Raw genomic sequence first — 101,811 nt, forward strand, 5'->3', positions numbered from 1 at the left:
TTTCTTGAACTCATTTGAGTCAACGTTTATTGAAGCTCCGCAACTCGGACCATAACAAACGTAACACAACACAGACTTCCTGTGTTCGTTAACTATATCTGTCCCTCGGGAAACTCAAACCCAAATAACAATAGTTCCTATTGTTACTGTCGTGTCGACAGCAATGAGCTCTCTCGGATTTCCGACTTACGTTCTCACTTTCATTTTACCGTATCAATCCATGGAGGAAACATTTATTCATCATGATGAAACGAGCAAGTTATACAGCAGCCTTTAAAAGAAAAGTCATATCTGTTTTGTTTTCTCCTGGATTCTGGTAAATTCAAGAAGTTATCAGATCATACCATTACCGTACATATTGTCAGTTTACGGTAATGTTTTGAACTACCAATGTGCTATGCTTGTGCTGTGTTTTACCACTCAGTAAAATGAAATTTCTGTAACTGTACACGAGCTGTTTTCTTGTATTCTTCTATTTATTGGTGCTAAAATTAGGGTGCGCGTTATACACGGGTATAATAATTTTCCCTAGATTTTACAAGTAGATTTGGAGTGCGCATTATACACGGGTGCGCCTTATATTCGGGAAATTACGGTACCTTTACAGAGTTGCGACAGGTTTCCTCAAGTTAAATGTAAGACATTTTAAGACCTAATTAAGACCATTTTTTAAAAACTTAAAACCTATTTCACAGCCATATCGACAAAGAAAACCAAAATCCGTGAATTTGTGTTAATTTATTTCTCGAAAGTGGAAATGTGGATTGTGTGCAGAATGTATGTTCTGAAATATTTTGTTAAAATGCATAATTGATTTCATAGTGAATAATAGTTTAGTTTAAAACCAGCTAAAAGATATAGTTAAAATATAAAATGTTTCTAATTACATTATTTACCTTGAAAAGTAATAAATACACAGCTAAAATTATTCTGAATGTTATTTCTTGAACAATTAATATACTGCTAGAGATTTGACAGGAAGTTCTTTTATTTTGAAGTGCGACAGAAGGAGCTGTTGTATTTTGTGTTTCCTGAAAAGGGGGGGGAAGCAAGCTATGCTAAATGAGCCTTGTTATGGCACAATGCCTTTGTTTAATGTTATACTGCAGCATTTTCAAGCAGTAAAAGGGTGAATCCCATTTCACCCCTTGGCCCTACCCCTTACCCCTTCCCCTCCGTTTTGCGCGTTCACGTGTAGGGGTAGGGCTGTCCCAATTCACGCTAATGTGCAGGGGTAGGGGTAAGGGGGAGGGCTTTCCACCCCTCCTAACGGAGGGCCATGACTACCCTCACTCCAAACGGAGGGTTACGCGAAATTTCCCAGGGTGCAAAGCGATTACCCCGAGAATCATTTCCAAAATGGCGGAGCCAAGGAAAGAAGTACACAAATGTAAGTAGCTCTGTTTATCCCTAATTTAACTATTTTAACAGTTTTAAGTTGTGATAACTGATGTATTGTGTGAGCGGGACTTACGTCGCAATGTGTAGTTTTTTTCTGCTATAAACGCACATCGGCGAAATCGCTCTTTATTGCATTAATAAGGAATCAGTCAATGCATGTGAAGATGCTGGGAAAAGTCGAATAACAACATGGTTGTTTTTTTTATAATTCACGAGCAATGTAATGACGTCGCAATGTGCAGTTTTTTCTGCCATAAACGCACATCGGCGAAATCGCTCTTTATTGCATTAATAAGGAATCAGTCAATGCATGTGAAGATGCTGGGAAAAGTCGAATAACAACATGGTTGTTTTTTTTATAATTCACGAGCAATGTAATGACGTCGCAATGTGCAGTTTTTTCTGCCATAAACGCACATCGGCGAAATCGCTCTTTATTGCATTAATAAGGAATCAGTCAATGCATGTGAATGTGCTGGGGAAAGTTTAAAAACAACACAGTTGTCGTTTTTTAAAATTTGCGAGCAATGTATTAGATTGACCATAGAGAAGTTGCTTTTGAGCGACGTGTGCGTCATTTCGCTACCTATTATCACAAGTATTCATGTTCGTGAATGTGATTCACAGGGAGTCAAGCACAAACAAAGACCCTTACCAGGTTTGAGAACCAAGAACGGTTCTTGAAGTCAAAAGCCTCGGCCAAACAACAGTGGGAGTGAGTAATTATCTCTGCTAAGGAGGTTATGTTTTTGCCAGAGTTTGTCTGTTTGTTAATTAGCAATTCATAAGTTATCCCTCGCATTTACAACACAGGAAGCTGATCAAGGAGCTGGGGCTGCAGGGGAAGATGTCCTCCCAGCAGGTCTCCAAAAAATGGGAGAATTAAAAAAAAAAAAAGTACAAGGTAAACAGTAATGCCCGTTAAGTAGATGAATACTATGTACTCCTGAAATATTGTCAGCGAGCAATGAAGTACATTCACAATTGCCATTGTCTTGCTTCTTACAGGAGCTGAAAACTCCCTGCTCTGGGGGTGGGACAGATGAAGGCCAGGAGACCGCCACAACGTGGCAATATTATGAGGATATGCACGCGGTGCTGAGAGGAAGGGCAGCAATAAACCCTCCACTCTTGGTGGATCCATGCGCAGAGGGGGATGTCATCATCCAAAGTGCTTTGGTAAACATACAGCCATATATTGTTTTTTTTTGGTTAATGTGCATGGTATGTCCAAATAATGATGTATTGTACACACAGCCACCACTCCCTCATTCTGTAACACCTTTTTTCTCAATGGATTGAAGTGCAAGCTGTAATGTAATGTTGTTTGTTCCCCTAGAACGTCGCTGAGCCCAGAATGTGCCACGTGCTGTTCCTGCTCCAGTCACCCCACCATCTCTTCATTTTGTTTATTGATGGTTGTCTTATGTTCATTTTTTTAATCTGGTCATATTCATACTGTTTATTTTCTGTAGTTGCTCCACACACTTTCAGACACTTTAAGCTGTAATTTGCACTATGTTCACTATTTCTGAAAAGAAGCTGCTAATAAAAGAAAGGAATAACAATTTGTGAGCATGATTATCACATCAGCATCATATGAATGAAACGGATATTGGTTTGAAGAGATTTATTTTGTAAAATAAAAATGTGATGCATTACATTAGAATGTAATGGGAAAATGGGAGAAAAAGCATGAAAAAAAAGAAAACGATCACCAAAAATTATATACATTGCACATCAACACACGAGCCACCACGATGTAAGAGAGTCCATGTGCCAACCAGTATATATAGATCAGGACCTCCAGTTGCCCGTCCCAACCATGGTCCTGCTCTCTCTGCAGCAGCTTTTGGACAGCGTTTATGGCTCTTCTGCTGAGGTGTAGGTCCCACCTCAAGTCCGCCTCAACATTGAATCACAACCTTAGAACAGGTATATTATGGTCCAACCGGCAATAATTTGTGGGATGACCCATTTGCTGGAAAGAAAAACATGGAAAGAACAGGCTTTCATCCTCCCAAACCAACACATTGATGGCACACACAATGCAGTGAATGTATTTATGTATTCACATCTGACCCTGGTACAAAAAAATGGGTTCAAACCCCCCTGAGCAGCATGTTTATCTCAAACGGAAGGAGGCGAGTAACAAAAGCCACACGTTAGCTGTTGCTTTTTGTTCGGTTAGCCAGGCTAGGACACTACTCCAATCAATAAATCAGCAAATAAAAAAAGGCAAGCAAATTGTTTCTGTATAACAAAATATCACGAATGTACAGTTAAAAGGACTTTCAAACACAAACACATTGTTTCTTTCACACGCTAGCTCTGGAGGCTACCAACCATTTGTGCTGGCTGGACACTAAAAAGTGCTCACTCACACGTGTTATTTGTATTACTTTCTTATTCTACATACCCCAGCAAGATACAGCAATGCTCCCAGATGTCGAAGACGCCTTCGCCTGATGGCCTTTCGTCGATACGACGCAGATATTTGTAAAAAATAGCTTCATAGCCAAGGAGAGTGTGGGCACCACAGCAGTAGGCGTGTCTGTTTAGTTCTGTCGCTTTTTGATGACGTCACAACTGGCGGAATGGACTTATGACGTACTTGAGTGTGAAGGGGTGTCCCAATTCGTAGGGCTAACGTTTCAAGCCCTACCCCTTATTGCGCCATTTGAAGGGCCAAGGGCTAGGGGGAAGGGGTAAGGGGTAGGGCCAAGGGGTGAAATGGGATTCACCCTTATTGTAAATGTGACATATTTATGTCACATTCGCTGGTGGTGACTGGTTTCAAAACACCACTTTTGACCAATGCATCCAGGTCAGCCTCGACTTTGTCATGAATAGCATACGGCACTGTCCTAGCCTTCATAAACACAGGTTTGCTTCCTGGCTTAATGTGCAATTTCACTGTAATGTCCTTCATGCTGCCCAATTCCTCACGGAAAACCTCTTCATTCTTGTCCAGGATGACTTGTAGTTGTGAAGAACCGTCTGACAGCTGCCGAACTTCTAGCCAATTTACACCAAGGGCATTAATCCACAGTCGTCCCATGATGGAAGCAAAATTCCCTTTTGTGACATACACTGGAAGTTTAGCAGTTTGATCCTTGCATTGCACAGTAATGTCAGTCATTCCTTTCATGTGCACTTTGTGTCCAGTGTACGCTTTGAACACAGTGTCTGACGGTCTTAATGGAAGGTGTCTCAAACACTGTTTATAGACTTGGTAAGACACAAGCGATGCCTGTGATCCAGTATCTATTTGCATTTTGACTGGGTGACCCTCTAACTTTGGTGTGACCCAGTAACACCCTGACTTCCCGTCCACGCTCATTACATGCACGGTGTGCACGTCACTTTCATCTTCGGAAGTAGAGGCACTCTCTACCGCTTTGACATATTTCTTTGTTTTCTTCTTGTCATTCATTTCCTTATCTTTGTCTGTGCTTGTTTTTTTCCGACAGGCACGCTCAACATGACCCTTCTTCCTACAATGATGACAGTTCATTTCTTTGCACCAGCAGTTGGAGGAAAGGTGCCCTGTTTTACCGCACCTAAAACAGGGACCAGCAACCTTGCTTTGGGTACTTGCCACTTGGTGTATTCTGCTCGTAATGTTCAGTTGTTGAGCCTCCTTTGAAGCCATTTCCATAGCCACGCTTACATCAAAGGCTTTCTTTAATGTCAGTCCACTTTCTGAGAGTAACTTCTTTTGTGTTGCTTCGTTTCTCAGTCCACATACCAATCTGTCTGTTAATGTGTCTTCTAAAACATCACCAAACTCACAATGTTCAGCCAGCTTCCTCAGCGCCGCTACGAACATAGTGACAGATTCCCCCTCTTCCTGATTTCTCCTGTGAAATCGGAATCTCTCTGCTATCACAAGGGGCTTGGGTGAAAAATGTCCATTAAGAGTTTCCACGATTTCCCTGTACGTTTTACTACCAGGTTTATCGGGTTGAAGCAAGTTTCTCAGTTAATTGAAAGTCTTTGGCCCAATAACGCTTAAAAACGTGGGCACCACTTTCTCTTCCGCTATTTCGTTAGCTTCCACGAAATAGCCGAACCGCTCTGTGTACAAGCGCCACTGTTCCACAAGCACATCAAAAGGACCAACAGAGCCGATAACTCCCGCCATAGCGCCTGGTTATACAGCACCTTCACGCTCCTTTTGAAAACTCCGCTCGTCCCACTTCCATTGATTGATGATTTGTTTGCAGGTCTGAGTGGTGGTCAAAAATTCAGCAAAATTGACCTCAACCAAGCTTATCTGCAGATGCATGTGGACGAAGAATCACGGGAGTGGCTGACAATTAACACGCACAAGGGACTTTTCAGATATTGCAGATTACCTTTTGGCATCACATCTGCTCCTGCTCTGTTTCAACGGGCTATGGATCAAATTTTGAGTGGATTGCCAGGAGTACAATGTTACTTGGATGACATTCTCTGCACCGGTGCCAACGACGAGGAGCATCTTCGCAACGTGGATGCTGTCTTAAAAAGGCTAAGGCAGTATGGTCTTCGAGTACGCAAGGAAAAATGTGAATTTTTGAGACCATCGGTGGAGTATCTCGGGCATGTGATAGACCACGAAGGACTACAGAAGGCTCCATCAAAGACAAAGGCAATTGTGGATGCACCCGCCCCAGAAAATGTGAGTCAGCTTAGATCTTTTTTAGGTCTATTGAACTATTATGGACGGTTTATTCCCAATTTGGCATCACTTCTTAAACCATTGCATGAGCTGTTGTGCAAAGATGTAAAATGGAAATGGACGAATGAGTGTAACAAAGCTTTTCGAAATGCGAAAAACGCCCTGATTTCATCAGAGGTTCTCACTCATTTCAACCCTTCATATCCAATACAGCTGGCATGTGATGCTTCACCCTATGGGGTGGGTGCTGTCATCTCCCATGTGTTCCCGAACGAAGATGAAAGACCAATTGCTTTTGCGTCGAGAACACTTAACAAAGCAGAGTCAAACTATGCTCAATTGGAACGAGAAGCATTGAGCATTATCTTTGGTGTGAGGAAGTTCCACCAATATTTGTATGGAAGGAAGTTTACTCTGTTAACGGATCACAGACCACTGGCAACGATTTTGGGACCTCATGCAGGAATCCCTTCGCTGGCTGCTGCACGTCTTCAGAGGTGGGCTTTGTTGTTGTCAGCTCACTCATATGACATCAAGTATCGTAAATCTGATTTTCATTGCAATGCTGATGGACTTTCGAGGTTGCCGCTTCCTGTCACAAAACATGAGCCTACCTCAGTGGAAATATTCTATTTCCGAAGTGTTGAACATGCACCTATTTCAGCGTCGCAAGTGAAACGTGCAACTCGGAACGACCCCGACCTGTCAGTCGTCATGGACATGGTAATTAAAGGACAAACCAAGTGTGAGAAACCGCTCTCATACCTTTTTTGGATAGGAGGTGGGAACTTTCTGTTCAATCGGGTTGTTTGCTGTGGGGGAGGAGAGTGATTGTGCCACAGTCATTGCGTGCTAAAATGCTTGCGCAACTGCATGCAGGTCACAGTGGTATTGTTCAAATGAAAGAAATGGCGAGAAGTTATTTTTGGTGGCCAGGATTAGATAAACAGATCGAAGAGACGGTAAAAAGTTGTTCATCTTGCCAGAAGATTCGCAACAATCCACCTGCAGCCCCACTTCATCCTTGGGATTTTCCTCAGGACCCTTGGCACCGCATTCATATTGACTTTACGGGGCCTTTTGAAAATCGAATGTTTCTGGTTGCTATCGATGCCCATAGTAAGTGGCCAGAGGTAGCTATCATGAAATCAACCACATCGGAAAAGGCAATTGAGAAGTTAGGGGAGATGTTTAGTCGTTTCGGAGCCCCTGCACAACTCGTCTCAGACAATGGCCCCCAATTTGTGTCAAAAGAAATGGTTGAATTCCTGCAAGCCAATGGGGTTCAACACATTAAGTCGGCTCCCTATCACCTGGCAACCAACGGCCTGGCAGAGAGGTTTGTGCAGACCCTCAAACATGCTCTCAAAGCATCACAAGGGCAAAGTACACTCCATCAGAGACTACACGAATTTCTCCTCAAATACCGAACATCTGTGCATGCAACTACCAAAGTATCGCCAGCGAGCCTCATGTTTTCTCGAGAGATACGAACTGGCATGGATCTTCTGAAACCACCAACCCTGAGTGAGATTGTTCAAATGGATCAACAGAAGCAAGTCAAGTACAGAGACCTGCATTCCAAGAACCGAGTTTTTGCACCTGGTGACTCTGTTATGGCCCGGAGTTACCAGAGTAAGGAAAAGTGGGCCCCTGCCACCATCATTGCTCAAACCGGGCCTGTTTCCTACACCGTTCAGACAGCTGATGGTGTTTGGCGTCGCCATGTGGATCAATTGTTGGGAACATCAGACACTACTCCAGAACTGTCTATTGATTGTGATGATGCTAGCAGTGTAATACCAGAAATGTCTTGCTTACCGGATGTGTCAAACCCAAACAATCCTGCTGTAATTGTGTCTAATTCAACCAATGCACAAACGGAACCTGAAACGGTATCGGAACCTGTTTCCACAAGTGGAAAATCGGAAGTGACTGTTGAACGTCGTTATCCTGCACGCGACAGGCGACCGCCTGATAGATTGGATTTATAAGTAATAAGTAATGAGGGGAAAACAGGAGGTATTTTTGTGTTTATTTCTGGGACATGTTATGTAAGGGGGGAGGAGATGTGACATATTTATGTCACACTGCTGTTGCCATAGTGTGCACTTCCTGTGGGTGTGGTATTACAGTATAAAAAGGAATCTCTGTTATGTCTCTGTGACATATATGATGAGAAGCACACTGAATAAAGAAGTGTTGTTCCATTCAAGTCTCGGCCTTACATGTACATACCTGTTAAGTTGTAGAAATTGCAAATAGGGAGATTTCTGTTTGCCAACCCCGATGACGCGCACTCGCACGACAATCGCTAAGACAAAATGCAACCATTTTTTTTTCAAGTTCATTTTGGTCACAACACTTGTGTAAAAATTAACTACACTGTCAAAGAACCTCTTTTTGGTGGCATCAGAGATAGTCTTCAACTTGCTCCATGTATTATCTGGCATCATGTGATACTGCTATGTTGCCTGTGTCATGCCAGTTCTCCTTGTTCCTGTAATCAACATCTAGGACAGGGGTCAGCAACCTTTTTGGTGTGGAGTGCCACTTTCAAATTTTCTTGTCAATTGTGTGCCACACCGAGATTAATGACGCACATCCAATTTTTTATATCCAACAGAGCTGTAATTTTACCCCAAAGAAAACAACATGAACATATCCTGAAATCGTATAACTACCATTCTTTTTCAATTAACTAAAAAATAAATGCATATTGTAGAAAATGTCAAAACTTGAAAATAAGTGCAAAAGTTCACTAGCTAGTTGTTCACTATCAACTTAAACAGTAAATTATATGCAGCATTTTAGATATTCTTTTATATTACAAAGATAAAAGATGCCTACCTTAATGTGATCCCTGGCCCTGTTTTCCTTGGCTCAGCTCTGATTTCGGGGTTGTACTTTGTGACTTTAAGCTGCTTATCCTTTTTTTTTTTTTTGAGTGTCTCTTTGTTAGTCAAGCCATCAACCAAAACCTCTGAGCTTGACAAGATCGCCTCTTTGATATATTCGCCATCAGTAAATGGTTTTCCTTGCTTTGCAATGCTGTGAGCAGTGATAGCTTGCTTCGGTGGCGGTGTTTTTAGCAGTGACAAAGGTTTTCAGGGTGTGTTTGTTTACTGTACCTGGACACAGCACGTTTTAATGTCTCTGCCTTGTCAGACTCATCCTTGAATGAATTTTCATGTTTTGTCTCGTAATGGGTGGAGCCGCCGCGGCCCCCAGGAGGCTACCGCTTGCGGTGCGCACGAAAGGCTCGGGCGCGGGCCCGGGTGGAGCCGCAAGGAGCGAGCCTTTCCCCGGGGAGAGAAAGCCTCCCTATCGCGGTGCGCACGGAAGCCTCGGGCGAGAACCCGAGTGGAGCCGCCTCTCCCCGAGGAGGCTGGCTCTCGTGGTGCGCATGGAAGCCTCGGGCGCGGGCCCGGGTGGAGCGAGCCTTTCCCCGGGGAGAGAGAGGCTCGCTCTCGTGGTGCCCACGGAAGGCGCGGGCGTGTGGGGCTAGAAGACTGATCTAGCCCCATACCAGCCCGGGTGGAGCCGCGGGTGCAGATCTTGGTGGGGGAATAACACTCTTAAATACAGTCTTGATGAGATTGAATTGGCTGCAGTTACAACGTTGGGAACGCTGACTCTGGAATAAAACACGATTTGACCAACATTGTGACAGCCGATGCCTACCAAAAATGACGTAATGTCAGAGGTTATAAAATCGCGCCAGCGGCCCTTCCCGCACAGAGAGCGCCAGTGGGCAATACGGGACAAGTCTGTGAAAGCGTCCAACCCGCTCCATTCTCGGGACATCTTTTTATACGTGAAAGCAATGACGTGAGTAAATCCCATGTCTCTTTACACAGGAATTCCCTTGGATGTGTGTGTGGCTTAAATAACAGGGCGCGCAACAGAAAATGTCTGAATTTCAGGTAAAAAGGCGCTTTTTTCTTGTTTTTTTGCCATGCGCTCGCGTGTCACTGGTTAACCCTTCGCGTGCCAGTGCTGACACACGTGTCATAGGTTGCCGACCCCTGATCTAGGATATCCTCAGCTTTCCTGATCACATCCATTTGCACAACTTTGGACATCAGCTTCCTCAGCAGCCTCTTCATCTCATCAACCATCAGTCCAATTAGGGTTTCATCAGACTAAATCAGCAAGATTAAAAACATTAATTACATCATTTAGAAAATTAATCATATTTGTTTTTAAAAGTATCTTTGTCATGGCAGTTTTTTAATTGAATTGTAACCTAGAATTGAAACTTTTTTGTTTCAGCACAGTAATAATGATATAATGTAATAAAGTGTATAGTATACACTTTAGCTTTAGCATAATAGCGAATCTAAATGATTAAACTTCAAGTAAGTAACGATACGCTTTCTCACTTAAATTCATATATTTTGGGGGTAGGACCGCAGTGGTTTAATATTCCATGATGTTTGATCCACGAAAACACAGAGTAAAGCAGCGACTTCTTCCTCGTCATCGTTCTCCCATCATTAGCTCTAATGCTATTAGCATTAGGCTAGTTAGCTATCGCTGGCAGGTAAGACTTACGGCAATTACGTTGACGAACGTCGTTTTTCCCGAATCAGCTCCATCTCTTCCTTCCAAAATGAAGACTTGAACCAGTCTAAAAGCCGGTTTATTAGTGCCAGCATCTTGGGAAGTCTGTGGTGCTTCGCCTCTTCCCTCCATGTCAGATGTTTGGGCTTTTCCAGCTCTGAAGGGGAGGGAGGGCAGGGAAGTCGGAGACGGCCAGGCTATTCGTTGTTGGTCACTTTCCGAATCGGGCCGAATGGTATCTTTACAAAACGGTGACAAACAAAAACGTAACCAAAAAAAAAATTTGACATTTTTGGAAAATCGGGAGATTTGGCTTTCTAATCGTGAGGCGTGAGCATTGGGGTCAAAATCGGGAGTCTCCTGACCAAATCGTGAAACTTAACAGGTCTGCATGTACTTAGATCAGGAAATACATAACAACCTCGGTTTTGAGGTCACGGTTTGGTTCATTTTCGGTACAGTAAGAAAACAAAATGCAAAATATAAATGTGCTAGTTGTTTATTACACACCTTCGTGCTTTCAACAATAGGAACATTAGCCTATACAAAGCTAGAATTCTACTCAAAGAGTAGCGGGTATTTAAAGATAATCCAACAACAATTTGCCTTTCAGACCCCTCGTATTGGTCAGCTTTCTTTCAGAAAGAAAGAAGAAAAGAAGTCCTGTGCTAAAGAGAAAAGCAGTCCCAATGACAAAGATTTTAACATGTATTTTACAAATGAAATGCCTCAATGAATCTTTTTTTTTTCTTATGAACGGTTTTCAAAAGCTTTATTTTTCTCAAGTTAAAGCGCCACACAGAAATTAATCGATTTAATTGTGTACGCAGGATTTGTGTATTATTCTTATATTTAGTTACAGGTGTTTTAGCTCATTTCAATTTATTTTATTTAAATGGGCTATTATTTATTTTATTATGTGTTTTTGTTTTACAAATGTGATTTAGTATTCATTTCTATTGTATATTTTATGTTGTATAACTTTAGTTCCTATGTGAATATTAGTTCCTACTTGTTTTGTTGTGGTAGGAGGGTTTTGTATTGAACACCGGGCCGTGTTGGTTGTTATTATTATAGCAGAGAAGACAGCAGTAAATCAACAAAGATAAGTCAACTGTGCCCCGATCTACCACTCAAGAGATCTGATGGACTCAAAAAGTGGGTTACGATTGCATATTAGTAATCGACCGGATCCACCTTATTTTTACACAAGTGACTTCAGGTCTGCCCGATCCTAGCTACCGGTAGTAGTATTGATGCAGGAGGGTCGCGTCTCGCATCAAAAAAGAAACTCTGCCGTTCTTTTCGCGTGCGTCGTGTTGAGCGGCTTCTGGGATGCGTCTAACACGTGGCCGCACTGCGACTGGTGTGCATTGGCTGATTGACTTTAACGCCCGCGTTTCACTGGGATCTCGCGGCGGCCATGTTGTCGCGCTGTTGACGTTTCTGGGTTATACTGTCCTACCGTGTTGGTCCTCATTATAGTAGAGAAGACGGAGTAAATATAATCTACACAAACAAACTGTAACCCGATCGACTCACAGCCTCGAAAAGTAAGGGTTACATTACGTAAGAAACTCGTTCGGTACGCCACCGTTCCGAACCGAGCACCACGTACCGAAACGGTTCAATACAAATACATGTACCGTTACACCCTTAGTTCTCAATGATTGGCTTCTCCGCTACGTTTATTTATTTATTTCTCGTACTCTTTTAAAAGCATCCGGAGTGAGGCTTGGGCTAAGTTCACATTTCAAGTTAGCACAACTTAACGTTTCAAGATAGCAAAACTTAAATTTCAAGTTAGCACAACTTAATATTTCAAGTTAACACAATTTATCTTTTCCAAGTCCTGCTTACTCAGAAATTCAAGTTTTGCCCCCCAAAATTTTGTCAACCTAATTGTGTTAACTTGATAAGTTCGAATACTCCAAATAACCAGTAAATGAAGAAACCTTGAAAATTTGAGTTGTATGTACTTAAAATTTTAAGTTAGCATAACTTAGTGCTATACAAGGAAACATTGTAAATGTAATGATGGGCTATCCCTGTACCTGTTTTTATCTGAAAGCTATGACATGGCGAAAATGGAGTGTTGGAGTCCCACTCTTACTATCTGTGTCTGAAATGTAAATGAGAAAACATCTCTAGAGTTTGCCTTTTTTTAGTAATGTTTCTACTCTGGTATACATCCCTGTTCAACTTCTTGAACCCTTTTTACCCCATAAATGAAGTATTATTTGGCGCGAAACAACAATTTTTATGTGTCATACAAAACATACGATCCAGCTTGCGGAAATCATGTCATAACATCCTGAGTGACGGCTCGGGAATTCCTCCCATCAAAAGAGTAGAGACGTTCGGAGAAAAGTCCAGCTGTGATAGCGAGTAATTCAGGGTGTTTATTAGCGAGCGGGGTGGCTCAGCTTGTCATGTTATGAAAAGAGCGGGGTCTGGGAAATAACAATTCCTGAAACATAAACCAGAATCCAGTTTATTTTTTTATATACATGGCGACCCACCTCTGCGGGTGGGGTCCACTTGGGAAGAGACCCATGCCAGGACTGCCTGCCACTTCCTTTACAGGGCTGTTCTCAAGGAAGCTGGAGAGCTGGAAGAGGGGAAACTCCCTCAAACACATCATAGACATGTGAGAATTCATATTTGAAAATGTGAGTGTACTGAGCAAGATTATAGTATGATGTGTGTATACTGTCCATTAACTCACTGACTGCCATTCATAGTGATAGACGAACCAGATCTGCTTTAGAAAGGAACTGTTTTTACATCGACCACACAGTAACATTGGCATATTATGACTTGAACTGAAACTAAGCTTTAGAGCACCTCGTCGTCCACCATGGCTGCGCACACATTACAGGGAGAATGCCTGATGGACGAGTGCTCAGAGATAAATTCCAGAGTTGCGTAGGAACCGTCCTCATTCACTTTGCATGATTTCCGATGGGAGACATTTTTTGAAATTAGAAGTCAATCAACAGTATTTTATTCCACTTTTCAAGTTCCACTCAAATGGATAAAAGGCAAAAAAGAGAAGCGAAGAGGAAGGGGAGAAAAACAGATGGTTTGGAGGCACAGTAGTGGTGTACAGGTGGGATGGAAGGCTGGATGATGGAAAATCTCTTTGTCCTTCATCTTTCTAATGATGTGATGATGGTCAAACCCTACATGCTCAGTGCCAAATCCAATCCCTGCTTTTTACGCCTCCCGAGGTCCAACTAGTGTTGAAAACGGGTTACGGACATATGGAAGCCATCACATCCGGATAAAAGTTTGACCAGGAAGTAAACTTCAAATGGGAAAACCTATCAAGTTTTCTTCTATTCTTGACTCATCCACCATCCAGAATTTCCAGAAATAGTAAGAATGGGAAGCAGTACTTCCGGAAATAGAGACCTTTTTTTTTGTATGACTTAACCATGGCCGGGAAGAAAGCAACTCCTAAGAATGCATTAAATGTTCTCAATTTACAGTTTGATCTGGATATGTCTGAAATAAAAAGCAGATTGGAAGAAAGTGACACTGATCCCTGCTGTTTTAGTGCTTCCTTCATCTGCATTCCGTGTGATTATAAATGATATTTGCTTGTAATTACTCAAAGCTGTTGTCGCCTTAATCGTCTACTTATCAAGTGCAAATCGCCAGATCTACCTGAGACTTTTTCCTACTTTGGTGCTGCAGATTGTGATTAAACAATTATCGAAGAAGAAAGAAAAAACAGTTGTTTTCAGTTTTTCTGCATCACTCTTAAGTATTTTATCCCCGCAGCTTACCTACTAAGTACAGTGGTACCTCGATATACGATCGCTTCGACACATGATCTTTTCGACATCCGACGTAAATATGGACTCGCCATTTGTTTCTACATCCGACGACATGCTCTAAATACGACAATTTATGACAGCGCCGCAGTTACTTTGTTTTCCCATAAGACTGACGCACACCGGATTTTCTTGTGAGAGAAATCAACATGGGTTCCAAGAGTGTTAGTGCAGATGGTGAAAAAAAAGGGGTAAGATGACACTTAGCAGTAAAATGAAGATGGAAATGATAGAAAAATATGAGAGTGGTGTGCGCGTCGGTGAACTGGCTCGACAATACGGCTGTAAAATGTCTACGATCTTGACGGTACTCCTCCGACCTCCGTTCAACAGTCTTTATAACCTAAGTAAAGCTACCATCTAGCCGTCTGTTTTTTCAATGACGTTTATTTGGCGCGCTGATCAACAAAAACCGTTGGACACACCAACACCGTTCTTACACCAAAACGACCAGAACTCTGGAGCGATGCAGGCTGTCTTTTATTTGACGCCCCCATAAAAAACATCCAAAATGTGGGTTTTTGGAGGAAAGAGTAGCATTTCAAAAGGCTACTTGCCCTACAGTTATTGTTCAAATCACATCTTTTACACATGAAATGCCAGGCTATGGTTTTTCATGTCCCGCCAAAATGCGCCAAAAAGTTTCCACTTCATTTCCAATGAGCAAAATTTCCCATTCATTTCAATGGCCCAATTTGTCATTGGCAGGAAATGACCTGTGATCTTTAGAAGTGACCTGTTATCAACCGGAAACACCTTGAAATGTCACCAAATCAACAAAAATTGACCCCAAAATGCCTCCAAAATCATCAGGAAGTGACCCAATATCTACAGGAAGTGACCCCAAAATGCCTTAAAATCAACAGGAAGTAACCTGATACACCAACCATTCAGCGAAGCTACTATCGCATTTTATCCAGAAATCACTTTTTTGAGTAACATTTGGTATACAGGTTTGACCGCCATGACCCAAAATTTGATGTCCACATAATTTGACACTGTGACTCCATTTTACAGTGGTACCTCGACATACGAACGCTTCAACACGCAATCTTTTCGACATCTGACGTAAAATTTGACTCGCCATCTGTTTCTACATCCGACGACATGCTCAAAATATGACAATTTATGACAGCGCTGCAGTTACTTTGTATTCCCGCAAGACTGACGCACACCGGATTTTCTTGTGAGAGAAATCAACATGGGTTCCAAGAATGTTAGTGCAGGTGGCAAAAAAAGGAAAAATGTGAGGCTTTACATGGAAATGATACAAAAATATGAGCATGGTGTGCGCGTCGGTGAACTCGCTCGACAATACAGCTGTAAAATGTCTACGATCTTGACGGTCCTCCTCCGACCTCTGTTCACCAGTCTTTATAAGCTAAGCTAAACCATCAGTCCGGGAACTGACTTAACAATACCACCGTAGAATATCTAGAATCTCGACGGTCCTCCTATGACCTCCGTTCGCCAGTCTTTATGAATTAAGGTTACTATCATTAATGTGGTAACATCACCAAAAAGGCCCCAGCTTCATCAGGTTTTTAATCATTTATTACAGAACTTGTGCAACAAAACATACCTATTGTCCGCCACAGCTGGACAAAGTGAAAGTAATAACTCCTCCCTCCCTTACTCTGTCAAGTCAGCCACGCGGTGCGTTCAGGTACACCACGCAAAACACATACGCCACATTAAAACCCCATTAATTACATTGTTAAGGGTATTATTATTATTTCTATTATTATATTATCATTATTCATAATTTATTTGTTTTGCTCTGTATAATTGCTGTTTCCAGTAGTACCAGCAGCATTTATTAAGAATTTAGTGTAGGTTTTCAGGCTGTGGAACAAATTAATAGGATTATAATGTACTTTTATGGGAAAATCCTGCTCGACATACGACCATTTCGACTTATAAACAAGGTCCTGGAACAAATTTACTTCATATGTAGAGTTACCACTGTATATTTATACTAAATGCTAACCAACTTGCCATATCCTTTGTGAAAGCATAGTGTTAGAGCAGTGTTTCTTAACCTTTTTTTTCTTTAACCTGTATTGTTCAGCTGCTTAGACACAGACGATTTTTATATACTCCCATAAATTATTGTGTTTGTTCTTTTTGTTATATTTATTAGGAAAAAGCAGAAGACAGGAAGGGGTTTGGGGGGGACAGAGAGTAAGGAAGCAGACAAAAGAGGAAAAGAAGAAACGACAACAAAAAAACACATCATTAAACCCAAGAACATAGTGCTATCGTAGTCTAATTATATTTACCTGTGGACACCAAGTGGGTAGGGTTGGTATTTAACCTTGGATGGTTCGGAATGATATAATAAAGCATTTTTCGTTTTCAAATTCATAAACAATACATGTAAGCTTGTGAGCTAATATCTCGTCAAATTCCCGTTCAAAGGTTTTATCATTTTGACAGCATGTTTTATAAACAGGTCAAAATTTGAGAAAATGCTGCCTCTAGGTCTGTTATACTTCATACAAAGTGCAAGTCAACCTTTCACTGAGCAAACCAGTTTCTCGTCCCATCAGATCAAGAACTCGCAATTAAATGAAATGGAATAAGCCTTCGAATTGGGGGCAAACCTGTCTAAAACCTGATCTAAAACGCCAGTTTGCATGAAATTAGAGAACTACAGCGAAAATAGGGCTCTGCATTTCTTAACGTTCGCTCGAACCTTGGGGTCGATCAAACCCAAGTCAAAATCCATTGTGTTAGATAAACATTGCAATCATGGCTGTTTCTGACATGTTTCATTGTCCTATATAATGTGGGAATAATTGTCATATGCAGTTACACCCACTTCCTCTTTTTACATCCAACCCATCAAATGTAAAATAAGGCACATGCAAAATACTATGACACATCGTTTGTATGAGTACATTTACATGTCCTGAGACCAATAAAAACCCTTGGAATCCTTTCATGATTCCTTTGTAGCGATTCAGATTAATAGGGCGGATTCCGATTGACTCATTCGCTACCATTGTTGGCGATAGACATCCAATACATTTGAATTGGGAGGGGCAAATGGATTCACTGATTCACTGCTGGCCTCCCAATTCAAATGCATTGAACGTCTTCTACTGACAAACTCATTTAAAGAACTTAAATTTAGTTTTTAAAAGCCACATAATTGGCCGTCTATAAACGTAGATGACGCTGAAAGAGTTAATGTGGCAATGGTGACGCCTGATGGTGGATATAGAAACACCGATTTGTGTTGTTATGATATTTTAATCAATTATGTGGCCATTGGTTGATGATCAATCACTCAAATGAATATTAACTCTTTCTTTCGATGGCCAACATGCACCCTCCAAGCATGTTTGATGACAGTGTGAGTTTTAGACTATGTTCACAATGATGCCCGAATTGGATTTTTAGTTAATTCTATTTTTTTCCCCTATGGCTAAGTAAACAAGGTCCCGTCAATAGTGTTGTGCATGAACGCGTTCATTGAACAATTGTTCATTGAACACGTTCATATTTTGGGCCAATGTGAATTGAACGTATCACATTTCTGTCTCATTAATGTTTCTGTGAACGCATTCATTGCTACTTGGTGTTTTATCCATCAATGACTGCCGAGCTAAAATTGACAGTTAGCTTTATTATGTTTTTATTTTACACCCTCATCACTCTACAGCGCTCTGTTTTAACAGATTAAATAAAGCCTGTGTGAAAGACAAGTTAGCCACGCATCGAACGTACTCATAGTTAACGGGGCCGGATGTATGGGGGGGCCGGGGTGGGCACGGCCCACCCAGACGCGAGTCGTGCCCACCCAATCAAAATGTCAGGAATATCTATTGTAGCGTCGCGCTGGATATAGAGAACGCACGGAGGGTTGGTCTCACCTACTTTTTTATTGCAGGATTAACGGTTACTGTTGGCCGCAACCACGCCGAACAAGCAATCACCAAAACAAGCTGTTTTTCCAACCTCGTTTGTTGTCTCGCAGTCGGACATCCAGGCATTAATGACGTCACCAGCCACAACAAAGCGTTGCCATGTTGAAATGGGGGCAAAACACGAGTCACAAGCAGTGCTCTGTCGTGCATTGTCGTACAAACGCGTTGAACTTTTGTCTTATTTGCGGTCTTTTTTTCCGTCGGAATGACTCAAAGTTGCCATGTTGTAACACAAGGAAGAGTTCGGAGCCGCATTTGAAGTTCTTCATTCTTCCTCGTGAGAAGGACAAGCAAATGGCTGAAAGCAATCAATAGAGGAACAGTAAAAGAAGACAGTTCCGTGGACAATTCTCGCCAGTGGGAACCTAAATCCAGGCACATTTACGTTTGCAGCAGACATTTTATTGCTGGTGAGTAAACTTTAATCGATTTTTTGTGCCCCAATTAGCTGCTAGGATTCAATAGACTAGGCAGTGGTTATTATTACCGTAACCGACAACTCGTTATTTTTCTTTTGCCGTGAACTGCTCTGATTGGTCAGTCGGTATATTATTGGCCTGGTGGGAATTGGTTATTTTGCCGTGACGTGTTCACGGCTAAATAACGCTTGGAGGCGAATTACCGGTTACGGCAGAAATAATCACTCCGTATATACTCCCAGTTTTCTTAGTTCCACACAATACATATTCCAAGTAATTGATAAAGGTCAACTTACTGGGTGACTTTATGGACTTTATGAGGTAGTTGTAGATGTTTCCGAACTCCACTGCAGGCAATTCCTTTGGATTGTTTATGCAGCTATCAGCTGCGACTTTGTATGGGCAGATTTGCAGGCCAATACACGCTAATTTTAAGTTGTATCGCCTTCTCACGTCTGTCGGCAGTGACTCGAGATAATAATAAGTCATGTTTAAGACGTTTTTATGAAAAAAAGACGCAAAATACAGCTGAAATATATGAATTTCAGACGTTTGTCCACGGATGTTTACCTGTGCGTGCCCCAATCTCAAAATGGCGACACGTTGCTATGCGAGATGACGTCATCGTGACATCACGCTGACTGCGAGAATAAGTAGATAGATGAATGAAAAAAATTAATTAATAAATACATAAATAAATAAACCCCCAAAAAATTAATGCAGCCTCAACGGGACACAGGCCAGTGTCCTACTTGCGCCGGTCCCAAGCCCGGAGAAATGCAGCGGGTAAAAAAAAGCCTGCATTGGGGGTGCCCCCTCAAGATTTCTTAGTGCCCACTCTGGTGGGTAAACCTAGATCCGGGCCTGATAGTTAATAGAAACCTAGCCCTCCACAGGGCTAACGTTACATTAGCATGGTACAGTAACGTAAATTTTATTTATTAGCGCTATGTTAACTTAATTTTACCTTGTCCCGAGTATCGATCCTCCGCTGTCGGAGTAAACGCCTTCGGTGTAGCATAAGCTAGGCGGGCAGGTCGTGCGGGGGCGGTCATCCGTCTCAGGGTCCAGCCGGGCGTGCAGAAACGTCGGCGGGGCCGGGCGATGGTAGTGTTATGCAAGCGCTGTCATACAGTGAATACATGAAACAGTGTTCGCCTTGGTCTCCAGCTTGAAAGACTCCCACACTTTTGACATTTTCTGCTTTTTCTTGGTGCCTTTCTCTTCGCTTTTGTAGGCTTCTTCGTTGTTACCTCTATATTCATGCGTGGTTGGAATCAAATATATCGGCCTTCTTCCTCTATGCACGTAACGTCAGCTCGTTGTGCCGCATTAAAAGTAGACCAGGCAAAACGTCATTCTTAGAGCTGGCAAAATTAGATTATTCCTCGAAGCGGAGAAAATGCCTCGATCAATTTTTAAAATCGAGTTACTCGAATTATTCGAGTAATTGTTTCAGCTCTAGAAGTCAATATACAATATATTTTTTAATTGAGAAAAGCATTTTTTTCCCAAGACAACAAGGATATTAAATTTTATAGTTACAATTTTGACATAATGGAGGAAATATTTACATCAATTTTGGCTTGGAAAGCTAAACTTTTTTTTTTTTTTTCCAAAAAAAAACCAGCTTAGAGACCTTGTCGCAATTCCGGCGACTTAGTAGCCACGTTTCATATGTGTTTTGTTCTGTAAACACCAAAACATTAACCATTCAAAGCATCCTCATCAGCCCCATCGCATTACAAGTCAATAAAGCCGAGAAAAGACTACAAGTAGCAACACAATCCTCGTAAAAGCCATCGCTTACAGATTTATCACTCCTGGGAGGAAACACGAAAGAAGCCCTAAGTGTCCACCTTGTGACACATGCAGACAGAGAACAAATGTTTTTGGCGTATGTGACGTTTCTTCTTGGGACTTTGGCATCTGCTTTTGCCTTCAGTCTCGAGTTGGACCATACGATGGGATCTCTCAACAGTTCGTGTCCGCTTTCCTAGTCGTCTCACCTCGTCAGTCAGCAGCCACCAAGTCCAGTGTTACTAGCTACTGTTGCTAATAAACACAATGGGCCTTGCTTTAATAATTTTTTCTAAATAGTTGTTATGGAGGACCTGTCAAAAACAACTGCCTTGTCAGATCGACGACAACTTTCAGTATTTGCACATACAATGGCTTACTTGATATCTTATTGAGAAATAAAATATCTATCAATAAATAACAAATTGTTGGGAAACCAAAAAATTTTGCCTTCGTATTTTTCAGCAGCGGCAATATGGTGCTGTTCAGATAGTTTTTTTAGCACTCGATACTGATTCCCATACACAGCAGTGCAGCATCGACTCTTCCCAAAACGGTCAGACATGTCGGTAAATGGCATCTCGCATAATTTTTCAGGACCCGCCGATACCGATGCCAGCATTTTTATGCTGTATCATGCCATATGAATATATATTTTTTATCATTAAAAGTGGTATTACACAGTACAGTCTTGCCTTGATATACAACTTTAATTTGTTCTGTGACAATCTACAATTTGTGCTTCATAAATTTTTTTTTTTTTTTTTTAAACACCATTATATTCTGTTTCCGGCTGCCATACAACATGCCTATCTATAATTTTGTAGCAGGGAATCCTCATGTCTCAAAAATGTCTAAGTCGGGTCATTCACATCTCAAAACTACCGTATTGGCCTGAATATAAGACGGCCCTGATTATAAGACGACCCCCTCTTTTTCAAGACTCAAGTTTGAAAAAAGACTTTTTGAACACCAAATCAATTTTTATACAAAAAATAATTACAGTACATCCGAAACAAATGATTAAAACAATATATTTGAGAGAAAAAGCATGTTATTTTGTCTCATTCAAATCTTAATATCTGAACATTTAAATATGTAAACTAAAGTGCAATCACATTTGTGAATGAATGGCTTCTGGTTTTTGAAATGTAAATAAACCAGTCACTTCTGATAAAACAACAAAATTGCAATAACTGCATTAACCATCAAAGTGAAGTCTTGAAACAAATCTGAATAAGGAATAACATTGCAATAAAATAATGCAAACTGGTTAAACTAAAAAGAGTAACTGAGGTCTGTCATGACCAGTGTTGGGAGTAACGGCGTTATTTGTTCAGTAACGGGGTAATCTAACTAATTACTTTTTCCGCCGTTACAACGCCATTACCATTACTGACGGTCAAAAGCGGTGCGTTACTTACTCTGAATAAATTGAAGAAACTACCAGCCGTGTCGAGTCGACTCTCTGCTCTGTTGATTTGTCATCCAAGACTTGGGGTGCGTTCAGGTTCGAGAATAGCGCACGTACTTCTGACTCCAAGCTGTTTGTCCCTGCTCATTCAATTAAACAATGCTTTCCAAAGTTTGGTAACGTTTCTGTGTTTGCTACACCTGATGCTAGCCTCGTTCCCATCTCCCACTGTCAGCCAGCAATAATTCTGCTTCCATCTTGAGGACGGCAGATGCTTTGAAGGTGACATGAATTGTCGGGAAACGAGCCTACCTGAATGCGGCCCCTCGAGAGATGCGATGGAAGTGATTGTGATTGGCTGAGGGTTAGAGTCATGTGTCGTGGTAAGCCAATCAGAGCCGGTGATTTCACAGCAAACCGGAACAGCGCGCGTGGCAAACATACACACGCAAAACAGATGCACAGGGTCGGGATGGCAGAGCATTCAAAAGAAAAATTGTCCTTTAAGAGGTGGAGATATAGACACTATTTCAAGTTTGTCGAAGTTAAAGGAACGAACCTGCATGTAATGTGTAATTTATGTCCTGGGGCAAAGCTTTTGTCGACATCTGTGGTAAGCAATTCAAATCTGCTGAAGCACCTAACAAGTTAACTACCTGTCTGTTCTTTTCTATTCCACTGACTCGAATACTTCTCAGAAAATTTCAAATTCTTTGACATACAACAAGTTCTTTTTAAAGTAACGGAAATAGTTACTTTCCCTGGTAACTAGTTACTTTTACTATAGAGTAATTCAGTTACTAACTCAGTTACTTTTTGGAAGAAGTAGTGAGTAATGTAACTAATTACTTTTTTAAAGTAACATGCCCAACACTGGTCATGACAGAACATCGCATGCTTCAATGATATCTGGCGCCATCTAGCGTTGTGAATGGGGAGAGTAGCTGAGCTTTGTCATGACAGAACATCACTTCAATGATATCCAGCGCCATCTAGCGTCGTGAATGGGCATAATGTCTAGACCACAAATATAAGATGACCCCCTCTTTTTCAGTGTTATTTCAATGCAAAAAACACTGTCTTATATTCGGGCCAATACGGTATATTACAGTCCTAATAGTGTACGCATTTATACATACATGATTGAGACCCTTTTATAGTTTTGCTTACAAAAAACATGATAATAATTCATTTTGAGAGGACAAGAACATTGGAAGACCCCAAAGAAAAATAGAAGACAGTTTCCAAGACTGATCCTTTCTTCCTTGTATCCAATCCAGCCAAGGACGCCCCACTGAGGAAGGTCCCCGCTTAATTTGTCTTCTGGCTACTCTGTGATTGGCCCTTTGCCATGTTTTTAAATTAATACTCCAAGTCCAAATGTCTCTCTGTGTTCTCAGTGTCTCATTGTCGCGCTCGATGGGCGGAGGGCAAAGCTGGCTACCTTCAGAATTGGCAACGAGAGACACATATTGTTGCACGGCAACAGGAGGAAGGAATAAGCTGAACTTGACAATGAGTTTGTTGCGGTGAAAAAATATATAACAGGACTGTAGATTTTTTTAAATTCATTTTTTTATAATTACTTAACGCAGTGGCAGCCAATGACAGCGATAGATGTCTAATCCATTTTGATCATAATCCAGTCAATACATATTGGACATCCATCACTATCAATAGCAGTGAATTAATTCATGCAAAAAAAAATAAAACAAGTGTTAAAAGTACCAACTTGCGGATCTTTTTAAAGTGATTAGAAGCTGTCTGGAGCACTGACTAATTGCACACAGGTTTGACAATTAGGGAGCACTAGGTGTCATCAATCATCAGGTGACTGTTGCAGTCAAATAAAAGTAGCCTGCTGACACCCATTGTTAAACTTGGGTCTTGTTTTTAACTGCAGACAAGGTATGCAAATGATTTTGTTGGGTTGCATTTGTGGGAAAATGTTTGTTACAAACAATGGGTAGTGGCTGTTAGTGTGGCACCAAAGCAATTCGTTTTTTTGGGCTACTGATCCCAACACGTGGCTAGGTTAACTGTTAGCGTGAATACCGTACCGGTACCATGTTTGTTTGTTTGTTTGTTTTTGTTTTTATGCTAAATTACTTAATTAAAAAATTTAGTTTTATTCATTGTCTGCCATTAACGGCTGTAGACGTCCAATTGAATTTGAAGTGGAGGGTGGCAGCGAATCATTCGATGTCTATTAGAGCTATACCAATTGGAATTCCCAGCAGAAGATGATTTGAAATGTATTGACTTGTGAAGGGTGACAAGCACTCCTTTTTACAGCAGCATGTGTAGCTGGCAGCCATCTTGGATAGGGCGACCAGCGGTTGGAAACTTAAATCTAAGCGTACATGTAGTGCAACATCAGCATGCCATTTCTTCGTATTCCTTGGTGCACTATCTGTACCGATACGATGTTATTGGAGGAAATGCTAGTTTTATCACTTGTCATTTTGTTGTTGGGCATTTTTTTAAAGGAACAGATCAATAACCTAAAACCATCCCAAACTTATGAATTTGTGAGTATTAAATTAGGCTTCTCAGTGATATGTTAAGACTTGCCTCAGTGAACATCTGATCAATTTGGAGGCGTTCTTGTTAAAATGTGAGACTGTTTAGTTGTCCAACTGAACCAGGTAAAGTATTGGTTGATTTAGTCAATGGCACTGAAAAAATTTCATTCCCAATTGATGAGCAGTGCATGTTCATTGTTTGCTAATGCCGTATTTTTCAACTCTGCCATTTTGACAGAAGCACGAGAACTCTCAAACATGTCTGGTCGTAAAAAGAAAGCTGAACCCCAACCCAAATCTGGAGTATCCAAATCTGTGCGGGCCGGAATCTCCTTCCCTGTTGCCCGCATCCAAAGGCTTATTAGGAAGGGCAACTACTGCAACCGTGTGGGCACTGGTGCGGCTGTCTACCTCGGCGCCGTCTTGGAGTACTTGTGCGCTGAAATTTTGGAGCTGGCAGGCAACGCCAGCCGTGACAATAAGAAGCGGCGCATCTCTGGTCGGCATATCCTACTGGCGGTAAAGAACGATGAAGAGTTAAACGAGCTTCTGGCCGGTGTTACAATTTCAGAAGGTGGTGTGATCCCAAATATCCATGCTGCACTCATTCCAAAAAAGACCTTGAAGCCTAAAGATGGTGACGTTGCCACCGATGTTCAGTCTCAAGATTACTGATTTTATATTGTTAAATAAAGTGTTAAATTTTTTTCTGGAGTGTCATTTGATGTGCTGTACACTAGATGAACGTGTTGGGTCATTAATGGTGCAGAATTCTACTTCATGCAGTACTTCACAAACAGTGGGGCGCATGTAACCTCTGAGCATACTTTTTTGCCGTATTAGAATGGTGTCATTGCAAATTCACTCGGTGGGTGGCAGTGGCGCTCATTTTCAGGGTGCCAAAGAGCACTGAAGCTGTGAAGAGCTAAGACGAGGAAAAATGACAAAGCATATGTAGCTTTGGTCTTTCCTTGTCCGTCACTGTATTAAAAGCTAGTCTGTTTACTGTCTTATTGTTTGCAGAAGACAAATAGAGATGTCACTTTGACATTTGACCCCAATAACCTTGATAAGTCTCTAGATTTAACTACCCAGCTAAAACGTTCCAAATATTGCCAGCAATCCTCGCACTATATAAGCGTTAAATCACTAAATCAGCGAGCACAGTTGGCATAAAATGTGGCAGACCAAGTTGCGCTGCAAAATAACCCCACACCATGGCAAAGGCGCCAATACTGCCTGCAGCAAAAAACTTGTCCAATGAGTCGTTTTCTATTTTCGGTCAAATTGTTTGGCATATTGTCCTTATGAGTTAATGTTGCAAACAATTTGAATTTTTCAATATTAAATGGTCAAAAAGGTACCTTGTATTTTTTGTTTGTGACCTTTTAATTCCAAGTGATGTGCTTTTTGTCACAAAAGAGTTATACTTTATTGTAAGTTCATCATCTGTTCTGCTACTATTGGATCTCAGCGCCGCATTTGACACGGTTGATCACAACATACTACTCAGCAGATTGGAACAGTGGGTAGGGCTTACTGACACTATTCTTCAGTGGTTCACATCCTATTTACATGATAGAGATTTCTTTGTGTCAATTGGAAACTATCAGTCAGAACGAACCAAATTCACGTGTGGAGTCCCTCAAGGGTCAATTCTTGGACCACTCTTATTTAACATCTATATGCTTCCGTTAGCTCAGATAATGGAACAGTATGATATCTCCTATCACGCCTATGCAGATGACACACAACTGTACATTTCTGTGTCCCCACATGATTATAGTCCCTTAGTCTCCCTGAGTAAATGCATTCGTCAAATCAATGAATGGATGTGCCAGAATTTTCTCCAGTTAAATGTAGAGAAGACTGAGGTGATCATTTTTGGGCCAAAAAAGGAAAGGTCAAAGATAAGCAGCCAACTTAGCACAATGTCACTAACAGCTACAAATCAAGTCAGAAACCTTGGCGTAATTATTGACTCAGACCTAAAATTTGATAGCCATCTAAAGTCCGTCACTAAATCCGCTTATTACCACCTAAAAAATATAACCAGAATTAAGGGGCTTCTGACTCAACAAGACATGGAAAAACTTATGCATGCATTCATTTTCAGCAGATTGGACTACTGCAACGGTATATTTACAGGTCTTGATAAAAAATCAGTCAGGAAGCTGCAGCTAGTACAGAATGCTGCAGCCAGAGTCCTCACAAATACAAGGAAGCTGGACCACATTACACCGGTTTTGAAATCGCTACACTGGCTTCCAGTGAGTCAAAGGATAGACTATAAAATACTACTGCTCGTCTACAAAACACTTAATGGCCTTGGACCAAAATACATGCTTGACTTGTTAGATTCCTATGAGACATCTAGACCCCTAAGGTCGTCTGGAACGGGTCTTCTGCATGTTCCAAGAACAAGAACCAAGAGGGGTGAGGCAGCATTTAGTTATTATGCTCCTCACCTCTGGAACAAGTTACCCGAACGTCTGAAGTATGCTCAAACTGTTAGCTCCTTTAAATCAGGGCTAAAAACGCTTTTGTTTGGCACTGCATATCCATAAATGTCTATATATTTCAACCTACCTGCCTTCTATTCCTATTGTGCTTATCTCCATTGCTGATTTCAATGATTATTAGTAGTAGTAGTTTTTGCTTTATTTTTATTTTTGTTTTATTTTTATTTATTTATTTTTATTCTGTGATTAGATGTGATCATTTGTCTTGGTTTTTACGTTGTGTTGATTTAAATGTGATTTTTATGGTCTTCATGTGATGTAAAGCACTTTGAATTGCCTTGTGTTGAATTGTGCTATATAAATAAATTTGCCTTGCCTTGCCTTGCCTAAGTTGATCTATATTAAGGGGTTATGCAGAAGTGTAGTTTAAAGACATATACTTTTTACAGTGGCGACAAAGTTGGGGGCGCGAAACGTTTACATCTTTCTTCCTGGGGGGGCGTATCAGAAAATAATTGAGAAGCACTGCAACGGCGAAACGAAGCCATCTTAAACTGAGGTCTATACTACCACCTGCTGGTAACTTGAGTTTTCCCCTGAATGTCATTCCTTTACCTTGCTATTTAAATTATGGTGGTTTGGGACTGAAGATTTGAGTGTTGTAGGCTTTTGAAATCAAAAAGTATTTTGAATTCAAGTGCTAGGTATTAGTACAGAGTGGCCTGCCTCTGCAAGTTTATACAAAACCATGGTGACCCTCAGATGTCTGGCCGGAGAACAAAATCGATCGCTTCGGAGTATGTAACCTTTCCAATAGGCTGCAGAAGTGCAATTAGACATATCATGTAGATGGACATGCGAGTTTTCTTAATGGTCTTGCAGGACATCTGCATTCAGCAGCAAGATCTTACCTGATTAGCAAACGAGATTTTAACATGTCTACTCAGAACTATACCAAATAATCTAGGTCCAAATCATGATTGCCGTATTTAAGCGGCAGATGGTAAGATGGAGGTCCATTTTTGATCAGTGCCAATAACATCCCCACTTTCTAAATTATGAATAGATTTAACAAATGATTAATCTCATTTGTAATTTTACAGGCGCAGATCTCACACCTACTGTATGTCGAGGTGTCATCTGTCCTCTAACAGTCCCTTCAACCATAAAAACGTTTCCATTCAGTCCGATTGATTTTCAACTCAGACCTGCAACAAAAATCTCTATTAGTCATTATTTTTGTCACAAAAATTAAACTTGAATTGCCCTATTATTAACAGGACCAAGGAAAGGCGACTCATTCGCTGCCATCCCTCCCACTTCAAACGGATTGAACGTCTATGGCCGTCAGTGGCAGCCAATGCGGCAATGAGGTAATTTTGGGCCATTCAAGGTTATTTACCTGTTCATTTTCAGTTACTTCCTGTTGATTTTGGGGAATTTTATGGGTCACTTCCTGTTCTGTAACTCAAAATAAACAGGAAGTGACCTGGGAATCACCCAAATGAAAAGGCAGTGGCTCAAACTCAACAGGAAATTACCTGTAAATCCCCTAAAATGGACAGCAAGTGACCTTTAAATGCCCCAAAAATCGGACCGAATGAACGTGAATGGTCTGGTTTTGAATGAACAAACGTTCCCAGTCTAAATGGATTGGACGTCAAGCACAGTCAATGGCAGCCTTAGAATTAACTGAGACACTATTATGTTCTACCATAATAGTAATAGTAGTAATAGAATTTGGTAGCAACTTAATGGTTCTTTTTTTTTGTTTTTTTGGTTTTTGTTTTGTTTTTTGTTTTTTTGTTTTTTTTTTCAACATTGGCACCTTTTTAAAACGATATCTCGATTCTTGACAGGAGCATATCGATAACCTTTTGGGATACAAAGTATCACGACATATCACCATTTCGATATTTTGTCACACCCCTACTTATGGTTCCCATCAACCGCGAAAAACGAGGGATCACTGTACCAAGGGCATAGGTTTGCATAGGGACGGTAGGGACATAACACTACCAGTTTTTCAGGATGCTTAAATTATCCCCACCAACTTTAAAGTAAACTTATTTGCGTTATATAATGATTTTAGTCATGTTATAGGTCATTTATATTTCTCCCATATGTTGTAAGGATAGAATTAATACTACCATTATTGAGTGAGTTACAGTACTTTCATTATGTTCAGACTTGCATTGACCCCTTTTCACTCGCTGAATGTGCCAGTCCATTTTTTTCACTCAAACACACGTTTGAATGGCTGATGACTTGAACCCACCCCCCACCCCCACCCCCCCACACACACACGCCTTCACAGCCCTACAGAAACAACATGCCGCCTCCCCCGCCCCCTTCGAAGATGAGGGATTTTTTTCCCCACCACCAGCAGCCACTGTAAGTAATGTAAAAAGACCTCAGTGTTGTGGAGGTGGGGAACACACCAGTAATTTTCCTACTGCTACAGTGCTTCAAGTCAATTTTGCTCAGATTTCTTGAAATAAGCTTAACAGACTTATTTTAAGCAAAAAGTTTGTATACTTAATCTTAAAAGAAAAACTTGTTTGTCAGAAATGTTCTTAATTCAACAATATTGTTCAAAACATTTGAAAGCAACGTTTTCTTGATTTAGGTTAAAAATGATCAACTTTTAGATGTATGGGCTCAATATGAACAAATAGTAATATCAACTTAAAGTGGAAGAATCTGACGCATTAATCTGTTAACTAGCCTTTAACACACAAAACAAGATGGGGAAACTTGTTTGACTAGATTTAACAAAAAATATTTTTTTTAAATTATGATTAAGACGTTATAAATTTGAGGTGTGAAAGTTGATACATGTCAATACAGATTTGCTTTGCGTTAATCATTTAGCCTATCAATTAATTAGGTTCATATTGGTGAGAAATGTAGCCCAGACCCCCGTTCACCCAATATGTTTGGTCTTATTAATGTTATGCTGTTTGCACTGTACACATTTTTTGGGGCACCTTGTCTAAAGATTTTTTAATATCTTGATTGATTTGTCAGGCAAGAAATTGTGTTTGTACTAGGGCTGTCAAAATTATCGCGTTAACGGGCGGTAATTAATTTTTAAAATTAATCACGTTAAAATATTTGACGCATTTAATGCACATGCCCCGCTCAAACAGATTAAAATGACAGCACAGTGTGACGTCCACTTGTTAATTGTGTTTTTGGGTGTTTTGTCGCCCTCTTCTGGCGCTTGGGTCTGACTGATTTTATGGGTTTCAGCACCATGAGTGAGAATTGTGTAATTATTGACATCAACAATGGCGAGCTACTAGTTTATTTTTTAATGGAAATTTTACAAATTTTACTAAAACGAAAACATTAAGAGGGATTTTAATATATAATTTCTATAACTTGTACTAACATTTATCTTTTAAGAACTACAAGTCTTTCTATCCACGGATCGCTTTAAGAGAATGTTAATAATGTTAATGCCATCTTGTTGATTTATTGTTATAATAAACAAATACAGCACTTATGTACAATAAGTTGAATGTATATATCCTTCTTATGTCTTATCTTTCCATTCCAACAATAATTTACAGAAAAATATGGCATATTTTATAGATGGTTTGAATTGCGATTGATTAATTAAGACAGACGTTGAGTGTCCAAATCGCTTATTTAACTGGCAATTTAGACGTTATAATTAAATGGCAGTAAAAAAAAATGGTAGACTTCTAATTAATTTAAAAAGATGTGTAGTGATGAAATTACATATTGAGTTGGGATTATAAAAATTAACATTTTTAACCATTTAATTTTAAACGATGCGTTAATAGAAGAAAAATCCAAATCGTGTTTGGCTTTCAGCAACACTTTGCAACAGTGCGGCCGCTGAACGCAGCTCGGGTGGTGCGACGCGGTGACGTCAGACGTGTGAACAACAAACGGTTGTTGGACTTTGACGAGCTAGCCTCTTGCCGCTCTGCGAATGGTCGCGTCAGACAAAAACAGCTCCAACTTACTGTACTTTCCGCTGACTTGTTCGCCCGCTAAATGCATATCTTCCTCTAAAAATCGAATAAGAGCTGGCAGTGAGAGCAGGTGTCTCTTCGGGACGGACGTTAGCCCAGCGGAAACATGCCGAGGAGGACTCGGTGTGTGTCGGTGTAACGCCTGCTGCTTTTCCAGCCGCCTGCGCTGCTCGATGGGTTGTGATGTGAGTCGAACGTCAAGTGAGACAACCCAACGATTACTTTTTGTACGCCCTAAATAATGGACTTCGGGGTGGTACGTGACGCGGCAGGTATGCGAGCAGACGCGGCCCTGGGTGTCAATGCGGGACATCACGCTAGCTAACGCTATTTACTTAAGCTCGCTTATCATCCCAATGAATTCCCTGCTAACTGTCGAGAGAAAAAGTTATGTTATGTTACTAGTTATGGAGGCGCCCTGACTGATCGAGTAGTGCTCTTTAATACTGCTGTCATTGTTCAATCATTCCCATTTGGTGGTAGAAAGTTGCACATGTCACGCAGGCATTTATGTTGGGTTATTAATGACCTCTGCACTAGCCCTCTAATTCAAAAAGTAATAATCAAAGTGTCTATTTAAGAATTTTGCAGTCTGTTAATTGGTCCATCCAGGCTGTGTGGTAAGCGTGCAAGACATTTGAGTTGAAACTGGACATGAAATCATGAATATCGAAGAGCAGCGTCTCGATCTGTGCAATGTCAAAACCAAAACGAGTATGGACGATGGTCATCATAACACTACCTTTGGCATCTCTGAGCTGATTGCAGACCCTGATGTTGATGGGCACAGTGTGTTACCTGCAGACACTATGCCTCACCTCACTGACAACCTTCAGTTGATTGAAAGAGACAACCACCAGGTGAAGGACGCTCTGGAAATTGATGAGGTTAATGGAAATAAGCATAGCAGCGGCCACGACGGGTCACCAAACCCAACTGAGTCATTCTTTCCCGTTGATGGAGACCACAAGGACTATGGCGCTGTGGATAAAACTAATGAACCTAAGGACGCAGAACCCGTCGAGTTTAACTACCCGGCGGAAGAAGACGACTGCGGGGAGATGGACATGGGTGTGGACCTGAGCCTGGACGAGAGCGGGGTGCTGGAAGCCGAGCCGACAACTGTCAGTTCGCTGTCAGATGGTGTATCACAGCCGTCGAGTGAAGTCGTCCCAACAGGCGGCGAGGCAGAAAGCCAGTCGGACGCGCAGCAAACAGGCGAGCCGTCTGGAACGGACCACGCTGTGTTGTATCCCACAGTGGAGGAAGGAGATGATAAACATAAACTGAGCGGCAAGAGGGTAACCTTTCCTTCAGATGACGACATTGTTTCTGGAGCAGTGGAACCAAAGGACCCCTGGAGACATGGTAATACGCAGAGTGTGTGTGTGTGCATGCATATTATGCGTGAAGGTGATTTTATCATTCATTGAACCTGTTAAACTGTGTTCAGTGTTCCTGCACAAACCTGCTTCTGAGAGCACTAGTGTTTAATATTAAGATAGTCCTTATTAGTTCATTCACAGTTTTTGGTGGTGAGAGTTATCTAATCTTATTAAAATGGGAAGACACTGCCAACCTCACCCAGTTCCAATAGACTGGACACCTACCACATAAATATCACCAAAATATGATAATTCACAGCTAGCTTCTCACGGTTCAGATGGAAAATTGTAAAATTTTGTCAAAATGATGTCAAATAAGCACAAATAAGTTTTATGACAAGGAAAAAATGGTTGCAACAAAATCCTACTGTTACAAGAAAAAACTCAAGAAAGAAAAGTGTTTTCTTGAACATCAAACAGAAATATATACTGTAATAGTCTTTATATGTTTAGAGGAAAAGTTAAAAATTATTAGGGTAAAGCCGTAGTGACTGCCAAAATTCACACACAAACCAAAATGCAACAGCTTGGAGACATAAAATCTTGCCATCTAAAAATCGTGTAATTTCACAAATGGCATAGTTGTTCCTTCAGACCTCAGCTGCAATGCTGGCCAAACATTTACTACCATGCTAATAGTCTTCCATATACATTTCGTTTGCCTAATGAGCTTTTATCATCAATGCTGTATGTCACACAGTATGTCCTTGCAATGGAATAAGCTATGAAAACCCAAACTTTCCAAGTACTCTCCCCTTTTACAAACATCAGTTGACGTCTTCGTTTTGAATATAAACAACTGTGACCAAACGGTTAGTCTTCCAAAGCTGCCAAGTACACCCGCTTGCCTAAGATGACAAATACAGTACCAAAAAAATGCATCTATTTACTCAGTATTACATTACATTTGTCATCCTGACAAGTCTAATGGTAGCTAATGCAAGTAACACTTTGTGAAATTAATGTGTAGTCATGAATTGATTGTAAAGTGAAAGATAAGATGGTACAAAGATTACCCAGTTAGTATCTTGTGGGTGGATCCCATTGCTTTTTAATGGTGATCTATGTTATGTTAACACTGAACCAGGAAGTTGATGCCGGACGTGGCACAGCCATAACTCTGCTGCTTGTCTGCTATCTCACAATTATTGATCCTGTCAGGCTTGGATGTAATTTCAGACGCTCGGTCGAGTTCATTGTTAAAACCAGCAGTTTTGGTGTTGTGGGGAGGCCTTAACAGCCTTGATTATTTTGTTTGTTTTTTAAACAATACAACAGTACTGTTTTTTTTTTTGTTTGTTTTTTTCACTTCAGGCAGTTACATTCATCTTCACAAATACAGATCTTTGCTTTCAAGAAACAACAGAGAGACAAAAAAAGACACAAAACAAAACAAAATGCCTGAAAAAGAGTGGGACAAAGAAAACTTATTAAATCCCACCCCGATTTCTCAATTATCATCAAAATAAATATACTAACTTTTAATCGGTATGCATTTTTTCATATCAGTTCTGCTTATTTAGGAAAGATTTCAGTGCCGAGTGCGATCAGGATGACTGTACTTTTCCTTTACAGTATTGTTTAAATATGTTATTAACCTCATTCAGCTACTTGATGTCTTTTTTTTGTTTTTTGTTTTTTTTTGGGGTCCAGAGGATAAAAATATGCAAGTGTGTATTGTCGTATCCCTCAAAATTCCTTAATCTAGGTACCCTAGTATCTCATCTACCTCGTAACGTAAAGGGACGACAAAGCGTTTCTCTCGTCCCTTTCACAGATAGTACATTTTATTCAGGTTAGCATTACTTTGGTCAAAGTACATTTTATCCAGGTTAGCATTACTTTGGTCAATTATTGTTCTGAATGAGCAGTTAAATGCTTTCTTTTGTCCCGTATATATTATGAATCTGCAGGCTCCTGCCTTAATAAAATGTGAGCACTGTGCTTTTCATTACCCATCAGTTCTTTACTGTTCTTTTTTCATCTCCAAAAAAACAGTGAATTGAACACGAGATCAAAATGCCTGCAGCTTTTATCCCTATCTACAGAGTGAGTCACTGCTCAGTGCTTAGAGCTGAATAAATAGCTACTGTAAAAATGTTCACCAGGCAACTCTAGAAGTGCAACTCTAGATTGTTGTGGCAAATGAATGAATATGAGGAGACTTGCTGGCTGAACCTGGAGCCAGGTGGAACAATAGTCTGCCTGCTAGGATCGTGTTTCCATTTTTGCCATTGGGGCGCTTGTATTATGGCTTTGCCAACAAACGAAGCTTCAAATAGCTGCAAAAGAGTAGCTTGGTGGTCGAATGTTATCTTGCACATAGATAGAAATCCCACTTTTCATGAATGGATTATTCATATTTTAATGAGTTTTTAATGACTTCAAACTCTTAAGGCGATATTTAAAAAATGTTATCAGCAAAAATGAACCATTTCAGTAAGGCGGAATATAACACTTGCTAAAGGAAGCGCAACTGTATAACCAGCAATTAGCTAATTATTTGGTAAAAGTTGTTGAGTCATTACACAAACATACAGTGGTACCTCGACATAAAAACGCAACGACATAAGTGAGTTTCGACATTTGATGTAAAATTTGACTTGTCATTTGTCTCGACATACGACGACATGGTCGAAATGTCATTGGTTTCCCGCAAGACGGCTGCAGGTGGATTTTCTTGTGAGAGAAATCAACATGGGTCCCAAGAAGGTTAGTGCAGGTGGTGGAAAAAGGAAAAAGGTGACGCTCACCATTGAAATTAAGAAGGGAATGATAGAACAATATGCAGGGTTTCCCTTAGGATTTTTTTAAACTGTGGTGGTGGGTTGCATTGGAGTCGGACAGCCTCACCATGTCGTGCCATGGCGAAATTGCGTCATATCATGACAAACGAGAATTTTTTTTCACATTTTTCCCCAAGAAGAACCATAACAAAGATCTATTCATAATATTTCATTAGCCAGGCTAATGTCATAGCTCTCAGCTACGGTACATGTACGTAGAATGCGTAGCTGATTACAGCTACATTACCCGACGTAATAATACTTTTATTTCCTGTAGCAATAGTACGACTTACATCTCACTGCCCTTTTTCCTTTTTTTGGCCCTAATATGTACTACATTACTACAACAATAATGGTCCTGTTAACGGACCCATTTCAAGGAGAAGGGAGATTTCTAAAAGCCGTGTAAAGAGTTAGTAGATTCGGTGAGAAGGTTAATAGCAAACTACATTTGCACACAAACGCACATCGAAGTACCATTTAGCTTAGCAAGGAGAGGTATGACAGTTATTTTTCGAGTGTTCCAGAGCTCGCAAAACCTGGAAAAAAGCGCATTTATCATTGTTTCGTCAGCCGTGATTGCATATATTTTCTGTCTGCCGAAACAGCCTTATAGCACAGATATAAGTACGCCTGCTCCTCTGCTATTGAATGCGTTGTTGATGTTAGCACGGCCTCGCTCTGAAAATGGAGCAAGGCTCTATTTTGGGACCAGCCTCTCAGCGCAAATTCATTCAAACTTTCTGTAACTTGCTGAAAAGTCCGATCCAAAACACTGTTAAGCCACAGATGGGGGGAAGAAGGAGAGGAGTCGGTATTGGCTTACCCACTTTATTGTGGAAACAATAATAAAGAAAACACAAACAAAAAAACAGCGGGGTGCTGCGACATGCGACCGCTATCTCGCCCGTTCTCCCATTGTTTCTACTCTATTTCCCCCACGTCACAGCTCCCGTGTCCGGTCGTCTCTTAAGGGGGCCGCGCTTAGTTATGGACATTACAATACACAATGAATAGGTTGCCGCTGAACCTTTCACACCAGGCTGTCGCTAGTTTGAAACGGCCTTTAAAAAAAAAAAAAAAAAATCATGTCATTTGCAAGGTGTGGCGGCTTTTATTTTTGTGTGGCGGTGCTCCGCAATCTTGTATATGTAGGGGAAACCCTGATATGATCGTGGTGTGCGCTTCAGTGAACTTGCTCGACAATACGACCAGAATATGTCTACGATCTCGAAGGTCATCCCCTGACCTCTGTCCGCCAGTCTTTATAAATTAAGGTGACAATTATTATTATTGTCACATCGGCAAGGAAGTCGCCAGCTTCGTCAGGTTTTCAATCATTTATTTCAGGACACAATGCAACAGAACACGGCTACTGTCTGACGTAGACGATGCCGACAACAACAACAGAACATGAAAAGTGAAAGTAAAAAACTCAACTCAATTCGTCACATTATTATTCCCATTAGAATTCATTTGTCTTGCTATGCGAAATTGCTATTTGAAATTGTACCTGCAGTATTTATGAAAGATTTAGTGTGAGTTTTTGGGGTGTGGAACGAATTCATTGAATTATGATGTATTCTTATGGGAAAATCCCGCCCAATTTACAAACCCAGTCTTGGAATGAATTAAATTCGTATGTAGAGGTACCACTGTACTTTTAATCACATAATCTCAAATGACATGCTTATTACAACAAATTGCTGCCAGCATATTCATGCTGCACGTAAAACAGCACAAACAGATAGATTAAAATGTCTTTCAGTAAATGACCAGCAAGAAATGAAACCTAATACCAAAGCTAAGTAACTGTTCCTGAAGTCAACAAATCTATTTGTTGAAGACATTCCCCTTTAATCCAGTTTTTTGAGCTCTTAATTTTAGGTGTGGAGTCACTCTCTTTATGCATCTGAGACTCCACACCTAAACTTTACAAGAAGAAGCTTTTTGGATTAAAGGTCTAACACCTTGAACAAACGAGAAACCCAGTTGCCTCGATTCAACCTTTGTGGATTACCTTGACCTGGATGACTTTAAATCTACGCACAGCTTCAAAAGTCACTTAACAGAACAGAAACAACTCTACACTGCTAGGCGAGGAACTGTACTTTAGGGCTGCAGCTGTTGATTATTTTATTAGTCGATTAATCGATGAATTACTTCGAGTAATCGGGTAATCGGATAAGGAACATAAAAAATTAAAATACCTGAGCTGAGCCTCAAACAATTAAAAATAAATAAATAACTGAGGATATAAGTACAACAAAAGAACAACTGGCTAATTTACATAGCAAAAGTCCGCTACATTAAAGGCTATAAAAAGTTAACATTTTTTTCAAACACAGATTCTCACAAAAAACGGCTAAAAATGGCTATATATAGCTATAAACTAAATTACGAATGGATAAAAAAAGCATTAGCTCAAACAAAAACTTAGCTTATGTTGGTCTTAACAGGGCAGCTGGATTCAGCCATGTGAAATGAGTTATGTCATATTCACTGTTGCCACTAGAGGGAAGTGTATCCATCCAAATCAATAAAACAAAATGCAAACACTTTCAAAACAAACCATTCCAACACCACTTTAATTAAACGAAAACACGAAGCAGCAAAATTTAATTCGAATATTTTTTTCTAATCAAATTACTCGAGTTTATCGATTAATCGTTGCAGCACTACTCCATTTTCTGAAACATGGTCCAGTAATATTTTACTTTTCACATTGAGAGAATAACTTTTATTTTCGTTCCCTTTCTTTTTTGTTCAAGTTCGCAAAAAATGCTTTTTGCTGTAATAATTAGAGGTGGGAATCTTGGTGCACCTAACGATTCGATTACGATTCAGAGGCTCCGATTATGAATCGATTATTGATGCCCGACTCCCAGCTATTAGCTGCTTTTAATGTTTACAAGAATTGTACAAAAATCCTCTCAAGCTTAAATAAACTACTATTTCAGTATCAAGTTAACAGTTCAAAACAGTAAATAAAAAAACTCAAGTCCCCATTCTCTATCCGCAGCTTTAAACTACATTTAATTAATTTAATGTTGTAAATCAACTAGAGCTGAAACGAATACTCGAGCAACTCGAGTAACTCGAGTTTAAAAACTGATCCGAGTAATTTTATTCACCTCGAGGAATCGTTTAATTTTGCCAGCTCTAAGCATCACGTTTTGCCCGGACTACTTTTAATGCTGGACAACACGCTGACATCACGTGCGTAGAGGAAGAAGCAATAAAAAAAAAATAATAAAAACTTACTGCAGCCGACAGCCGCGACAAACTACGACGACGTTGCTAAAAACTACGCCCACATGATGCTAGTGTGGTAGCAGGTAGTGTCCGATGTGTCTCTTAGATATTGCATGTATTTAGGACTAGATGCGAAATGACACTCGGCCGCGTCTGGGCAGCGTTAGTAAACAGCCGCCATCTTTAAGCTGTAGACTTCTCATCGCTAATAAACGTTACTGTCACTCGCTTACGTAACGTTAGCCCTTCGGAGGGCTAGGTTTCTATTGATTATGACGACTGTCGATGCGTGGCTAACGTGTCCTACATACAGGCTTTATTTAATCTGTAAAAACACAGTGCTGTAGAGTGGTGAGGGTGTAAAATTAAAACATAATAAAGCTAACTGTCAGTTTTAGCTCAGTAGTCATTGCTGAATAAAACACCAAGTAACACTGGTCCCTAATGTGCTCCAATACAGCATGTTCATACATTTATTTTGAACTCTGGAAAAACTCAAAATCGTATCAGTACTTACAGTTTAGTCTAACTTAAAACTTAACTAGAACTTAAAAATAGCTTGACACAAATGGAAATTAAATTGAAACACGCGGGAAAAACACGTAGCTTTCAATTGATGTGTGTTATCAAGCGTAATTACATTTTTAGGTAAGAAATATGTTTGTGTTTTTTTTTTTTATAAAATCTAGACTTTTTTAAATGAAAGCAGTGAATTTTTTTTTCTAGTCAAATCTTAGATGCAATTGTTGGCTGTTTTCAACAATGTACATCAAAAATAAAGACATTGATTGACTGAAAATGGTTCAATATTGGATTAAATGTCTTTTTTTCTCATATTTATAATTGCTCTTTATCTTTAAAAAAAAAAAGTTTTATCCGATTACTCGATTAATCGATAGAATTTTCAGTCGATTACTAAAATATTCGATAGCTGCAGCCCTAGAATCAACCGTTAAATTTGTTAAAATTGCTCCCGTTATTCCATAATTTCCCTTCTGTCTACTTTCGACATGTGAAACTTTTAAAACTGTTTCATCATTTAAAGATAGATTCAAGTCATGATTTTTTAGTAGTATTTTTAAAAAGTTAATAGGTTCGCTTGGAAGGTTCGCTACAACAGCCTTCCAGAGAAGTCTACAGCTTTAAGATGGCAGCTGTTTACTAACGCCGACGAATCTGTCATTTCTAATCTAGTTTTCTATACATGTGTTAACGCCGCCGAGTCTGTCATTTCGCATTTCGTTCTATACACATGTGATATCTACCCTAGCATTATGTAGGCGTAGTTTGTAGCGGCTGTCCGTCGTAGTCAGGTAGTATTGTTTTTTTTATCTAGTTGAGCATGATGTTTACTCTCGGTCAGTTCCTCATTGCGTCCCGAAGACCGCGCTGACTGTGTTTTAGTTCCGCTTTACTTAGCATATTTCAATAATCTGAATTTGGATGTTTGTGATTTAAGCCTGCACACTATATCGTTTGAACATTGGCATCGCAATATGTGCATGTGCAATAGTCCTATCGCAGGACGTGCAATTGTTTTTTTTAATTTTTTTGAACACGTAAACTTTTGTTTTGCTTCATAAAAGCAGCAAGTGTGCAGAGACGTGGTCTCCTGGATCCCTTTTACATACAGTACTGTGCAAACGTTTTAGGCAGGACACCTGCCTAAAACGTTTGCACAGTACTGTATATTTTTATTATATTATGTATATACAGGATATACTGTATGTATATATTTTCCCCAAGTGAAAGCTTCCATGATCCTAATAAATTTAATATTATGTATATACAGGATATACTGTATGTATATATTTTCCTCAAGTGGAAGCTTCCATGATCCTAATAAATTTAATAATTAAAAATATATATATACAGTACTGTGCATCAATCTTCATAATTCATGAATGAAGCCCCTTAGCCTGGAGTAAACTGTATTCTATGAATACAATGTGGTCATGGTGGGTCAACCAAAGGCTTCCCAAACAAAGCAATTCAAGTCATCTGGTGAAAATTCTTCTAGTTTTAATATTGCAATGTATATCGCAATATATCGCAAACCCCCCCAAAAAGTCACAATGTAAGTTTTTCCAATATCGGTCAGCCCTATCATGAATTGTTCCCGAATCTTCCACGGCCGAATCGCGAATAATCTAAGAATCAGAAATTTCGCATACCTCTACTAATAATATCCCCTGCACCGGTTATTTCTTGGTGTTTATCTGATACAGCATTGTAGTTGTGTTCAAAACATTTCTCAATGCAAAATGAATCGCAAAACCTAAGAACTGACATTTACAAGCGAGGATACCGTTCCATTCCTAATGACTACTGGCGGTATACTTACTTAGTATCGTGACAGTGAAATTTTTGCGAACACTGGCAAAAAGGTAAATGGACAGCATTAACATCAAGAGAATATTCTTCTCGCACTCTTCTTTTTGCCAAAGCTTTATTACAGAAAAATTGTGTTGCAAAAGGTCAAGGTAAAAAGCAGACAAACAAATTCTTTGTTGGCGTAAATGATCGGGATGCCGATCGATCGGGTCCGATCACGTCATTTTCAAAGTATCGGAATCGGCAAAAAAATATCGGGCATGCCTTTTAAAAAAATTTTTTTTTTTTTTTTTTTTTTTTAATTAAATCGTTTTCTAATTGTATTTAACGTTACAGACAAAATGTCTTACACTCATCCAGAGTCTTTAGTTTTGACTTAAAGTAGGGCTATCAAATTTATCGCGTTAACGCCGGTAATTAATTTTTAAAAATTAATCACGTTTAAATTAGGGCTGTCCCAAACGACTAATTTTCTCCCGATTAGTCAGCCAACTATTTTTACGATTAGTCGACTAATCTAATAATTTTTTTTTTTTTTTTTTTTTTTTTTAACTAATTTAGCAATGAATTTTTTGTTGACGCTTATCAATTCACAAAAAACATATTGGAACACTCAAATTATTTATTAAAGTACAAATAAACACGTAAATAACAATAATAAATCACAAATAAACAATGAGTTCAAATGCTGATAGAATTAACTAGTGTAGCATCCCGATTGAAAAGATGGTCTCTTAAACTGATGGTTTACAACTTTTATTCCATCCTTGATGTAAACACACCGTAAGAGCTACGGTGCACACAAATAAAGCAACACAATTAGAAATTAACAAAAACTTTTCACCTTTTTCCTTTTAAACCTTATTTATATATCAATGAATTGCCTATATGAATTGCCTTTACCTTATTACCTTATCATTGACAATCTCTCCCTTGAGTGCAATGACTGTATATACTGTATATATTTATGACCTTTTAACCTTATATAATTTTCTATACATTAAAATAAACCATAACATGAAATAAACCTTTCAATTAGCATTAAGAACAATACTAATAGCACTTATAGGCCCATTGTCAATGAAACATTATTATTTAGTAAGGCGACAGCACCCTCTGGTGTACAAAAAATGAAGGGAAAAAAAATTTACAAACTGCGTGAAGGCGCTTGAGTTGTTTATTCACGGCCGACACGCAGCCAAGCTTGGCACTGAACAGACAGGACAGAAGAGTGTACTCTCCTTTGTTTCTTTGAAATAAGTCAATGTTTTGGACACTCTGTTGCGCTTTTTTTGGCTTTGTGCCGCTTTCCCCGCTTGCAAACAGAGCATCCGACATTCTAACTTTCCACGCTTATATTTTTTTAACCCTTCATTAACCGTCGACGGGATGTTGTGCTCGTCGACGGATTTACGTCATCGATGACGTCGACTATGTCGACTATTCGGGACAGCTCTAGTTTAAATATTTAACGCACTTAACGCATGCGCTGCACGACCCACTCACGCATTGTCGCGTTCAATCTATAATGGCGCCGTTATAGCTATATATAGAGCTAAAAGGCAGCGCAAAATGAGTTGAGTGAATTTTGGCAGTCTTTGGAGCCTTTTTTTTAAATTCCTAAAGCCTTACATTCCCTCTCTCAACAATTAGAAATATCGTGGGAAGCAATGTGGGGAAGAAAGGCAGTAGTTGATCTTTTTCTTAACACCCTATGTTATTTCCCAACGCAGGGAAGATATATCAGTTGGTGCCACTACGCACAGTCATGGTTGCACTTCCCATCATGCATTTGGCCAGAACAGTTAAATGGCTACAGTATCATTTAATGAAAGCTCAACAAGTACACTAGATGGCAATATTTAGTCACAATTTACAAAGTCACATTTATCCTTTAAGAATTACAAGTCTTTCTATCTGTGGATCCCTCTCACGGAAAGAATGTTTACAATGTAAATGCCATTTTGAGGATTAATTGTCATAGAAAACAAATACAGTACTTATGTACTGTATGTTGAATGTATATATTCGTCCGAGTTTTATTCATTTTTTTCTTAATGCATTGCCAAAATGTGTATGATCGGGAAAAATTATCGGGAATGATTGGAATTGAATCGGGAGCAAACAAAAAAAGCAATCGGATCGGAAAATATCGGGATCGGCAGATACTCAAACTAAAACGATCGGATCGGGAGCAAAAAAACATGATCGGAACAACCCTAATTATTATATAAGTTCACATGTTATTTCGGTGTTTTAGAGTGACACTGATGCTTTGGTAAACTTGTTAGCATGTTCTTTATGCTATAGTTGTCTAAATAACTCTTAATAGCTATGTTACGTTAACATACCGGCCACGTTTGTATTTCGTTGTTCATGCATCATGTAACATTATCATACTGTACACTTATTCAGCATGTTGTTTTCTATTGTATTTCTATTTTAAATTGCCTTTCAAGATGACATATGTATGTATTCTATGTGTTGGATTTTATCAAGTAAATTTTCCCCAAAAATGCGACTTATACTCCGGTGCGACTTATATGTTTTCTCCTCTTCGATGGGTATTTTATGGCTGGTGCGACTTATACTCAGGTGCGACTTAGTCCGAAAAATACGGCATATGCATATATGGCCGAATTAAATATGACACAGCTGATTATACAGATCTATCAAAAAAAAATTTCTCCATCTTAGATCTCAATCTTAAAATCGTCCAACTTCACTTTTAACTCGCGTTAAGGCCAGGAAGTTACAACAGCACTTTGCAACAAACTGCAATACCTCACGTCTCCCTCTGCAATTGCCAAGTTCAATACTATATCAGTGAATCATGCACTTTATGAAAGCACTGTATCACATTGCAGCACATGTTGTCTTTTATTAATCAGTCACCACAAGTATTGCTGATCCACATAGGACTTCTCTGCTTGGTCATTAAGTAGGATATCCTTTCACAGCCTGATTACTTTAGTGAGAGGTGCACTATTTATAGTGTTTATTCCTGAACATAAAACAATGCAACGCTTTGTCCCACGTTCAGTCCCATGTCGTGTCCTCAGACCTACTTGGCACCAGGCTAGTAGTGGTTCTACGACCGTAAAAGTTATTTGTAATGGCCGGGAACCAAGTGACACACTGTTACAGTACCATAGGTTGGTTCAGTTCGTTCAAGAGGAAACCACTTGACTCAAGTCTTTTCTTGCAATAGACCACCATTAAACAATGTGCTTTTGTTGTACCAAGGTAGCCTTGGGGTCTTCCTTTAACTTTGTTTGAGCAAATTATAGTCATGTTTTAACAACTATAACCTGAAAAATGGTTGCACGACAGGACATGTATAGGAAAATAAACTATTTGTGTCTTTTTTTTTTTTTTTTTTTTTTTTTTTTAATTGTCTCTAGCGGTGATTTCTAATCCCAAACACGTCTGTGTAAGCCTTTCTGCTCGCTCGTCAAACAGGAATTCCTTGCTCTCCCACTCGTGGACCTGCTTTGTCTGCACGTTGACAAAATATTTTTTCAACTCTCCACGAGCACAGCCATTGCACATCAAATACCCCCTTCATTTAAAAATAGAACTCTTGTACCCCTCATCATGCCATCTGGTCTCACTCGCTAGCTTTGTGTTTGAGATGAACTTTTTAGTGTCGTACTTATTGTGGAATTAAAACGTTTGTTTATAATTCCTTGAAAAGCTATGGGTAAAATCAAGTTTTTGTTTTTAGCGTATATTTTATAAGGCACTAATTGGCCGCCATTGACAGCGTTACACGTCTAATCGGAGGATGCATGCCTGTTTAAATGAAATGTCTGCCGTTGTCAATGGCAAGCAATGACTGAAATACTTTGACATTTAGAAAATAAGAAAAGGGGGGGGGGGGTCAACTGTGGTGTGTTTTTAGAGACCATAACGGGTGTCTTCTCGTATACTTTCTATCTAATCTTGCTTTAGTAACATATTAATTGATATTTTTTTCCTTAAAAAATATATACAATCACAAGTTAGATCATGTAGGCCAAACTTGTATACCAAATGTTAGCATGCTGACCTACACGACACAAAATGTGATGTCTGCATACTATACAGTGGGGCAAATAAGTATTTAGTCAACCACCAATTGTGCAAGTTCTCCTACTTGAAAAGATTAGAGAGGCCTGTAATTGTCAACTTGGGTAAACCTCAACCATGAGAGACAGAATGTGGGGGAAAAAAAACAGAAAATCACATTGTTTGATTTTTAAAGAATTTATTTGTAAATCATGGTGGAAAATAAGTATTTGGTCAATACCAAAAGTTCATCTCAATACTTTGTTATGTACTGTATTAATGGCACCTGTTTTAACTCATTATCGGTATAAAAGACACCTGCCCAAAACCTCAGTCAGTCAGACTCCAAACTCCACCAGGGCTGTCGAAGGACACCAGAGACAAAATTGTAGACCTGCACCAGGCTGGGAAGACTGAATCTGCAATAGGTAAAACGCTTGGTGTAAAGAAATCAACTGTGGGAGCAATTATTAGAAAATGGAAGACATACAAGACCACTGATAATCTCCATCGATCTGGGGCTCCCTGCAAGATCTCACCCCGTGGCGTCAAAATGATAACAAGAACAGTGAGCAAAAATCCCAGAACCACACGGGGGGACCTAGTGAATGACCTACAGAGAGCTGGAACCACAGTAACAAAGGCTACTATCAGTAACACAATGCGGTGCCAGGGACTCAAATCCTGCACTGCCAGACGTGACCCCCTGCTGAAGAAAGTACTCATCCAGGCCCGTCTGGGGTTCGCTAGAGAGCATTTGGATGATCCAGAAGAGGACTGGGTGAATGTGTTATGGTCAGATGAAACCAAAATAGAACTTTTTGGTAGAAACACAGGTTCTCGTGTTTGGAGGAGGAAGAATACTGAATTGCATCTGAAGAACACCATACCCACTGTGACGCATGGGGGTGGAAACATCATGCTTTGGGGCTGTTTTTCTGCGAAGGGACCAGGACGACTGATCTGTGTAAAGGAAAGAATGAATGGGGCCATGTCTCGAGAGATTTTGAGTGAAAATCTCCTTCCATCAGCAAGGGCATTGAAGATGAGACGTGGCTGGGTCTTTCAGCATGACAATGATCCCAAACACACAGCCAGGGCAACAAAGGAGTGGCTTCGTAAGAAGCATTTCAAGGTCCTGGAGTGGCCTAGCCAGTCTCCAGATCTCAACCCCATAGAAAATCTGTGGAAGCAGTTGAAAGTCCGTGTTGCCCAAAACATCACTGCTCTAGAGGAGATCTGCATGGAGGAATGGGCCAAAATACCAGCAACAGTGTGTGAAAAGCTTGTGAAGAGTTACAGAAAATGTTTGGCCTCAGTTATTGTCAACAAAGGGTACATAACAAAGTATTGAGATGAACTTTTGGTATTGACCAAATACTTATTTTCCACCATGATTTGCAAATAAATTCTTTCAAAATCAAACAATGTGATTTTCTGGGTTTTTTCCCACATTCTGTCTCTCATGGTTGAGGTTTACCCACTTTGACAATTACAGGCCTCTCTAATATTTTCCAGTGGGAGAACTTGCACAATTGACTAAACACTTATTTGCCCCACTGTATGTGGATGCAAGGTCTTTGTTTTGTTTCTAATTCCCAATAATATTCATTTGTCAAATAGAATAGAATAGAAAGGCTTTATTATCATTGTACTGAGTTCTGTGAGATTTAAAGATAAATAAGGAGTTTAGAGTCGCTCTCTTAGTATTCTGAACACGTTTTTCCCCACAGAATTAGCTTGCAAGGTTAATTTGTGTGGATGTAATACAGCCCGCAAGTAGAAAATAATCATACATGCATTAATCGGTAGAATATTCACTTCTAAAAATATTGGATAGTTGCAAACCTCAATAATGTCTACAAATTAGAAGAGCATTATTTCTCCCTTCAGTTGCTTGAAGCCCCGATTAATTAACAAATGTGTTCGTAGCTCTTGTTTCATCATAGTTTTGTCCAGACGAGTGAGCGCTCTCGCCATAAGAGCCTCAGTTCTTCTCCTCCTGCCCCACCTCTGTTGAGCCAGCCAGCTGTCAAGTGTGAATGACGTTGCTCTAGTGTCCTGGGAGCGGTGCTGCAGACTGGGAGTGGGGTGTCTATTTTCAAAACTGGCATGGGCATGTTGAGAAGGAACTGTTTTCAGCGACACCAGAAGGCTATTTTCACTTTAAGCTCATGACATCGAAAATCACATCATTATTGCTTGCGCTGCTAAAAAAAAAGAAAATTATTGATGTCTTAATTTATTTTGAAAAGAGATCCCATTCCTTTGAGGCCGCGACAACATTTTAATGTCAACGCCTGCATTTAGATGTTCAGTGACATTTCAAAGCTGATAGGTCTTACTATATTGTTTCTCCAAAGGCTTTGGTTTCCCTGTACACACAAAAATGTCATTTGGCTCAACACACAAAAACAGCGTTGTTTACAGCCATACACACCATCATTATCATTATCCAGCAGTAATACAAATGATTCTGTTCAGAACTCACAATGCACCTTTTCAAGAGTTCAGAGATATTAAGATTTGATGGACAGAATGAGGTGTAATACGCTAGGTTTATACTGCAGGTCTTAATGCACAATTACGACAGTCAGTTTGCCCCGATTCAGCCATGAAAGCAATACTGAAATATTGCTCATTTTGCGATCAGTAAGAAACCGAGCATTATCAGGCTCATGCTTTTCTTCATTGTATTTTTTTTTATTTTTTTATTTTTTATTATGACTGTGGTCAAGCCCGCCTCCAGCGTAGCAAAAGCAGAGTTCAAGCTAGGCGCTAATGCACAGCTATATCGCTGCCGTCTTGCCTGCTCCTTTCACTCTTTGCAGAAGTAATTGCTGCATGAATTCCGATCTGGACGACTTGACAGTTCAGACCGCCGCCACTTTCAGGAAAAATGTGGCCCCAATCGGATTTAAACCACATACGAAATTGACCCAGATGGGATTTGGAAATAATCCGCTTCCATGCACTTGTCCCGTTCAGACCTTCAAGTTAATGCCTCACTCGAGCAGGAAAAACACGAAAAAATCAGATTCGTGCATTAAGACCTGCGGGACTTAGCCACAGAGAACTTTCAGATTGCTCGAATGCAAAATTTGCAGCTTTTTTCTCTTTATGATTGGTTCAAAGTACAACAATTGTCTGGTCGTTGTCCTTCCACCTGGAGAACTAAACATTTTTGTTGATACGAGCTGTGGCTCATTTGAATTTTTTTCTTTTACTCACGAACACCAGACGATCTAATCAATAGCATCAACATTGTGACCTTGTACCTTTTTAAAGGCACAGAAAAAGAATTGATCATGTAGATCTCAGTAGAAAGAATCCTGTTTCATACCTGTCAAGTGGTAAGGTTTCGGCGTAAGTTGTACAAGTGAGCACTGATTTTTAAATGTGTTCGCCGTACATTCAAAATCTGTACGTTTTTCGTGTATTGTTTTTTTTTTCTCCGTTCTGATTGTGTCACCGTTTCGGCAACGAGACAATGTACGTTACAATGCGTTACTACGTTGGTTGAATGACGCAAGAAAAGTCAGAGACACGGAGAAACGAGACAATGTACGTTACAATGCGTTACTACGTTGGTTGAATGACGCAAGAAAAGTCAGAGACACGGAGAAAGAAGAGCGGGAGTGGGAAAGGGGAAGTTGTGTCGCCATTGCAAACGCGATGCTAGGCTAGGTGGCTCCAATAATTCCTGACTGTAGCCGACAGCCTACAAACTATGCCCACATGATGCTACGCTAGATATCACATGTATATGAACTACATGCGAAATGATAGACTTGCTGGTGTTGGTAAACAGCCGCCATCTTAAAGAAGTAGACTTCTCAGAAAGGCTCTGTTGTAGTGAACCTTCCTAGCAAACCTAAGTAACCTTTTATCTAAAATACTCCTTAATCGGCAAAATCTTGACTTGAATGTATCTTTAAATGATGAAACAGTTTTAAAACTTTCACATGTCAAAAGTAGACAGAAGGAAAGTAATGCAAAAAGGGGAGCGATTTTAACAACTTTAACGGTCGATTCACAACATTAAATGACATCCAAACATAGCAAGGGTTACTGTTTTTTTTTTTTTTTGGTTTGTTTTTTTAATGGGAAAAAAAAATAACATGAAAGGTAACTAATTACTCTTACATTCAGGTAACGGAGTTACTAACTCACATTTTTGGAGAAGTAATTTGTAACTGTAATTACTGTTTTAAAGTAAGATTCACAACACTGGTCATAAAGATGCAGTCTGCAGAATGAAAAGTGACAGAAGCGGAGACTTTATTCTGCCAATTTGTTGCCGAACACAATTTACCTGCAACTATTGCTGATCACTTCTCAGAATTAGCAAAAGAAATGTTCCCTGACTCAAAGATTGGATCGCTAAGTTAATTTATCAATTGACCTTTTTAATATATAACTGAACACACTAACGAACTACCTTCAAGTCAAATTGAACTGCGAGCTGAAGTGTCATGAAGTGCAGCCATCAAAAGACATGATAGAAATTGCCAAAAGTGCTACATACAATTATAAAAAAATGTCACTGTTAAATTTTAGTAATCATGATGTAGCTGAAGATATTGATTGTTCTTTGATTGGATCAGGTTATATGTGACAATATTACCAATAAATTCATATTATTTTAAAAATTGAGTTTTATTTCTGTTTCATATTGCACGCTATATAAAACGTTGTAAGATTAGTCACCAATTTGTAAGGGTATACGCCACTATTTGTAAGATTGCCAATGGCCTCGGGTTGACTGGCATGCAGTTTGATAAAGTGAAAAAAGACAGACTTTCATTGCTCTGGTGTGTGAGAGTAGATAACTATGTCAACAAAATCCAATATTTTTCAGTAGCAGACGAAATATCCATTGTCAGACATTTTTGAATGCCAGGACTATTTTAGCCAATCAAATGCAAGTGTCTCTTATTGTCCCGCAAAATTGTCATGCATTGGCTACTCACTGTGTTACGCCCTGCTATTAGAGTAACAACTTTGAAAGGAACCAGGAAATTAGGCGAGCTTTGTATTAGTCAGACTAAAAAAAGGCGATAGACGGCAACAGAGTGACCAGGTACAAAACCTAAACTGTATGTCCATGTTCTTAGCTACTTTTTACCTGTTTCGAGTGCAGCAGCATTTATGTGCTGTACGCACGTGGAGTGACTGATGTCATGTTGTTCACACCATGGCTGCGCTCCTTGGTGGTGTCTTTTTTTTTTTCTTTTAACATTTTCTTAATTATCCAGTGTCTCAGAAATGTGCAATCTGCATACCTAAATCCTTTGTAAAACTCATTCACATGAAGGGCGTTTATACTAGCTGTTGTCTACTGCTTTAAGCAAGTTGTTAGACTACAAAAGGTAAAGCATCTCAAGTAGACTGACAACATAGCAATACATCTTCCAGAAAACATCATAATGCAATTTATTTTTTTAACATTTTCATAAAGTACAATCCTGTATTGTGCGGTTTTTTTTCTAAAGCACACAACCAACTTGTTCATTTGCATTCTATGGGGACCTTGAAACAATGGCTTTTCCATGCATTTTGTTGTGGGATCGTAGTTTTCTGTTGACATAACCCTGTCCAGGAAACACACGTTTGGTCAGTGTTAACTCTTACATAACATCGTGTGAAATTTGTGAATGATCATACCATCAATGAAAATATGGCTTAGTGCTATGGCCAGTAAGTTTATATCTGTGACTGACTGGATTAGGATAAAATGGTTGCACTCTGGTATGCGTAAGTGCTCCGTTTGCAGTTTCCTCAATAGAATGACAAATTGCTACTGATTTACTAGGCATTGACATTCGTGTGAGAGAGGCGTTAAGAAAATGATCGATGCATGAAGGTTACCTCTTTACAGGTGCCTTATTCTTTCAACTGCAAAGTGCTAATCCTTCAAGAGGATTGTTTGCTTATTATGTATTACCACTGCATAACCAGGTATTTGTTTTGTGACTGGATAAAATCAAGGTCAGTGGTTTATAGATTAGGCAGTAACTTGAACTCTCCTTCAGTCAGTTTGCTACATGCGTTAAGTGTGTTAAGAGTCTAGATGTGTTGACAGCTCAGCAAGGGGTTCTCTTCACATGCTTAGCTGTAATCAATTCTCTTTTCAAGCAGTTTCACAAGATGCATCTTCTGTAGTCCGATGCATCTATGTATGGTTTTCATGATTAAAAGGCATTATTGCAAATTGTTGAAAGTGTTGAATTGTTGAAAATAATTAAATATAGAAGGCCATCAAATGGTTGGCACAGCAACCATGACGAATTATGCTATGCTATATAAAGGCTTTTACTATACTTTTTTAATATGTCAAGATCTCCTTGCTCTCCAAACAGTTATGAAATACAGCTTTTAAGGTATACTTTTTCTACTGTCAAATAAGGCTGGAACAACTAATCGATTAAATCAGTAATAATTAATAAATTTGTTGCCAACGAATTTGATTATCAATTGTTGTCAGCAACTAATTGTGGGTGTACTCCATGGAAGCGCTTGCGCAGTAGTGACCGTAAATTAATACAACAATGGCAGCGTCGATTGCAGTTCAGCCACACGATTGTACTAAAACATCACAAACATGGCAACATTTCACTTTAGACGAAGTGAAGCAAAGCCTCCAATATTTGCAAAATGGACTTCACTAGGCACATACAGTGGGGCAAATAAGTATTTAGTCAAGGCAAGATTTCTGGCTGTCAAAGAGGTCTGACTTCTTCTAACAAAGCTCCACTCGTTACCTGTATTAATGGCACGTGTTTTAACTTATTATTGGTATAAAAAACACCTGTCCACAACTTCAGTCAGTCGCACTCCAAACTCCACTATGGCCAAGACCAAATAGCTGTCGAAAGACACCAGAGACAAAATTGTAGACCTGCACCAGGCTGGGAAGACTGAATCTGCAATAGGTAAAACGCTTGACGTAAAGAAATCAACTGTGGGAGCAATTATTAGAAAATGGAAGACATAGAAGACCACTGATAATCTCCCTTGATCTGGGGCTCCATGCAAGATCTCACCCCGTGGCGTCAAAATGATAGCAAGAACAGTGAGCAAAAATCCCAGAACCACACGGGGGGACCTAGTGAATGACCTACAAAGAGCTGGAACCACAGTAACAAAGGCTACTTACTATCAGTAACACAATGCGCTGCCAGGGACTCAAATCCTGCACTGCCAGACGTGACCCCCTGCTGAAGAAAGTACACGTCCAGGCCCGTCTGCGGTTCGCTAGAGAGCATTTGGATGATCTAGAAGAGGACGGGGAGAATGTGTTATGGTCAGATGAAACCAAAATATAACTTATTGGTAGAAACACAGGTTCTTGTGTTTGGAGGAGAAAGAATACTGAATCGCATCTGAAGAACACCATACCCACTGTGAAGCATGGGGGTGGAAAAATCATGCTTTGGGTCCGTTTTTCTGCAAAGGGACCAGGGCGACTGATCTGTGTAAAGAAAAGAATGAATGGGGCCATGTATTGAGAGATTTTGAGTGAAAATCTTCTTCCATCAGCAATGGCATTGAAGATGAGACGTGGCTGGGTCTTTCAGCATGACAATGATCCCAAACACACAACCCGGGCAACAAAGGAGTGTCTTCGTAAGAAGCATTTCAAGGTCCTGGAGTGGCCTAATCAGTCTCCAGATCTCAACCCCATAGAAAATCATTGGAGGGAGTTGAAAGTTCGTGTTGCGCAACGACAGCCCCAAAACATCACTGCTCTAGAGGAGATCTGCATGGAGGAATGGGCCAAAATACCAGCAACAGTGGGTGAAAAGCTTGTGAAGAATTACAGAAAACGTTTGTCCTCCGTTATTGCCAACAAAGTGTACATAACAAAGTATTGAGATTAATTTTTGGTATTGACTAAATACTTGTTTTCCACCATGATTTGCAAATAAATTCTTTAAAAATCAAACAAGGTGATTTTCTGGGGGGGGGGGGGGATTCTGTCTCTCATGGTTGAAGTTTACCCATGTTGACAATTACAGGCCTCTCTAATATTTTCAAGTGGGAGAACTTGCACAATTAGTGGTTGTCTAAATACTTATTTGCCCCACTGTATAATGTAGTCTCGTATCATGTTATTTGCACCATAAAAGCACAAATGTTAAACGGGATAAATTTAGCAGTTAAGCAGATTTAATACTCCATGCGTGGGTGTAACATATCACATGGATATATTGAACCGTTTTTTGTTTTGCATGTTCGGTTCAGTTCACTTGCGTACCGTTTCGGGTTTTATTTTTATGCATTTTTTCCCCATTAAAATCTATTATTAGCGCAAGCTAAGCTAAGCAGAACTGAAGTCCAGTGGCAGTTTTCACACAGACACCATAAGTGTCGGACACTAAGAGTAGCGCGTCCCAAAACATCAATGTTTTATTCATTAATTATCGTTTTATTAATCATTAATGAATATATATTGACTTCAACAAAAATGAGTTACAATTAGCTTGAGAAATGTTTTTTTTTTTCCATTTGTAATCAAATGTTGTTTAGTTTGTTTAGAAAAAAAATAAATGAGTCATTGACACAATTTGTATCAGCACTTTGCCGACAGAGGAAAAATCAGCAGCACTTTTTTATTTGATTGAACAGGACTTTGCCTGATTTTTGTACTGAGAAAATAATTTTGTTTTATACTCGGAAGCTTTCAACAAATTTTATACTTAAGCGTACAGTTGTACAGTTCAAAGGAAGTAGTCATTTATTTTATCTTCATTGTTACTTAGAACATGCCTGAAACAAAAAAAGTCCATCGACTTGTTTTGAAGCGACGGCAACTACTCGTGTCGCGTTCAAGTATTGCTCGGATTTCCAGATATCAGCCACCCTGCTGTCCTCGACAATGTGTTGGAATGAAGTACGGGGAGGATTGACCTTCGTCACATATGGATAAAATGGAAAGGGCACTTTCATGTATATCGACACTTGACGAGTCTAATCAAATGATATACAGTAGACGTGCAGGAGTCCACATTGTCGCGGACAGCAAGGTGGCTGATGGCTAGAAATCCGAGCTGTTCTTGAACGCAACACGAGCAATACTTCGCTCATCTGCACACGACCACAATCTTCTACCTACTTCTTCCTTCTTACAGCAACTCCGCCCGACGACGTGAAAAAAAAAAAAGCGATTATGTGTAATTTCTCGCGGCACACCTGATGATCTCTCACGGCCGTTACACACACACCTGTTGAAAAACAGCGATGTAGAATACATCATTATGGCCTGAAATTTGATGCCCACTTGCAGGACGCCAGGTCTCAATTATTATATATATATATTTTTTTATTAAGAATCATTGTTGTATTTTTAAACCTTATTTTATATAAATTTTTAATGAAAAATACAATTTAAAAAAAGGAATAAAATGTTCATAAAAACAAATTTTAAAATGAATAGAAACACAAATACACACTGGTTATGGCTCCAATAGCACTAATAATTATTATTTTTAAATTAATAGTATTTAACTTATTGTCATCTTTTGACAATAGACGTCAAATGCATTTAAAATGGGAGGACTAGATACTAATGTTCATCTTTCAACGCCATTAACGGTTTTGACAAGAAATTTCTCGCATTTATAATAGATGTCTTACTCGGTCAACGGCAGCCAATTAGTTAAATGTGTGCCTGAAAAAGAGTTACAAAACATATCACAAACTTGGCGCCAAAATTTAAAAATGTGTCTTTGTTTGGATTTTATATACGGCAGCAAGGCTCAAAATAATGTGCATGCACCAGCTATACTGGCTTCTTAGCTGTAATAATTGAGTCATAATAAATGGCAGGTCAAGCTCCCCTGCTGCCCGCAGTTTTTGTTTGCCCCAAGTCACCACTACTTTTGACTGGCAGTTCCACAGTCGCTTACATGCAACAGAGGCACTGCCAGAACTGTCCCTTGGTTATTTCAATGGCATTGCTTTCTTTTTTTAACACTTAAAGCTTCATACAAAAGGTGAGATGGAAGGTGTGTCATTCCTAGAAATAATTTCAAGAAATGAATGGTCATGTTGAACAATAAAAAAATAAATAAAAGATTGATGCTTGCTTCCCTTCCTGCAGATTTATCTTTAGACCCACATTGACCTGAGTTTAAGCCTCTTAAACTGGGATTGCAGTTCGTCTTTGTAGACATTGTCAGCATCTAGGCCTTAAACTCAATGGGAATAAGCCTTCATGTTTATCATCATCTCTTTGCGTCCCCCAAGAATGATTTCAAAGATGTTTGGAGCAGCCATTTCCCCCTCCTCCCTGTTGCCACTCCCTCCCGGCATGTACCAGCAGCAGAGAAGGAAGTGGTAAAAACAAAAGACAGAAATAACAGCGTAGCGCTCACATTTTAATGATCTTGCCAGGCTGCAACTCTGACTGGTTATTTACTAAGTATTTGACTAAGTGCTGCTATCTTTTTGCTATTTTGCCTTTACCGAAGATGTCACAAAGTTAGAACGTTCAAAACTTCTCGCTCTTACTCAGGCCGACACTCACCTACTCCAATCAGTGAGGTTTATGTGTGAAAATGCTGCGGGGTAAACAAGAGACCACCAGTCAGCAAACACCACCTTCCCTCTGGAAGTGTTTGCACACACTTGTGCCACCTGAACACGGAACAATAACTGTATTCCAAGGACTTAATGTTCACTGGAACATGCTGTACCATTCAAGCTAAGAAGCCAGCACGCTACAAACAAAACCATGCAAATACAGTGCAACCTTTTTATTAGCTTTACCGTAGTTCTCGATCTATGTGTCGCACCCGAGTATAAGTCGCACCAGCCAAAAAATAATGCACAAAGGAGAAAGAAAACTTGCACTGGCGTGAAAGTCTTACTTGCGGGGAATACAAACATAGCATTCATTGTAAAATGGATAACAACAGGTTATATAGGCATTTGTTAACATAACAAATTATTCAGGAAACTGTTGCCTAAACAACATAAATTCTTTGCCAAAGTCTCGATTTGACTCCAAATCACAATAAAGCCTTTATTTTCTGTAAGATTTCTGAAAAACTCTGTCAACTCTAAAAGTAGAGGGCACGTCTAAAGCGTCTTTCTCGCTGATGTCGATGTTGAAAAAAACACACGTCGCACCTGAGTGTAAGTCTCAGGCCCTGCCAGACTATAAAAAGCAAAAATATGTAATTGATAGGCTGAAAATAAATTAACCCTCTTACATACAAGCATGAGTGTGCTACAGCACAATACAGGCTGAAGGCTGCGACAAAGAGCGCACATGCCCTCTACTGGCTAACCCGTAACCTACAGCTGTAATAATGTCCGCAATTAGTTAATCAGCCTCAAAACAACTTTAAAAAAACAAAATCGGGCTCCGATAATCTCTCACTACTGGCCCATACTACATCGCTAGTTTCAGAACAATCGGTTCAAGAATGACAGCAGAATAAGACTTCAAAATTTGTGTCTACAAGGAGAATTAGGACAACAACAACAGCAACAACTAATACTGGAGTGCAGACTTCACAGTTCTTCAGTCTTTTAAAAGAACGTGTAAAATTCATCATATAGCAGTGGCGCAGGACGATGAGCTGCGATGGAGCGGTTGTTCACTGTTCTACACAACAGATGGTTGACTATAAATTGCGAAAAATGTGAGTTTTCATCCGCCTGGAAACACAGTTTGATGACTTGCTATAAAACTCAAAACACTTGATAACTCGCTATATAACCCGAAACAAGTTACTCCAAATCGTCTCGCGTGCCTCTTTGATCAAACTCTCGCAGACTATGTTCTCTCGAGTTTGCTGACCCATTCATCATGACTGCAGCTTTAATTATGTTTGTTCTAGGTCCTGAATGCTTTTTGGTCACATGTTGCAGCTGTGTGTGGTTGAACTACAAAATAAGTTGGATGACTGATGGCACTGTCAGGACACAGTACAATGGGAATGGAACCTGACTGATAAGTTGATGCAAACTTTCACCTGATGGTCCAGAATGCTGATTGCCACTGAAAGTTGAACTGACACGTTAAAGAGAGGCATCTCTTTCCTAACCACAGTCAATGAGTGCTTCATGCTATTTGCAGTTACTCCAGATTGTAGCATACGTCTCATGTTTTTAGCAATATCAGAAGAGCATTACTTCTTGAATTAAACTCGGTCAACTCAATTTTTTTCTTCCCGAAAATGTATCACTGTCAACACAGTAATGTTCAGCGGTAGGAGTACAGTGATTATTCGAAGGCATGAGTAATTCAAACTAATATTAATTCAATTTATCTTGATTATTATAAGGCAAGCCATTAATCCTTTTTCTTCTACCATATTTTTGTTATGAGGAATAAGTGATGAACCTTACTATATAATGTTTGCATTTTACAGTGTTAGTTATAATTTAGTAAGTTATTGAGAGGCCTTTTGGTTATTGATAGGCTTGCTGTCCTGTCTCTTAGGTTAAGAAAGTTGTTTCATGGACCAAGGACACAAGTCTCCTCTTCTGTAGCACCAAATATTTTTATCTGATGACTAAGCACAATACCTGTTGGGTTTGTTTTAGTTCAGTGCTCATTGTTCAGGAAACACATCGTCAATTATATTGACTAATTGATTGTGATTGACTCAAATTATAGTTATTTATAAAAATAAATATTGGCACTTTATTTGAAGTCAAGACTGTTCTCGTCTTTGTTTTGTTCATTATAATAATGTTCATGTCATTATGAAAAATCTGGTTAGGTCAAAGGCAAATCTATGTTGAATCCACTGCTAGTTTTTTTTTTTTTTTAAACCTCCAGGTGTTCAAAAACTCAGGTGAATATACATTACAAAAATATACATATACAAAAATCATATATTTATTATCGGTTATCGGTATCTGCTTTGAAGAGCAGTAAGTTATTGATGTCGTGCACCCCTAGTAATAAATCTAGTTGTGGCTAAACAATAGCATATGTCGATTGGCAAACGTGTGGCTATCTGAACATTTAAATATGTAAGCTAAAGTGCAATCACATTCGTAAATGAATGGCTTCTGGTTTTTGAAATGTAAATAAACCAATCTATTGTGATAAAACAACAAAATTGCAATAACTGCATTGACCATCAAAGTGAGGTATAACTGTAACCGTAGTCTTGAAACAAATCTGATTAAAGAAAAACATTGCAATAAAATAATGCAAACTGGTTAAACCTGAGAGTAGCTGAGATCTGTCATGACAGAACATTACTCCTCAAGTTCGGCATTCGCTTCAATGATATCTGGCGCCATCTAGCGTCGTGAACGGGTATTATGTCTAGGCCCCAAATATAAGACGACTCCCACTATTTCGGTCTTATTTCAATGCAAAAAACACTGTCTTATATTTGGGCCAATACGGGATTTATAAGGCCAGTTACTTCCTTGGTGAACACAGCAGTCTTTTGGCAGTTTTTTTTTCTTTCATAAATGCCTTTTGTGTTTAGTTCTATGTACTGTATCTAAGGTAGAAACGTTTGGTATCTGGAAACTGTTTTTGACAATGCAATACAAACGAAATGAAATTGTTTGGGTTTTTTTGTTTTCCAGCTCAGAATGTGACAGTGGACGACATCCTGTCCTCATATAAACAGGCCTGTCAGAAGCTTAACTGTAAACCCATTTCCAAAGTGCTCAAACAGATTCAGGTGAGGAAAACTTCAACCCAAACATAGATTCCCAACACACACACATAGGTTCTGTTATGTAGATGATGTAGATCATGTTATTATATACGGTACTGTATGTATGTATTTATGTATGTGTAGAGATAAAACCCAGTGCAAAACCACGTGGATGAAAAGCGACTGGGAGTTATGTTACATGCTTCCTTGTACGTAATCACACCCCCATCTGGCTGAACTCCAATTATTTTTTTCTTGATTCCATTTAGCCTCTAATTTGATGTACCCAACTGTAATTTACTGCTGTCTATGGTCCTGCTGACTCTGCTGTCCTGTAGCTAGCAATTGCTACTGCTTACCGGCGTGGGTGTCAGCACGACTTGACGACTCTGACAGCTACCTCAGCCGGCAATAAGAACTACATAGCTGGACAGCATGTTTCAATCCTTTCTCCGAAACCATGTCTAACCTTAGATGTCTTTTTTTCAAACGGATGGCAATAAAAAGACAAATTGAGATATTTTCTGATCTAGTTGTGGTTAACCTGGATTGACAGGAACAAAGCAATTCGATGCTAATTGTGCTTTTAAGAATCAATCCTAAACTGTTTTCCCCATTGTGATTATTTCCATTAGATACGGTGTCGATAAACCCAGTAGAGAGTCTTGCGGGTTAACCAGCAGTCATGTGTCCGATAATCCCTCTGTAGGAGCAGTTCCTCAAATCCATTGGAGCGATGATTGGCTTTGTATTTGAAGTAGTACACATGATCACCATGGGTGAAAATGAGTTTGCTGGAAGTTTCCTGTTCTTAAGAATACTATTTCTTTGGAACATGAGTCCAAAATTCAATTCATCTTGGGGCCCCCAATTCAAGAATTAAAAAACTAATGATTTAAAGTCACCCAACTTTCTTAATTTTTTGAAAAACGATGGAGAACATGAACAGTTCTTCAGAACCGGAAGAAAATTGTTGACTGGCTCTTCTTTCATCTCTAACTGTATCTGACTATATTTGTCTGCAATTTTACATATTCCTCTTCTTTGTTGAGCAACTTTCTGTGTATATGTAGTACTCATACATCAGGTCGGGATGCTCCTCTATTTAACTAAAAAAATTTATCTCGTAGTTTTCCTGAAAGCAGGTTTGCCCCCTGAAAACTTGAAAACTGTCTAACAAAAAGTCAGTTTTGAAATCCAGTTTTAACCAACAATAATACAACGTGATTCAGTGCAATTGCAGGTTTGATAACATAACAACTGTAAGATGTTGCCATCGCGCTTTCAAATGTATCACTAGACGTAGTTTAAATACTGTATGTGTACTTTTGTCGGACTGTTTTAGTCTGGCTAGGGGGCAAGAAACCACTAAACCACTGGGAGAACCCTGGAGAGACATGACTGGTTGACAGGATATATTTTCTTTCCACCTGTTGTCACTTTGAATTATGTTTCAATCAAGTAACTGTCGCATGTTCACCTTGACCCTCAGTTTGATAAGCATCACTAGTTATGTTTACATGGACTCTTTTATTCGGATTAAAAGCCTGGTTAGAATAAAATGCTTCATGTACACACCCTATTCATAATATTCTAACCCAATCCAGCACATTCCGATCAAGATTCTATTCCGATAGAGAAGGGTGGTTTATACCAATTAGGGCTGCAGCTATTGAGTATTTTAGTTATCGAGTAATCGACTGAAAATCTATCGATTAATCGAGTAATCGGATAAAACGTATATTTTTTAGGTAAAGAGCAATTATAAATATACATGAGAAAATAAAACATTTCATCTAATATTGAACCAATTTCAGTCAATCAATGTCTTTATTTTCTATGTACATTGTTGAAAACAGCCAACAATTGCCTCTCAGATGTGAACAGAATAAAAAAAAAAGACCAATTCACTGCCCTCACTCCAAAAACTTTTAGATCTTGTAAAAGAAATATATATATTTCTTACCTAAAAATGCCATTACGCTTGATAACACACATCACTTAAAAGTTAGGTGTTTTTCCCATGTGTTTCAATTGAATTTCCATTTGTGTCAAGCAATTTTTAAGTTCTAGTTAAGTTTTAAGTTAGCCTAAACTGTAAGTCCTGATAGGATTTTGAGTTTTTGCAGTGTTCAAAATAAATGTATTGTAACATATCAGGTTATAATATGGCGCGGATATTTGCATGCCTTCCTGAATGCACCGCGTGCCGTGCGGGGGTGAGGGAGGTGCGGGAGAGCGAGAGACATGCCTTCCTGTTGTTGTTGTCATTCCACAAGTTCCCAAAAAATAAATAATTGCAACCTAACGAAGCGGGTGACTCTTTGTCAACATTACAGTATGATGCCTGCTGTATTGGAGCACATTAGGGACCAGGGCTACTTGGTGTTTTATCCAGCAATGACTACTGAGCTAAAATTGACAGTTAGCTTTATCATATTTTCATTTTACACCCTCATCACTCTACAACTGTATGTTTTCACAGATTAAATAAAGCCTGTATGTAAGACACGGTAGCCACGCATCGGCAGTGGTCATAATTAATAGAAACCTAGCCCTCCGCAGGGCTAACGTAGTGTGAGTGAGTGACAGTAACGTTAATCTTATTTATTAGCGCTGAGAAGTGCACTGCTTTAAGATGGCGGCTGTTTACTAACACCGCAGACTCTGTCATATCGCATCTAGTTCAACATACATGTGATATCTTTGAGACGCATAAGATGCTACCTGCTGCCACTTAGCATGATGCGGGCTAGTTTTTAGCAATGTCGGCGTAGTTTGTAGCGGCTGTCGGCTGCAGAAAGGTTTTTTTATATTGTTTTAATCGCTTCCTCCTCTATGCACGTGACATCAGCGCGTTGTCCCACATTAAAAGTAGTCCGGGCAAAACGTGATGCTCAGAGCTGGCAAAATTAAACGATTCCTCGAGGTGAATAAAATTACTCGGATCAGTTTTTAAACTCGAGTTACTCGAGTTGCCCGAGTATTCGTTTCAGCTCTAATACCAATTCATAATCCGATGGGCACACATGAAAACACTTTAATCCAAAATTTTGGAACAAACTGTCCATACCTGTGACGTCAGTATATGAGTTTCTGTTATTCCCGGAAGCTAGTAGAAGCAGAGCAATCGGAAGACAGAGTAGGCACAACTTGCGCAAGACCAAACTGGTCTGTATAGGAGACGAAAACCCACCCCGCAAACAGTTTGCTGAAGACATTTCAACTAAGCACATGGATTACTGGAACCATGTCCTATGCTCTGATGAGACGGGCGTGCTTTCTTGTGTACCGTCTTCAGAAGATGCTTCCTTCTGGGGTGACAGCCATGCACACCAATTTGATGTAGAGTGTGGCGTATGGTCTAACAGGCTAACCTCCCACCCAATCTCTGCAGCAATGCTGACAGCACTCCTGTAACGAGAGTCCAATGACATTTTGGAGGGAAAATGACAAGCAGTACTCAATTTGGACGTTTAGGGATGTACGTATTCACTAAGGGGTATTCTAACTTTTGTTGCCAGGGGTTTAGATATTAATGGCTAGAGGTGGGAATCTTTGGGCACTTAACGATTCGATTACGATTACGAGGCTCCGATTCGATTGTAAATCGATTATTGATGCACCTCAAACAAAATTTGTACACTAGTTCCAAAATTGTTCAAAAATCTTCTCAGGCTAAACAAACTACTATTTCAGTATCAAGTTAACCGTTAAAAACAGTAAATGTGAAGACTATTGTTGGAATTGTAGCCGTCGGACGCAGAAGACAATTTATGCCATCTCTGTGCTGGCTGATAGTCTATGATGGGAGCAATACAATCATGTTATTTATCTGTACTGCATTATAGAGGTGGGACTCTTTGGGAACCTAACGATTCGATTACGATTCAGAGGCTCCGATTCAATTATAAATCGATTATTGATGCACCACAAAACGCCCCCCCCCCCCCCTTTTTTAATTTTTTGTACACTAGTTCCAAAATTGTTCAAAAATCCTCTCAGGCTAAACAAACTACTATTTCAGTATCAAGTTAACCGTTAAAAACAGTAAATAAAATACCCCCCAAAAGTCCCCATTCTGTATCGACAGCTTTAAACTACATTCAATTATTCTAATGTTGTGAATCAACCGTTAAAGTTCTACCGGTACTTTCGACATGAAAGTTTTAAAACTGTTTCATCATTTAAAGATAGATTCAAGTCAAGATTTTGCCGATTTTTTTTTTTTTTTTTTTTTTTTTTTTTTTTTTTTTTGTTAGATAAAAAGTAATTAGGTTCGCTACAACAGAGCCTTCTAGAGAAGTCTACTGCTTTAAGATGTCGCCTGTTTACTAGCGCGGGAAAGTGTCATTTCACATCTAGTTCTTGATATATGGTCTAACACGGCTGTCGTCTGTCATTTTACATCTAATTCTAGATATATGTGATATCTACCATAGCCGTATGTTGCTGTATGGTTGTAGCAACTGGGCGCTGTTTGTAGCGGCTGGCGGCCGCAGTCAGCTATTATTGTTGTTTTGTTTTTTTTTTAATCTAGCGGCATGAGTTGAACATGATATTTACTCTCGCTCCGTTCCTCATTGCGTCCTGAAGACCGCGCTGACTGTGTTTTATTTCCGCTTTACCTGGTATAATTCAATCACAGGAATTTGGATGTTTATGAATCGTTCTCGAATCTTCCACGGCCGAATCGCGAATAATCTAAGAATCGGAAATTTCATACGCCTCTATTAATGGCTATATTTTGAGTTATTTTGAGGGGAAAATAAATTAACTCTATTGTATAAGCTGCACAGAGACTACTTTTAATTGTGTCAGAGTGTCATTTTTTCAGTGTTGTCCCATGAAAAGAAATAGTTAAATATCTGCACAAATGCGAGGGGTGTACTCACTTTTGTGATACACTGTACCGTGATACATACTTAAGGCCATATCGCCCAGCCCTACGTCAAACGTACAAATTGCGATAAACCTTCTTAAAAAATTTTGCTTCTTCATTTAGCAGCATCAATCACTGTACGTCAAAAAAATTTATTCCGACTGACTTTCTGATGCATGAACACGCAAGATCTAATCGGATCAATATTTTTAGTGTCCATGAACACAGTGCAGCCGATCATAATTTTAATCCGAACGCTGATCGGATTGAAGAAATTTTGTCCATGTAAACTTACCCACTGAACACTGTCATTAGCCTTAGCCATGCTAGCTTGTTCTGTAAGTTATAAAAAATTGAAAGTACTACAGAAACTCTTATCTTGGATATCAATTAAGGAAGCATAAATGTTAATAAACAAAAATTTAAGCAACCAATGAGTCAATGTTTATCATTTTAGTGAGGGATTTTAAGCATTATTTGAATGATTTGACCTTTTATCAAATTCCATCAATTAAGGCACATCTTCCTGAGAGAAGTTGAATAAAATTATCTTTGTTTACACTCATGAAACTTCACAACAGGCAGAAATTGCACAGCCATTCTTATCTCAGTTGTTTTAAACCAGGTTTTAAGAAAATTTGTCCCTTTTAAAACTTCTGTGAGAAGCCAAGGGCTTTGTATGCTCTTGTGTGACTGCCTGGCTATGTTTGATAGGTCACATGGAGTCAAATGTTATTAGTAGTTCCTTTGGATTGTAGAACTAGAGTCACTTGACACTACTACAGCCACGTGCAAGCAATAAAGAATTGATTAAAACATAAACAAAAAAGTAGATGGCCAAAATTTCAGTGGTTCTTTGTGGATCAGGCAAGTCGAGAGACTCAAAAAGGAACCTCTTTGCGCCTGGTCAGCCAAGAGTTAATATCACAGTTACTTGGGGAAAAACACATCACGCTGCTAAGCTGATGGTCAGGCCTTCACTTTATGGTCTGGGTACATTTCCACTCACCGGGTATTGCGGACCATACCGCTAACCCCTCCTTTCTTCCCTTCTTCCTTTCAGTTTTACATATACTGTACACCCATCATGTTTGTAATTAGTCATATTTGTGATGTTTTTGTGAGCATTTTCTATGCTGAGTCATCACTTCAGTAAGCAGCAATGTAAACAAGACACTCAGAACAGTTTGTCCGAGTTTTTTCTCTCTCTCTCCAAGAAAAGCTTAGTCAAAATTCACACCCAGCCTCTTTCTCGCTAAATGCACTCTTTCTTCAGAATATACTATGCACGCGAAAGTTAGCTCGCTGCCCGAAAGGATGTATGCATTTCGGGCGAGATGTTTATGTCAGACTCCCAGGGCGTTTATATGGAGGGCTGTTTAACAGCTGTTTGTTGAATGCATTTCCCACTGCAACTCTCACCAGTCTTTAGAACTTATTACTAAAAAGCCCAAAGCAACAAATTTTCTCGACAGGCAGCATATGTACCTTAAACCTTCAGTAAATAAATGCAGGGCAGTGGAACTACTCAGGTCAAACACAATCACTCGCTCTCGTCCAGCTCCAGTTTGGTGAGATCTAGAAATAATATCACATTTTAAATGAATAAATCTTAATCAAACCTTTATAATGCGCGAAAGCAATTTCAGTATGAATGGGAATACGAATCCGATCATTTTTAATTTGATCACGATTGTTACAACCATCACCGTCGTCGCATTTTTCCAAAAACAGCGCTGTAGTCCCTAAACTTTTCGGTAAAGTAATATTTTGATAGTACAGAAAAAATATAAAGTCCAGTGTTGTTAATAATGGCGTTGGAATATAACAGCATTATTTTTTTCAGTAGTGAGTAATCTTCTTATTTACTTTTCTCATCTATGCAAAGTCGTTACCGTTACTGAGGATGCGAAGGGGCGTATTACTAATATTTGTTTAACTGAGGTGTGATTTGTCTGATTTTTCTCACAGTTGCCTGGGAGAGATCAGAGCAGGAGGAGGAGGAAGGAAGCGGGTGGTGACGCTGTTGCAAACGCGATTATGATTGGCTAGGTGGCTTGGAGCGTTAACATAGCATTCACGTTCTCATTAGCATTAGCATTTAGCGTGGCGAGCAATGACCTTCAGCTTAAACTCTAGGGCAACTTTTTTTTAGGGTTTAAAGTGGGTGAAAAAAGTTTATGGCGGTTTATGGTCTAAAAATTATGGTATGTGGTGACCTACATGACCCAAGATGTGATGCTCGAATATGTGGACGCCAGAACTTTATGGGTGTATGGTTGTTGTTTTTTTTGTCACTTAGCCAATGAAGGGTGCAGTATTTTTTGTTACCACATGGCCAGTGTTTGTTTCCCACTGATGTAAATGACGGCTAATGGCTGTCTTTCTACTACCAGTCTACAGTGACCCTTTCAATATTTATTACCTTCTCACCTCACTATATGCCATATGATATTTGTTTTGTAACATCATCTGTGCTAATCAGGACCTGTTGAGTCATGAAAGGAGGGGTGGGGGTGTCAGCACATCTAGCCAGGCACAGATAATTACCAGCAGTGTGGAATAGGGGCAGAGGTTATGAAGTTCATGTTGAATGGGATGGAGAGCCAACTATTTGCTGCCACATAGTTTCGAGGGCAGCACTCCTAGTGTTTGCGTGGGCGAGTGGCTCACCAAAGTAGAATTTGGGCAAAAACTATAGTTTATTTTTTTATCTGCTCACTAACGAAACCAGTAATGTTCACAGTTACATACACATGTACAAAGACATACACAAAACAGGAAAGCACCAGATTTATCAAGCAAACGTCTGTCTCAGATTACATAAGAGGAAGTTTGGTTAGATTTTTTTTCTGTCTACAGCCTGTGGTATTGATGTGTCAAAATCTGTTTTGTTTTTTGTTTTTATCGCAGGATCTTCAAGACCTGACCCAGCGAAATGAATGCTTGGATCTAAAAGGTAAGCACTGAAACTGTACGAGTGGTCACAAGTTTAGCTCATGATGTGCTTGTACTTGAATTGACGTTAAATAATTAAATGTTCTTTCCGCAAAATACTTAAAAGTAGCCTCGGTTGTTTCTTCGCAGGTGAAAAGCTGGACTACAAGACATGCGAGTCCCTGGAAGAAATTTTGAAGCGTGTACAGTTTAAAGTAATAGACCTGGAGCAGACCAACTTAGATGAAGATGTAAGTATAAAATTTATTCATTCAGACAGTGGTTTTAAAAGTATGGTATGAGTACCAGCATTGATACATTGGCTCCATCTCGTGGTACGCGAAAGATTGACTGAATTAAATGGTGTAGCGATTGTTTTTGTTCTGCCACAGTGCATTTACAGTATCAAGTTGATGCTTGAATTTAACTCATTCAGTTGGACTCATTGGCTGCCGTTGACGGCGAAAAATATCAAACCAGTCAAACTGTGTGAGCCGTCTATCGTTAATTGCAGTTAATATGATACAGGTAGTCCTGGGGTTACGACGTACCCAATTTACGCGATTTTGACTTTACGACGCCAGTCCATTTTGTCCCCAGTCGTTTTTTTTGTTTGTTTGTTTGTTTTTGTTTTTAAGTCGCGTAAACCAGGGGTCCCCAACCTATTCCACAAAGGCCCACTGTGGGTGCAGGATTTCATTCCTACCAAACAAGATGACAACACTTTTTCCCCAATCTGGTGTATTACAAGTGCAATCAGTTGACTGCAGTCAGGTGTGGCTTGTTTTAGCAGAAGCCTCATTGGTTCAACTGTCTCTGCTGGATCGGCTGGAACAAAAACCAGGACCCACAGTGGGCCTTGAGGACTGGGTTGGAGACCCCTGGCGTAAACAGTACCTCTTATTTTTTATTTTGTTAATATGACTGTTCTGCCCTTTGGTGAAATGTGTATTTGATTATAATGTTGACTTTTGTTTGTGATGCATGCTTTTATTTTGGTGCAGAAAGCGTAGAGCAGGTAGTACGAGAAAAAAGTTTTTTATGGGTGTCTGGGGGTGTGTATGGTGTAGGGGAGGTGTGTTCAATGTAATTGGAAAGAGATACGAATAAGACATGTTTTTTCACCCCCCCAAAGTATAATTTAAAAAAAACTTTTATGTACAGTATATGTTTATTTTAATACATGGTTTTTAAGCACTTCAAATGTAATGATTATAAGTTTTAAACATGTTACTGTCCCACAAAATTATTTTTAAACAAGAATAAAGTATAAAAATGCTTGTCTTTATTAAACGCTTCATTGAGTGAGTCCAGTCAAATCCACCAAGCTCCTCACTTACACACAATGAGTTGCCACCGCAACTGTTTACACAAGTTAAACGATGGTTGACGCATGCACCGCTTTGATGCTGAGGCTTCCAGGGTTCCTGGGATCTGTGGCAAGACCAAAAAGAAGATGTCTATCCATATTCGTTAACTTTGATCAACTCCAGTGCATTGCCTGAACAACAAAGAGCAGGGAGAGGGAGGGACGGAGGGAGAGTGAAACTACACGATTGGCTCGGTACAGTTCGTCTGTATTTTTATTTATTTATTTATTTATTTTTTAATTAAATCTGTTGGACTGAGGGCGCAACGTTTGAAGCGCAAAGTAGCGAAGGATCACCGTATTTGCGCACACGAAGAATGGATTTACGCACACACGAGCTAGATGGTATTTGCTCCCATGTAGACAGAGAGAGAGAGAGAGAGAGAGAAAGAGGATTTTAAAGGGTTAATTCTGACTTAAGTGGAAATTCGGATTACTTCGCTATCGTAGGAACGGAACTTGTTCGTAACCCGGGAACTCCCTGTACACATCAAGAATTACAAGAAAATTGAAACATTTTAATATTTTTTAAATGTTTTTTTTTTTTTGGCTGTAATTTTCATTTTTAATTCTGTCTTTTATTTTATGTGTTCTAGTAACAATTTTTATTACCATATCCTCCTGACTACCAGGGAAAAAAATGTTGTCCAATCACATTTGTTTTGAAATTCCCCAATCTATGTGAAGTAATTAGAATATTGCAAAAGAAATTTTTGCATTTTTTATTTTTGTTTTTAAGCTTTGATGTGTCCTCTACAGTGGACATCGGAACCCAATAAATGGGAAACAGAACTTCATTGTCAAACAGTTAGTCCAACAGAAAATATCAAAGAGTCAACTTGACAAAGGCTTCAACATAAACATAACTGTCCATCATGCCTTTTCTTTTGTTTCACTTTTGCTTCTATTGTGTTTATTTGGTAGGATACTTCAAAAGCAATTCCCTTTTTTGGTAACACAAAGGAAATTTTGCATTTGGAGCACATAACATACTGTATGTTTTACAGTTGCAGTCAGATCGGGGACACCTTGATGCATGTATTTCATCCACCATCTATGGAAGATGCACAACACCATAGTGTCTCAGCTGCATTTGTCTGTTATTTTCATTTTTGACATGGGGGAGTGTAGTCATCTTCACTGGCACTTGCTGAAAGTCCTGCTTGGGCTCGAGCAATTAATCCTTCACCAAAGAGCACTTTGAAGTCAAGGAACTTCTGTGGTTTCTTCACCAGACACTGGCAGTCACTCTTATCCTGAAGCCATGAGTTGGCGGTTGCCAGGTCAAAAAAGTGGAAAATGGCACGCTCTGTCCATTTTATAGTCTGAGGGGCCATCCTGTAAAAACTCTACATTCGATTGACCAAGTCCACACCATCCATGTTGGTGTTGTACTCAGCAATTGCCAGTGGCCTTGACACTTGGACAAACCTTTTCTATTTCTTGGACCATCTTCTGCGTGTGCCCTGATGTTCAATCCCATAAGCAGATGATGCCATGACCACTGGCTTGTTGTCCAACCATTTTATGACAGCAAGTTCAGATGTGCGTTGTCTCACAACCATCTCTGGTGACCCTTTTTAGTTCTTTTTGAAGAGCTCATCCCCTCTGATCTTGCAGTCTTTTGGAACCCTGTTATTCATGAGGGTTCCAGTCGCTGTCAGTCCTTTTGTCATCAGGGTGTCAAGGAGGCTGATTGTTGTAAAGTACCTGTCAAAGGACAGGTGCCTTGAGAACAGACTATGTCAATTGAAGAACAGCTTGTTCCCCAATGCTCTTTCCTCCTGAAACTGTGAAGGTTGTCTTTCCTTGGTAGAGCACAAAATCCAAAACTAGACCAGTTGGTGCACCCAAGACAAATATTTACCTTGAGTCTACTTGGGTTTGGTTTGCCCAGTACATACTGGCACACTGGGCATCAATCAGTCAAAGGAACGATTTGCTTGTCACAATTTTCCTAATCTTGGCAAATTTGGACGTCCTTGCCGTACTTTGGTCAAGAGGGCCCTGATTCTCCACAAGACATCACTTGTTTTTTCTTCATCTGAAACATCAAGGTCGTTGACAAGCTTGATGGAGTTTCTCAATTTGTAAAACCAATTTCTGGTCTGCTCTGCTTGAATTTACTCCTCAGAGCTCCCTGAATCATCTTCCTCTATTTCTGCCTCAAATAGTGGATCTTCATCATCTTCATCAGATCACTCAATGTCTGCGTTTCCATCAACAATCTACAGTAAAATTCGCTCTGCTGCTGAGAATGACCTTTCTTGTCATTTGGGAAAGAGTAAAATGTACAAAAGTACTTCAAATGTCCGATACAGTGGACATTTTTTAAACACTTGAATACTGTGTTAAAATACACTTAAACTAACTCGAACAACACTTAAATGTGTTCTTAAGAGTCTTATAGACAAAACGCCAACAACATTTCAAAACCAAATGTGTTCGATAAAAAGAATTAAACACTTACTTTTCCTCTTCCCATAAAACGTGCTTGCATTGACGGAAGCCATTTTCTTCCATGGTTAAGTAAAGGTTAACAAAACCCCACCCCTACACATTTGGTATCATTGGAAAGCTCTGAATGTCCTCTATAGAGCACAGAAGGAATGAATTCAATTTGATGAAGTGGGTGGGAGATATTTAGGTTTATAAATGTCCTGTACAGAGGACAAATTTGAACTACTGGTAGTCAGGAGGATATTGGCCAGAATTCAAGACTGTGTTTTTTGCATTGAAATAAGACTGAAAAAGTGGGGCTCATCTTATATTGGCGGTCCAGACGTTATACCCATTCACGACACTAGATGGCGCCAGATATCATTGAAGCAATGTTCTGTCATGACAGATCTCAGCTACTCTCAAGTTTAACCAGTTTGCATTATTTTATTTTACAATGTTTTTCCTTATTCAGATATCTTTCAAGACTACAGTTACAGTTAAGACTTCACTTTGAGGGTTAATGCAGTTATTGTAATTTTGTTGTTTTAATCACAATAGATTGGTTTATTTACATTTCAAAAACCAGAAGCCATTCATTTACGAATGCGATTGCACTTTAGTTTACATATTTAAATGTTCAGATATTAAGATTTGAATGAGGCAAAATAACATGCTTTTTCGCTCAAATATATTGTTATAATCATTTGTTTCAGATGTACTGTAATTATTTTATGTATAAAAATTAATTTGGTGTTCAAAAAGTCTTTTTTCCAACTTGGGTCTTGAAAAAGAGGGGGTCGTCTTATAATCAGGGCCGTCTTATGTTCGGGCCAATACAGTAATACAATTTTTATGTGCAGATGAATTCCTTTGTTTTATGCTGGTTAAATGTAAATTCAGGCATCAAGGGGTTAAAGTACAAAATACTCATCTTTAATTTTTTAACTGGTCCTTTTCAAATATTTAGAAAGAACACCATTTAACTCAATCTGTGAATCCAGTACCTTATTCCCCCTAAGATCTAATTGCAGTGTTAACATTCAAATGGTCTTAAAAATTGAAATTACACTTTTTTTTTTTTTCTTTTTTTTTTTTTGTTTGGGTCCAAAAATATACTAATGTATATTTTTCTTTGCCATCATGCTGGTACTTGGAGAGCTAAGCACTTTTTAAGGTGGTACTTGATGTAAGATGTTCAAGAACTCTTGCCTTAAAACACAATGGTAAGATGTCAAGTATGCTACAGGATTTCTAATCAAACCACATCCTCCTCATGTAAATACCATAGGGGGATAAGCCACAGGCGCTGTAGAGTGGACCCGAGGGATGCATCCTGTCACAAGACAGCAAATATACAGTACACAGTAGGAGGTTGTGCTTACGGCTAGGCTGTGGTTGCACTGGCAGGAAAAGGTCACTGTAATTGCTGCTTTCTCTTTTGTTCTGCTGCTCTCGCAGCCTTTATCCTGCAAATAAACACAGACAGCCAAACAAACTAGTCGTGACAGTAAGTCGAGGCAGCAAACGCACATCTCCCTTTTCACCCAACTTCGCCAAAGCCCCAGGATTGGAAAAATGTCTTTGCATGAGTCACCAAATAACTTCACCTCGTCCTGAGATGGATGAGTGCCGCTGAAATAAGAAGCTGATGATTGAAAGGAAAAGGCAAGGCAAGAGATCAAGTGGAGAATGAGTTCATTAGATTCAGATGGTGTGATGAGAAAGGGAGTAACACTTCCGGTTAATGCGTCAAAAGTGACGATGCACAGGAGAAAGATTATTTTAAAAAGGCATATTTTATAACCAGATAGGTTTGACTGCTCTTGACTTGGATGTGACTCACTTTAAGCCTCCCTAAAGATAAACACACCTGTATACACAGTATTGTCCCGCTGAACACACACTTAAAGAAGAGCAATTTGCTCCTGAGTAACAGGCCTGATTTACTTTGCTTGTGTTCCTCTTCTGCCATTGTAAATAGCAACTTGGTACATTTCTTCATCAACAGCTGATTTGAATTTTAATGCAAAACAAAAATGCCCTTGTTCTGTACCCATACACACAGCATATATTGTTTTTAAAAATAAAACTTTTTTTCTTAAACATTTATCTGAATTTAATCCTGTCAGGGACACAGTGGTCACTATAGTGGACAGCTTTTCAAAAGTTGACACTTAATTCCTTTAACCCTTTATAAGGCAAGTGACTTATTGCCCATTAAAAAGGGTAAAAAAATAAATTATTGTAATTATTAATCAGTATTGTATTTTTATATATTATTTTTTTCCATAATTGTAGATACATGAATAAATCAATAAAAGCTAAAATAACACTCAAGTAGTTTTTTTTTTCCAATAGCATTTAGCATTTACTGCAATAGATTTTAACTGGGAGGGGCGAATGAACATTCACTAAATAAATATATAACCAGTGTTGTTAATAACGGCGTTACAATATAACGGCGTTACTAACGGCGTTATTTTTTTCAGTAATGAGTAATCTAATTAATTACTTTTCTCATCTTGGCAACGCCGTTACCGTTACTGAGGCGGGAAAGGCGTGCGTTACTATGCGTTACTAAGTTGGTTGAATAAAAAAAAGTCTGAGAGAAACGGACTCACGGGGACGAGAGAAGAGCAGGAGTGGGGAAGACGCCGTTGCAACCGCGATGCTAGGTGGCTCCAATAATACCTGACTGCAGCCATAGCCGACAAACTACGCCCACATGACACGGTAGATATCATATTATAGAACTAGATGCAAATGATAGACACTGCTGCACTGCCAACATGTTTTAAGGACTACATGCGTTTGTAAACAGCCGCCATCTTAAAGCAGTAGACCTCTCAGGAAGGCCCTGATGTAGAGATCCTTCCTAGCGAACCTAAGTAATTTTTTTAAATCTAAAATGCTCCTAAATCGGCAAAATCTTAACATAAATCTATCTTTAAATGATGAAACAGTTTTAAAACTTACACATGTTTAAAGTAGACAGAAGGGAACTAATGCAATAACGGGAGAAATTTTAACAACTTTAACGACTGATTCACAACTTTAAATGACTTCCACACATAGCAAAGGTTACTAGCTAGTTATCGCAATACACTTGTGTCTAGTTAAGTGGAGGGTAAAGAATTGGGCTAGGGCCAATTGTCCCCCAAACACTTTAAGCTTCACATTGTGTGACCTGTGTGTGTGTGTGTTTTTTCTTTTTTTTTTGAGAAAGAAAAAAACATCACTAGTTACTTTGCCAAGTAACTAATTACTCTTACATTCAGGTAACTGAGTTACTAACGCAATTACTTTTTGGGAGAAGTAATTTGTAACTGTAATTAATTACTTTTTTAACGTAAAATTAACAACACTGCATGGCAAAAAATGCGTTAGTAGACAGCCGCCATCTTAAAGCAGTAGACTTTTTAGGACGGCTCTGTTGTAGAGAACCTTCCTAGCGAACCTAAGTAACTTTTTATCTTTTTTTAATCTTTTTATATAAATACTTCTAAATCGGCAAAATCTTGACTTGAATCTATCTTTAAATGATGAAACAGTTTTAAAACTTTCATATGTCGAAAGTAGAGAGAAGGGAACAAATGCAATAATGGGAGCAATTTTAACAACTTTTTACAGTTGATTCAGGGTAAAGGGTAAATTAGGGTAAAGAATTGGGCTCGGGCCAATTGTACCAAAAACCTTCACAAAAAACTTCACATAGTGTGGCCAATGTTTTTTTTTTTTTTTTTTTTTTTTTTTTTTTAGGGGAAAAAAAAAAAGTAATTATCACCAATTACTTTGCCAAGTAACTAATTACTCTTACATTCAGGTAATTGAGTTACTAACGCAATTACTTTTTGGGAGAAGTAATTTGTAACTATAATTAATTACTTTTTTTCAGTAAGATTAACAACACTGTATATAACAAAGCACATATATTTATAAATATCATTAATATCAAAATATCATTACTGCAGTTTTTTAAAGCATTTAAGTGACAATTCCAATTAGACACCTGTTATGCATTAAGAGGATAAGAAAAGAGTGAACCCAAATTATCTGTTTAATTACATTCTTATGACCTTTTTTAAAAAAACAAAACAAAAAAACATATACAGTATGTAATTCCACTTGCAGTAGTCACATTTTGCAAAACCAAAATATGCATATATAGCCGTTTTCTCTGGCAATGCAGTAAGATTTTTGCTTTCTGACCTTTAAAAATTAAACGGAAAAATCCATTACTCATTACCTATCACCCTGATATGCCCTGATTTCTGTTACCTTTCAGTTAATTTTTGACACTTCCCATTTCCCTTCAGGGTGCTTCGGCTCTGTTTGACATGATCGAATACTATGAGTCGGCCACACACCTCAACATCTCTTTCAACAAGCACATAGGCACCCGGGGATGGCAGGCCGCCGCTCACATGATGAGGAAGGTGAGTGAGGGCCGCCACTGCAGCTTGTATTTTGCATAGATTAGAGAACAGTTTGCTTGAGGTATGGTAAATGTGTGTGGCAGCAGAACCCAATATGTAATGCTAGTCATCAAATGATTAGTACTGTAGTAGGTCTAAAATCCCCATGTGATTATTAGCACATGAGGAAGCTTATGAATCATAACTGTTGTAATGAAGAAATTCTCTCCTGAAAGAGTTGTGCAGTACATCACTGGAATAATTATATTCCAAAATGTCTTTGAGGTTTAACTAAATGAATGGAGTGGATAGTGAGTATAGACTGTAACATGTTTTAGCAATTTAACTCATTGACTTTTATTGACAGGGATAGATGGTCAATCCAGTTTGACTGGGATGGCTGGCAGCAACTGTTAGATCTCTATCATGCTTTCTGAGCCAAAGCTGCAGCGCATTCTTATAATGTCATCTTTGTTTTACCAAAGGTAAAGGCCTCTCTAAGTCCATGTACTGTGTGCGCTTCCCCTCTATTGGCTAACTCGTAACCTACAGGCGACACAGGCACTAATAAGTCCACAGTCAATTAATCAGCCCTGATTTAAAAAAAAAAAAAAAAAAAAAAAAAGCTCAAAAATTGATTTCCAAGAATCAATAGCAACCAAGCTACATAGCTACTAAGCTTCAAGATGTTCGATTGTGGAATAACCGAGGAGAAAGACTTCAAAGTTAGTGTCTACAAGAACAACAGCAACATGAGTGGCGGCTTGACGGTTTGACATGCTAGTAAAATTAGCATTGCCCATTTTCAACGCTTTTGCAAAACTAAAGAATGATTTATCTTATTAGTACGCGATTTATTCTCCACCCCCACAGACGAGCTCTCTGCAGTATCTGGATGCGAGAAACACACCACTGCTAGACCACTCGGCCCCCTTTGTTGCTCGAGCGCTCAGGATCAGCGGCAGCCTGGCAGTCCTGCACCTGGAGAACGCCGGCCTGTCTGGCAGACCTCTTATGTTGCTGGGTAAAAAAAAAAAAATTTTTTAAACTTAAGCCACAGCCTCAACCAACGAATGAAAGTATCACATTCATCATACACAATATGTTTCAGCAACGGCCCTTAAAATGAACATGAACCTACGGGAGTTATATCTCGCCGACAACAAGCTCAACGGCCTACAGGATTCGGCCCAGCTTGGCAACCTGCTTAAGTTCAACTACAACATCCAAATTTTGGACCTGCGCAACAACCACATTCTGGACTCAGGTACTGTAGCAACCAGCCTGATCAGTTGATTGGTCAAGAATTATTGTACCTCACAGTAGAGGTGTGCAAAATTTCCGATTCTTAGATTATTCGCGATTCGGCCGTGGAAGATTCGAGAACGATTCACAAACATCCAAATTCCGATTATTGAAATATGCCAAGTAAAGCGGAAGTACAACACACTCAGCGCGCCGCGCGGTCAATGAGCAACGGAGCGAGAGTAGCTAAACATCATGCTTCTCATTACCCGGCCCCTCGGGTAATGCCAATGCTCAACTCACGGCTCTAGCTCAACTCATGCCACGAGATAAAAAAACACAACAACATACCTGAAGCTGCTACAAAAGTATGTCATCCACATTATGTTACGGTAGATATCATTTATATAAGACTAGATGCACTACGGTAGCGGTAGCGTTTGCAGCACATCTACAAAAAGCTAGATGCAGACGTAGTAAACGGCCGCCATCTTAAAGCAGTACACTTCTCTGCAAGGCTGTTGTAGCGAACCTTCCAAGCAAACCTAATTAACTTTTTATCTAAAATACTCCTAAATCGGTAAAATATTGACTTCAATCTATCTTTAAAATAGTTTTAAAACTTTCACATGTCGAAAGTTGACAAAAGGGAAATTATGGATTAACGGGAGCAATTTTAACAACTTTAACGGTTGATTCACAACATTAAATTAATTGAATGTAGTTTAAAGCTGCTGATACAGAATGGGGACTGGAGTTTTTTATTTACTGTTATTTTTGTATATTTGTTTACTGCTATATGTTAACTTGATACTGAAATAGTAGTTTGGTTTAGCCTGAGAGTATTTTTGAACAATTTTGGAACAAATGTACAAAATATTTAAAAAAAAAAAAAAAAAAAAAGGGGGGGGGGGGTGCATCAATAATCGTTTTAGAATCGAATCGGACCATCTGAATCGTAATCGTAATCGAATCGTTAGGTGCCCAAAGATTCCCAGCTCTACCTCACAGTATCTTATTTTTTACTTTATTTGATTAATATGACGTCTGTCCTTTGGCGAAATGTGTATTTGTTATAATGTTGACTTTTGTTTTGTGATGCGTGCTTTTATTTTGACGCAGGAAGCGTAGAGCAGGTAGTATTTCTGCACCCAAGTAAGACTGCATGACCAACAAAGAAGTACGTATTTGGACGCACAAAGAAGAGCGCACGCTAGGCCCGTTCAATATTTCGTCTGAATATCGCCATTGCAATATGCCCATGCACAGTAGTCCCATCGCAGGACCTGCGATTTTTTTTTTTTTTTTATGTAAACTTTTGTTTTGCTTCATACAAGCAGCAATTGTGCAGACATGACTTCCTGGATCCCTTTTATATACACCAATCATTCACAAATAAACCCCCTTGGCCTGGATTAAACGGTATTATATGAATACTAGAGATGTCCTGATGGCATATTTTTCACCCGATTCTGAGAATCTGCCGATACACAGTCCCAGCTGATACAGGGAAAAAAGTTGTTGGTTTTTTTTTTTTTTTGCTTTGACGCTCTCGCTGTCGAGAACAGCCTCTTACCTGCGCACAGCATACTTAAGACTTGGCTGCAAGTTTAACGATGGTTAACACCTTAGTGCCTTTGATCGTAGAGCTACCGAGGCGTTCTCTGGCCAGATCTAAGCTACAAACCTGTCAATCATCGTTAACTGTAAATACAAAACGCCAGCTGCACTGGTGACAAAGAAAAACAGTTTGGTTGCACTGCTTAGCAGGAGGGAAGGTGAGAGGAAAAAAAACCTCCGATCCTTTTCACCTGATTCCAAGCCTCTGAAAAATGGCACGATCGGCCCAATTTTTGATCACGTGATCAGATCGGGACCTCTTGAATTACTATTATGTGGTCATAGTGACTCAACCAAAGTCTTCCCAAACAGAGCTGTCCAAGTCATCTGGTGGAAATTCTTCTAGTTTTGATAATCACAATATATATCGCAAACCCCCAAAAAGTCGCAATGTCATTTTTTTCCAATATCGTTAAGCCCTAGGAGGAGTGCATTTGCTTACACGTCATGCAGCCAAGTGAGAGAGGGCAGGGAGAAGAAAGATTACAGTTTAGCTCACTGTCTAGCTAGGACTTATATAGGACGTATAGTATGACATACGTAAATAGGACGTATAATGACATATAATACTTTTTTTTTTTGGATAGTTATTTTGAAATTCATTGGGTACACGGTAAGTCAGGCATTAAAAATCTGGATGGATAAATGACGCTAATGTTTCATACAAACTGAATATTCGATATTGCAAAACCACTTCATTTTCTCCTTTGATGAGAGTGAATAATCAAGAGACTCATAAACTCATCAGCTTCCAAGTCTCTTGTGCCCACGTATTTATTTAATCTCCGTTTATGTAACAGATGCACACAGAATAGAAATATATCAGTGTGAGACTGCAGTTGCTTTTTGATCAATGTGAATACTGATGACATAATCTTGTCTCTGTGGTCTGAGCGAGTTATTTTTGTTTGGAATTTGTCTTTTTAAATACACCCTTATTTCATATGACCTGATTTGTCACAATGTAGTGATGTGTCCTATCAGTTTAGCTCATTGGCTGCTGCAATCATTCGCTGTTTTCCCAGTCAGAATGGATTGGACGCCGAGGGCGTTCAATGGCAGTAAACTTGCCTATTTTAAGGTAATATATTACACAACTTACAGTAGTTGTGACGTTTGTGGGTTTGTCGTCACAGGTTTGGCCTATGTGTGTGAAGGACTAAAAGAGCAGAGGAAAGGTCTTGTCACGTTGGTGCTATGGAACAACCAGCTCACACACAACGGCATGGGCTACCTTGCTGCTGCACTGGTAAACACACACTCACCCATACACATCTGTCTGTGTACAGAAAGATGACAGCAAAACGGTCACCACCCTCACATGATTTGAAAGAATCCTTCTGTCTGTCTGTTCGGCTTTACTATAAATTGCTTTCGGTGAAATGCATGGAAATTGCACATTTAGTATTAAATGGCTCAAAGGTCAATAAATATAATCAAATTGGGGCAGACTTTGTAATATCGGCAAATATCATATTGCTGCCCAAAGAATTGATATCATATCATATGGTCGTTACAGCCCTAATTATTACTATTTTGTTTATTTCACGGGGAAGGAAAAAAACTTTAAATAGAGGTGTTTATTTGTTCAAGTATAAAACGCATCTGGCAGCTAATTGAAGTACAGTGTTTATTCGACTGGGATTGTCACTATTGAAAGAAATCCACAGCATTTTCGCCTCATCAAACACCTGACACGTTCACATCTGATTCAGTGCCTACATTAAAGAGAACTAAATTAATCGGTCATGTTTGTTTGGTTGAGTCAGCATATCATTGTCAAACGGATGTGGGCCAATAAGGAGCACATTGTTTGTAGTTCTCTCTGTAGACACTGTTATATGCCTGTTTGTCAAAGCAACGCACTGTATTTTTATTTAATTTAAAAAAAAAAATTAAATCCATTTCATGGTTGGCCACACTGATTGATGTGCACATTTGAAGTGAAAAGCCACATTTAACTCTGGTTGGTATAAATGTTTGCACAACAAATTGCACATTAAAACAAGACATTGCCCGATATGCGATTTTCAAAGGCCAATACCAATTTATAAAAGAAAAATAGTCAATTGCCAATATCTAAAGCCAATTTTGTTAGATATTTGAGGCCAAACATTTATTGAACTTTAAGTACACACCCATACACAACCAAGATGACAATATACAAGATATAAGGAGTCAAAACAGTAACTTGAGTGACAAATGGTTTTAGCGCAAGTACTAGGTTAAAGTATTTTGTTTCATTCTTAACTCGTTAAGTTCACAAAATTCCACAGGTTTGATGAATTGTTGCACATGACGATTAGTGTTAGCCGATAGCAATTATCAATTGCAGTTAATGTTAGCAAACAGCATTAGCAATAGTGGCAGATGCTAGTTTTTCCAGTGAGAAGCTCAAAGTGTGTCCGCCTGTGAGTGCTTTGTGAGGATAGAGGGGCTGAGCAGCACCTGCTGCTCGGTAAGGAAAGAAACTAGTGTGCCAGGCGTCAAGTCTCCAAACACAAGCAGCTACAATAAAAAAATAAAGATTAAAAAAAAAAAAAAAACACCAGAAATAGAACCTTGATTTTTCGCTTGTTGTTTTTTAACTAAAGTTGCACCGATACCAGTATCGGCAGGGGGGACCGATCCGGTCTGAATTGGTGGTATCGGTATCGACGAGTACCAACATTTAGGGCGCCGATACCATCTACTGGCATCACTTTAGCGCAAATGAACTGTCCTCCCCACGTGAGCCAAATTCCCAAATCCCGGTGCATGACATCTGTATGTCTTTGTCTCGAAATTACGAAATGAAAATAACACCTTCGTCATCAATATTAAGGATGTTCACTACAACGCATATCCGCAATGTTACGCTGCTTTTATAACATGGCATTCACAAACGATTAGCATGCTTAAGCTAACGCATGCTGTAGTAGCGCCGATGGGATCAGAAAGGTTAAGACCGTGAGAGACTAAGCAAACTCATGGTTTCATGATGAACAATGAGTGGCAAATTAAGAGCGCCGTACTTCAAACTCGTCCTGTTTATGAAAATCGATTGTCATATTATGCTGGTGTTGTGCAGTAATGAGCAGAAGTGACTTCTGTGGCCAGAAAACACTCAAGCGGCGCAGCGCGCACACTAGATATCATCAGATAGCAACCTAGATGTCCTATGTCCGATCCCATGCCAACTCTCGCGCGCACATACTAGATATCATCAAATAGCAACCTAAATGTACTACATTAGATCCCATGCCATTAGCTGCGTGAGCCCAGAGCGACGCGTAGTCCAGATACTACATTGATGAATTAGAAACCGCCATGACTGAATGGCCAAATCAATCCATACCAGTGACTATAGATAATGCTGCAAATACTGTTAATTCAGCACATGTTACAGATGGACTCGGACCACAAATAGGATGTTTTGCTTATATGGTAAATATAGCTGCTAAGAGAGCTGCAGCAATCAACAGTGTGCCCCACTTTACAAACATTAAAGATTGTTCTCAGCACTTACAGTATATACAAAATTTCTTCAGATCAGTAAGAAGTAAGCACATACATATTATGCACTAAAATGCTTGTTTATTTGATGGCACTGTTATTTTTGCTTGTTAGCAAATTTAAAAAAAAAAGAAAGAAAAAAAAATAATAACAGTTGTATTTTCTGTTTCAGAGCATTAAATGTATTGAATTGTATCGAAAATCGTACCGAACCGTGACTTAACTGTATCGTTGCATCCGTTATACGTACATATATATATGTGTGTGTGTGTGTGTGTGTGTGTGTGTGTGTGTGTGTGTGTGTGTGTTTTGTTTGTTTGTTTTTGGTTTTTTTTGCAAACAGAGTGGTATCGGAATGGTATCGGTATCGGCCGGTACTGCACAGCCAGGTCTCGGTATCGGGCCCAAAAAATGGTATCGGTGCAACACTATTTTTAACAAAGCAAGTGTCGCTACGATGATTATGAAAGTCTCTGGTTAAGCTCAGAACAACAGAAGGAAAATGTAAAAATGCCTCCCACGGATGTTCGTACAACAGTATCACAGATTCACTGATTTCGTTGTCAATCAAAAAGGGATTCAGCCTCAGACACATCACCCAATCATCATGCAGAGTGTCCGGGCCAGCCGACTGCCCATTGACCTTCAGAGATGCACAGCGTTCGATGAACGGAATAAACCTAGCCTTTAGCCAATGACTCGTCTCGTTTCGCTGTAGTGGACAATATACTCTCAAATCTGGAGACACACGGTCTCCACGCCGTTTAAAGCTGTGGTCCACAACCTTTTTTTGCACCACGGACCGGTGTGTTATGGGCCTTTCTTTCACAGACTGGCAATGTGTGACAGAAAATTACAGTAAATATAAAATAGCACAATGCAGCTAAAAACGAACACCATACGCTGAATCAAGCTTTTTTCACAGCGTTCTTCCCTAAAACTTGACGGCAAATATCCTTAGTTGCTGGCATACTGAGTTCTTATCCAACTGTGAAAGGTGTCTTGGCAATACAGTTCGCCACGACTTATGATGCTCTCAATGCATTCGCTTTTGTTGCATTGTTTGCTAGCTTTTAGCCACATGTTATGCAGAATGGACTTGGTTCTAGGCTCCTCTTCTGGCTCAGCAGGTGGCTTTTTCCCTGTAAAGAAGCTATCCAAAGACATTGCCGCACACAGCCAAGAGCAGCTAACGTTCTGTTTACATTGACTGACACTGGTCTGCTATGGGTGTGCAAAGTTGCAAACACCCCAGTAATGGCGGCCAAACACGAGAGGGTGTCGAACACAAAGCTCTACTCTAATTAGTCAGTAGAGGAGACAGGCATATTGATGTGCATGTTGTGATTGCGGTCGTTAACAAATAATTTATTATTTCTCTGCGGCCCAGTAGCAAATGTGCCACGGACCGGTACCGGTCCCCAGCCCGGTGGTTGAGGATCACAGCTTTAAAGGACTGTGAAGCTGCGCTAATAAATGAATAGGAAGCCGCATCATAACTAGTGATAAAAAGCTAATTCTCAACAAAAGTTGTATGTGGTCAATGGCATGTACACACAACAGTAGGGATGGGAATCGAAATCCGATTCCAATTCGGAACCAGTTCGGAGTGTTTCGAGGCCTCGACATCACAATGAAAAAGCCTTAACGATCCCTTTAACAATTCCTAAAGACGCGTGTTGCGTCGTGACGTGTCTTGTTGTCCAGACGCATCAAACTAGCATGGCGCCAAGAACCACTCGCTCCAAAGTTTGACTACACTTCACCAGGAAAGAGTGTGAAAATGAAAGATTACGACGGGTAAGCACGAGCATTGCAGCCATAAACATAACAATGACAGCACGTAGGTTCAAACGCTCGAAAGTGTGTCTTCACTTCACGAGGAAAAATGACAACAAAGCGACTTGCAGTCATTGCAAGGTGGAGGTAACTGCATCGGGAGGGAATACGACTGCGCTGTCCTCACAGAGAGGCTTAGGCTCAGTCCTGGCTATACAGCAAGCTAAACTCCCAAATGACGATGCAGAAGACGTTGGTATAATTTGCTGACTTTATTCAACCATCACTTGAAGAGTGAAACTAAGAATAGAAATGAAACAAATCAATTTCGTCCCCAATAACAAACAGGTTTGCATCAACGTAAATCAGCGATGATCAGCTGTAAATAACAGTAATAACAAATGGTTAGCATTCGTTCGCTAGCATTAGCACATCGTTCAAACCACTACACAACTGGATTTAAGTGTCCGATCGCGAGTGGAAACACAACAACAACAACAACACAAAAGATGATACATACAGGCGTTGCCTCTGTAGATATTAACATTAACAAAGAACGTAGGCTCGTAGAAGTGTTTCCGTCTCTCACTAACTTACTCACTCGCTTGGTTGCGGCATTTCTTCTTCGGGTGTAAGCACGCGCTTCTTCACGTGAGTGCGTTCTTCTTCGCGTCAGGAAGCGCAAGGGGGCCCCCACTTGAGCATGTAAGCGCCACAAAAACTAAAAGGCATGCATTTCAATGTAATGGTAAATAATACATGTTAACCCAAACTGCGGCCCGCGGCCCAAATACGGCCCGCCTCCACATTTGGTCCGGCCATTTTGATTTTTTTTTTTTTTTTCTCAATCGTGTTAATTATTTCCTGGCCTTTTCCTTGAAGAATTCAGAGAGGGTTATTTGGTTATTATCTATTTAATTAACTCATTTGCTCCCGGAACCGTATAAATACGTTTTATTTTTAAATGCTCAACTGTCCCGCAACCGTATTTATACGTCTTTTGCGTTTTTTTTTTATAAGAAGCATATATAGGTTCCGCTGTCTGAGAAACAAAGAAAAACGCTCCAAACCAATTTTAAAGCAATAAAACTGGCCACTGGAGGGCAGTAACGCATTTTGGAAGACTAGACAAGCCGATTCAACAGCAGTGAACGGCCGGCCAGCATTGTCAAAGCGCTGGCGGATTGAGCCCAGGCGGCGCTCCTTCCGGACAAAACAACGAGAGGACGCCTGGGACACCAGGCGCTGGACGATCGTGCAAAATGAGTGAAACCCCCCGTGGAGTGGCTCGCCTAGCAGACCCCGCAGAAATGCAAAAATAATCCATTTTTGTGAGACAGACAACGATGAGGGAAAAGTTTACACAGCTGACGTGGCGACAACGGCGTCATCTCGGCGACAAACCGTCATCTCTCAGTCGTTGTGTGTGAATAAATTGTTACTATTCTATCTAAAGCTCTATTTGTCTGGTTGTTCATAGTATTTTGTAAAAGGAAAACATTATTCAGATGTTTGGGATGTAACTAATGCAAAAAATAGCTTTGTTAAAGTCAAAGTTATGTTTGAAATGTATGCGTTTACAAAAAGCTCATTTTCTCCGTTTTTTCATCATAAATTGGAAAATTGCTCAAACTAAGCTATTTTCTAATGCTGATTTCTAAAGAATGGAAAAAGATACGAACTTACTTTTTTTTTCTGCTGAAAGAAGAGAGTCCAATCTTTCTTTTGGTGGGTTCAAAGTTTATATAGCAATAGAACAGAATTTTCTGTGGGCCTTGCAAAATCAGTCAAAATCCAGAAAAAACGGCCGGGAGCGAACGGCCTTGCTCTGGTGAAAATGGCTGGGAGTGAAAGAGTTAATAGTGTTTTTATTATTAAATATTATTATTATTATTTTATTTACTTTCATTCCGTAAAGAATCCAGAAAGGGTTATTTGATTGTGGCTTTCTGAAAAACAATAATTTTTTACATTTATGCACTTCTGCAATCGTCACACTTTTTCTGTTACAAACTGACCCCGGCCCCTCATCAGAGAAGGGAAAAGTTATGTGGCTCTCACAGGAAAAATTTTGGGGACCCCAGCTTTAACACATATTGCCAAAGGCAGAACAATAGGTGGAAAAGCGCTATACAAGTATAACACCATAACACCATAACCATAAGAACCTATCTGTCAATATATACCAATATTTTTTATTTCTATTAGATAAATGTTTCAGTAAAATGTTACACATTCTTGTGTATTTGCCACTTATTGCCACAGTTAACATTCAGGCTTTGGGCCTCTTTTGATCTCGTTGTGAGTTTGTAAGGTTGTGACTTCTGATTAAACAAACTCGATGCCAATCAAAACGTATGTTCTTCTTTTCCCCCAAATTAGAATCGATAAGAGAATCGATAAAGAATCGAATCGTTAAGCAATATCGATAATGGAATCGGAATCGTAAAAATCCTATCAATTCTTATTTTCTGACATTTTGGGGGAAGCTTAACTTCCCTAGCAGTCTAAAACCAATCACCTCAAATAGTATCCAGGTTAGCATTCCGCTAGCAGTTAGCATCTACATCACATAATCACATTCTAGGTTGATAACACCAACTGCACTAAGTCGCATATAGATGACCGAATAAATTGTGTCCAAAATGTCATTCATCGATTATTTTTTTTACAGATTATTAGAAGAAAACATTTGAAATTAGCTGCCAGCTTGCTTCGTGGAAGCTCATCCTCTTTCTTTCCTTTTTCTTCTTCTACAAATAATTCCTTTTCGTAACTAGATGGTGCAAAATTCACAATTAACAAAGATCATAACCCAGACAGTGAACATATTTTCCTATATTATTGGCTATATTTTTGGGAAATCGGGCATATATCAAGCAATGCTGTGAAATTTTTGCTCCTTTTCTTTCTGTCAGCCTTGCACCCAGAGTCTGGAGACACTGAACCTCGGTCATAACTCAGTAGGCAACGAGGGCGTCCACAAACTGAAAGACGGCTTGATCGCCAACCGCTCTGTGCTCAGACTGGGCCTCGCCTCCACTAAACTGTCATGCGAAGGTGACAAATTCCGTTTGTTTCAGTTTGGAACAATCTTAAATTTTTGGAAGCGATTTTCACCCCAACCCCTCGGTTTTTATGCCTTGTTGCCACAGGGGCGGTGGCGGTGGCCGAATTTATAGCCGAGAGCCCAAGGCTCCTGCGTCTAGACCTGCGGGAAAATGAGATCAAGACGGGCGGACTGATGGCGCTGTCGCTCGCCCTGAAAGTCAACACTTCTCTGCTACGCCTCGACCTGGACCGGGAGCCCAAGAAAGAAACTGTAAGCATGCACATTTTATTTATATAAAATGTGAGAAAAGATTGCATTAAAAGAAGGGTATGATACAGTTGTAAATAGGGATGTCCTGATACTTATTTTTTGACATCCAATCAGGTTTTTTTCAAGATGTTTTTCCAACACTGATCCGATTATAATCCAATTCCCATATTTTTAGACCAGTAAAAATAATGCAAATGTAACCAGTAAATGACAAATCATATTGTTTTGTAATAAAGTGAGCCCTGCTGTTCCCTCCTCAATAAATTACACAAGGCTCTGTTACTAATATTAGTTTGTAGAGAGTAGTCGTCCCACTCGGCGAACATGTTTGCCAAGTACTTTGGTTTATAGCAAACGAAAAGCACAATGGTACGGAAAACATACTCCCGGATCAGATCCGATCTTGTAACCAAATCCGGTACTGTCCGTTACGCCAAAAATAGTCGTATCGGGCGCCGATAACAGTACTGAGTATCCGAACGTGACATCATCAGTTGTAAATTATAGTCTCAAAAAATGTATTTCAAATTAATTATATTTCAAGTGGCCATGATTTCTCAGACAGACATTATATTGCCTGTTCTTTAACTCATTGGCTGCCATTGATGGTGCTAGACATCCAATTCATTGTGAATGGAAGGGACTGGAAGTGATCATTCGACCAGCATGATCACTCAATGCCTGCCACCGCTGTTGAAATGGAATTGAATGAAATCAAAATTCTGTATTTCCATGAAGTAGTCAGCAGACATAGGGACAGATATGTTATCAATGCCAGTACAGCAGTACCTCGACATATGATCGTTTCGACACATGATCTATTCGACATCCGACGTAAAATTTGACTCGCCATTTGTTTCTACATTCAACGACATGCTCGAAATACGACGATTTGTGACAGCGCCGCAGTTTCTTTGTTTTCCTGCAAGACGGACAAACAGCTGATTTTCTTGTGAGAGAAATCAACATGGGTTCCAAGAATGTTAGTGCAGGTGGTGAAAAAGGGGGGGAAAATGATGCTTACCATTGAAATGAAGATGGAAATGATAGAAAAATATGAGCATGGTGTGCACTAGGAGTGGGAACAGCTTGGTACCTCACGATACGATACGATTTGCGATACAAAGCTCACGATAACGATGATCTGACGATATGATGATACAATGATTATTAATACATTGGTCGGGAAATAATTTTAGGATATTCTACAAACAACTAAAAAACAGCAAAACAAGCTTCTGCTGTGAATTAATCACGAGTAGACGTCTAATCCATTTGAACTGGGTGGAATGTTCATTCGCTGCCATCCCTCCCACTTCAAACGGATTGAACGTCTATGGCTGTCAGTGGCAGTCAATGCCAGGCAATGAGGTGATTTTGGGCCATTTAAGGTCATTTACCTGTTGATGTTCAGTTGCTTCATATTGATTTTGGGGTATTTTATAGGTCACTTCCTGTTTATTTTGAGTTACAGAACAGGAAGTGACCTGGGAATCACCCAAATGAATAGGCACTGACTCAAACTAAAGAGGAAATGACCTGTAAATGCCCTAAAATGAACCGCAAGTGTCCTGTAAATGCCCTGAAAATCGGACAGAATGACTGAATGCTCTGGTTTCGAATGAACTAACGTTCCCAGTCTAAATTGATTGGGCGTCGTGCACCGTCAATGCAGCCTAAGAGTTAACTGAGACACTATTATGGTGGAAGATTTTGGTAGCAACTTGTTGGTTCCTTTTTAGTTTTTAGTTTTTGACATTGACACCTGTACCTGTTATCACACATGCACATGTGCCAGAGACTTATTAGGTTGTATTGCTGCATTCGAGGAAGGAGGGAAGTGGGACTTATCCCACTTGGATGGTACAAGTTGTGACCTCAAAGCGTTCCAAGCAGCAAAGATGGCTGATCCTGACAAGTTGTTTTTATGTATTTTGGCCATAGAGAGCAGCATATCCTTACGCAAAGTTTTTAAATATCATTGTGTTACGTGAAGTTGTGTTGAATAACTAAATTAATTTATTAATAAATAGATACACATAAATATATTTGTATGAATAAAGAAATATCTTTTGTACAAATCATCGGATAACTTCATGCAAGAGATAGCAGCTTATCCTCAAGCAAAGTCAGGAAAAATCACATAGTGTAACGGGTAGTTGTATCGATTAACTAATGTAATAATAAATTGATCCAGAAAAATATATTTTTATAATAGTACAATTTATTATTTACCATTGACTGCTTTTCGACAGGCAGCGCCATTTTGTCGAGTGACGTCAGATTTAAGCAACTCGTGTCAGGGTACTTTTTTTTTTTTCTGTTGAACTCATGGTCTTGGCTTGTCTTGGTCTGTACTAAGAACAGTGTTGGTCTTGTCATGGTCTCAAATGTGGTCTTGAGCACAACACTAGGGTACCACTAGAGGGGGCCCTTGTTCTACTAGTTTTAAATTGGTGTTCTATGTATTTGTATGTTTGAATTCAACTTAACTCAAACTAGGTGAGAAGGCTTTAATTTGTGAATTTAGCTATGAACCCTCTGCATAGTTGTATTACAGTTTAGCTTTGTATGAGGTTGTTCCAGAATTGGAGGACATTTTGACTTCAAAATTAATGAATAAGCCTTCGCGTTTCAGTGTTATCATTTTTTTGTATATTCATCATTAACAGGGTTGTAAATCTATACCAATAGTTTTGTTCAGGTGTAGAAGCTGGATCTTTTGCTAGATGTTATTGACAGATTCAAGATGCAAGAGAAAAATGGCATTTTAGGTAATATTCCAGACTTGCTATTCAGTATTTTTTTTTTTTTTTTTTTAAATATTTTCAAGTATTCTTTTTTTATAGATTTCGTCTCATGACTACTACAGTTACTCAGAAACAAATTTTGTAGGTGGATTGTTTCAAATCTGAAGGGTGGGACGCCAAGTGTCCTCCGATTCTAGAAGGATCCTTTTAAGAATTTCTGTTCTGCAGGTGAAGAGCTTCATTGAAACCCAGCGCGCTCTGCTGGCCGAAATCCAGAATGGCTGCAAGAGAAACTTCATCCTAGCAAAGGAGAAGGAGGAAACGGAGCAGATGATGAGGCAGTCGGCATCCATGGCCGAAATCGCCACCGAAGACGTTACGAGAGAAGAAGCAGGAGAGGAGAACAAAGACGGAGGACCGGGGGATAAAGGCAGTGATACAACAGGAAGCGAAGAGCAACCGAGCGGCGAGTCGGGGGCAAGTGTTTCCCCAATGAACTTGGATTCTGACTCTGACACTGACGATGAAGAGGAAGTGATGACGAAGACTGCGTCCAAGCCAAGCCCTCTCTTAAATCAGGCCCCCTCACAAAATGAAGTGGCTCCACCCACGTCGAGTCCCTCGCACACGCCGTCCTCCGTCGTTTCAGAAATCACCATCACAAACAACCAGGTTCCTCCAGGCACACCTCCCTCACCGGGCCGCTGCATATCTGTATCAAGTCCAGGGAGGGGTCACAAGATCTTTATGGTGACTCGGGTGGAAAGCCCCCCTGAGCCGCAGATAGGCGCTGGACCAGCCAAGGAGCCATCAAATAAGACTCACGAGGACGTCCAAAGCACTACCCTTAAGCAAACACTAGAACCCAGATGCGACGAGGGCATCATCGCCAGCACTTTGGAGCCACCATTGACAAGTCAACAAGCACCAGCCTGGCCTTTAAGTTCTGCAACTGCTCAGCCTCCAGGACCAGCACCCGAGCCCTCCTATGAGGAGGAACTTGAAGTTCCTCCCTCTGAAACGAAACCGAACGACGCTGGTGAAGACGCCAAAGATGAAATCCAGATGTTGGACCATCTGGAAGATGTGGACAACGTTGAACGTCAAAACGCTGACGGACAGGATGCACAACACGCTCACTGTGACCAACTAACTTCTGTTACCGCTGAGCCACCACAAACGGAGGACACCGCTGACGAGAGCCAGCGGGAAGTCGCCGATTCGCTTTTACCCAACGGCTTAAAGCCCGAATTCTCCCTCCACCTCCTTGACTCCGACGGCCCCAAACCTGGCAGCTGTGTCATGGAACACGGTGTGTGTGAACAACATACAGTGGGGCAAATAAGTATTTAGTCAACCACCAATTGTGCAAGTTCTCCTACTTGAAAAGATTAGAGAGGCCTGTAATTGCCAAAATTGGTAAACCTCAACCATGAGAGAATGTAGAAAAAAAAAAACACAGAATCACATTGTTTGATTTTTAAAGAATTTATTTCCAAATTAGAGTGGAAAATAAGTATTTGGTCACCTACAAACAAGCAAGATTTCTTGCTGTCAGAGAGGTCTAACTTCTAACGATGTCTAACGAGGCTCCAATCGTTACCTGTATTAATGGCACCTGTTTTAACTCATTATCGGTATAAAAGACACCTGTCCACAACCTCAGTCTGTCACACTCCAAACTCCACTATGGCCAAGACCAAAGAGCTGTCGAAGGACACCAGAGACAAAATTGTAGACCTGCACCAGGCTGGGAAGACTGAATCTGCAATAGGTAAAATGCTTGGTGTAAAGAAATCAACTGTGGGAGCAATTATTAGAAAATGGAAGACATATAAGACCACTGATAATCTCCCTCGATCTGACAAGATCCCACCCCGTGGCGTCAAAATGATAACAAGAACGGTGAGCAAAAATCCCAGAACCACACGGGGGGGACCTAGTGAATGACCTACAGAGAGCTGGGACCACAGTAACAAAGGCTACTATCAGTAACACAATGCGCCGCCAGGGACTCAAATCCTGCACTGCCAGACGTGTCCCCCTGCTGAAGCCAGTACACGTCCAGGCCCGTCTGCGTTCGCTAGAGAGCATTTGGATGATCCAGAAGAGGACTGGGAGAATATGTTATGGTCAGATGAAACCAAAATAGAACTTTTTGGTAGAAACACAGGTTCTCGTTTTTGGAGGAGAAACAATTCTGAATTGCATTTGAAGAACACCATACCCACTGTGAAGCATAGGGGTTGAAACATCATGCTTTGGGGCTGTTTTTCTGCAAAGGGACCAGGACGACTGATCAATGTGAAGGAAAGAATGAATGGGGCCGTGTATCGAGAGATTTTTAGTGAAAATCTCCTTCCTTCAGCAAGGGCATTGAAGATGAGACGTGGTTGGGTCTTTCAGCATGACAAGGATCCTAAACACACAGCCAGGGCAACAAAGGAGTGGCTTTGTAAGAAGCATTTCAAGGTCCTGGAGTGGCCTAGCCAGTCTCCAGATCTCAACCCCATAGAAAATCTGTGGAGGGAGTTGAAAGTAAAAATACCAGCAACAGTGTGTGAAAAGCTTGTGAAGAGTTACAGAAAACGTTTGGCCTCCGTTATTGCCAACAAAGGGTAGATAACATGTATTGAGATGAACTTTTGATATTAACCAAATACTTATTTTTTTTTTTTTTTTTTCCACATTTCTGTCTCATGGTTGAGGTTTACCCATGGTGACAATTACGGGCCTCTCTAATATTTTCAAGTAGGAGAACTTGCACAATTAGTGGTTGACTAAATACTTATTTGCCCCACTGTACTTGCTCATTTACGAATGATTAAATATATTGAATGTGTGCTGTGTTGTCGGTCATGCAGTGAGTGTGAGCTGCACACAAGATCTGGAGGAGCTTCTGCTGGAAGCCAGTTTGGAGACTGGCAGAGAGGCATCATGAAGGAAATTTAACAGGTGAAGCGGCTCTCTGCTTCTAAATAGGCCTATCACTACTATTACTACGTCAACTTATCACCAAATAAATCAAATGGTTAACGATAGCTTTTATTATGTCGACTGATTGTCCGATATACAAATGGCCAACGATAATTTTTACTATATTGACCTACACTGCTGGCCAAAAGTATTGGCCCCCTTGCAATTCTGTCAGATAAAGCTCAGTTTCTCCCAGAACATGATTGCAATTACAAATGCTTTGGTAGTAATGTCTTCACTTATATTGCTTGCAATGAAAAAACACAAAAGAGAATGAAGTAAAAATTAAATCATTGTCATTTTACTCAAACTCCAACTCGTTTTACTCCAAAAATGGGCCGGACAAAAGTATTGGCACCCTCAGCCTAATACTTGGTAGCACAACCTTTATACAAAATAACTGCAAACAACCTCTTCCGGTATCCATCAATGAGTTTCTTACAATGCTCTGCTGGAATTTTAGACCATTCGTCTTTGGCCAACTGCTCCAGGTCTCGGAGAATTTAAGGGTGCCTTTTTCAAACTGCCATTTTCAGATATCTCCACAGGTGTTCGATGGCATTCAGGTTTAGACTCACTGCTGGCCACTTTAGAAGTCTCCAGTGCTTTCTTTCAAACCATTTTCTAGTGCTTTTTGAAGTGTGTTTTGCATCATTGTCCTGCTGGAAGATCCATGACCTCTGAGGGAGACCCACCTTTCTCACACTGGGCCCTACATTGTGCTGCAAAATTTGTTGGTAGTCGTCAGACTTCATAATTCCATGCACACGGTCAAGCAGTCCGGTGGCAGAGGTAGCAGAGCAACCCCAGAACATCAGGGAACCTCTGCAATGTTTGACTGTGGGGACAGTGTTCTTTTCTTTGAAGGCCTTGTTTTTTTTTTCCTGTAAACCGTGTGTTGATTCCTTTTCCCGAAAAGCTCTCCTTTTGTCTTATCTGACCAGAGAACATTCTTCCAAAATGTTTTTGGCTTTCTCAGGTAAGTTTTGGCCAACTCCAACCTGGCTTTTTTTATGTCTTTGGGTCAAAAGTGGGGTCTTCCTGGGTATCCTACCATAGAGTCCCTTTTCATTCAGACACCGACGGATAGTACGGGTTGACACTGTTGTACCCTTGGACTGCAGGACAGCTTGAACTTGTTTGAATGTTAGTCGAGGTTATTTAGCCACCATCCGCACAATCTTTCGTTGAAATCTCTCGTCAATTTTTCTTTTCCATCCACATCTAGGGAGGTTAGCCACAGTGCCTTGGGCTTTACACTTACTGATGACACTGCGCACGGTAGACACAGGAACATTCAGGTCTTTGGAGATGGACTTGTAGCCTTGAGATTACCCATGCTTCCTCACATTTTGCGTCTCAATTCCTCAGACAGTTCTTTGGTCTTCTTTCTTTTCTCCATGCGCAATGTGGTACATACAAGGGCAGAGGTTGAGTCAACTTTAATCCATTTTAACTGGCTGCAAGTGTGATTTAGTTAATGCCACCACCTGTTATATGCCGCAGGTAAATAACAGGTGCTGTTAATTACACAAATTAGAGAAGCATCACATGATTTTTCACCAAGTATTAGGCTGAGGGTGCCAAGGATTTTTTCGGGCCCATTTTTGGAGATTTGTGTAAAATGATAATGATTTAATTTTTTTTTCATTCTCTTTTTTTTTTTTAATTGCAAGAAAATTAAATGAAGATATTCCTAACAAAGCATTTGTAATTCCAATCATTTTCAGGGAGAAATTGAGCATTATCCGGCAGAATTGCAGGGGTGCCAATACTTTTGGCCATGCAGTGTATAATTTTGTCCAATACATGAAATGGCCAACGATAATTTTTGCTTTATCAACTTATTGTGCGATATTTAAAATGTCCAACAATAGTTTTTAATATATCGACTTCTGACGTATAAAATGCCCGATGATAGTTTTGTCTATACCGACTTATTGTCATATATATATAATGGTTGACCATAGTTTTTATGATATATGAAATGGACGATGATAGTTTTTGCTGTTTCAACTTATCGCATGGTATATAAAATGGCCAACGATAGTTTTTGCTATACAGTGATAGTTTGTGTTTCGTGGTTAACGGGATCCAGAACCCGCCGCAGTAAGAGAAAAACCGCAAAGTAGCGCCTCCTACCCCAAAAACATTTGTGTGTGTGTGTTCAATGTATTTATTCAGATTTAGCATTGGAAAGAGATAGACGTTTTTTAACTTTTTTTTCCCCAAAGTATAATTTTTTAAAAACTATGTATATATATTTTAATGAATGTTTTTTAAGCACTTCAAATGTAATAATTATGATAAGTTTTAAACATGTTACTGTCCCATCAAATTATTTTTAAACAGGAATAAAATAGAAAAATCTTTGTCTTTATTAAATGCTTCATAGAGTGAGTCCACTCAAATCCGCTCAAGCTGCTCACTTACGCACGATGAGTTGCCACAACAACTGTTTAACAAGCTAAACGATGATTGACGCATGCGCCACTTTGAAGTTTCTGCTTCCAAGTAGGGCTGCAGCTATCGAATATTTTAGTAATCTAGTAATCGACTTAAAATTCTATTGATTAATGAAAACAGCCAACAATTGCATCTCAGATTTAACTAGAATTTTAAAAAAGACTAATTCACTGCTTTCGCTCAAAAAACTTAGATCTTATAAAAATATATATACGGCGAAAAAACAGACAAGACTGAAAAAGCAGTTTCTGCTCTTGCACTCCTCTTTAAAAGAAACTGCTTTATTTGGAGCCAAAACAACTGTTGTGTTTGATAGAACAATATGTCTATATGCTGGCGTAGCAGATTCATCGCGCATTAAGCCCCCGAGCTATTTTTGATATTTCCCTTTTACCCTGGAAACCCCCGTTTACAGACGTCGCGCAACCGCTTTTGTTTCAACCCAGCTTTAAAACAAAGGTAATTAATTATATTTCTTATTCAAAATGTCTGTCAGTTTTAGCTTAGAATTATTAATTGATGTCTAATATTTCGTTTAAAAAAAAACTACTTTAAAAAATTATTCACTCGCATATTTTAAACAAATTACGTCTCAATAAAAAAAATGGTGTCTGTAAAAAAGTCAGATATCAACCTCATAACTTTCGCTTAATTGTTTTTTTTTTTTTTTTTTGTTACTGTCGCATTTTGTCCAATATGTTAGATGATAAATAATGGATCCAAACAAAGAAAATTTGAAGAAAGAAAAAATGTTTAAAAGGGTAAATATATGAAAAAGAAACTCGACCACTCCTTGATGTCTGCGATTTCTGCATTGCGACCCTTGTAATATTACCATGTTTCACCCATAAAATCCCCAAAAAATCCTGCTGTGGCCATTCACAGCTGTGTCTAGACACTCAGTGATACATGCGACATGCGAGTTTTTGGATCGAAATAAGGTAAGTACGCGATAATATCTCGTTAAAGTTATGGCGTCTGTAATTCTGCTCTCGCGTGCTCTCGCCTCCAGATAGTTTTGCTGTTTAAAATATATATATATTTTTTTTTAAATGCCCTCCTGTTCAAAAATGTTTCTTCCCCCGGAAAATTAAGATTTTAAGCTTTCCAATGATGTATCACACATGCATATCGGACAATTTTGAAATTTGGCCAATTGGGGGTCTCAAACCTAAAAATGCCATTACGGTTGATAACACACATCACTTAAAAGTTAGGTGTTTTTCCCACGTGTTTCAATTGAATTTCCATTTGTGTCAAGATATTTTTAAGTTCTAGTTAAGTTTTAAGTTAGTCTAAACTTTAAGTCCTGATAGATTTTGAGTTTTTGCAGTGTTCAAAATAAGTGTATGATACCTGCTGTATTGGAGCACATTAGGGACCAGTGCTACTTGGTGTTTTATCCAGCAATGACTACTGAGCTAAAACTTACAGTTAGTATTATTAAGTTTCTATTTTACACCCTCATCACTCTACAGCACTGTTTTCACAGATTAAATAAAGCCTGTATGTAAGACACGTTAGCCACGCATCGACAGTGGTCATAATTAATAGAAACCTAGCACTTCGCAGGGCTAACGTCACGTGAGCGATTGACAGTAACGTTAATCTTATTTATTAGCGCTTAGAAGTTTACTGCTTTAAGATGGCGGCTGTTTACTAACGCCGCTGACTCATTTTGCATCTTGTTCAAGATACATGTGATCTCTATGAGACGCATCAGACGCTACCTGCTACCACCGTGGCATCATGCGGGCTAGTTTTTAGCAACGTCGGCATCGTTTGTAGCGGCTGTCGGCTGCAGTTTTTTTGTTTTGTTTTGTTTTGTTTTTTTAATTACTTCTTCCTCTACGCACGTGACTTCAGCGCGTTGTCCCGCATTAAAAGTAGTCCGGGCAAAACGTGATGCTTAGAGCTGTCAAAATGAAACGATTACTCGAGGTGAATAAAATTACTCGGATCAGTTTTTAAACTCGAGTTGCTCGAGTATTCGTTTCAGCTCTACTTCCAAGTATCTCTGGCAAGATCAAACCTTAACGTCTGTCAATCATCGTTAACTTTAATAAGCGACTGTAGTGCACTGCCTGACCAAGAAAAGCAGCAGGTGGGAGAGTGAGGCTACGTGATCAGATCGAGACAGTTCCTCTGTATTTTTTTTTTTTTTTTTTTTAATTGTGGGGTAAAAATCCGCGATGGACTGAGGGCGCGAAGTTCGAAGCGCGAAGTAGCACGGGATCACTGTATTGGCTTAACTTTTTCTTTGGTGTCCCTGATGTTAATGCACAATCAGAACATTTAACTACTTTAATTTCTAAGTTAACTAGTTGTAATATTATGCCACAGGAAAAAAAACAAATATACTATCGTTCATCGCGATAGATTCTAGCAAAATATACCGTCCCTTAAAAAAAGATATTGTGACCAGCCCACTTGTGAAGCAGTGTACACTGAAAATTGATTTTAGTGATATTTCAGTATATGTCTATATACTGTAATTCTGTCCACATTTCATTCTCAGCTGACATCTTTTCTTTGGCAGCTCCAGTGACGATGAGGAGTACAGAATCGACGCCGTATGTCGCATTTCTCCGACCTTAGTAAACCCACACGACTCTCTCGAAGGACAGAAGAGTCTAAATTGCTCTACTGGTCCCAGCGAGTTGCATCAAGAATTGAAGGACAACAACAACAAATGTTGACGTCACTACATCAACCACTGAAGTGTGTGTGCGTGCTTGCGTAAGGGGAACAAAACGAATAACCATACTGTCTTCACTACACTATTTTGCCATTGTTTCCATGCTGACGAGGATGGACGGGAGAAAAATAAACACTAACCAAAGATGGACGTTCTGACGCTACTATGCGTGATGTGTGAATATGGTGGGCTTTAATGTCGAGAGTTGGTTGTCTTTCTCCTTACCAGTTTGAGGGGACCTCCGCCAAAGTGACCGCTTCATTTTCTTGCAGTCCGGTTGTCACTTTGGCCCCCTTAGGAATCAATACAAACCAAAACTGGCAGCCACAACCGAATTTGCTTCCTCGCCAGGTCATGAAAATACATAAAACATCTCTTCTTCAACCTATTCAGCACCACTCACAAATCATTTTTATTTATTTGACAAGCTTTCGGATTTATCCCCCCTCCCATACAAAACTATTTGACTTGTATATTTCAATTATAGCAAATATTTAGTTTTTCTAATTTTTTTTTTTTTTTCTTGAGGGAGGGGGATTTTGGAGTGGTTGATTTGTTCAATAGCAGTTGGGGTGTATTCCTGTCCAGGCAAATCAAAACTTCCCGGAAGTGGCATGTCACGGGATCTCATGTCACTAGAGGGCGCCAGTCCAACATGCTGCTCCTCACTTGACGCCACCCAAAGTGGGACCCTTCTACCGTTTTGCACCCCCCCCCACCCCCCCACCCACTCACACACATACACACACTGTTTGTAAATTCTTTCATTTTTAGACATTTTTAATAAATTGTTAACTTAATTCAAACTGTGCTGGTAATCACAAAAATGTATGGCGAAATTTGTTCCATTCAAATAAACGCATGTAATGACTCAACAGATTTATATTATTAATTTGCACTCAAAGGCTGTTTAACTCATTCACTGGCATGACGGTGATAGACGTCAGTCCGTTTTAACTGAGAGGGCCAGCAGCAGTCACTTTCAGGACCGGCGATAATTGTTGATTCATTTTATGGTCCAGTATAAAGAGCCCAGCCATAGTTCTTACTAGGGGTTGTTCCGATCATGTTTTTTTGCTCCCGATCCGATCGTTTTAGTTTGAGTATCTGGGGATCCCGATATTTCCCGATCCGATTTTTTTTTTTTTTTTTTTTTTTTTTTTTTTGCTCCCGATTCAATTCCAATCATTCCCGATAATTTTTCCCGATCATATACATTTTGGCAATGCATTAAGAAAAAAACGAATAAAACTCGGACGAATATATACATTCAACATACAGTACATAAGTGCTGTATTTGTTTATTATGACAATAAATCCTCAAGATGGCATTTACATGATTAACATTCTTTCTGTGAGATGGATCCACGGATAGAAAGATTTTTAATTCTTAAAGGATAAATGTGACTTTGTATATTGTGACTAAATATTGCCATCTAGTGTATTTGTTGAGCTTTCAGTAAATGATGCGGTAGCCATTTAACTTCTGCCCAAATACATGATGGGAAGTGCAACCGTGACTGCGTCATGGTACTAATTGATATATCTTCTATGCGTTGGGAAATAACATAGAGTGTTAAGAAAAAGATCAACTACTGCCTTTTTTCCCCACATTGCTTCCCACAATTATTCTAATCGTTGGGAGAGGTATTGTAAGGCTTTAGCCATTTAAAAGAAGGCTCCAAAGGCTGCCAAAATTCACTCTACTCAAATTACTCTGCCTTTTAGCTCTATATACTGTATGGGTAAAACGGCGCCATTATAGATTGAACGCGACAATGCGTGAGTGGATCGTGCAGTGCATGCGTTAATTGCGTTAAATATTGTAACGTGACAAATGTAAAAAAATATTAATTCTCGCCGTTAATGCGATAAAGTTGATAACCCTACCTTAAGCTTAAACTAAAGACTCTGGAAGAGTGTAACACCTGATGTCTGTGACGTTAAATACAATTAGAAAACGATTTAATTAAAAAATATATATATATTTAAAAAAGGCATGTCCGATATTTTTTTGCCGATTCCGATACTTTGAAAATGACGTGATCCCGATCGATCGGGACATCTCAAGTTCTTACTGTATTGAATAATCCAATGTATGAAATGGCCTACAATAGTTTTTACTATTTTGATGTCTGATATATAAAATTGGCAAAAATAGTTTTTACAGTCTCAACTTAATGTCCGATATATGAAAACAGCCAAAAATAGTTCTATATTGACTTATCATCTGATATATATATAATATTTTTTACTATATTCGCTTCTTCTGCATTATATAAATTGCCTGATGATAGTTGTTGCTTCAATTTATCGTTCAATATAAAGTGCCAATTTATAGTTTTATGATATCAAATAACATCCAATATAAAATGGTCCACAGTAGTTTTTACTATTTTGAAATCTGATACATAATATGGCCAAGTTTTTACTAGAGTTGTCCGATAAAAGCATTTTTAAAATGGTATCGGATAATATCGTTATCAGTTTTTCATTATCGGTTTTGTGACGAGGCAGTCCCTTATTGGCACTTGCACTTGATCTAAAAACTCTAAAAGGGTTTACACTTCAGTCGAAGTTCTTATTTTTCACAGAATGTTTATTTGGAAAACAAAGTTGTTACATTTATCATTAAAGAATCATGTGAGGCATCACAATACAGTACAATTAGCCATATGTTAAGGCCACGACTGCATATACCGGTATCGGTTTGATATTGGCACCCGATTTTTGGAGTTGGACAATATCGGTTAAAAAGTAATTATCGGACAACTCTAGTTTTTACTGTTTCGACTTATTGTCTGATATATAAAACGGCCATCTATAGTTTAATATATCAACTTATCACCCAATAAATGAAATGGCCAACGATAGTTTTTACTATATCAACTTATCGCCATGCACCCTGCTGGCCAAAAGTATTGGCACCCCTGCAATTCTGTCAGATAATGCTCAATTTCTCCCAGAAAATGATTGGAATTACAAATGTTTTGGTAGTAATGTCTTTATTTATTTTGCTTGCAATGAAAAAACTCAAAAGAGAATAAATACAAAAAAATTTAAAAATCACTATCATTTTACACGGAACTCCAAAAATAGGCTGGACAAAAGTATTGGCACCCTCAGCCTGAAATTTGGTAGCACAACCTTTACACAAAATAACTGCGAACAACCGCTTCCGTTATCCATCAATGAGTTTCTTGCAATGCTCTGCTAGAATTTTGGACCATTTTCAAATCTCTCCACAGGTGTTCTATGGGATTCAGGTCTGGACTCATTGCTGGCCACTTTAGAAATCTCCTGTGGTTTCTCTCAAACCATTTTCTAGTGCTTTTTGAAGTGTGTTTTGGGTCACTGTCCTGCTGTAAGACCCATGACCTCTGAAGGAAGCCCAATTTTCTCACACTGGGCCCTACATTATGCTGCAAAACTTGTTGGTAGTCTTCAAACTTCATAATGCCATGCACACGGTCAAGCAGTCCAGTGCCAGAGGTAGCAAAACAACCCCAAAACATCAGAGAACATCCGCTATGTTTGACAGTGGGGACAGTGTTCTTTTCTTTAAAGGCCTGTTTTTTTCCTGTAAACTCTATGTTGACTCCTTTTCCCAAAAAGCTCTACTTTTGTCTCATCTGACCAGAGAACAGTCTTCCAAAACTTTTTTGGTTTTCTAGGGTAAGTTTTGGCAAATTCCAGCCTGGCTTTTTTATGTCTCTGGGTCAGAAGTGAGGTGTATCCTACCATAGAGTCCCATTTCATTCAGACGCCGACAGATAGTAAGGGTTGACACTGTTGTACCCTCGGACTGCAGGACAGCTTGAACTTGTTTGGATGTTAGTCGAGGTTCTTTATCCACCATCCGCACAATCTTTCGTTGAAATCTCTCGTCAATTTTTCTTTTCCCATCCACAGTAAGCCACAGTGCAATGGGCTTTACACTTATTGATGACACTGCGCACGGTAGACAAAGGAACGTTGAGATCTTTGGAGATGGGCTTATACCCTTGAGATTGCCCATGCTTCCTCACAATGTTGCTACTCAAGTCCTCAAACAGTTCTTTGGTCTTCTTTCTTTTCTCCATGCTCAATGTGGAACACACAAGGACCGGACAGAGGTTGAGTCGACTTTAATCCATTTTAACTGGCTGCAAGTGTGATTTAGTTATTGCCACCACCTGTTATGTGCCACAGGTAAGTAACAGGTGCTGTTAATTAAACAAATTAGATAAGTATCACGATTTTCAAAGGGTGCCGATACTTTTGTCTGGCCTATTTTTGGAATTTTGAGTAAACTGATTATGATTTTTTTTTTTCATTCTTTTTTTTTTTTTTTTTTTTTTTTTTTTTTTTTTTTTTTTTTTTTTAATTGCAATCAAAATAAATGAAGACATTACTACCAAAGCATTTGTAATGGCAATTATTTTCAGGGGGAAATTGAGCACTATCGGACAAAATTGCAGGGGTGCCAATACTTTTGACCAGCACTGTATATAAAGTGGCCAACAATAGTATTGCTATAGCTACTAATTATTCCATTACTGTATAAAATGGCAAACAGTTTTTACTAACTCGAATTATCGCCCGATATATAAAATAGCCAATGGCAGATTTTGTTTTATAGATTTAAAATACAATATATAAAATAGTCAGCAAACGACTCAAGTAAATGAATGGAATGATTGGCCAACTTTATATTACTGATTTACTCATTCTCAGTCGGCAACCTGTGGCTCTTTAACTCATTCAATACTATTGACGACAATAAACTGTATTTAATGTCTTTCGCCGTCAATGGCAGACAATGAGTTAACTGTGTCGAGGGTCTCCGGGTGGGCTTAGTTGAACTTCAGGAATGTGCTGGCGGTCGGGAGAACAGCCGGGATTTATCCTCAGTGTCAGGCCCCATCTGACCTGTTGACTCG

The 101,811-nt window shown here is 39.5% G+C and overlaps 3 protein-coding genes and 1 long non-coding RNA gene across 4 annotated transcripts; all 4 read left to right on the forward strand.

Annotated features, from left to right (window-relative positions):
* The first annotated feature begins 1,131 nt into the window (after positions 1–1,131).
* Positions 1,132–3,051, forward strand: LOC130917788 (uncharacterized). Its single transcript, XR_009063516.1, has 5 exons — positions 1,132–1,390; positions 2,029–2,116; positions 2,215–2,305; positions 2,410–2,580; positions 2,741–3,051. It is a non-coding gene; the product is annotated as an uncharacterized LOC130917788 (long non-coding RNA).
* A 2,146-nt stretch (positions 3,052–5,197) lies between these two features.
* On the forward strand, positions 5,198–8,061 carry LOC130917732 (uncharacterized protein K02A2.6-like). Its single transcript, XM_057839394.1, has 3 exons — positions 5,198–5,304; positions 5,458–6,564; positions 6,846–8,061. Exons 1-3 carry the CDS (start codon positions 5,198–5,200, stop codon positions 8,059–8,061), a joined length of 2,430 nt encoding a protein of 809 aa, XP_057695377.1.
* Positions 8,062–23,828: 15,767 nt separating this feature from the next.
* Positions 23,829–25,274, forward strand: LOC130917286 (histone H2A, sperm-like). The gene is made up of 2 exons (XM_057838534.1): positions 23,829–23,951; positions 24,807–25,274. Exon 2 carries the CDS (start codon positions 24,827–24,829, stop codon positions 25,241–25,243), a length of 417 nt encoding a protein of 138 aa, XP_057694517.1. The 5' UTR covers positions 23,829–23,951; positions 24,807–24,826; the 3' UTR covers positions 25,244–25,274.
* Positions 25,275–30,938: 5,664 nt separating this feature from the next.
* ppp1r37 (protein phosphatase 1, regulatory subunit 37) lies at positions 30,939–97,776 on the forward strand. Its single transcript, XM_057838533.1, has 13 exons — positions 30,939–32,408; positions 58,420–58,517; positions 66,289–66,334; positions 66,463–66,563; positions 74,440–74,559; positions 75,412–75,562; positions 75,650–75,805; positions 78,540–78,652; positions 85,596–85,737; positions 85,833–85,999; positions 88,978–90,061; positions 91,614–91,704; positions 96,731–97,776. The coding sequence occupies exons 1-12, from the start codon at positions 31,703–31,705 to the stop codon at positions 91,688–91,690; spliced, it is 2,961 nt and encodes a 986-aa protein (XP_057694516.1). The 5' UTR covers positions 30,939–31,702; the 3' UTR covers positions 91,691–91,704; positions 96,731–97,776.
* The last annotated feature ends 4,035 nt before the right edge of the window (positions 97,777–101,811 follow it).

The sequence above is a fragment of the Corythoichthys intestinalis genome, chromosome 6 (genome assembly GCF_030265065.1).
Source record: "Corythoichthys intestinalis isolate RoL2023-P3 chromosome 6, ASM3026506v1, whole genome shotgun sequence".
In the NCBI taxonomy this organism is placed as follows: Eukaryota; Metazoa; Chordata; class Actinopteri; order Syngnathiformes; family Syngnathidae; genus Corythoichthys; species Corythoichthys intestinalis.

Coding starts and splice junctions, on each gene's coding strand:
- LOC130917732 (XM_057839394.1), top strand. CDS start 5,198: ATGTTCAGCCAGCTTCCTCAGCGCCGCTACGAACATAGTGACAGATTC. Junction 5,305..5,457: donor TGCTATCACAAGGGGCTTGG/GTGAAAAATGTC, acceptor CTATTTCGTTAG/CTTCCACGAAATAGCCGAAC. Junction 6,565..6,845: donor GCTGCTGCACGTCTTCAGAG/GTGGGCTTTGTT, acceptor TTTTTTGGATAG/GAGGTGGGAACTTTCTGTTC.
- LOC130917286 (XM_057838534.1), top strand. CDS start 24,827: ATGTCTGGTCGTAAAAAGAAAGCTGAACCCCAACCCAAATCTGGAGTA.
- ppp1r37 (XM_057838533.1), top strand. CDS start 31,703: ATGAATATCGAAGAGCAGCGTCTCGATCTGTGCAATGTCAAAACCAAA. Junction 86,000..88,977: donor GGGAGCCCAAGAAAGAAACT/GTAAGCATGCAC, acceptor TCTGTTCTGCAG/GTGAAGAGCTTCATTGAAAC. Junction 90,062..91,613: donor CAGCTGTGTCATGGAACACG/GTGTGTGTGAAC, acceptor TCGGTCATGCAG/TGAGTGTGAGCTGCACACAA.